General features: G+C 37.5%; 2 pseudogenes; one reads left to right on the forward strand and one right to left on the reverse strand.

Annotated features, from left to right (window-relative positions):
- Positions 1-16,228: 16,228 nt before the first annotated feature.
- Positions 16,229-84,819, forward strand: LOC118620707 (annotated as a pseudogene).
- Positions 84,820-85,898: 1,079 nt separating this feature from the next.
- LOC118621844 lies at positions 85,899-86,371 on the reverse strand (annotated as a pseudogene).
- Positions 86,372-144,179: the final 57,808 nt, after the last annotated feature.

Consider the following 144,179-nt stretch of genomic DNA (forward strand, 5'->3'; position numbering starts at 1 on the left):
CTTCTTCCCACAGGCTTAGCCACTCCTCTTTCTATAAGCACAGGCCCATCGCAGGCTCATGGTACATCTGGATTTGCCAGAAGAGTTCCCAGTCACGCCTGCTGTGCCGGCCTGATAGCTAACTTTCCCTTTACTCTCAAAAATGACCCAGGTTGTGTAGCTAATTATACAGTTACCTTAATTTTAGAACATGCCATTTTATTGTACTTTTTTTTCATCTGTGTATCTATTTATCCACTAACAGTCAATTACCTTGAGGAAAGACACCATATTTTTCATTTTTAAAAATCCTTTACTTCTGGACACGTAGTTAGCAATTAGTTTAAAATAGTGAAGGAAGTACTAATTCTCTCTTTGGGGAAGAGGCAAATTTATGTTTATTTAAGCTGCGGGATAATACAAAAAACATAGCATTACCGCGTATCAGTGAAGAGTGGATGATCTATACAGGCCTAGTTTTAAGACATAACGTTGACACTTACTGTGTGTGATCAAAGCAAGAGACGGAATCCATCTTATCTCCAGTTTCATAATCTGTAATACAGGGGAAACCACCGCATATTTTTCCTCTGAGTACTGACAGCAGAAGCTAGTACAGAGCAACGAATCGAGTGATAGAGCTGTTATCATCACTTAGCAATGAACACACTAAACTTGCCTTTGATGTGTACAGATCACGATTAGAGGACGAATCCCAGAGCATCTCTACAGCAGAAAGAAGAGTGGCTACATGTTTACTGTGTTTCAATATACACTCCCATTCCAAATGGAACTTCTCTCTAGACTTGCCTCACTGATGCTAACCATTGCAACTTTTAAATATCAAAACCGTGTGAATTCTTCAAATCCTAACTTTCGTAGCAACAGTAAGCCAGGCTCATAAGAGCTTTGTTTCAGAGATTTGGAAAATATATCGCATAACATCAATATCTGAGACTAAAAATTTCTGAAATTTCCCATAGAGTTTTTCAGAGAAAATAGGATGTTGATACATTTCTAAAAATAGGAGGAATGTGAAGAAAAAGAAGAATGTTAATTAATCAAAAAGAAAAAAAAAAAACAAAAAACTGAACAGAAAAAAAAAAAAGAACAAGAAGAGAAGGAGGAGGAAGAGGAGAAGAGAAAGAAGAGGAAGAGGCAGATAAAAGAAGAGAGTTGCCAAATAAGTAAATATGTTTGGGGAGAGGGAAAATATTTAGCACATTTCTTTACTAAAAAATCTTAATAGTATATATACTATATAATGTCCCATACGTATTTGATCATGAAAAATTTTATTTACTTCTAGTGGCGCATACTATATTGACTGCTCTGTGGAAATGAATTACTGATCAAGTTCAATTTCTTTCAGTGCAATTAAGGAACCTGAGCCCAGCTGGTGTGGCTCAGGGGTTGAGCATTGACCCATGCACCAAGAGGTCACTGGTTCAATTCCCAATCAGGGCACATGCCCAGGTTGTGGGCCAAATCCCCAGTGGGGGGCATGCAGGAGGTAGCCAGTTGATGTTCTCTCTCATCAATGTTTCTATTTCTCTCTCCCTCTCCCTTCCTCTCTTTCTAAAAATAAATAAAGAAAAAAAAATGTTTTAAAAAGGAAACTGAGGCACCAGAGCTTTACTGATTCACCCAGGTTCCTACTTTTGGTTTTTCACATAACCAGACTTGCAGTCCAATATTCTTTACACAGCCACAGTTAATACTGGAAAATCATATCAGATAATTTCTTAAAACCTATTTCCTGTTAATACCAAGAAGCATTTGTCAATCACATTAATATGACTCTATACAATAATAACATTACCTTTTTCTATTTTTATCTTAGCAATAACATGATATTTCCCTTAATTGCCTGTTTGCATCAACATATATGGACTGTGTCACGTGGCTCCAGGGTCTGTGCACCAGCGTACTTCTGGTTGGTGTACACCAGGCTGGTCCCATCTTTGTAAGCATCTTTCAGCATCCAGTGGTTGTATATTGTGGAAGAAGTCTCTGAAGAGACAAAGACAAAGGGAAGTGTATGATGGTGGCATGACTGGTTCAAAGGGTAATTTCAGAAGATTCAGAGGATAGTTAAGCAGCTATCTACTTAATATAATGCCTGTGTCTCTGAGCTAGTTGGAAGCAGCCTCATATTTTACTTAACTTTTTGTCAAGCCATTGTTCCTGCTTTGGTTAAGATATTGGTAAATGCTGTGTGGAATCCAAGACTGTACTTTGAAATCCATCTAGATGTACTTCAGTCGGCGGACTGTCTTCTGAATTTTGTGCATGATATTCATTATTCATTTCCTGCAGTTTCAAGTTCTCTTACGGTGTTGCTCTTTTCTTTCTGTTGTGTGTTTCTGTGGGTACTGGAGAGGAAATTTGGAAGAATGTGCTATCTGCCTGGTACCACACTAACCCAGACATTCCCCATCACCCACCACATGCCTGTCTGAGTGCATACACACCCACACAAACACAGGCTCCATCTGTTTAAAATTCATCATAATTCTTGCCAGGAATTTACATACACTTTAGAAACACAAAAACAGAGAATATCAGCCCTGGAAGAAACTCCAGAAACTATTAGAGCAATTACTTGATTTATAGTGAATGCCAAGAGAGGATAAGTGACTTACACAATGTCATTTTCTCAAATTCACTTTTTTATCGTTTTCAAATATCTGGTAAACATCAACCTGTTTCTCACCTTTATGTTCTCCATGATTTTTCTAAGCATAACTGATACTAGCACCAAGATTGTATCACAAAATTGTATCCAAGTCCCAAGATTTAAACATATTCTATATTCTCTAAAAATTTCTCCTTTCTTGGGTCTTCCACTCCCTTTTAATGTATGTTCTACTTGACTATTTTACAGATCACCCCTTACTCACAGAGGTAATAAAATATGAGTATTGTCATTTATTAACATTCCCTGCCTGCCCCAAGAAGTACAGCTATCCCTCCCTTGTCATTATTCCTGCTCTGTGTAATACTGTTAAAGCGAGTTATGCTCTTACATATGTATATGCTGTGACCATCCCAAAACCATTCTTACAAGCTCCCATTACTCTTGTATGGTCATGCTAGGGCACTGCTCCCTAGAGTAGAACACTGGTCTGTAAAAATGATCTGATAATAAAATGTCTAATGTCTAATAACCATGAGGATTACTGTGCACTATATAATTCTCTTTAAAATTATACTCCACATTAGCATATAAAAGAATCCATTAAGTCCTTTCCTAGTAGTCTCCAGGTATGAAAATACATACTCTTCCAAATTTCATGAACACCCCTATAGAAGATGCTATAGCAGATATTCTGTCCACATCTTGTTTGTATTTCTTTTATATCTGAACTTATTTTAAAAATTCCCTTACTTGTTTCCTCTAATACGTGAACTTTGTAGGTTTTGGAACATTGGTGTGCCATATTTTAATTATGAATCCTTATCTTTATTTAGATATATGTTTCCTTAACACTATCATTACATACATATATTTTTCTTTCAATTTAATGAAATATATTTCATGATATACTAATTATTATGTCTGACACTATACAGAATAGATTTCTTTCACTACTCACTATTACATTTTTAAAATGTTTAAATACTATGGAGTGCTCTTTGAATACTGAATTTGGACACAAAAATTTTGTTCAATTTTTTAAATAGAAATAAGATTTTGTTGTTATATTTTTAACAAGCACCCCAACTACTAAGTTCATATAAACTTTTATATGGCAGAAGAATAGATACGGTCCCAAACAAAATCAATACAATTATTTATTGACTGCTATTATGACAAAGCATTGTATGGTAAAGTATAAGAACTACAAAAACATTTAAAACTTTTGTTCCCTGTGCTTCACACCCTTTTTGTCTATTTGAAAGATGTTGACTACACACATATTATTAAATAGAAATAAAGGATTTAACAACTCCATAAAAATGAATGGAAGGGATGCTGCAGTCCACACTGTGATTGTTAAATGAATTAAACAATGCAATAATTTATATAGAAGTTATTATAAAATTGCTTTTAAATATCTAATAAAAATGACATAGCAGATGACAGATGTTCACTTTTTAATGTACATGACAAAGTCCCTGGAATGCCATCAGACTCTTGGCAATGCCCACACCCAGACAAGTGTTAACATTGCAGCGTTTGTCACGATGAGTCTATTTCACTTTAACTTGAATTCTCAATCTCAGGAATCTCTTTAAAAGATTTTCCCCTAGTGGTGTCTTTCTGAATGGTTTATTTAAAATATTGGCACTAACTGAAAAGAACCTCTATTTTTAAAAAATTTTTCCTGAAAATATTTTAAGAATATAAATGAATTAGAAACTAAGTCTGAAATTTAGATCAGGAAATAGAGAAACGCCATAGCACTCTGACAATGGTAACTTTAAATTGTGAGAGTGATAACTTTCAATTTTTATTTATCAGTTCATTTTTTTTTATACAATTGCTATTCCAACAACATTCTTTGGAGCTGAAGGAATCCAGCATCTGAACTAATATAGACATATCACCTAACCTCCTTTATTTACAGCTTTCTTATCTGTAAAACGAATACAATAACAGTACTTAATTTCTAATTAGGTGATGACAATGACATGAGATAATTTAAGTAAAGTGCTCAGCAAGCTCCTTATCAAAGGGTAACCATTATGATTGTTTTAATAAGGCAAAGAACTGCTGTTGATGTTTCAGCAACGCATTTGACCAGCTCTCTTACGATTCCCTTGTGGACACAATGAAATGGGAGCTGGATAACAGAACTGTGTGGATCATGCTGGTTGAGCAATTGCAGCCCCAAAGTGGTATCGATTAATGGACCTTTATCCCTGTGAAGAAGGTAAACTGCAGGATGCTGACCTTGGCCCTTTCCTGTTCCACAGTTACATCAATGAAACTGGAGAAAAGCACAGGCAAATTATCTATTTTATACATTGCCCAGAGTTGAATAAAACAATAACATATGAAATAACAGACTATGAGATCTCAATGACAAATGGTAAATATATGTGAAATGTAAGACTGACACTAATAAGGTGATTTATATTTAAAATGTGCAGTATACGCATAGAGCATGCGGAAGAAACTGACAGAAAAAAAAAAACTCTTATTAGAGACCTATAAATTTATTTCAGCTTGCAATTTCTATTATTTAGAGTAAGGTTAGCTACTGTAACCAACTGAACCAAAAACATGTAATGATTAAAACACCTTCTAAAATAGGTGCACTGAGCAGTAGGTGGCTCTACAGTAAATCTTAAATCAGGAGCTATTTTTAAGACAATTGATCTAAAATACAATTTTATAGATTGTCCTGTCCATTGGCATATATTAACAAGATACTCTGTCATACCTAAAGTCAAAATCATATTACTATGTCAAATCAATGCTTCCTAAACTTGGTAACACATTGCAATCCCATGGGGAATATCTAAGAACATGTGTTCTGGTAGCAGTGAGGATAATAGCATTGCCAAATAGCAGAGGCCTGTGGGCAGTGTGTACGCATCACAAGTGAGGTGGACTCATCGTGGCAAGAGCAGCAGGACTGCCACACCCCCTGCAGCCATGAGGACGTGCACGGAGGACAGTGTTCCCAGGTGAGACAGGTGAACAGCCAACTCTTAATCTAAACAATAGATTAATGAATTCTTACTCTATACAATGACTGAAAATGAAGAGTAAACTATTAGAAGTTGAGTAGCTGCTCCAGTGAGATGTTACAATCCTTGCCCAGTTTCTGGACTTAGGCCAGTTTCAGACCTAGAAGCCACTGACTGGAGGAAAGTCCAAGTCCTCAGGCGGAAGGACCCTGCAACACCACAGAAAGTTTACCTGAGGATTCTCCCTGTCCTGCCACAAAGGGCGAACATACAGTAGTCCTCCTCTGCACAGGTGTAAGTTCCAAGACCCTCAGTGGACGCCTGAAACCACAGAGAGCACAAAACCCTATATTTACTATTTACTATGTTTTTAAATATTATAATATGAAATAAATATGAAATAAAACTTAATTTACAATTTAGGCATAGCAAGAGATTAGTAACAATAATTAAAAAAATAGGACAATCATAACAACATACTGTAATAAAAGTTATGCGAATGGCTTTGGAGTCATTATTAAGTAAAATAAGGATTGCTTAAACAAAAGTACTGAGATACTGTGACTGTCAATCTGAAAACAGAGGCGGCTACTGAGTGACTAAAGGGTGGGTAGTGTACACAACATGGATACTCCTGACGTGGGGATTATCCCCACCCCGGGCGGGGCAGAAGGACACATGAGATCTCATCACACGACTCAGAATGGCCCGCAATTTAAAACTTAACGATTGATGATTTCTTGAATTTTCTATTTAATATTTTTGAACCATGATTGACCATGGGTAAGTAAAACCACTGCGAGTAAAACAGTGGATAAGGGGAGACTACAGTATACTGTAGAATGGGAAATATCCAGACATTTCAAAGACTATTGGAGACATGGTCCCAGTGGACCTAAGGGTCCGAAATGCCATCATGGTCCTCCTGTCATAGTGAGGGAGGGGAGGGAGGCCATAGTGGGGATCCTGTGAAGTCCTGGCACTGTCCAGCTCACAGTGGGTTCATTAGGTCCATAGACCTACTTAATGGTTATTTTCATGGTCTCCAAATACATGGTTGGAAGAAAATACTTAATAGTTGGCAAAAATCCCCTTATTGGTTCTTACTCTGAAAGGCAAGAATTATTACAGCAGGAAAGTCAAACAGAAAATTCTGAAACCTCACCCACTGGCCAAGATACTAAATCAGAAACATTATTATATCTCAGAAGAAATTACAGAAATTAATGCAGTCTTAAGCACCTAAGGGGAACAAGGATGATGCTCCCCATCAAAATCCCATTTAATTCACCAGCGTTTGCCTCTATGATACTCAGATGGATCCTGGAAGGTGACTGTCCACTACTGCAAATTTAAACAAATTGTAACTTTAACTATTGTGCAGATGTGGTATCTTTGTTAGAGCAGATTAACATAGCCTTAGGGACCTAATGTGAAGTGTTTTTGTTGTTGTTGTTTTGGTTTGTTTTGTTTTTTTTGCTTTATTTTCTCAAGTTATCAGGAAAGAAAACCAGTTTACATTCAATGGGAGAAACAACAGAATACATTTAAAGTGTTGTCCAAAAGCTATGTTAACACCCCTGTTTTCTCAAAAAATAGTCCAAAGTTACCTGAGTCCTCTATCTAGACCCTCTGCAGAACATCACACTGGTTCACTTCATAGAGATGACATTTTTTAATCAGAAAAAATAATAGTAATAAATGAGAAGTATCTTAGAGACCTTGATAAACTAAATTCATTCCACAGGGTAGGAGATAAATTCTACAAAGACCTAGATACCTATCATGTCGATGAGTATGCAATGGTCCCTTGATCAGGAGCATACCATATCCTCCCACCTCAAAGCAAAATTCTAACGATCACATCCGTCATCGTCCACCTCTAGGAGACCTGGCAGGCCCGTCACATCCTGGAGGCAAAATAATCCAAGATTGGGAATATGGCTCCAATGCATTTACCGAGTGACATGGAAAGCTCCCAGCTTTTTCAGGGCCCAAAAAGGGTGATAGTCTGCAATAGGTCCAGGCTGTAGTGCAAGCAATCCTTTAATATGATGTTAGATGAGCCATGTGAAGCAAAAGACCCAATGATTTAGAGATACTGATGGTGGAGAGTTTTGCTGTGTAGAATTTATGGCAAGTCCCAATAGGGAAATCACAATGGAGGCCCCTAGGGTTCTGGAGGAAGACCCCGCCTTCTTCATCAGAAATTACACACCACTGCATAAACCATCACTATTATACTATTGGGTCCTGGCAGGTGGAGATCAAATGAACATGCAGCCAGAAGTGTATAAGTTGAATTTTTTTTCAGCCCATCAATTCATATGGTTATTCCGGCCAGTAGTAATCCATAAATTGGAAATGGCATATTCAAAATTGGGCATCCCAGGGCCAGAGAGCACAAGTAAGCTGCATAGACCCCTATGTCACCCAGTATATTACCGGCTCCTCTCCCTCAGTTCACAGCTGATGGTGGTGGAAGAAGGGTAAGGTTGGCTCACAGATGAGTCACTTCTGATGTTGCCAAAAGCCAAAATTAAGCCCTGCATTGCAGTCCTACTCAGAGGTGTCCCTGAAAGACCGCAGTGGCAGTTCTCCCAAAGGACAGTGCTTTGGGCAATGCATCTGGTCATCAATTTCATGTATAGAAAAGTGGCCTGAGGTTAGGATACACATGGATTTGTGGACAGTGGAGAATAGCTTGTCTTGTTTATCAGGGCCCTGGGGGGAAAAATGGAAGGACTGGAGACAAGCCCTGACCAGTTTGTTCAGTGGTTAGAGCATTGGCCCATAGACCAAAGAGTCGCAGGTTCAATTCCTGGTCAAGTACATGTACCTGGTTTGCAGGTTTGATACCTGGCCCCGGCAGGAGTGGTGTGGGAGGCAACCAATCAATGTATCTCTCACAGAATATTTCTCTCTCTCTCTCTCTCTCTCTCTCTCTCTCCTTTCCACTCTATCTAAAAATCAATGAAAAAAATATCCTCAGGTGAGGATTAAAAAGAAAAAAAGAAAAGACTGGAGACAAGATGCATGTGGCTAATCTACAGGAGCAAGTAGACATAATCATTCAACCAAATAATATAAGGCAACTTCTGTCACCATCCACTCCAATGCTTGCACAATGGAAACAGACTTAAAGTAATCCTGAGGGCAGGGATAAAAAATTTACTCTTGATCCAAAAACATGACCTTCCACTATCAAATTATCTAGCTGCTGCCATTACTAGATGTCCAACCTGCCATCTGGACAGACCAACACAGAGCTCCCATCGTGTAGGCCATCGACCATCCCCCAAGCAGGCCAGTAGCCCCTCTGTGTCGAGTTCATCACATGGAACTCTTTCCACTTTGGAAGGCACAGTGGTGATTCATTAGGACACATTCTCTTCTGCCCACATGATTGGTCTGTCTCAGGTCTTAGAGAGTGTTTACTTTTCTGACATGGCATCACCCAAACGCTGCACTGGACCAAGTAACCCACTTTAAAGAACAGAAGGTGAATAGCCAGCATATAAACATGGGATCTACCAATCCTAAAACATACCACACCATCTGATAGAGCAATGGAAGGGCCTTTTAAAGGTGCAATCGAGGCACCAACTTGAAGATAGTACCATGCAAAGACAGGGCGATATGTTCCAAGGTACAGTATACGTCCTAAATCAACAACAGTTCCTTTTGTTTTGTTTTGTTTTGCTTTTAATCGGGGGTCCAGGATCCAAGGGGTGAAAGTTGGAGAGGTCCTGTTTAGCTTCACTCTCAGTGGCTTACTTGGAGAGTTTTGATTCCCATCCCTACTCTATGCTCTGCAAGTGTAAAAGTCCTGATTCACCAACAAGAACATTTCTACCATAGACACAGCACGAGTCGAGCAGCCAAGAGAGCAACACACAGGGAATGGTGACACTGTGGCAGAGAGAATTGACCCTCATTATGAGGACAAGGGAGGGCTGCTATTATACAACGGTAACTGGAAGGAATGTGTTTGGTACTGAGATGATTCATTGGAGGTTTCTTGGTACCTCTTTCTTAATTTTAATGACATATTGACAATTGTATCAAAAATTCATCACAAAATTATTTTTTTAGTTAACAATGCAGTCACATCAGTGTAGATTTTGCTCACTTCTTGAATATTTTTATAAACCAAACTCTGCCCCTTCCCTTGCTCCCAGCCTACAGCTGAACCCACCTGGGAACCTCTGATACTGCTGCCCCTGCGTCAGTGCTTGTGACAGAGTGGAAAACAGGGAGCTCTGAGCTTCACCAGAGGAAGTCGTCTTTTCACCACAAACTCTGGTCGGCAAGGGTCCCAGAGTGAAGGTGAAGCATAGGATTCTACTCCCCTTGGAAAAATAATCCCTCCTCTTTTAAATCCAGAGCAACAAGTTGCCTCCACATTCAGCAAAGTTAGGTAGTATACCACAAGAGGAGGGGTCATGCTGATGAGAGAATCCTAAAAGAAAAGAATACTTCTTAATTTTCATGAAATATTTTTTTTCCAATATGTAAAGCACTTTAAAGGAAATTACGTCTCCCTCAGGAGAAGAGAGTCCTTCCACAGAAACCCACCCCACTCCACCCAACATCAGTCCACTCACCCTTGGGACCGCTCTCATTGTGCCGTGATCCTGCTTACGTTGTTCCAAAAGTCTACACTCTTGTGTCCCCCCACCTCTCCCTCTTCACACAAAAGGCTGCACCATCTCTCCCCTTCTCCACGTTTGCCTCAAATTCTGAACCTCTTTCACTGTGCCCAGTGAAATTCAGAGTCTACTATCAGAAAAATTCTGTTTTCTTCCTTCCTCTTTCTCTCTTTCTCTTTCTCTCTTTCTCTCTCTCTCTCTCTCTCTCTCTCTCTCTCATCCTCACCTGAGGATATATTTAGGGAAAGGAAAGGAGGGAGAGGAAGAGAGACAGACAGACAGAGAGACAGACATCAATGGGTTGTCTCTCATACCTGCCCTGACCAGGATCAAACCTGAAACCCAGGTATGTGCCCTGACCAGGAAGCGAACCCACAACCATTTGAGTGTATGGGATGATACTCCAACCAACTGAGTCACCTGGCCAAGACAAAACAAAACAAAACAAAAAACTGTTTTCTTAATCTCTTTCATTTTAACTTGCCTTTTCCCCAGGGAACTTACTTCCCCTCACATGAAGGCAATTTTTTCTCCTGATTTTGTAACCCTGGGCCTAACTATCTATACTAATACATTAGCTATCATGGATAACGGTACCCTAACATTGCCACTATCTCTCTGAATTATAATTGTTTACTTGTATATCTCTCCCAGTAGAATGTAAACCCCTTGATGTAAGAGATAGTATCATATTCACGGATATATTCCTAGAATTGAGCACAGTCTTGTACATCAAAAGACTTCATACACATCTGTTGAAAGAAACAATAAATGAAAAAAATATACAGTAGTAAAGAACAAATCAGTAGCATTTAGAAATGTTTGTGCCTTAAATCCAGTCATCCCACTTCAAAAATGTATCTGAAGGAAACCCTAAGAAAATTTACTCAGACACATTTAAAACAATTTATGTAAAGAGACATTTATCACAGCAGAATGGCAGGTGGAAAAAAACTAAATTTACAACAAAAAGTAACTAGTTTGGTAAATTGGTGTACATTTACACAAAGGAACTTTATGAAACCACTGCAGCCATGCTTGAAAAGAACAATATGTTTATTATGAACTCAATTAAAAAGTAGATTACTGTTCAATAAAAGAGGCTGTTACCCATTTAAAAAGAAATCCAACATGCAAATGAAGGTAGCTCCATGTGCTAGAATTATGAATGATTTTCTTCATTAGAATACATTTTCCAACATTTCTACAATAGGTAAGTCTCTTTACCATTCCGAATCTCAAGTTCCTGACCATATAACTAAGCAAAATCCTTCCCACAGTATTTTTTCACCACACAGCGATACACAGTCCCCAGTTTCCATGTGGAGTAATTAACGCTCCCTGCTTCCAGTTCTGCACCTTGCTGGCCAGCAGTAAGGGGCTGTGGTTAGAGTGAAAGCGAAGAAACAGCACTAAGAAGAAATGTAGCCGGGGACACACGACACTGCTGTCCTCCATTACACCCATCTCGTGGAGCCTGAAACTGCATAACATTACATTTCCTAAGTGAAAAATGAATGAAAGCTTTGAGAACCAGCCAGCAGGTCTAGACCCACTTACAGATGTCTGGTGATCTCTGAAGCCAAGAAGATAGATGTCTCCCTCAGGAACCAGACACTTAATGTGGCAGAAGAGAACCGGAGTCCCTACCAAACAGGTCTCTGTAGACATTTCACCCAGTTAAGACTGGAGCCCTACACAGTGAAAAGTGAAGTGAAATGAATGATTGCCCTTACTCCATATGGGAAGGTTATATTCTCTTCCCTAGTGTTTGGATTCAGGGTATGACTTTATAGCACCTATTTCTCTTCATGCCCATCAAATCCCATTTCAAAAAATCCCATTAGGCCCTGGCTGGTTTGGCTCAGCAGTTAGAGCATCAGCCTTTGGACCAAAGGATCAAGGGTTCAACTTCGGTCAAGGGCACACACCTGGGTTGCAGGTTTAATCATCGGCCCTGGTTTAGGTCATGCGGGAGGCAACCAATCGATGTGTTTCTCTCTCATCAATGTTTCTATCTCTTCATTGCCCTTCATCTCTCTCTAAAATTAATAAAAACATATTTTTAAAAATTAAAAGAAACATATCCCTCTATGACATGTTCCATACAACAAAAATATTTTTCCAGCCTGAAATCCCTAAATTTTTCATCATTTCTATAAGAAATCCCAATTACTATGCCAGTAATGAGATCGTTCAAAGAAGGCTAGGGCAGACGCTGAACATTTCATACTATTACATATTCATTCACAGTATGCAGTTTGCGTGCTATCTTTAAAGAAATATTGGTTACACACTGTCCAGTTATCCACACTTATATGCATCCATTAACGGCAGCACCATCAGTGAGTGTGAAATGCAAGAATATGAATCATTCCTTCAACATACACTTAACGACCTATTTTTTATACTCTATTTTAATAATACTTGTTTCTGAAGAAATGAAACTGCTATCACTCCCATAGTGGGGGCTGAGAACACATGTGCAGGTGGATTCCACTCTGTCATGTGGACAACCATCCACAGGGTGATTTGGTTCTTGCCCTTGTTTGTGCCCAGCTCCACAGCCTCTTCATCTCAATCACTGTCACTTAAAGAACATTTTGGTTGGTCACCGAAAAGACAGTAATTCATCTTTCAAATCTTCTTACCTGTGTCTCAGATTTTGTCATCACACTGTGGCTATTTGGAAAGGCACATTTTCTTTTATAATAAATGAGCCCTTTTTGCCACTGCAGAAAGCACACATTAGAAGCCTGCACCTGGGCCCCGCTCTGGACTGCGTGGCGCTGTTTCCTCTATGGGAGATGTTAGCAGCACCAGGCAGCTCCAGTTTTTACCTCTGCATCCTCTTTGGGTCAATGCAGAGTCTGCTCGGCCTCATCCTCCCATTCACACTGCAGCTAGTTTTCACCTCCATCTTCCAATTTTTGCTTTTATTTCTCTCATTTACTCCTGGTAACTCTCAAACCTGTTTCGGCTGATTCAAAAGAGGAGCTAAACCCCACAGGTGTGAGCAATAGACAAAAAATATAGCTCTGTAGCCGGACATGGTTTTGAGCACGCCCCTTCTATTCCTTACCCACTGTTGATAACACTCCAACTTCTGCCACAGGAAAGTGTTGCGCAGTTTCACTCTGTTTCCATCTTGCTTGAAAACTCCTGGTAAGCACTGGCAATTGTAGAAAATTCAAAATCCACTGTGATAAAGGAGGTTAATGCTATTTTCAGCCATTAGTTTCTATTTCGGCAGGACACCCACTCTTTGAAGGGTTCTAAGGAATGTGCAGGGGTGAATACAAAGCAAAACAGAATAATAAATAGTTTCTATCCACATCATCGCCCACTGAAGGTGACATTCACAGTGGTCTGGAAGGACTCGTTTGGGGACCATGGAGAGTGATTTCAAGGTCCAGCTCAGAGAGGGTTATCATTTTAACTGAAATGGTATTTATTTGTTCAAAAATATGTCATTGTGCATCTGCTTTGGGTTAAGCATTGTACTAGGAAAAAAGCAGCCAACAAGATGGAAATTGTTGTCACCACAGGGTGTAGTTCTTGTCATTCTTACAGAATCAGGTGTTTCAGTTATGGTGAGTAGCGTATGTATCTCCCTCCAGCTATTATACTACGTCTCTGCTCCCCTTTGAAAGCAAAAGTTACTGAACAAGTTGTTCATGCTGCCCTTAGGATATCTGTGCCCATCTTCTGTTGAACCTACTCCAGTGAAGTTTTTACCTGCTATTTCTACTGTGTTAGGGCCACCAGGGGCCTCCACACAGCCAGATGCAATGGACAATCCCAGACAACACGTTACCTTGCCTATTAGCATTTCACACAGATAACCCTTACTGTCTTCTCAAAACACTCATTGACTCAGCTTCTGATCACCACTCTTTTTAGGTTTTCCTCCCTGGCTGGTGCTTCCACACCTTCTCAGTCTTTAAATGTCGGAATTACCCAGAGCAGAGTCACCCAAAATTTCATCCTCCAGATGGCTTTAAATAGCATCTATTTGTTAATTCCCCTATTATAGCTCCATCCTCGACTTTTCCTTGGGTTCTAGAATTTTATATACAGCTGCCTACTGAAATTCTTCCTTTGGGTTTCTAACAGATATCTCAACACGTCCAAGATCTATGTTCCTCCGAGACTAACCCCTTCCCCTTATGCTCCTCTGTGGTCTCCCCAATCGCAGTAAAGTGAAGGTCCACCTTTTCAGATACCGGTTCATCATCTGCTGCTCGATTTCTCTCTATAAGCATGCATCTTTCATAAAACCCTGCTGGCTAAGACTTCCAACTGTATCTCCGGAATTCGACCACTTGCCAATCTTTTTCCTGCTACTACTTGGATCCCAAACACCATCATCTCTGATCTGATTATTTTAATTACTTTCTAACTAATCTCCCTGTCTGTCTTGGACCCTCCACGACCAACACAGCCGAGAGAGCCTGTTCAGACTGAAATCCCTCCTGTGGCTGTAGCATCTTAGAGTAAAAGTCCTAGTCCTTCCAACAGCAGGCCTCAGCCTCGGCCAGTCGGTGAGCGCAGGGCCTACCTGGCATGCTGCGCTCGCCTCCACGAACACCTCCATCTTCAGCAGGCGGCCGCGATGACTCTCAGCAGCACAACTTGGGGCTGCCAGGTACCTAGAGTTTCTGTGTGGTGGTCTGACTCCAGGGCCCTCCAGCAGCACGAAAAGTTGCTAGGTGCTGAGTTGGCAGGGCTGGTCCCAGTCTCCAGTCTGTGACCTCAGAATTGCACCTGGAACAGAGGAGTACCACCGGTGCCAGACCCAGGACCCTGAGGCTGGGATCCCTGCACTGGAGCGAAACCCTTCTGAAGTTTCTGCAAGGGGATTGCTGTGCCCACCAGCCCTGGGGAGGGCTCCTCCGGGAGAACCCTGGCATCACTGAGACTCGCGGCTTCCAGCGTGAACCGCACTCCCTGCAGTGGCCTGAGCAGCCTGGCGCCACCCCGTGGCTGTTTCTGAAACTGCACCTCCAGGACCTGGCGTGCCTAGGACCATCGGCCTAGATTCCGCACCCTGCCCCTTTCCTCTTCGCCCTGCCCATCCCAGTGGTAACTGTAAAAACAAAAAAGGCATCACTTGTCAAAGAACAAGCCTCTCTTTGACTTCGCTTTTTACTACCCTTTTCTGTGTTTACTCGGCTCCAGCACTCTGGGCTCCTCGGTTTCTGCAACACCTGTAGGGCATTATTGTCTCAAGGCACTTAACACGGTTTCCTCTGACTGGGGCACTTTCCCGTTATCCTCGGGGCCAATCCCTCATTTACTTACAGATTGTCCTTCAAACCAGCTAGGGTGTGAGGCTTTCCCTGGGCCTCTTTGTGAAAGAATCACCCCTACTATTTCCTCCGCTCTCTCATCTCCCTGCCTCATGTTTTCTCGCACTACTTAGAATTATTTGAAGCACCATGTACTTGTTCACTGCCCTCTTGTCTGCTCTCCTCCGCCACCCCGCTGGAATATAAACTTCACAAGAGCGGAGGCTCCGTCTGTTGTGTTCACTACTCCATCTGCGGGGCCTAGAACGAGGGTCAGACTATTTGTTGAGTAAATTTACAGATCTGCATTACGAGGTTCAACAGCAGCATGCCATGGAGGGCGCTAACCGAGGCGATGGGGACAAGAAAACATTTCTTGAGGAATCTGAAACCCAAATGCGAAGAAGACAAGTTGGAGGAAAAGGAAAGAGCTTACCCAGCTTACCCACAAAGAGAACAACATTACCAAGACTCTGAGTTTATTTGTTTATTCAACAAATAGGTATCAAATGCCTACAATGTGCCAGGCTGTGTTCCAGGCATTTGGCATATAAAGAGTAAAGCAAAAAAGGCCACACATGAATAAATATTTGGCATATGTTTACTTAATAAAAATGATATAAAAACAAATTAAGCTGAGCTAGAGAATAAAGAATGATGGGAATGGAGAAAGAAGACTCTTTAGATACGGTGGATGACACTTCTGAGGAGGTACTGGGTAAAGACTGAAGGAATAAATTATCTGAAGAAAAAGCAAAACAAAAATTAAATATATGATATCCTAATTTATCATTACCTTATCACTCTATCAATGACTGATAAATGTGTTTTAAAATCTCTTACTCAGTGGATTTATCAGGTCCCCATAGTAGTTCTGTTGATTTTTGCTTTCTATATTTTGAGGCTATATTAAGTACATCTGGGCTCATAAGTGGTTTATAGTCCTGCTGAATTCAATCTTTTATTTAGTCTTAAAAATTTTTTCTAATTAAAGTATATTTTGTCTGATATTAATCTGCTACATTTACTTTTGTTAATGTTTCCTAAGCAGATTTTTTTTTACTGTTATACATTCTGCCTTTCTCTGCCATTAACATTTATGTTTTATATTTGTCTTCTTGAAACAGCATATAGCTGGATTTTAAAATATCCAATCTGAGATTCTTTTTATAGATAGAATATTTAATCCATTTGCATTTATTGTCATTAGTAATATATTTGATATTGCCTTTATCACAAGTTTTTTACTTATGCTCCTTTTTTCTATGCTTAGTTTTGGATTATTTAATTCTTTTACCACTCCCTTTTTTACTTTAATAATAAAAATGCTATATGCTACCTCTTTTTGTTTTTAGTAATTTCTTGACTTGATATATTTCACTAAAAGTCCAAAGTTAATGAAAATCCCAAGTTTCTTCTTGGCCACACAAAGGCTTTAATTCCAAATTTGCCTGTTCAACCAATTTAGTTCTATTTGAACAATTTAGTTCTCTCTCGTTTTTATTTCCCAAATTTTACAACATTCTTATTTTTGAACAAAAATATGTATTTAGAAATATGTAACCACATTTACAATTTTTGTTGTTCATCACTTTCTTCCTGCTTTTAGATTTATTTCTGTTTTTACTGAAGTACAGCTTTTAAAGTTTTTTTTTTTTTTTTTCAGGAATCTAGTAGAAACAAACTTTCTTCACACTTTAAGGAAAATGTGTTTATTTCATCCTCATTATTAAGTGAAGATAAATACTTATTCTCCCATATTAATCTATTATTGAGTATTAATATTAAATTTTGCATTAGTATTAAGTATAGAATTATTACCAGGTGAAGATAAGTAATAAGTGTGACATTGTGGAAATCTATTCTTTCCCAATGTGAAACTCAGAAAAGATCACGCTCCTGTGTTTGACAGTGTTCTCTGTTCTTCACTTTCATGTCTTGGCACAGAGGATAAAAAACAAATCAATGATATAATTAGATTATATTACAACAAACTTTTACCTAATTTATATATTGCATGTATATCAATCAACAGAACCAGGGCACAAATATTGTGAATTTTTAACATATTCAATTTTAAAAATAAGTAAAGGAAGCTAATGTAAATTAACAATTCTACTTCTATTTTAGATTTTTTAAAATCTAATCTCCTAAAGGAAATTAGCAGAATGACTCCACAGGAATTATCTTCTTAACTGCAAAATTCAAAATCATTAAAAGTTTTTTCTGTGTTATTTCACTTAAGATATTTCAATACTTTGCCAAGATAACAGATAACAAGTATCTTTCACTTGTTTATAGGGACAAAGAAGACAACTCTGTTCCTCAAGAGAAAAAGTGTTTCCATCAAACAAGCTTTGTTACCCTCAATAAAAGCGATAGAATGAACGCTCTTGACAGCTAGTGATTGACAAGATGGGTTTCAGAGAAATGACAAGGATTTGCTACTCCAAATGACTTTCGATGCACACCTTCATGTAAAATCATTTCTCTTCTTCTGCAGAGGTGGATTCTGACTTCATTGCCTATTAAAATTAAGCAGAAATTATCCAAAACATCTTAATGCTCTTCTGTTTGCATTAATAACAACAACAACAAATTAGAACAAATTTTGTTTAGGTAATAAAAAATACACACATTTGTAATGAAATAGATGGTTTTCTGTTTTTCTGATGTGAAGTAAAACCTGAACCATCTTTTTTGTTGTTGTTGTTAATTCTTGCCCAAGGATGTTTTTCCATTGATGTTAGATAGAATGGAAGGGAGAGAGGGAGAAAGAAACATCAACATGAGAGAGACACATTGATTGGTTGCATCCTCCAAGACCCAACTGGGGCTGGGGAGCTGGAGATCAAACATGCAACCCAGGTACGTGCCCTTGACTGGGAATCAAACCCGAGACCCTTTGGTCCTCAGGCCGATGCTCTCTAACCACTAAGCCAAACCAGCCAGGGCAAATCTGAACCATCTTAGCCAGTGTTGCAGAGGTCAACCTGAAACAGGTTAGTGAAACGAAGATGTCATAGACTTAGACATTTAGGTCCTAGCTCTGCTGTTCATTACTTGGGTGACCTGGAAAAGCACTGAGCCTGTTTCAATCTCAGGTTCTTCAATTATAAAACTATTTTTAAAAAATAATACCTAACTGACAGAATTGTGATGAGAGTTAACTAGATAAAACACCTGGAACATAGGTTCTTATCAATTACCTTTCCCTATAATGGGTGCTTCTGGCGCGGGGTGGGGGGTTAAACATACACTCATGTGTGTGTCTTTATGTGTATAAATTTATATGTATACACATATTTATGTATATTTGTTTGTGAATGTGAATGTATGTATAGATCCTGTTAAGAGGCACTTCACAAAGACATGTTCAGTGATTCATAATATAATTAGTGAATAAAAAATTGGAATAAGTTGTTAGCCCTGAGTAAGTTATTCTTTGAGGAGCAAATGCTCACCCTGTTGAGAGGATGGGGTGGTCATTAGATTTGGGAGAAATGGCTTCGGTTCTGATGATAAATAGAAAACTTGCTGGTGACAGTCAACTCAGGGCAGAAGCTGGACTCTGAAAAGAATGGGGGAACGCAGAGGAGAGAACAGTGGGCAACGTTACCTGAAGCAGAACGAAGGTGCACAGTGACAGTGGAAATGCCCTTTTGTGATTGAACATTATTTGAAGGTATTTCAACCGCCATGATCATTGAGATCTACCTAATCTGTGTGTGTGTGTGTGTGTGTGTGTGTGTGTGTGTGTGTGTATCCAATGTCTGAAGGAGGTTTCAATCGGACACTTTGTAAAACAGCAGAAGCAAGTATTTCAAATGCCTATGTAATAAGAATCATACACTGTTAACTATTCATATAATAATCTAAGTATAATTACAAAGAACAAACTACAAAGTGTATCAGTGGTGCTTTGATATAAGCATTCTATTTCTCCCCTCTAGGAACACATAAAAATACATTTTTTAGCTCAAATTAAAATGCACACAGGGACCATGCAGGCAACATAAATGTATACATGGGGTAAACACATGACTATAGAAAGTGACAATAAACCAGAAGTGTTAGTGCCACATAAAAGCATTCATATTCAAGTTGTTTTAAACCTGTGCTGGCCAAACCTCTGGCAGGATTTAGTAGAGGATCCAAACAGGGATAATTTCTCCCATTCAACTGCTATTCCTACATCCCTCCCTCCTCTTGCCAGAGCTGTCCTTGTTGGAAATGGTTACTCCTTTTAGCCAAGGCATTTGTAACCAACTGCAGAACAGTCTGCCTCTGCAACTGGCAGGAGTTTATTGCTAAAATTCTCATCTTCCCTCTAACCTTCGCAGTTATTTACTCATTGTGCACAATTTCTATGTCTTGATGCAGAATTTTCCCGGAGACACTGTGTTGGCTGTGTCCGTGTGTCCTTCCCGACTGCTCCAGTGAGGCAACAGCAAAGCTGTTCTATTCATAGACAAAGAGCTCCTGCGCCCCCACCGCCTGCACGGAACTGGTTTTCGGGCAATGCTTTGGTTTCACACTATTGTACATTCTTGCTGACCACAATGGGTCAGAGTTTCAACCACAGACAGAGGCCTGGGTCTGCCAGGTAAGCCTCTGGCTTTCAGGAGCAGCTGATTGTAAACCAGTCGAATAATTTCTAAGAGTAGGAACAAGATCTGGTGTTTTCATAAAAGTGCTGTGCCCCTGAGGGAAAAGGAAAGTCCCTCGCCAAGTCAAGCAGTGGGTTTCCCAGGCTCCCCTAATATCTAGAGTATTGCAGGAAAGCTAACTATTTCCCTAGACAGGTGAGAAAAAGATCATTTGGTTCAACAATGGAGGATTTGGATGTAAAAGCGTCTCAAGAACTTGTAAGGTGATTGAAAAATATTGTTGCAGAGTATTGTAGAACTTAAAACCTAACATTCTGGTTCACAGTCGCCACTACTTATGGATTTTGCTTTTATATTAATAAAACACCCTTGGGATGCTTTTCACTCCATGTCTTTTAAGAAATAAAATTTTCAGGCATCTGGGGTAATAAAAGATAAGATGTCTGTGTCTGGGTGGGGAGGAGTAGAGTGTTAAGCTGAGGAACAAGGACAATTACAACCCCCACAAAGTAATCAGGGCTCTCTGTCTGTACCGTAAGCATTTCTAATGACAGGTTGTCTTGGGAGTTATTTCACTCATCTTTAAAAGGTTCTATTTTTTTTAACATGATAAAGCAAAAACAGCTTAAGGATTTCTCTCACAAACTGATACCAATTTATATGCAGCTAGTAATACTGTGCAGCTGGAAGAAATACTCACCCTGGGGACCAAAAGAATTTAAGAATGTCCTAGATGTCTTGTCTAAATGCCAGCTAGAGGTTTTCCATGTTGAACAAACATAAAGAGACCAAGGCTACATTTCAAACCAATCTCAGTATATTCTAAAGATATTTTCTATTCGGAAACTTAAAGCGTAGATGACTGTTAAGCACAGATCCATAAAAAAATTGGAGCAAGGATGACCTAATGTTTTATCTCATCTACACACTTATTATTTTATGTGCTTCTCTACTTTTTCAGACTCCCTTGCACTAAGCTTGCAGCCTTGTGGCTAGTTCTAGTCAAAGGCCTGTGAGTGAAAGTGGTACATTTCTTCTCAGCTGAGCCCTCAAGATCAGTGTAGCTCCTCCATTTCTCTCCCCTCCTCCTGTAGCAACCTAGCTAACTGTGGCTCCAAAAACAACCTGACTTGTAGAGTGACTTCTCCTACCAGCTTGCCTTGGAAAAGAAGTAACTCATCATAGTTGTTAGAGGAGGTCCTCGAGAGGTTATATCTGCTGGTTGACGTGTGAGCTGAACCTGAGCAATTGTAGGCTCTTAACAGCCTCTCCTGTCCTTGGAATACATGTTCTGCCCACCATCCTCACAGTGGGGGCCATTTTCAAGAACACCGCCTTGAGAGAACAATGTGGTGTTGAGACCATCTCAACAGGATATGTGACTGAACATTTTAAGGTCCCTATATAAACTTTTAAGATTCTGGCAGGCAAGTGCAGAAATCTACTTGTATTGCAGTCACCCAAGACAAGCCTCATAAGTAAGTCCCCATGCTTATTAAACCTGTCACCCACAACTTGGAATGGTCTGCCTTACTCTTCAGTCTCTCCTTGCCCTTAGTGTATGGGGCCAGTGCACAAACCGACTGTAGTTCCAGGGAAAGAATGTATAGTATTTGCTGTTGGCTGTGTTTGACATTATATTACTGGAACGTTACTGGCACAGGAATAATTAGCCAGTTTTCATTCAGTTGGTTGGGCATCATCCCATGCACCAAAAGGTTGCTGGTTCAATTCCCGGTCAGGACACATGCCCAGGATGAGGGCTAATCCCTGATATGGGTCGTGCAGGAGGCAGCTAATTGATGTTCTGCTCTCACATCAATGTTTTTTCTTTTTCTCTCTCTCCCTCTCCATTCCTCTCTCCCTAAAAATCTATAAAAATTAAAAAATAATAATAACTTAAAAGAAAAAAAATTGCGGCCTTCCATGATTGGAAAAACTTATAGCTTTCAGATTCTGACAGTAAGAGAATGGATTAAAATAGGCTTTGAAAGACAAAGGCGGTATACCTTTTCTATTGTACAAAATGAAATAGGAAGAAGATCAAATTACAAGTGTGACTGATACGTATGTTCCAGAGATTCCCAAGATAGTTTCCAATATGCTGCCAGAGATACATGGAACAAGAACACAAAACGGTAAAGCAGACTCTAGAATCACCATTCATAAAACTGACTAGAAGCAAATAACAGAAGCTTATCACCTTTTCAAAGGAATGCGTATCATAAGCTTAGACTATAAAACACCTTGGATTGTTCTAGACTTAAACAAACAAACAAGAAAATACTGTGGGCTCTCAAATGTATGGAAAAATTAATTCAGAAAGCGTTTCACTAGACATGGTTTCAAATGTCTATTTCACATGAGCCAAGAACAGTAGAAAAAATGGGACATCCCAAAAGGCAAAGCCAAAGAATAGGTAGAACAATAGACACCAAGAAGTCTTCCAGAGAATAAAAAACTTAATCAAGGAACCTCTGCCAGCTCAGTGCAGGAGGAGGTAAAATGTTTGTCCAGTGGAATTCCAGGATTGCTTACCGACTGGTGACTACTGTGTGTGGCTGGCCTTCCTTTCTCCCGGTGGGATTGCTCATCACAGTCACCTTGCTCCAGTTCCGTGTTTGCGCTCTGAGGCAGACACTGAGGAGGTAACTTGTCTTTTTAGTTCATACATCTCCAGCTCAAGATGATTCATAATGCAATTGCATGTCTCAGAGATTACCGATTCGAATTTGATTCAGTAACTTGGAACATTGGGTTGTCTCGCTTGAAGAGGAGTTGTCTCCCATATGTGAGAAAAAGGAAAATGTATTGGACTGTGTCAGAAATAGCTAATGCATATCAAATATTCCATATATTTCCCTAAATTTTTTGTTTTGGGAAGTGATGGAATAACTGAGCAGCAGATTAGTGTTCCTAACCAGAACAACTTAAAAGGCAAAACAGAAAAAAAAAGATCATATTTATTGGCCTGATGGTAGCAAGAAACGTCTGAGGCAAGAAAAACAGAAGGGCTAAGACTCTAGCAACATAATAATATTGAAAAAGTGCGCTAGTTTCTACAGCTACTTTTTTTTTCTGCAAGCTACTTTTATTTGGGATCTTTTAATGATTCTTTGCACTGACAGAAAAATCCAGTGAAAGGTAGTGGGCAGCTGCTATACTGTAAGCAGAGATTTAGGGAGCCTCAGGTACATGGCTTGTATGGCCAAAACTGCAGCATCATGGATCAGCAGGCTAAAAACCTGAAAGAAAAACCATCAGAAAAGAAAACAATTCATGAGACTCAAGTTGAAGTTTGGTTCCTACCCCACACAAAATACAAGAGATGCCCGTTTGAAAAGTCTGTAAAGACAGGTGTGAACATGAATTAGACAAATTTCTTCAGAGTTGCCATGCAGCAGTGGCTGCACACACTAAGACCATCTCTACCCAGCAGAGGCAGAGTATTATCTTTTGTTTAACATCTAGTATTAAATTTAAAAATTACTTAGACCAGCCCCGTCAGTGTGGCTCACTGGTTGAGCACTGACCCATGTACCAAGAGGTCACTGGTTCGATTCTCGGTCAGGGCACATGCCCAGGTTGTGGGCCAAATCCCCACGGGAGGGGCATGTCAGTCGATGTTCTCTCTCATAGATATTTCTATCTCTCTCCTTCTTCCTTCTTCTCTCTCTCTAAAATCAATTTAAAAATTTTTTTAATTACTTAGACCAAAAAAGAAAATAAACAATGTGTGCACACCCACTGGTGATCCAGATATTAGCACTATGTCTTAAGACCTTTAAGATGAATATGATTGATATGCCCAAGAATATAAAAGACAAATGGATAAAATAAATTAAAATATAGAAATTTTAAGTAGCAAATCGAAATCTATAAAAAAGTCAAATGAAAATTGCAGAATATAACACAAATCAAAAGTTAAAACCTGACTAGACGAGTTTAACAAAAAGATTAGACACAGACAGCAGAAAACGAGAGTAGTAGATTCAGATATTCAGTAGGAAATATGCTTGTGTCTCTGTAGTTCCTGTGCATTTAACTAGGGCCATGATCTCTAACAAGGTCAAGCAGGTAAACACTAGTATAACTCTTGAATCCTGAGTCCTTCTTCCCTTCTATGATAGCTTCAGAACCATGGTCCAAAAAAAAATGGCACATCCACCAAAAGCTATTCTCCACCAACCTGAGTCACTAAGTGAGTCTGTCTATCACAGCTCCCCACAATCCCAGAGGCCTCTGTAGGACATGAAACATCGGAAAGAAATTAAACCTCTTTTGTGTATGTCATTAAAAATGTGTTTGTTTCTGCTTTGCCAGGTATTAAAGCTTAACTTAGTAAATATATCTATGTTTTCATAGAATGTTCATAGATGAAATCTGATGATTCTGCCTCAATAATTTTTCTCAAAAAAAAACCCACACTACCTCCCAAGTCCAGAGCTATAAGCTAAATTAATGAAGGTGCTCATAATATTAGACAACCAACCATCTAAAAATAAAGATTCATATTGATGTTTTATTAGTTAATTTGTATAGTAAGTCACATTTTTGTTGGCTGGGATTTGTAAAAACCTTTTGTTGGTAAAGGATTTTATAAATTCTATTCCTGTACCCCAAAATATTGTAGCAAAGGCTTGATTTGGCCTTGATTCTGATCACGACAACATTATTAAAATTACTATCCAAAAACACAGTGTATATATATATATAAAAGTTAAACTCTTCTGATATTTATTTTCTTATTTTTTATGGGTACAAAATGAGAAATTTACCCATGGCTAATTGGACAATGAGGATTACTTTTTGTCATTAACTATATGTAATAGAAATAAGTACAACTTTTTTTTTTTTTTGGTAAAATATTAGCAGGTGTTCTATTTAAAAGTCAAATTTTCTTCTTCAGGACATACCAAAGAGTGTAAAGCCAATTATATCTTCAGAACATAAGTAGGCATGTAAGCCTCAAAGATCTTTCCTGGTTTCATTGCACTGAAAGGCTGACCATCTAAAATCAGGGTATTAGGCTTGAAATCCAAGGACGGATAGCACAGTGAATTGATATTCACTGAACATAGTTTTTGGAGTCTAATTGCCTTAGTTGAGATTCTGTTTTCGACAATAGCCAGTACAATCTCTTAAACTTCTTTATGTCCCATTATCCTCATTTTCCTCCATTTCTCAGTATGGAGTGAATAGTACTCGATTACAGGATTTCAAGGACCAAATGTGATAATACATGGCACCTGATAAATGCTCAATAGTTAGCTACCAGGAGCAGCAGCTGTTCCACAATGCACTCACATATTAAAAAGTCTATATTTCAGTACCACATAGTCAAGTAAGGTAATTCAAGAAAGAAACCTCCAATGTTGCAGTAAGTGATAGGAGTTAGATAGACAGTTGTAACTAAACACAGAAAACACAATCATATATGAGAAAGTAAGCTGTGCTGGTGTTATGGAGACAAATTGTTACCTCCCCAAGACACCTCTTTCTTGGTCTCCTCACTTTATAGCTCTCTTACCACCATCAAAGTCAAAGGCAATGGCTGAAATTCATAGATAGCATACACAGAGTAAAAAATATATAAAATATTTCAAAATAATTCATAATGAACCAAATATATAAATCAATATTATTGATTCTCAATAAATATCTATTAAATGTCCATGTACCAGGAACTCTTCCAAGCATTCTTCCAAGATTAAAATTGGCAAACAAAACAAAATTACTTCCTTACATTACACAAGCCATTGATTACACAGACCAGCCATGATTCAGTGTGGGTGGGAATTCCACAAGGCATGCCTACCAGAACAGAGCAGTCATTTCATCCCAAGGCCCTCAAAAATCTCATTTCACGTCGCGTCAAAGTCCTAAATCTTACCATATAAATCAAGTCCAGGTGCAAATGAGGCTCCTCGGATCCAGTTCTGAGCTTTCAGTATGAAGACCATGAACTAAGACAAATTATCTGTGCACCACACTCCCAACATACAATGTTTAGGATAGGCAAAGGATACCTTTATAAATTGCCCCATTGAAGAAAATTTTAAAAAATGGAAAGCTTGTAGGAGTCACTGGTCCCCAATGACTAAATTCCCACAAGGCACATGTTACCAGGTCACAACTCCCCATGATTCTTTGCTCTCTGAACTCTGGCCCCTTAATTCTGCCCTTCCAGACATTTTTTTTTTTTCTTTTTTCATCAGAAAGTGTAGCCTGTGTTTGCAGCTGAATGATTTTATCAGTTTGTTTTCTGTAGGTAAAATGACCAAGGATCCAAATTCCTGTTTTTATTCTGCACTGTCTCTGTCCCTTTCAGATCAAGCTAGCAGTGTTTCTGTCTGTATAATTCTCTTAAAATGTCTTTGTTCCTTACGAATCATATTGGGATTTATTTTAGTGGTTGAGAATCGACTGGTGCACCAAGAGGTTGCCAGTGATTCCCAGTCAGGGCACCAGTAGGGGCATGCAAGAGATGGCCAATTAATGTTTTTTCTCATCAATGTTTCTCTCTCTCTCTCTCCCTTCCTCTCTCTAAAGTCAATAAAGAAAGAAAAGATAACATATTTTCTACTTTTGGGTTAAGCTGAGGCATTGAAAACAATGTTCTATTCTTTGGTTGAATTACCATTTTATATCTTTCTGAATTTTCTTTTTTTTTTAGAGAGAGAGAGAGTGAGGAAGGGAGAAGGAGAGATAGAAACATTGATATGAGTGAGAAACATCCATCAGCTGCTTCCTGCACGCCCCGCACTGGGGACTGAGCCCACAACCCAGGCATGTGCCCTGACCAGGAATTGAACCAGGAGCTCTCAGGCCATGGGACGACATTCAATCCACTGAGCCACACTGGCTGGGCTCTTTCCAAAGTTTTAACACAGGATTTTATATTTACATTTATGACTTTATTTTTATTTATTTATTACTGTATTTTATTTTTTTAATTTATATTTATTATTGAATGTATTACAGATGTCCCCCTCTTTTCTTCCCCATGACCCCCTCCTCCCCAAACCCCCCCTCCTGCCTTCCCCACACTATCTTCTGTATCCATTAGTTATGCACATATGCATAGAAGTTCTTTGATTTATCTCTTCCCACCCTCCCTCCCCCTTGCCTTTGAGGTTCATCAGTCTAACAACTAATTTGTACTTCTTAATTCCTTCATCTTTTTTACCCATCCCCACAGCCCCCTCTCATTTGGCAAACAACAAAAAGTTCTCTGCATCTTTGAGTTTGCTTCTGTTCTGCTTGCTTATTTTGTTTGTAGATTCCATTGTTGTATATATCTATTTATTGACATTTTATTGTTCATATTTTTGTTCTTCTTCAAAAAGACCCTTCAACATTTCATGTAATACTGGTTTGGTGGTTGTGAACTCCTTTAGCTTTTTCTTGTCTGGGAAACTCTTTCTATGTCCATCTATTCTAAATGATAGCTTTACAGGACAGAATAATCTTTGTTGTAGGTCATTGCTTTTTATCACTTTGAATATCTCGTGCCACTCCTTTCTGGCCTGTAAAGTTTCTTTTGAAATATCAGCTGACAGTCTTATGGGAGCACATCTGTAGGTAACTTACTGCTTTCCTCTTGCTGCTTTAAAGATTCTCTATTTGTCTTTAACCTTTGGCATTTTGATGATGATGTGTCTTGGTGGGGACCTATTTGGGCTCATCTTGTTTGGGACTCTCTGTGCTTCCTGGACTTGTATGCCTGTTTCCTTCACCAAGTTAGGGAAGTTTTCTGTCATTATTTTTTCAAATAGGTTTTCAATTTCTTTCTCTTTCTCTTCTCCTTCTGGCACCCCCATGATGCAAATGTTGGTACACTTGAAGTGGTCCCAGAGGCTCCTTACACTGTCCTCATTTTTTTTTTTTTTTTTTGGATTTTATCTTCTTTTTACTGTTCTGATTGGTTGTTTTTTGCTTTCTTTTATTCCAAATCAATGGTTTTCTTCTTGGCTTCACCTACTCTACTATTGGTTCCCTATAAATTACTCTTTATTTCAGTTAGTGCATCCTTTATTTTTTACTTTTTTAATGTTATTGTTGTTCTAAGTTCCTTGGAATTCTCCTTAAGTTTCTTGAAGTTCTCACTAAGCTCCTTGAGCATCCTGATAACAAGTGTTTTGAACTCTGCATCTGATTGATTGCTTATCTCCATTTTGTCTAGTTCTTTTTCTGGAATTTTGTTCTGTTCTTTCATTTGGCACATGTTTCTTTGTCTTCTCATTTTGGCTGCTTCCCTGTGTTTGTTTTATGTATTAGGTAGAGTTGCTATGTCTCCTAGGCTTCATAGAGTGGCCTATTCTTGTAGTTGTCCATGGAGTCCAGTGGCACAGCCTCCCTGATCAACCCAGCTGGGTCTTTTAGGTGCACACCTAATGTGGATTGTACATCCTTCTGTTATGACTTTATTTTTAAATCATAATTTCTTGGCTTAAAAAAATAAGCATTTCTTATCTCTCACAGTTTCTTTGACTCAAATACTCTGGGGTAACTTAACTGGGTGATTCTGGTTAAGTGTCTTGCATGAGGTTGTGCTAAAAATGGGGGCTATGGATGCATTTGAAGGCATGATGGGGTTGGAAAATCTACTTCTTAGGATCACTCACATGACTGGCAAGTTGTTTCTGGTTGTTGGCAGGAAGCCTCAATATATCCCCACGTGTCCCTTTCCACAAGGCTGTTTGAGTATTTCCATGACATGACAGATGGCTTTCCATAGAGTAAATGATTCAAGAGAGGACAAGCAGGCAAGGTAGAAACTGATATATTTATTATGACCTAGTCGCAGGAGCCATACAAAACCATTTCTACAGTGTGCTATTTGCCATATAGGTATCCATGATTCAAAGTGGGCGAGTACTACAAATACCAGGAGAAGTGGAACATAGGGGGCCATACAGAGGGGCTAACTCCCATATTGCCTTCTAATGAAAAGAAACCAATATTAAATAATAAATAATGTGAGTAAAGTACACGGTATGGTCAAATATGTTCAATGCCATAGATAAGAATAAAGAAAAAGAAGATCAGGGTTAGGGGATGGTGAGAGAAGTTTGTAGTAATAAATAGAATAGTCAGAGTAGACCTCATTTAAAAGATAATAGTTTTGTAAAAAAAACTTTGCAATAGTATTTGTAAAGAAAGTAATATTATAATACTGATATTCTAATAATATACTGCTATATTTTATTTCAAAGAGTATCGTATTTTCAATCACAGAATTGATTCAATTTATTAAAAAAAAAAACATTTCTTGTTATGTCTAAGGTTGCACACAAAGCTCATAAAAGCCTCTTTCCAAGGATTTGTTGCTCATAGGCCTCTCATAAGAGGATTACAAGTTTGTAGTAAAAGGATTTACAGTAATTCTTAGTGATCTGTTATTTATTTGTGAATTCTTAACCATTTTTAAAAGTTATTGAGCTATTCCTCTTACTTAAAGAAAGCATCTAATATTTTATGCATATAAAAATATTTGTAAGATATATATAACTAATGAAGTCAATTTTCTTATTTCTGAGTTTATAAAAATTATATATTACATGTATCCCTCTGAAATTTCTTTTCCAACAGCATTGTGTTTTTAAGATTCATTTGTATTGCTGTATATAAAATTTTCACTCAATTTAATCTATGTTCAATATTCCACTTGATAGACAGAGCACAACTTACTTATACTTTCTCTCATCAAAATACTTTCCTCCAATCATTTTTGCATTAAAAATAATGATGCTGAGAAAATTCTTGGGTAGGCTTTTCTAGGGTAGGCATGAAGTAGGTCAAGATACCATAAAGATTAATAACAATAACAACTATAAAAATAGATGCCAAGGAATAAATTTAATAAAGATTTTATAAGACCTTTCTGTAGACAGATCTAAAACCTTATTGAAACAGAGATATGTACTCTGTTCGTCAACTCTCTTTAATCTATAGATTGGTTACAATTTCAATAAAAATCTTACATAGTTTTAAAGACACTTTGACAGCTGATTATAAAATTAATATAACTGTTTGAAAACCTAAGAACAGCTAAGATACTCCTAACAAAGAAGACTAATACATTTGGGGAAGTCGCCTATGCAGATAGAGTAAGGTTGGAAAACATCTGATTTTCGTTATGTATAATGATTACATTTTTCCTCAAGCGGATGTATCTTCCTGTGGAAAAAAAAAAAAACGTTAATATCAAATGCATATGAACATCTTATCCTCATTGTGTATCAAAATTCCAACAAATAACTATTAAAATAATATTTTAGCATATAAATTAATGGCTCTTCAATGGGACTAAATAATCACAGAGTAGCCCAGCCCGTGTGGCTCACTGGTTGAGCATTGTCCCATGTACAAAGAGATCGCGGGTTTGATTCCTAGTCAGGGCTCATGTCCAGATTGTGGGCTAAATCCCCAGTGGGGGGGGGGGGCATGCAGGAGGTGGCCAATGGATATTCTCTCTCATCTATGTTTTTATCTCTTCCTCTCCCTTTCTCCTCTCTCTAAAAATCAATAAAGAAAAAAATTAAAAATAAAATAATTACAGAGTAAAATTATTGAATTAATTATCTGTATAAATTTTAGTGATTGTCATCAGAAATATTTGTTTAATTTACAACAATAATTAACTGGTATTCTGATAATGTCCCCACAGACTTTTCAGAATCTGTTCTCTGAGGTGACTGTCGGTTCCAAATTCCTTGGCCTTTGAGACCTAAATGCCTTTGATCACACTCCTAGGGAATCTGGGAGTAAGAACAAGGTCTAAACTTCCTATGAAATGATGCCAGGCCCAGTGGGAGCTCTACCATTTCACCTGACTCCATGCTTTTATCTCTTCCCACCATAACTGGATCAAAGTTTGTAATGAAATATTTCAATTTCTCCTCTGGCCAGTTACAAACTCAATAAGGTTGCTTAATAAAACCCTGTGGGACACACCACAGAATACAGCTTTTGAATATATACAACTGCCCATGAATATGACACATATTCAACTGGCTTTCAAGAGGAACACAAAAACCAATGCTTCACTTAATGGATTATCCATTTTATATTTTACAATTCCTAGCATAAATATTTGCCTTTTTTCCTCAAAAATATTACATTTTTATTTGATTTAATTACTTCCTCTAGGAAGCATTATTTAACTGCATGAAGTACTCATCAACTCTCTTTGTATGATGCTGGCATCCAGTATACTCATCTATCATAGCTTTTGTAGTCCCCTTTCCACCAAACTGTGCACATGAGTTTTTCCTTACAGATTATAATCTCTTTTTTTTTTTTTTTTTTTTTCAGATTATAATCTCTTGAAAACAGAGATGGCACACTATTCACCTGTGTGCGCCACCTAAGGGGAGGTGGAAGGCCTTCCTCACACGGAATGTCAAATCTTTGAACTGTATTCGCACTGCCACATTAACTATAAGATGTTTCATTTCATAATCAATTCTTTCAGAGCTTCCCCTTAGTTTTATTCAAATAGCCCTTGAGTGTTGCTTTTAGAAAATAATTACATGATCTGTTGCTCATGCCTATTTATGATGTTCATTGATCCATGCTACAATACTGAATGTTTCCCATGTGTCAAGCATGGTGCTAGTAGTAGGTATATAAACATGAAGAGACATTATTTTCCCTTAAAGAATTCAAAGACCAAACAGAATACAGCATTAATAACTGCAATGCAATGCAGTAAGTCCTATGATATAAACAGAAAAATAGTGATCTAGAAACATATATTTTTAGTGACTGGTTCTTGCTACTTGAGAAAAGATTCAAAGAAAAGGGAAAGTATGAGCTTAAAAAAATGGCAGATTTTTCACCCTGGCCAGTTTGACTCAGTGGTCAGAGCATTGGCCTGAGAACCAAAGGGTCTCGGGTTTGATTCCTGGTCAAGGGCACGTACCTGGGTTGCAAGTTCGATGCCCTGGTTAGGGTTGTACAGGAGGCAACCAATCAATGTATGTCTGTCACATCAATGTTCCTCTCTCACTCTCTCCTTCCCTCCCTTCTTCTCTACCTAAAAATAATGGGAAAATATCCTCTGGTGAGGATTAGAAAAAAAAAAAAAAAAGGCAGGTTTTCTAGGTAAATGAGACAGGAAGAAAAAGTTTTTAAAAAATGTGTAAAAAACATGTGGTCAAAAAATGATCAGGCAGACCTAGTGAATAAGGAGCTTCTCTCTGTCTGGAGCACAAGGTGTCTGATGTGGAGAGGAGGGAGGCTATCAGGTTAGTCAGAGGAACCGAACAGACCTTAGAAGCAATGGTAAGAAATGTAGACTTTATCTGTGGCAAAATGGATAGAGAAGAAATCTTTCAGCAAGGCAGAGACATAATCAGATTTAGCTTTAGGAACATCATGCTGCTTGCAGGATGAGAATGAACTTGGAGGTGAGAAAAGTTAGGAGGTTTCAAATCTTCTAGAGGGCCCGGCCGGTGTGGCTCAGTGGTTGAGCATCAACCCATGCACTAAGAGGCTGCTGATTTGATTTCCAGTCAGAGCACATGCCCAGGCTGTGAGCCACATTCCCAGTGGGGGGCATATAGGAGGCAGCCAATCGATGTTTCTATCTCTCTCTCCCTCTCCTTTCCTCTCTCTCTAAAATCAATAAAGAGAAATAAATTTTTAAATCTTCTAGAGGAAAGATGAGATGACCTTTCAAATGATGGAGGCATTGTGGCGTGCAAAGATTAATTTGATTGATATTAGTGAAATAGACTCAACCGAGCACAGTAAAAAGAGGAATCAGTAGAATGAAAGAGTGAAGGGTGATTTTCTATTTCTTCTGTGAGACACTGAAAATTAGAAGAATCTCTCTAGGTTTGAATAATATTTGAGGAGCCTAGATAATATATAGGCAAACACATCTAGTAGATAAATATATCTGGAATTTAAGAGTAAAGTTGAAATTGGCTGATTAGAAAGTAATAATGAAAGAGTAGACCTTGAGTCATGTACTAACATATAAGTAGTGGCAAGAAAAAAATAAGCCTGTGAAGTATCCCAGAAAGAATTATCAAAATAATAACTGAGAGCAGAGGCCATCATCAAAAGTTGCAAATGCCTTAGGCGAGAGAAGAAGCCAGTTAAATTTGTCAAATAAGAAGAAACTACTGTAGAGGTTGGAAATCCACTCAAAGAGGGCCAGAGTCAAAGACCAGATTTCCAAGATTTGAGGGGCAGGCATGGAAGGCATAAACTATTTTTTAGTAAGAATGATGGTGCAAGAAAGGAAAGATATAAGGGCAGTCGTTTCAGCGAAGATTAATGGAAGTCTTCTTTTTTTGCAACCTGAAAAGAAGGAGCTAAAAGAATAGGTAAAATTAAAGGTAAAGAAATAGATAAGACCATGGGATAAAATTTCTGTGTATTTGATGGGAACTGAGATATTGGTATATTGTCCTACTGATGCCACAGCTTAGTAGCTTTTAACAAAAAAAAATTATTATCTTACAGTTCTTGAGGTCAGAGGTCTGAAATGTGTTTTATGGGGATAAAAATCAAGATGTCAGTGGGGCTGTGCTCCTTTCTGAAGGTTATATAGGAGATTCTTGCCTTTTCAAGAATTTAGGCTACCAGCGGTTCTTGGTTTGTGGCTTCATTGTCCATCTTCAAAGCCAGCTCATCCCATCTTCAAATCAATCACTCTCTCTCTTTTTCATCTACTGTCTGTTTTTATTGTTATATCTTCATATTTGCTCTGATTCTGACCCCTTTCTTATAAGGACCCATGTGAGTAAATTGTGTCAACCCAGATAATCCAGGGTAATTTCCTTATCTCAACATCCTTAATTTAATTACATCTGCAAAGTCTCTTTTGTCATGTAAGGTAAAATGTTCACAAGTGCTGAAGATTAAAATGTTGACATTTCGTGGGAATCAATATTCTGTCCACCACTCTGGGTAAGGGTTAAATGATTGAACTGGGAAAGGACAATCAACTCCTCTTCTTTCAACAGGACAGGAGGAGGCAGAAATGGGTGATATTATATATAACTACAGAGGCAAAATCAGAAACAGATCCTGTCTGATAACCTCATTTTCTTCTGACAGAATTGGGAGGGTAAAGTATGCCATTGACCAGAGGAACAACATTTTGGAAAGAATAGTAGTCTGTTGCAAAGAACATGATTAGAAACAGGTAAAAAATAAAAAAAATTAAAAACTAAGAAAGCATGGCCGTGGAGATGGGGAGTCCAATGGAGCTAGAAAGCATAATGTCTTTGTGAAGCTTATTGGCTTAGCATGGAGATTTGTTCAGCCTAGGAACAGAACAGAAGAATATAAATAGTTAGATTCATCAAGTGATGGATGTATAATGGGTGGCTACAGTTCAGGGAAATAAGGAGAAATATGAGCAAGGATCCTGGTGAATATGCAAATCTTTGAAATCCTGCTCCCAGCACTAGGCTTGGTTCAATCTTCCCAATTTTGAAATTTTGTAAAAATTTATTTAATGTACAAGATGAGTGTGTATGTGTGGGGAGTAGCCTTGGAAATGTAAAATTTTAGGCTACAATGTTGACAGATCAATATCCTCATGCATTCAAATTACAAATCATGTCAGCAAACAAAGTAACTTGGTGGAGATTGAAACTTTGAAAGTAGAATTAGGATACTTAATAAATCTATCCTCATTCTTCTAGTACATCATATCATACTGACTTAAATGTTTTGAAATCTGTTTTTTTAACAGGCTGATTAATTTTACTGAAAGTTTATGTAACAAACTTTAAAGTTAATCAGCAAATAGAGTTTTCCCACCAGCAGAGATAAAAAATATAATTTACTACATAATTATTTGGTAATTACTTTGTCATTAGATATCTTTTATGAGAAATTGAACTCTACCTCCCATGTAATCTGTTCCGTTTAGTTTAACTCTAAATCTCATTATTCTCATTTAAATTCAGTAAAATGTTATGCCAATTTCATTAGCAGGTCAAAACCTGTCAGTCAACATTCTAGACTGCTACAATCATTTCATTATTGATCATTCTACTGCTGTTTCCCTAAAGAGAAGTGTGCTGACAAGTCTTTCAGTGAATATAAACATTCTTGTAATGATTTGGGCTTTTTTCTTAAAACATTACATTATGTTTTGTTCATTTAAATACCCCACTATTTGTCTGTCTTTTGTTTTGTTTTCTTTTTCTTGGCCTCATTTGCATAGACAACTGAGTAGATTTAGTAAATTTTGAATATGTAAAGCTACTTAGCAAATCAAATACATATCAAAGTCACATATAAAACCTCTACAAAAATATAGATAGCAATGAGATGAGTAAATGTTTTGAAGAAAAGAAATGCCATTCTCAGTGTGCTGATAGCAGTCGGCAGTGAGGAAGATCAGAGGTAGGGTATCCAGAGAGAAACACATTTCCATAGTCAGCGTGCTAAGTAATGCAGTACTGAGCCGAGATGATGGCTCTGCACATGGCAAGATTATTAGAGATGGATGAGAAGTTAAAATAGGTGTAAAAGAAGCTGTCCTAACCATCTCACAAAGTTGTTCAGGATACAATGTGAAATGTTGGAGAGAACAATTTTTTGGCGAAGTCAGAATTCTCTATATGTCCAGAGTCTTCGTAGGTTTCATTATGTAAGAGCTCATTTCTCTCTCAGAGCTCTGTGCTTCACTTGGAAGATGTTGTGAAAGGAGAGTCCAAATGGATTAGTAATAAAATAAAGTTTTAATAAAATTTTCAAATGTAGTATAATATTAAAAATATTCAATATTTAAAGGTAACATACATTACTTTTACGGTTAAAGAATAAAGAAATGGCCCGGCCAGTGTGGCTCAGTGGTTGAGCATTGACCCATGTGCCAAGAGGTCCCCAGTTTGACTCCTGGTCAGGGCATATTCCCAGGTTGTGGGCCTGATCCCCAGTGGGGGGCACGCAGGAGGCAGCCAACGGATGTTCTCTCTCATCGATGTGTCTCTCTCTCTCTCCTTCTCCTTTCTCTCTCTCTAAAAATAAAAAACAAAAATAAAAAAAGAATAAAGAAATTAAAATTATCCAAAATTCATTTATGTATAGCTCATTTTAGTTTTTTGTTGTTTTCATGCAGCAGAATTTTCTTTCTTGTCTCTTGCTATTAGCACTGGTATCTGAGAGCAATCTATTAGGTAACCATGGCTTTAGTAGTTTGAAACTGATGTAGAAACACTAAAAAAAATTAAAATTTTTGAACCATAAATAAACAATTAGTCATATTGACAAGCAACTGTATTCACCAAGTATAACTGCCAGAACAATGGCCAAAATAAGCATGTTTCAGAGAATGTCAGCTGTAGGACACTCAATGACATTGTAGTAAACAAGAAAAATAAAACCTTTTCCCAGAGAAAAAATACCTACTGTATATTTTAATGTAAATATTTGATAGTGCCATTGTAACATTAATGTGTAAAATCAGTGTTTTCTCACCTGTGCACACATTAATGATCAAAAAATTATCATAATAAAACAGCATGTTTCATTTTAAGTTAATTTATATTTTATTTTTTTTATTTTTTTATTTTTTATCCTCACCCGAGGACATTTTTCCACTTTTTGTTCAGGTAGAGTGGGGGGGAGAGAGAGGAACAGAGAGATAGAGAGAAACATCGATGTGAAGGGACACATCGAGTGGCTGCCACCCGCACAACCGACCAGGGCCGGGGACAAACTGCAACCAAGGTACGTGCCCTTAGCGGGAACCGAACCCCGGTCTCTCAGGACCGCAGGCCGATGCTCTAACCGCTGAGCCAAACTGGCCAGGGCTTAAGTTAATTTATATTTTAAAAGATAAACATAAATTTGATAAATTCAGAAAGTAATTTTTATATGTCAGATGAATTTCTTATTGTACTGAGGGGGTTACCATTGATTTCCTTCAACTAGGCTCTTCATTAGTGCACTTAATATATAATAAAGAAAATTTTGACTAATACTTCCAGAAACATCTATTTCTAAAATGAGTCTATTTGTATTCTATTTTTCTAGGTATAGCCATATTAACATGTGAAATGGAGAATATGTTTTACTGAAACATTCTTTCGCTGATTTTTCTCAATTTTTGTTAAGATTTTGCTTTACCCCCAATATGCCTCTTATTTCAGCATATTACAAAAGGGATACCACAAACAATATTAATAATCCTGCTGAATAACTACATTTGTCTATATTTATCACTATAAACCTGTGTAACATATACATCACATTTAAAAATTAGTGATTCCATGACATCTTCCATTTTGCTAATTTTACTACATAATTCAGTGATAGCATTAACATTAAATATTTAACAAAACTATTTCTATGAAATACTTCAGCCTGAAATATAGAACCTGATTTACAATTCCAATTTCATCTTTGACTGGATGTGTGTGAATTTGAGTTATTTTTTTTAATTTTCTTAAATCCTGATTGGTTTCATTGCAGATACCAAGGGAACTTAAAAAATAAATCCCTTATATGTCTTCTTTCCTCATTCTCCTAAGATAAAATCTCTCTTTCTCTACTGAGGTAGTCCTAGGAATGATATATAGATGAGGTAATAATAGAGTTTTCCTTCTATTCCCATAAGTAGTTACATTCTGACCCCAGAGAAATAGGAGAGTATTCACAGTAATTCTGAGCTTTTCCGAACTTCTTTAAAACTTCAAAGAGAATGACCAATAATAAACTCAGCAACTATGGTAACAAACTTAATTTACCTAATTTTCATAATCAACTTGATAAATGGTATTTTCAATATATTCGATGGTATAATTATGATACTTTTTTCTTTTTGCATTTACCAGTCAATGAATGCATGCAGTGAGCATTTGCATTTTTCTTTCCAAGATGCTCAGTTACTCTACACAAAAAATGGCCTCATTAGTGTATGAATTCCCTTTGAAATTTTTATTCCTGTTGCCATTCTTCTTAGTTATAGCTCCAAGTATGAAATTATCTCCTCATCAATATATTAGGCAAAATTCAGCCTAACTGGAATATTGAGCATAATTTACAACTCTATTGGATTAAGTAATTGAAACTTTTTGAGTGTAGGTAATAGTTAATTCTCTTGGCATAAAAGAGCATAAAACATACTTTCCATTATAAACATACAATGGAAAGAGTACAGCTTTTGAGCTAGATAGGTGGCTTCGGCAATTTACTTGATTTTTGTAAGCATTAGTTGTTCATCTTTAAATGGGGATAAAATGCCTCCTCATAACACTAGATAGGAAATATACCCCCAGGCTGACACATAACCATGTTCACCTCCTCCCTATACCTGATTTAGGCCCAGTATTGGGGGTATAATAATAGAAAATGACTGACTGACAATATGAGCCAAGTCCAGTTCCCTAGGAAAAGTCAGATGGATACCCTGCCGACCTAGATCTTGTAGAAAATACATTCCCTAAGTCAGATCCTTCAGGAAACAGTCTGAAATATAGATTTGTGTGCAGGGAGTTTATTGAGCAGGGCCGTTGGGACTGCCACCTGTAAGAAGAAGGCTGGAAGCCAGATTGGGCAGAGGGAGAGGTTAACACGTGGTGTACTTGCAGTCAGAGTCCTCAGCAGAGCTCCCAGGGAGATTTGGAGCTATGCTGGCTCTTTGGAGTTGTCCAGACGCGAGGTAGGGCTGGCCTTTGTAAGCCAGCCATATCACTCGTCATTGGATGTGGGTTGTTCCCTTGGGCCAGGCTGCTCCCTCTTGTTGGGGGCAATCGCTGAGAGGCACTCAGCTATGAGCTGTTGGTGGCCAAGACACCTGGCAGTTTGGAGAGTGAGTGTTTCATCCTGAAAAATTTACTACCTACGGCTAATCAACCATCATTTACTTTTAGAGAAAATATTTAATAGAAATTGAAAAAATAGCTATGTATTAAAATGACACAGTCTTTGTCATAGTGACATTTCAGACATTTACGAGGTAGAAATATAACAATCCCATGAAATAAATTTGTTACTTTATCTACATCACAAACTATCAGGGTTTTCAGGGATTAAACGGCAAATATAACACTTGATGGTCACAAGCCTGGCTGTTCTTCAGCATTAAGTATAGCAGACAGCCTCCTGATCACATAAAGGCAGTAAAAAGGCTGAGCAGGGTGGATCTCAGTAAGTGAAAGACGTGAGAAGTATCAGGCCGTACCTGAAAAATTACAGGCACTTTGCATTTCAGAAAACAGTAAACCTAAAGATCATTCTATAAACTGGGTCGTATCTTGGTTCTCAGGTTGGTATCTACATTTCTTGTTCACTGACAGCAGTTTCTACACTGAAGTTGCACAGCCAACCCCTCCTGCACTTTAGTCTATAGGATACTCAAATGCGTCGTTCCAAAATCCCTGCTGCCCTGAAGGGCACAGTGTTTGTTAGGATTAAAACGCTTAAGAAGTCAATATTTCTACCTTCTTTTTTTTTTTTTTACCACATCATTTCCCAGATTTACATATCATACATTCTTTTTTTCATACAACCTTTATTAACATTTTAAAGAAATCATGTCCTGGAGAATTCAAGCTGAGACATTCTTTTCCATGTAATGTTAAAATGTCTTACGGAAAAAAATAAATAGTTCAATTAACAAACAGGCTGCTTTGTCAACACAGAATTGCAATATACTCTTGTGGGTATCACATACCGAAATCCCTCTTGGCAAGATAGGCAAAAAGCAATTTCAGCTGAAACATCAACAAAATAATTTCTCTGTCAGTGAGCCACATGTATCCATATTCTAATTTACTTGTCTATTCGAAATAATCCATTGAACTAACGGTATTCACTTTTTCATACTTACCAACCTTTGAATTTCCAGAATGACTATGCACATATCACTGTAGTAAACCCCAGGACAGACAAAAAGGCCTTTCTGAGTTAGGATAGGATGCCAGCCACCACGAACTGACAAACTCTTTCTGTATAACATGGCACAGGCAGAGAAATTGTGCCATGTGGTAGAAGCAGGGCTTTGCAATGACATGAAAAAGGGGTCCAATGGACAACAAACTGGGGACAGGGCAGGGAGGGAGGAGGAGGGGGAATCAGTGGGGGGGAAAGGAGAAACATCTGTAACAAAAATTAATTAATAAAAATAAATAAATAAATAAATAAATAAATAAATAAATAAATGGGTCCAATTCCAGCTTCATTTCCTAACTGTAAATAACCTTACCTACCTGCTTCACTCTTCTAACCTCAAGTTGCACACATGTAAGTTGTCTTGGAGATTAAAAGAAGTAACATTTGTATAAGGAAATAAACTCAATGGAACCTTGCATAACAAATAGCACAGCTCCTTACCTACCTTCTTTTCTTATTCCTTGAAGGAGATTCGGGGGAAAGGCTGGGTAGACTGTCCAATAATTATGTTTTCAAAGTCTCCCTTTTCTTCAAACTTTCTAATCTCATGATTATCTATAGCATAGCAAGAATCAGAAAAGACATGATGGAAAAATAGCTTGAATCAGAAACATGATCATGGGAAACATAGAGACTAGAAAAAACAAAAACATGAAAATGTCTTTTATCCAAGGTTGTCCTTTAACTTCTGTCTCTTGAAGGTTTTTGTAAAAGGAAAATGTCTTCTAATCACTTTGTAATTTTTGACATTTTCCCTAACGTGATTTGGACATTTTATCTGTAATGGATAGTTAATCACAGCAAACTATTTCTACCTGGCGACTGACAACTGATTCATTGCACAGCTTGAACGTCTGCACTGATAGCACAGGCGTCCACAATATAAAATGCAAATTAAAAGTTAAAAAGTGACTCCTCTTCACTTACAACACTGGCAAAAATCAAAAAGTTTGATAACATGCTGTGTTTGCAAAGGTTGCTGTGAGCTCGAATTTGTACAACATAGGGAAAGCAATTGGGTAACAGCTGGCAAAACTTGAAATGCATCTTTTCAACCCAGCAATACCGTTTCTAGCAATTTATCCTGTAGAAATACCCTTTTGAGTGTAAAACAAAGCATGTTCCAAAGTGCAGCAGGGTTGGTCATAACAAAAGCCTAAAAGCCAACATTTCTATGAATTAAGAATTATGGCCCTGGCCAGTTTGGCTCAGCGGTTAGAGCGTCAGCCTGCGGTCCGCAGAGACCCGGGTTCGGTTCCCGCTAAGGGCACGTACTTCGGTTGCAGTTTGTCCCCGGCCCTGGTTGGTCGTGCGGGTGGCAGCCACTCGATGTGTCCCTTCACATCGATGTTTCTCTCTCTCTCTCCCTTCCTCTCTCTCCCTCCCGCTCTATCTGTACAAAAAATGGAAAAATGTCCTCGGGTGAGGATAAAAAAAAAAAAAAAAAAAAAAAAAAAAAAAAGAATTATGTAAATAGTCTGGTACATCTATAAATCAGATACTAGCTATAATTAACTATATACCATTTACTGTAATACTAACCTTCAGTATAAAGTAATGTGCAAAAAAAAAAAGTTACAGAATATTTGTAAATTCATAAATGAATACTGCATCTACACTCAGGAGACGTAGATCATCTCTGGGAAGAGACATCTGAGTCTGACAGCAGTTGATGGCCTTATCATCCCCTCCAGCTTGACTTTAGACAGGTCAATTCCTTACTCTAGACTCCTGGCATCCTTTTCCTTCCAGTGTGTTCAAGAAAACTTGCACTTGTAAATTTATTCTCTGTCCTTTCTGAGATGTAAATCTTTTTAAGAGGCCGTTGTCAGTTAAATAACTCAGAACTACCCTTCTAAAGGACCTGGGAGCCAACTCTCTGAAATGTAACCATCAAGGAAGACTGTCCCTCCCCCAGTCTCCGTGGGAAGGTAGGAGCCTGACACCTAGGGAGGTGACTTGCTCCAACTTATAAAACTAGCTCCTGTCATGAAGACATGAGAAAGTTTCACTTTCCCTTGGGTAATGCCAATTAGCAAACACTGGTGGCCTCAGACAGACAATTTCTCCAGCCCAGATTTTTAAAACTCTCCTACCTTTTTCTTTGATGGAGTTGATCCCAAACTGAGTTTTGGCATCTTTCCCTGTTGCAATAGCCTTACATAAACTTTTCTTTGCGCGTTCAACTTTGTCAATGCAGTTTTTGTTTTGACACCGGGATATACGGTTACCTGATCAAGAGGGAGACTTACTTTTAACTTAATATCATTTTGACATTTTTACCATGTGCATGATTTACCTATTCAAATGCTTCAATGAAACAATCTAACAATCCTCAGGGCAGTCTATGACCTATGGGAAATATGGACTAAGTTATCCTGAAGAGATTCATCCAACTAGTTTTAGCTTTGAAATACTTATGCAAAATAGTTTAAAGGGAAAAGAAAACTTCCAATTAAACAATGTGAACTCTATACAAACTGAAACTAACATGGGTGCATGTCCTTAATTCCTTCAAATAATGTTAATACAGAGAAAATGTTTTAGCTTACATAAAAATTACAATGAGTTTTAACTGAGATTTTACAATATTTTCCAGAGATGCTTCATGAACAACTATTCCATATTTCTAGCCTATTTGGGTCACCCTAGGCTCAATCTACACTTTAGCTATTGAAGCCTTCAAGTTACAAGCCTTCAAGCCAGTATTCAATCAATCCAATTGCTTTGCGATTTCCATTCAAAGCAAAATATGGGACAAGTACTCATATTTACAACATTGGTATAATTCATTTTCAGTCACATAGTCTTCTTTCAAAGGAAAGTTCTGAAATCTACAGTTATAAAGAATGCCATCAACTTTCATGATCAGATATGTTAGTCATGGTTTTAAAACTCAGGTTCTTTTCTTAAGGGGTAAACATGAAATTCAGAGTATTACAGAAAAGACTCAGACCGGGATCCAAAATGGCAGCAGAGTGAACGGAAGCTACACAGACCGTCTCCCAGAACCAAACTGGAATTACAACTATACACAGACAAATCGACGGGAAAAGGCAACAGAAAAGCACCTTGCAAGGACCATATAACCAGGGACACTGACTCGATCCTGGTAGGATCGCAAAGGTGCGAGACGGGGGTTGGGAGCCCAGTTGGCAGGTCGGCAGCGGCCTTAGCAGGAAGCAGCGCCCCCAGGTAAAAGTCCCAAGTGGCTCCACAGCCCAGAACCGGAACAGAGGCTAAAAAAGCCACAGACACTCACCTTGGGCTCCAGCACAGGGAAGGCAGACTGGACTGGAACTGTGTGGGGACACTCGGGATTTGGAGGGTACTCAGAGCTTTTGCTAAGTTGCTGCCACGCAGGATGGTGGCCATCTTGCTCCTTCCCAGGGCTCTGGGGAGAGGCAGCAGCCCCTCCCTCGGAGATCCAACCCCACCCTGTGGGCCACTGAAATGCTAATTGAGGCTCATTAACAACCAGCATCTCCGCTACCCTTGGGAAATCCCCTTATGCTGAGCACCAGACGGAATTTTTCAATCAACTGACAACCCAATCAACTGACTGCTAGCCTCCAGGCAAAAAGCTAGAGGATAACAGTACCTTTCCTGGGCTGGCAACTTTAACCAGGAAAGGAAGACTTGACAGTGGTGCTTAATGTGGGTCCTCCTCGCTCATCTAAACCCAGGAGAGGGAGCTACAAACAGCAGAACACCAACAGCCACAGGGAAAACTTGGCAGGCTCCAAAGTCCACTATGATAGCAAAAATGGTGAAATACAGAAACAGAAGCCAAATGAAAGAACAGGAGACCTCCACCGAAGATGAGATCAATGTGGAGCAGTTAGGCAAGTTAACAGAGCTAGAATTCAGAGCCATGATCTTGAGGAAGCTCAACAGCATGACTAAGGACATAGAGATGCTAAAAATAAACCAACTGGAAATTAAAAACCACCAAGAAGAGATAAAAAATGACATATCAGAAATGAAAAACACATTGGAAGGTTTAAAAAGCAGAGCAGAGGAAGCTGAGGACCAGATCAGTGAATTAGAAGACAGGGTAGAAAAAATCAACCAATCAGAAAAACAAAAGGAAAAAAACTATTAAAAACCAGGAAGACAGCTTAAGAAAACTGTGGGACAACTGGAAACGTAATAATATTCGCATCATAGGAGTCCCCAAAGAAGAAGAAAATGAGCAAGGATTAGAGAATATATTTGAAGAAATAGTGACAGAAAACTTCCCTAATTTGGTGAAGGAAGAAGGCATTCAAGTTCAAGAAGTACAGCGAGCCCCAAGTAAGAAGAACCCAAACAGGCCCACACCAAGACACATAGTAATTAAAATGCCACAAATTAAAGACAAAGAGAGAATCCTAAAAGCAGCAAGAGAGAAGCAACACGTTACCTACAAAGGAAACCCCAAAGGCTCTCAGCTGACTTCTCAACAGAAACACTACAGACCAGAGGGACTGGCATGAAGTAATCAAAGTCATGAAAAACAAGGATCTGAATCCAAGACTACTCTACCCAGCAAGGCTATCATTCAAAATAGAAGGTCAAATAAAGAGCTTCCCAGACAAAAAAAGGCTAAGGGAATACATTAGCACCAAACCAGCACTGCAAGAAATGTTAAAAGAACTACTGTAATTAGTAGAAGAAATAGAAAGAAAAATATAACCACACTAAAGAAAAATGGCAATAAATAAATACATATCAATAATCACATTAAATGTAAATGGACTGAATGCTCTGATAAAAAGACACAGAGTAGCTGATTAGATAAGAAAGCATGACTCATCTATATGTTCTTTACAAAAGACCCACCTCACAACAAAAGACTCACAGAGGTTGAAAGTGAAGGGATGAAAATAAATTTTCCAAGCAAATGGAAAGCAGAAAAAAAGCTGGGGTAGCAATAATCATATCTGATGAAAGAGATTTCAAAATGAAGGCCATAAATAGAGACAAACAATGCCACTACATAATATTGAAAGGATCTATCCAACAGGAAGATATAACTTTGGTAAACATATTTGCACCCAATATAGGGGCACCAAAATATATTAAAAATCTTCTGGAGAACTTCCAAGAAGAAATCGACAGCAATACAATCATAGCAGGGGAATTCAACACCCTGTTGACACCACTGGATAGATCCTCTAGACAAAAAATTAGCAAGGAAACAGAGACTCTAAATGAAGCACTAGACCAAATGGATTTAATAAATATCTACAGAGAATTACACCCCAAAACTACAGAATTCACATTCCTCTCAAGTGCACCTGGGACATTCTCAAAGAGAGACCACATAATAGGACAAAAATTAAATCTCTACAAGTTCAAGAAGACTGAAATCACATCAAGCATCTTCTCAGATCACAATGGCATGAAACTAGAAATCAATTGCAACAAGAACATGCAAAAACATTTGAACACATGGAGGCTAAATAGCATGTTATTAAACAATGAATGGGTTACCAAGGAAATCAAGGAAAAAATTAAAGACTTCCTGGAAACCAATGAAAATGAACACACAACAACACAAAATCTATGGGATGCAGCAAAAACATTTCTGAGAGGGAAGTTCATAGCACTATAGGCCTACCTCACAAAACAAGAAAAATTTCTAATTGACTGTCTAACCTCACAACTTAAAGAATTAGAAAGCACACAAAAAGAAAATGCCAGAGCAAGTAGAAGGAAGGAAATAGTAAAGATCAGAGCAGAAATAAATGACATAAAGACCAAAAAAAGAATCAATGAAACAAAGAGCTGGTTTTTTGAAAAGATAAACAAGATTGATAGACCCTTAGCTAGACTCACCAAGAAACAAAGAGAGAAAACCCAAACACACAAAATCAGAAATGAAAGAGGAGAAGTAACAACTGACACCACAGAAATACAAATTTGACAACCTAAGCGAAATGGACAAATTTCTAGAAACACACAGTCTCCCAAAACTGGACCGGGAAGAGATAGAAAACTTTAACAGACCAATAACAACTAAGGAAATTGAAGAGGTAATCAAGACTCTCCCCCAGCAAACAAAAGCCCAGGCCCGAATGGCTTCACGGGAGGGGGGGGGGGGGGGGGTTTACCGGACATTCAAAAAAGAACTAACACCCATTCTCCTCAAACTATTTCAAAAATTCAAGAAGAAGGAAGACTTCCAAACTTGTTTTCTGAGGCCAGCATAATTCTAATTCCAAAACCAGAAAAAGACACTACAAAGAAAGAAAACTACAGGCCAATATCCCTGATGAACATAGACGCCAAAATCCTCAACAAAATACTAACAAATCGGATCCAGCAATACATCAAAAAAATTATTCACCATGACCAAGTGGAATTGATTCCAGGGATGCAAGACTGGTACAATATTCACAAATAAATGTGATACACCACATAAACAAAATGAAGGATAAAAACTACATGATCATATCAATAGACGCTGAAAATGCATTTATCAAAATCCAGCATCCACTTCTGATGAAAACGCTCAGCAATGTGGGAATAGAGGGAGCATATCTCGACATAATAAAGGCCATACATGAAAGACCTACAGCGAACATCATACTCAATGGGCAGAAACTAAAAACATTTCCATTAAGAACAGGAACAAGACAGGGATGTCCACTTTCGCCACTCTTATTTAACATTGTACTGGAAGTCTTAGCCACAACAATCAGATAGGAAGAAAAAATAAAAGGGATCCAAATTGGAAAGGAGGAAATGAAACTGTCATTATTTGCGGATGACATGATATTATACATAGAAAACCCTAAAGACTCCATCAAAAATCTACTAGACTTAATAAATGAATTTGGCAAAGTAGCAGGATACAAAATTAACGTCAAGAAATTGACGGCATTTGTTGACACCAATGATGAACTCACAGAAAGAGAAACTGAAAAAACAATCCCATTTACCATCCCGGCAAATAAAATTAAGATACCTAAGAATAAACTTAACCGAAGAAGTAAAAGATCTATTTGCAGAAAACTACAGGACATTGAAAAAAGAAATAGAGGAAGATATAAAAAAGTGCAAGCACATACTTTGTTCATGGATTGGAAGAATTAACATCATTAATATATCCATACCACCCAAAGCAATCTATAGATTCAATGCAATCCCCATCAAAATACCAACAACATATTTCACAGAACTAGAACAAATACTTCAAAAGTTCATATGGAACCAAAAAAGTCCCCGAATAGCCACAGCAATCTTGAAAAAGGACAAAGTAGGTGGGATCACAATACCAGATATCAGGTTATACTACAAAGTGACTGTAATCAAAACAACCTGGAACTGGCACAAGAACAGGCATATAGACCAGTGGAACAGAACTGAGAACCCAGAAATGGACCCAACGCAATATGCTCAATTAATATTTGACAAAGGTGGCAAGAGCATACACTGGAGTAAAGATAGCCTCTTGAATAAATGGTGTTGGGAAAATTGGACAGCTACATGCAAAAAAATGAAACTATACCATCAACTTACACCATACACAAAAATAAACTCAAAGTGGATAAAAGACTTAAATGTGACCCGTGAATCCATAAAAATTCTAGAAGAAAATGTAGGCATCAAAATTTCAGACATCATACGCAACAGAATTTTCACTGATACATCACCTAAGGCAACAATAACAAAGGAAAAAAAAGAACACATGGGACTACATCAAACTAAAAAGCTTCTGCACAGCAAAAGAAACAATCATCAAAATGGAAAGGCAACCCACTGTATGGGAGAGCATCATTGCCAATGATACATCAGATAAGGGGTTAATTTTCAATATACTTAGAGTGCTCATACAACTCAACAAAAGGAAGACAAAAAACCCTATTTAAAAATGGGCAGAGGAGCTGAATAGACACCTCTCCAAACAAGACATATAAATGGCCAAGAGACATATGAAGAAATGCTCAACATCACTAGTCATCAGAGAGATGCAAATTAAAACAACAATGAGGTATCACCTCACACCTGTCAGAATGACTGCCATCAACAAAACATCAAGCAACAAATGTTGGCGAGGGTGTGGAGAAAAGGGGACTCTAGTACACTGCTGGTGGGAATGCAGACTGGTGCAGCCACTATGGAAAACAATATGGTGTTCCCTCAATAAATTAAAAATTGAACTTCCATTTGACCCAGTGATCCCGCTTCTAGGAATATACCCTAAGAAGTCTGAAACACCAATCAGAAAGAATATATGTACCTCCATGTTCATAGCAGCACTATTTACAATAGCTAAGATCTAGAAACAGCCCAAGTGTCCATCAGTAGATGAATGGATAAAAAAGCAGTGGTACATATACACAACGAAGTACTATGCAGCTGTAAGAAAGAAAGATCTCTTATTCTTTGTGACGGCATGGAAAGGATAATCCTATGTGACATGGAAAGTATTATCCTAAGTGAAATAAGCCAAGCAGAAAAAGACAAATACCACATGATCTCACTTATATACGGAATATAATGAACATAACAGTCTGAGGAATACAGTAGACCCAGAAACATGGAAGTAGGGCACAGATTGACATCCCTCAGAAGAGGGGGTGGGAAGAGATAAACCGCAGAACTTATATGCATGTATGCATAACCAATGGACATGGACAACAAAGCCAGGGACGGGGCAGGGGTGGGGGGGGGTGTCAATCGGGTAAAAAAGGAGAGACATCTGTAACAAAAATTAAAATTAAAATTAAAAAAAAAAAGACTGAGACCGAACACCGGAGGAAGTGAAGAGTTTCCTTTATTTACACATGTGGACCCAGAGGAGGCCGTCTCCAAATTCTGGGCCCCCGAGGTGTGGGACACACCTAGCCTTATAGTCGGCTGGGCGACATTCTTTAGATGTGAGAAGCAGGAAGCAAAAAGGTCTGGTTATCTCTAGGAGGCAAGAGGGTCTGGTCATCTCCTGGGAGGCAAGAGGGTCTACTTAGCTCCTGGGTGCTTGCTTTTACTAAAATGGCAGCTTACTTCTTATTTCAAGAGAGCTTAATAAGTAATTAGTTTGTCAATGTTAAGAATGTATTCCCATAATTAAATTTTCAGAAGGTAGAAAAAATTAAGTTTAATTTTTTTTAAAAACATTCTTTTTTTCTTTACTGATTTTTAGAGAGGAAGAGAGAGAGAGAGAAACATCAATGAGAGAGAACATCAATTGGCTGCCTCCTGCGTGCCCCCAGCTGGGGATCCTGACCAGGAATCAAACTGGCGACCTCTTGGTGAATGGGTCGATGTTCAACCACTGAGCCACACTGGCTGGGCAAGTTTGATTTTTATATAAGAGCATTTTCACACTATCACAGGAGGATGACTTTTTTTCTTGAATCTATATTATCATCTGTTTGTTGGGGGGTATTTCTTTCTCCTCATTACAGTGAAAAAATGCTGAGGGGGAATAGGACAATTGGAAAAGACAAATATAACCCAAGGAAAGAGACAGATGCTCTTTGAATATAATATAACCCTCAGTGTTCAATGAGCACAGCTTTAAAGCCCTTCAAGGTGATAGGCATTTGATTTTTTCACTACCTGTAACTGACCAAAACGGAAAGAAAAGCCAGTTGTCACCTGAAATCTGGACAACCTCTGGGCCTTCAAGCTCAGCAACTTCTGAATCCAGGCTACACAAAGCTCATTCTGTGGGTGAACAGCATTGGCATCACCACTGTGGAGTTTGTTATAAACAAAGAATCTCAGACCCCACCCCAAACCTCTAAATCAAAACCTGCCTTTTAACAAGCAACCCCAGGCCATGTGTATGCATATTAAAGAGTGAGCCACAGTACCCTAGATCTGAATGTCCTCTCCTCTCCTACTCAGCAGTCACAGTGACAGGCTTGAAGAGTTCTTAGACCTAAGAGGGCAACTCTCGCAGCTTCCCTGCCCCCAGCACCCCCTTCCATTCTAACTGGATGCCGTTACCAAAAACTGTCTTTCCAAGATACTGCTGAGTCACTCTCTTCATAGCAACTATAACAGCACACTCATTTCGAGTATGTTTTCAGTTTACAAAGAGATTTCATGTAAATTGTCTGAATCAATTCTCACAACAATACACAAAATAGATTGTATTCGTTCCATTAAAATACATTCTTAAAAAAAATAAAAATAAATGACCAACATGTCTAAAAATCAATCATGAAGTGAGAAATGGAGTCAGGCCTTACCATTTTAACCCCTAACATTAAATATCACACTCTCCCCCTCCTTTCATGCTGGCTCATTCCCCTGCCCTGATCTTCAATGATTCTCTATTGCATGTGGAAGAAAAAGCCAACCTACTGACACAAATGGGCCCCAGACAACGCATTTTGTTAATACCAACCCTTTGACCTTGCCCCACAGCTCAGGTATACCCACTGGGCCTTCATGTCCATGTGTCCCTTTCTGAGAAACCAACACCATTCCAGTTTCTCGAAGTGCAACTAAATACAATTATTATATATGAAAGAATGTGTTAACCAAAAAATAAAAAATAAAAGGCCTTTCAAAGTGAGAGGCAACAAACATTTATTTGATGTAAAAAAGAATAGCTACTCCAGAAAGTACTTTTCGGTCAAAGGCCAAATCTTGTTCCAATTGGAAGACAAAGGCAAGGGGGGCATTATATCAACCGAGGAAAGGCATTTCTGTTGGTGCAGAAAAACTAACGCAGTACCCTAATTTTAAGCAATGTTTTTAATTTCCATTTCATCCCTCAGTCATATCTGTTTTCTTGTTATCTTTGCAGACAGTTCTTTGGGACACAAGGTTGAGCTTTAGGCCCAGTCCAAAAGTCAATTTGTCCTGTTTTAACATTTCAAAAGGTTTGAGAAATAAGACTTGCAAGGCAGTTCCTCGGGCATGACAATTTTGACTCCACTTTAAAGTGAATCCTTGTATAATTTTTTTTCACAAATCTGAATCATAAAGTGTCCTGAGTTGCTTACCACAAGTATTTTTTGTCTACAAGAAATTTAAGAAATTTGAATACGCATTAAGAAAACCTAAAATGATAACATCTAGTCCCTTTGGAATGTTGTCTCAGTCTGTTTAGGCTGCTATAACAAAATGCCACAGACTGAATAGTTTATAAACAACGGAAACTTTTTTTCACAGTCCTGGAAGCTAGAAGTCCTAGATGGGGTTTAACATGATTGGGTGAGGACCCTCATCAGGTTCAGACTTCTCATTTTATTCTCAAATGGTGGAAAGAACTAAGCATCTCTCTGGAACCTCTTTATAAAGGCATTTATCTTATTCATGAGGGCTCTGCCTTTATGACCTTATTACCTCCCAAAAGACCCCACCTCTTAATGCCACCATCTTTGGGGGCTAGGATTTTAACATATAAATTCTAGGGATACACAAACATTCAGGCCATATAAAATGCCAAATAAATCAATTATAAATTATTTGTAAAGGTATTTACCATTCTCTGTGACCACGACCCTTGTCTGCCATTTATATGCCAAGTGTAAAAATGGTAAAAGTAAAACACCACAACAGAAATTGAAAAAGAAAATAGAAATGTAAACTCATTAAAATAATTTTAAAAAGATAAAAAGTATTTCTTTCTCTCGCTATGATAGATAATGGACTCTGGGCTAAATTACTTTCCCATCATCCAACTACTATCAGTGTAAGAAACATTCAAACTTGTGAAAAATGTTGTGAGTTTATTTGAGCCAAACTGTGGACAATTGGAGGGAAGCAAAACCTCAACAGATTGAGATAATGCTCCAGAGAATAGCAGTTTTGCACCTTATTTTATACATTACAAGCAAAAGAGGAAAGCTAAGTGGGTTACATGAAATCCACTGGAGACAGGTTAGGGAGGTGAGAGAAAGCCAAGGGGGGTGGGGCGTCTCTGGGATTGGATAAAAGTAAAATGATAGACACATGCTTCTTTTACATAGGTGGATGCAGGGTAAACAGTCAACAATTAACATGATAATAATAAGAATGAGGGGATTTGTGGTCTCTGCCCTTAGGGGTCTGGAAAAAGGAAAGCTACCCTGACATTCCAAAGGTACCTTATCATAGATGCAAATATATATATATATATATATATATATATATATATATATATACGCTCAATTAAGGTGAAAATTGACCTTTGTCGGGGAAGATACCAGCCTAGGACATGACTACCCACCATTAACTGCTTTTAGTTAAAAAGTTTTAATTTCAGGCCTTTGCGGTTATTTTAGGTCTTTGATTTTGCAAAGCTGCCTTGCAAGCAGGCCTTCCCTGAGCTTGTCAGGTTAGCATGTGGCCCCTTTTTGTTCACACTACAAAACTGGACAAATGATATGAAATAACTGCTTTTAGACAAAGGGCAGCACAGAGCTGTGATCCACGAATAAGAGGAAAAGTGGTGTCTCCTACATTCACCTCAACTTTCTTCCTTGGGGCACACTCTGGACTCCAGGGCAGGGAAGAGCACCTGTGGAGAGTATGGTAATCTCCCTGAGTTGAGGGGACTGAAAAGATATTAAAAGAAATAATGACTGTGGTTGAGCATGGGCCCATGTCAAATCCCCAGTGGGGGTCATGCAGGAAGCGGCCAATCCATGTTCTTTCTCATCTATGTTTCTATCTCTCCCTATCCCTTCCTCTCTCTCTAAAATCGATAAAGAAAAAAAAAAAAAATTTAAAGAAATAATGACTAAAAAGGTTAAAATTTTGATGAACAATATGGACTCATAGATTTAAGAAACTCAATGAATACCAAGGGAAGACATTTAAAAAAAAACATAGCAAAGCATATAATAAACAAATTAAATAAAACCAGTGATAAATAGAAAATCTTAATAGTAACCACAGAAAAGATCCATAATACAGGGAAAAATAAGTTTAAGAATAGTAGCAGACTTTTCATGAGAAAATGTATAAGATAAAACCCAACAGAACAATGCCTTTAAGTATTAAATAAAAAACTGTCAACCCAGACTCTCTAGTCTGTTAAAAATTCTTTCAAGAAGAAGAACAGCCCTGGCCGGTTTGGCTCAGCTGTTAGAGCGTCCGCCTGCGGTCCGGAGAGACCTGGGTTCGGTTCCCGCTAAGGGCATATACCTCGGTTGCAGTTTGTCCCCGGCCCTGGTTGGTCGTGCGGGTGGCAGCCACTCGATGTGTCCCTTTCACATCGATGTTTCCCTCTCTCTCTCTCTTCCGTTCTCTCCCTCCCACTCTATCTGTGCAAAAAATGGAAAAATGTCCTCGGGTGAGGATTAAAAAAAAAAAAAAAAAAAAGGAGAACAAAGATTTTTACTATTAAAGAAAGTTTAAGATAAAGAAGGATTAAGCCCTGGCCGGTTTGGTTCAGCGGTTAAGGCGTCGGCCTGCGGTCCGGAGAGACCCGGGTTCGGTTCCCGCTAAGGGCATGTACCTCCGTTGCAGTTTGTCCCCGGCCCTGGTTGGTCGTGTGGGTGGCAGCCACTCGATGTGTCCCTTTCACATCGATGTTTCTCTCTCTCTCTCTCCCTCCTGCTCTATCTGAACAAAGAATGAAAAAGTGTCCTCGGGTGAGGATAAAAAAAAAAAAAAAGAAGGATTAAAACTAGAATGAATGTTACAGTATTGGGTTAGTCAAACTGCCAAGGTCAAACTGTCAAGGTCATCAAAAACAAGGAAAGTCTGAGAAAATGTCATTGACCAGGGTAGTCTATGGATATAGCATAACTAAATGTAATGTTATATTCAAGACAGAATTCTGAAACAGAAAAAAGACATTAGGTAAAAATTAGTATAATAAAATCTAAGTACAATGCAAAGGTTAGTCAATAGATATGCACCTTTGGGGTGTGTGTGTGTGTGTGTGTGTGTGTATGTGTGACAAATGTGCATGGTAATTAAGACATTAACAATAGAGAACACTGGCTAAAGAATATACAGGAACACTCCACATTATCTTTGCAAGATTTGTGTAAACCTAAAACTATTCTAAAAGAAAATATTTATATAATTTTTTAAAATATGAAAACATAAATACCTTCTAGATAAATCAAAGCTGAAAGATTTTGTCACGAATAAACCTGCATAATAAAACTATCAAACACAGTTTTTCAGGAAAAATAAAAATAATAGCAGAAATTAAAAAAAAAAAAAATGCTATTACCAAAAACTGAAGAGTACTGAAAGTGGTAAATATGTTAATATAAAATTAAAAAAAAACATACTTTTAATCCATTTAAAATAACACAATCATTTCTTGCATAACACAATGTATTGTGGGTTTTAAAAACATTTAACAACAATAGCACAAAAAACAGAATAGAGGCAATGGAAGTATACTGTTGTGATCTTCTCATATATGAGGAAATATAATATTACTTTGCAAGAGTGGTAACAAGGAGACCGCTGGGAGTTACTGCAATAATTCTGGCAGATATAATGGTGGTATGGATGCGGACAGGTTCCAGATACAGTTAGAAGATGGAGCAGAATGTGTTTGTCGGGGTTCCAGAAAACAAATGAAGACGAAGATTTCTGGCAAAAGCTGTTGGTAGACATATTTTGCCACTGGTGACCCTGGACGACTGTTGGAAGAGCTGGGGTGGGTAGAGGAGGGAAGGGATGAAATCAGTAGTGGTGTTTTTTAAATTAAGTTTGAGGAGACACTTTAAGATGTTCACATAAATATGACAAATAGGCTTTGGATGAGTCTGACTGATATTCAGGGAAATGATCAAGATTAGAGATAAATACACTGGTGTTATTAGGATGTCATTGACATTTAAAGCACAGTAAAACTTAGAGGCCAAGTCTGGCTGGTGTGGCACAGTGGTTGAGCATTGACTCATGCAACCAAGAGGTTGGCGATTCGATTCCTGGTCAGGGCACATGCCCAGGTTGTGGGCCTGATCCCCAGTGGGGAACTTACGGGAGGTGGCCAATTGATGTTCTCTCTCATTGATGCTTCTATCTCTCTCTCCCTCTCCCTTCCTCTCTCACTAAAAATTAATTTAAAAAAAAATTTTTTTTAAACTTAGAGTTTAAAGAAGATGAGAAAATGTAGCCAGACAGGTAGGAGACAAATAAGGAGAATGTGTGTCCCAGAACTCGAGTGAAGAAGTTAAAAGGGGAAAAGGAAGAAAATTTTACCCTTTTGCAACAGCATGGATGGACCTGGAGAGCAATATGCTAAGAGAAATAAGCCACTCAGAGAAAGACAATTACCATATGGTTTAACTCATATGTGGAATTTAATGAACAAACGGAACTACCTGGAACAATAGCGACCGACTCTTAGATAGAGAGCAGGCAGACAGCTCTGATGGGGGGTGTGGAGAGAGAGAGAGAACTCGTGGACATGGACAATAGTGTGTTTATTGCCAGGAAGAGGAGGTGGGCGGCAGTGGAAGAGGGCATAGAGGGAATAACTGAAAAAAAATAAAATACAATTTAAAAATAAGTAAATAAGGGGAGAATGATGTGATAAACTGAGTCAAATACTATTGATAGGAAAATAAGCACTGAAAAGGGATTATTAGATTTGGTAATTTGGGGGTCATTGATAAACTTGACAAGAGCAGTTTATTCGTGGAATGGTTGAGGTGAAATCCTGAGTGAAGTAGGTTCAAAAGAGAATGGGAGGGGATCAATGGAGGCAACAGAACAGTCAACTCTTCAGAGTGGTTTCCATTTAAATGAAATCTGAGAAGTGAGACAAGTGCGTGGGGTAAGACATGAGATCAAAAAAGTAACTGCGAGTACAGTTCATAAATACATCACTGGGAATGATCTGTAGGGTAGGGGAAATTAAAGATGAAAGAGATAAAGGAGAGCTGTAGAAGCAACATGCTGGGAGCCAATGGGCACTAGTGCACAGAGAAAGGTGAGCTGTAGGTGGAACATGGCTCATTGGAATGGAAAAGACTGAAGGCAGAGTTTGGAAGTGCTAATTAAGTAGAGGCATGTAGTTTTAGTGATAGGAGATGAAACTTCTTTCCTGCTTATGTTTTCTTAGTAAAATAATAAAGTTATTAACTGAGAATGAGGAAGTTAAAGTGGAGATCTGAGGGAGATTCCAGGAGAAGGTGTGAAATAATTGTCTAGAAAAGTGAAAAAGTGGCTTGATTAGGGAAAAGTGGTAGGATTGCTGAGCAGCACTAAGGACCTGTCCGTATTTAATCATGAAGTTTGGAGTCCATCTGCAAGGAATGGGATTTTCCCAGCCACGTTGAGCTTTTTGTGTGAAGACACAGAGAATGGTTCATGGAAACAGGCAGATTGTAGTATTTGCCAGCCTCACAAAAGCAAAGAAAGTGGCATGTAACAAATTCCCCCGCAGGGTCCTCAGAAGGAACCAACTCTGCTGACACCTTAACCTTGGGACTCAAGCTTTCAGAACTGTGAGAAAACAAATTTCTGTTCATTTAAACCACCCAGCTTGTGACACTTTGTTTCTGTTATTGGTGTGGAGTCCTCTGTGTCCCCACTGGTTGCTAATAGAGTGGTGTTCTTTTGATGTCACAAGAAAAGAAAATTTCTGAGACTCACTTGGGAGAATGAGTGATATCTATTTGCATGGAATTCAACCCCTGAGTCTCCAAGGTCCCATCTCCCTCTGTCCCTCCAAGGAAAAATTCCATCTGTACCTTTAGCAGAGCTAGGGTTAAAGCCAGTGTTCATAGTTTCCCTTCCATATTTGCACAGTCCAGTCCAGCATCAGGCCAGCTTAGCTTTAGTTACTAGCTGCAGTCCATTGCATGTGGGGTCTGTATGGCTGTGGGCCATGTGGCTTCCAAGGCCACATGGCAGGCTAGCACATGGGTGAGTGCAAGGAAGCAAAAGCAAAACAAGAGGAATGAGAGAAAGAGAATTCCTTTGTCTGGGAATTATGTACTAACAAATTTTGCATGCTTGCAGTGGCTGTACCCCCTCTAGCCAAGTAACTTTGTTCCTAAGTTAGACTGACAGGCAAGTATTTTCCCTACATCACCCCAACTCTACTGCACATGTGTCCATCTTTCCCTTTGTTGGATCTCTTCCCCCAGTGATTTGGAGGGAATGGTGGTTCCCTGGGGAATATAGAATTGCAGCTTTCTGGTGAAACTGCCCAGATGGCCATGCTTATAATGTCTGGCCTTCCCTTTGCTGCTTTCTTATTATTAATATTAAAAACTATATAATGTAAATGATGACATTATAAAAGCTTAGGGAAACTATTACAGGTGGTAAACACAGACCTCCATGAAGTCCTCATGAATTTGGCTTGGATTATTCCCTGAACACGTGAATTTTCACTTGTTAGCATAAAATTGTGTCTATCAAGAATTTACCTTACATGCAGCCTGAAGTATGCCTCAATCATATTAAAAGTTATTTGTGAATTTTAAATTTTCATTGAAGTATCCCTAAAGTACCTTACTGCAAACATTTTTAAATTTTTCTTACCCTAACTGTTTGCTTCCTGTCTTTAAATCTGTTCTCTATACTTAATGGACCAATAATTTCCTTACATGACTTTTAAGAAACTGAAATGATTCAATTAATAAAAAATGATTAGCATGCATTTATACAAGAGCATTTAACATATGTATGGTATTATCAACACAATTTATATGTAATTAAAATAAAGTTACTGACTAATAAATCTAAGAGAGATGAAAAATTTGTTTTAATACTACATAATTTAATGTGGTACTCTAAAACCTGGAGTGCATATTCCACTCAGTATCCTCTGATTCTGCTACAAAGTCTTTAGTTTACAAAATTTAGATATCAATTTTATCTTACTAACAATTCATGCAATAAATTCTCAGAAACAGGATGTGTTAATTCAGGCTGATATATCCCTCATTTTTTGTAGCAAAACTATATAACACAAAATCAACATATGTGAAAGTTCGCTGACAGATAACAATTTTCATGTTGTAAATGCTCATTGAAAAGGTGTGAATATGGCCTTGCATCTAAAACTAAACTTTGATTGTTGTGTTCCATATTTAATAATCATCAAATTAAACTGAAAGCAAATTATCATGCAACATAAGGAAAAAATCTTAATCTGTGATAAATTCTAATGAGTATATTTTAGTAAGTACTATTTTCACTTTATAAATACTAAGAACTCTCTTTTTTATGCAGGACTTTAGACCTAATTATGTTTTTAGGGGCTAATACTATTTTGTAATAGTATTTTTTTTTTAATTATTGAGTTAGTCAATGAACTTTAACTTAATCATCTGGTTTTACTAAAGTTTGAGAAAATTATATTTAATTTTAGTTATAACTAAGCACATTATAATAATAGCAAAATCTGTCTAATCTCTCTACATAAAGTGAATATTTGACAACTTAATGTGGTAATTAGTATTCCTAATGACATACCTATCCAGATTCTATTAAAAAGGATTATTATATGCGAATTGAGGGTAGGGGATGAAAGGATTAATTTGAAGATTTGTTATTTCAATGAAGAGAAACCCTTGAGCAACCCAAACTAATGACCAGTTAGTATTACTCCTGTAGTTGTATTCAACAAATGAGTGTGACTGAAAATTAAATTTGCTACTTCTTTTTATCAAATTTTTCCTTAATGATTTGTCTGAAACACAGTTCTCTGTATATAATTGACAAAAGTGACACTATTCTCGAAAATCTGTCAACACATTCTATATTGTAATCCTGCGAAAGATTCCTCAATAGGTTGGATAGGATCACTGCATTAACAGCATGAATTACAGGAAGAGAGAATCTTCTCTCCAGGGGACAGATTAGAATGGTGTAATTCTACTTAAATCTCTAAAAGATTCTAGATGACCTTTGAAGGTTTTTTTCAACTTTATAATAATATTTCAGTAGGTTTTACCTATAGTCTCATATAAAAGATAGAGAACATTATTATTATTTAGTAGCTCTCTGAAACCCTAATTTGAGTACTTAAGCTTACATAGATAGGAAGTACACTTATCTTCCCCAAAAAATGCAATTAATCAGCAACTTATTTAAGTAAATGATTTTTTCTTTCAAAGCATTTGCAGCTTCCCTTGACATTTTTTCTTTTCCCATTTTTTGTTTGTTAGTTAGTTTGTTTGTTTTAGGTAAAATTGGTATGTAAAACACACACATACACAGAGTTAACATATACAATTTGGTGGGTTTGGGCATATGTATACATTTGTGTTACCACAGTCAAGGTTATAAACATGTCCTTCACCTCCAAGTTTCCTTGTGTCATTTTGTTTGTTTTGTTTTTATAAGAACACTTAACTATCTTTGGAAATTTTAAGTGTACAATACCTTATTTTTAACTATAGACACTGTTGTATGGGAAATCTCTGGAACCTACCCATCTTCTATGCTATAACTTATACCCATTGAATAACAATTCCTTTCTCCCTCTCTCTCCTCCCCTGTAACCATCATCGTATTGTCTACTTCTACTAGTCTGGCTAAGTTAGATGGCTCATGTAAGAGGAATCATGAAGTATTTGCCCTTCTGTGACTGACTGAATTTACTTAGCACAATGTTTTTCAGGTCTATTTATGCTATTGTAAGTGGTAGGATTTTCTTCTTTTTTAAGGCTGAATAAATTCCATTTTCTGTATATACCACATTTTCTTTATCCATGCATCTCTGTCAATGGACATTTGTGTTTTTCCCATATCTTGGCTATTGTAAATAGTGCTGTAATAAACTTGAAAGTGTGGATATCTTTTCAAGATCCTGATTTCAATTCTTCGGGGTATATACCCAGAAATGGGATTGCTAGATCATATGGTAGTTTTATTTTAAATTTTTTAAAGACTCTCCACATTGTTCTTTATAGTGGCTGCACCATTTTACATTTTTACCAACACTGCACAAGGGTTCCAATTTGTCTACAACCTCATCAATATTTGTTTTCCTTTTTTAAGAAAAGTATTGATTTATTGGGGTGATATTGGTTAATAAAATTATATAGGTTTCAAGTGTACAATTCGATAATACATCATCTGTGTATTGTATTGTGTGCTCACCACCTAAAGTCAAGTCTTCTTCCGTCATCGTTTATTCTCCCTTTAGCCTCTTCTACCTGCCCTGCCCCTTTCCCTCTAATAATCACCATACTGTTGTCTGATTCTATATGCTGTTTTTTAATCCCTTTACCTCTTCCACCCAGTCCCCAAACCCCTTTCCTCTGCCAGCTGTCAATCTGCTTTTTTTTTTTTTTTTTTGACAATAGCTATGCTAACAAGTGCAAGGTGAAACTTCATTGTGGTTTTGTCTGCAGTTCCCTGATGTTTAGTGATGTTGAGAATGTTTTCAAATACCTGCTGGCCATTTGTGTTTTTTATGTGAGAAATGACTGTTTGAGTCCTGTTCTTTATTTTTTAATCAAGCTATTTGTTTTTGTTTCTGCTATTGAGTTTTAGGAGTTTCTTACATATTTTGGAAATTAAATTCTTATCAGATATATGGTTTGCAAATATTTCTTCCCTTTCTGTAAATTGCCTTTCCATGTTGTTAATCGCTTCTTTTGCTGTGTAAAAGCTTTAAATTTGACATAGTCCCTTTCATCTGTTGTTGCTTTTGTTGCTTGTGCTTCTGGTGTCACATCCCAGATATCACTGTCAAAACCAATATCAAGAAGCTTTTCCCTATGTTTTCTTTTATGAGTTTTATCGTTTCAGGACTTATATTAAATTTTTAATCTATTTTGAGTTCATTTTCTCTTGACCCTTGACCTTTGGCTAGATCCTTTAGCTGGGACATCAAATAACATTTCTCCTTTGTCAGGGCAAACAAATTGGCATTTGCCAAAATACTGCACAGTCAGTAGACAGAAATCTAACTCCTTTCTTTATTCCCTATTTGCTATATAAACTAGTAAATATTTGTTTAATATTTCTTTATTAAATCTTATTATATATCTTCTAATATTACTTAAATATTAAGTAATAATATAATAACGTAATGTAGTAAATAATAAAATAAGGCATTTGTCTTAAGCATAGAGTTGGATCACTGCCATGAAACAGGCCCAATAGAATTTGAAGCTACAAGCCACAACACCCAGTTTCAAGGGCGACAAAAACCTAGTCTCAGAAATCTAGTTGTAGTTGTCATTATCTCACAACCCACATGGCAGTTTCTATTGTCTGGGAGAGAAGGACTTATTTGTTGATTGGATAGGGGTTTAGAGGGCTGCGTTTGAAAGCTCCAGCATTTATACTATTTATGGGAGAGGTTGGAAATGAAACTGACCATCAAAAAATCTCACTCACTGAATAGGTAGATGATGCTTCAAAGAGAAACTACAATGGGGAATGCCTGAGTGAGTGGCCCAAGAAAAGCATGCTAATAGGGAGAGCAAAGAAGCAAATTAGCTGTGAAGAATGCGTGATGGCTGGATACAAACTCTGACCACTGTTCGGTAGTCATCGCGGAAAATTTTTAATTCTAGCTGCTATAATCAGTACAAGGATGAATAAAGTAAAATATTCAATTTACAAATCCAAAGGTTTTTTGTTTCATTTTTTAAAGGAAGGAAGGGAAGGAGGAAGAAAGGCAACTGAAATTTGGCACATAGTTAATCAGAAAAGCTAAGGAACAGACCTGGGGCAGGGCTGGCATTCAGAAAGAGTTCCTCACAGCCTCCTCTGTGTACAAGTCCCAAGACGGGAAGAGGTGAGCTAAAGAAAAAGTGGGATTAGAAATATGACATGTGGGGCTGAAGGCAGGATTATGTCACTAGACTTAGTTAAATGACCCTCTCAACTGACCCACAATTAATATCAAAATGAGAAAAAGCTTTATATGATAGAATATTCTTACTCCTAGTTCAGAAAACTCTGTTTTCTTTGCCCAAGGATAACTAAGGAATAAAACAAAGGTGACAAACTAAATTGTAACTCAAACAAACATGTAGAAGACTTTGGAAAATAAGACCCACTAAGAAAACTTTACAAGAAGATAAGGTCTGTACACTTTTAAAGAACACTTGGACTTACCAGGGAGATGCTGCATATAAGACAAATACCACACAAGCACTCTCTGCCTTTTAAGTAAAACTGAAACCCTGAGTCTCATATTGTCAAGGTTATTTAAAAAGAGGCCTCAAACACAGCATTCGTTTTTGCTAAAAAACCATGGAAAACTTCATCTGTTTTGCATTTGTCTTTATCTCTGAGACCAAATTCTGGACTGTTGAATCTAATTTCAGTTAGAGGGGGTTTTTTGTTTGATTTTTTTGTTTGTTTGTCGTAAAGCCTGTCCTGTTGGCTTTTTTACACCTTAGCTTTTCTGTACAACTTTAGCTCTATTTTCTTCATTTCTCACCTCACTGGTTGCCTTGGCTGAGAACTATCAACTCTCAGCCCTAAGAAACCCCAACCTTAGTGATCTGGCCCTCAGCTCCTAACAAAGGGAATGAATAAATCAGACTTTTCACAACACTTTTGAGAGAAAGCAATGTGAGGGACATATGCATTTGGGAAGAAGTGAACTCAACAAGAGATTCCATGTTCACCTATGTGGCGAACAATAAGGTGACCATATATCTTATCATCCAACTAGGAGATTTTTGAGAATTAAAAGAAGCACTAACTGACAGGATGTCAGGATGTATAAACAGAAGCTTGTTGGACAAATTGGGAACGTATGGTCACCCTATGTCTAAATGAATCTAAGACCACACCAATGATTCCAGAAACAAAAACTAAGGTTGCAGAAAGTAATCCACTGTCACTTTCAAGGAAGCCAGACATGGCCTTAGATAGAGTTTAATATAATCTTAGGCATTAACACGTCTGGTCTTCAAATACTTGCAAGGAGTAAGCAGATACACTTGCTTAAAGTTTAGGGCTTGAGCTAAGAGAGATGTAATAAATTCCCAGAATGCAATCCAAGTCACCTGAGACACAGAGACCTTTGACACATGAATTCAACCATAGACTGTATGTTATAAAAGCACATTTTTATAGCAGGATAACCATATCCCAAATAAATCCTTTCTATCTCATACAATAAGACCTAAATGGAAATCTGTTTTAGAAGTTATGAGAAGCATTATTGACAATGGAAAACTCTTATGATATTTCAAAATTTCTCCTTCACTAGCTTTAAGCTATTGATGGGCTGTGTCTACTGGCAAGACAGACAAATTATAATGCTTCCTGTAAGCCAGATGTTGAAGTAATATAGAAAAATAGATATGTCAGTGATAATTCCTAAAGCTGCAATCATGAGAGGAACTGGCTTCTCATGATTGAAGCTTCCTGCCACTGTGGCCAACTTTATAATATCAGTAGGCTGTTTTCACTTTCCTTTTGACATTCAGCTCAATCTAAAACCTAGATTATGACACTCCTAAGAGAAAGACATTTCAAATTTATCAAAATGGTTCTGTTTTTCATTTTTTCCCCTAAAATAAAGGCTACATTTAGTGAAACTTAATTTTCATCAAGATAAACCACACGATGCCATTGCCTTATTAAAGATATATGAGAGGTGGTGCTTTCTCTTATTCTTTGTGCCCATGAATGTACTTTTGGTGTCATGTCTAAATTAGAAGATGCCCCTTCCACCTGACAAGCTCATTTTACTTCTTACACTAAGAATTCATTTGGGGAATGGCCATAGATGTCCCGGACTTTCTTTCTCCATATAACTAGAGCGAGAATTCAATGTCATTTAAGCAAACTTTATGCCATTTCTTCTCCTCTATCAATGATATTCTCCCTTGTTCTAAATCACATCAGAAAGGTCTTGTAAATGTAGAGACATCCTGTCCTCATTCTTGATAAGGAATCAAACATCAAACAGGCACTTGCCCAAATATAGACTCTATTTGGGTTGCTAACTTATGAACATGCTCTATTATTATAAACAATAGAAAGAGTATTTCTCTGACTCATATTTGATTTGAGGGAAAAGAAAAGAGGGCAAAGGAAAGTGGGAGGGAGGAGGGAGTTAAGGAAAGAATAACTAGCCTTATACGTGTCGATTTTGTCCTCATTTCTGGGGGTCATAGGAGGTGGACTTCAGTCCAGAGGACTCCTTGCTTATGTATGCTCTAAGACAGATAGCCAGGAGAACAGAGCAGCACTGGAAATAACTCACTGGGTCACTATAATGGGGTCTGAAATTCTTTGTTTTGATTTTTTCCTCTGTGCTTTTCAAGTGATTATATTTTGTCACTTGGACTACAGTGTTTATAAAGGGCATTTAATAACTATTCCAATGAGGCATTATTTAGGCAAGCTCTTTCATACATGTATGGCACTTCTCCTGAATACTATTAACTGTCTCATCTTACATTCATCAGTCAATAAATACTTGTTAATTACCTACTTGGGATGGTACAACTATGTTTGACACTGTGCAAGCAGTGATGAAAAGAGATAAGCATTTAAACATGTAAAATAACTATGTGAGTACACACTAAGCTGAATGCTAAGCATCAAGTCAGTAAGGGAGGATGGACAGAGCTACTTCGAGAATGCACCATTTACAGTTAGAATGAAGTGGTAAGTCATGTGAGGACGTGCCGGGAGAACGTTTCCAGCAAAGAGAATCGCTTTGTGCTGCTCCTGAGAGAAGGAAGGATGTGTGTGACGGACTGAAATAAGGCACTGAAGCTTGTGCACAGTAAGCAAGGTGGAGAAGGGAGATTGCGTCGACAAGGTTGTCAGGAGCTTTTATTCAGGGTCTTTACATCACTGGAGGTACCATGGTTATTGCTCTCAGTGCAGTGGAAAGCCATGGAAGACCTTTAAACAGGAGGTAAAATGATCTGATTTAGTTGTTTTGTTTTTTTTGTCGTTTTTTTTTAAGAGCACTTAGACTGCTATTTGAAATACATATTGGAGAGAGTTAGAGAAAAGTGGGAAACCAATCGGGAAGTTATATGAATGTTCCTCATGAGAGGAGGTGGTTCCCTAGGTCTTATTTGGTGGCAATGAAGGTAAGGAAAAATTACCAATACTGAGTAGAATCAAGGAAGAATTTCTGGTTTCTGGTTGGTGATTGATTGTGCGGATTCCTAGGATGGGTAATCCTGGAGTAGAAGTCAGGGGGATGGGTGGAGAGATCAGAGTTCAGTCTTAGTAACTAAGTATGAGGTGACTTTGACATTACGTGAAGCTGTCAAAAGTTAAGTTGACCTCATAAATAGAAGCTTGTGATAAAGATAAAAATTTAAGACACATTAGCATGTAAATATCACTTAAAAGAAATGGGACGGCCCTGGCCAGTGTTGCTCAGTTGGTTGGGCATTGTCCTATGCACCGAAAGGTTGCCGGTTTGATTCCCAGCCAGGACACATGCCCACTAGGTGATGTGTAGGAGGCAATCGATTGATGTTTTGCTCTCACTTCGATGCTTCTTTCTCTTCCTCCTCTCTTCCTCTCTCTCTAGAAATCAATTTTTTAAAATCTTTATAAAGAGAAAGAAATGGGGATGGACAAGATTGAGCAGGCAGAGTGTATATGGAATAAAAAGCAGCTCAAAAAACTGAGCACCAAGGAACTGAGCAACGTAAAAACTTGAATGGTTAGGTATCAGACCAGGGAAGATAAGCTAACAAAGGAATGGAAAAGGAATTGTCAGAGAGAGCAAAAGAAAGCCAAAAGGAAAAGTATATGCTTCAAGGAGAATGGAATGGTGAAATTCAAATGTGTGTGTGTCAAATGTTCCAAACAGTTAAGATAAGGACAGAAAGGTGTTCCTTGCACTTGGCAGCAGGGAGTTTGTGACCGTGACAGAAGCACATTCAGAGGAATGATGGCTGAGATCCTTTTTAAGATGGTAAGTATTGATCATATTTGTATAATAAAAATAATCTAGTAGATAAAATATGATAATGCAAAAGTGAGGGAAAATATATAAAAGAGTAAAGTTATCTTGAAGGCAAGAAAGTCTCAGATTGACTCGGGGCACAGGTGGTCTTGGGTAGGAGGAAGGACATCCCTGTAAGTAGTGTGGGCAAAGGAGAGTGAAGGCACCCTTACATTTCTGAGTTTGCTGACAGAACACCTTTTGGAGCTCCATTGGAAGGCTTCTACTTTCTTAAAAACAATGAAATAAAGTCATCTGTTGAGGTCGGGGAGAATGAGGGGAGGTACAAGGAGCAAATAAGGATGTAAAATCACCATGGAAACCAGTGAAGATTGGTGTGTCCACAACAAAACAACCCAAGAATTCAATAAATGATTTTCTTCCCAATTGCTGTTGTTTGAGAAGAAAATAGTTTTAAATAGTACCCATGGAAAATCCAGCACAAAGTGTTTGTTCAAAATCAATTAAGGCGTATAGGACTTTTTTCTATAACTCTACAGTATAAGAACCAGGATACCCATAGTCCCTTGAAGGACCATAATGAGAATCGTAATGAGAATGGGAAGTGTACTGCTGCCCTTTTTCAGTTGAAAAAAAATTTAATAGCACTCTTTTTCAACATGTCTTTAAATTGCTTCATATACTGTCATTCTTACTTGATTTTTAAGAAGAATTCTATATATTAAAATTATAAAATAATTCATAGTTACTGTAACATTTTAACAAATAAAAAATAGAAATTTTAAGCTCACCCCAGTGCTGTTTTCCTGGGGAGCCAACATAGTCAGTTTGGTATGAACCCACACTCACTATGTTTATCCAAGCATGCACAGATTTTGCTGGTTTGTTTTTACTTTTGTTCTCCTAGTACTGCAATCACACAAATCATTGGTTCCACAACATATTAGTCCATTAACATGTGATTTTCCAGGTCAATACTTATAAACTTAAAACTATTTTTAATAATTGCCTAGTGTCCTATAGCTTACGCCTCCCATGTTTTATTTAACTATTGCTCCTCTAATGAAAAATTAGCTTATTAATTAAAACAGTGCTGCAAAAAAATATTCTCAACTCTATATCATTGCATACAGGTCCACCTTTAATATTTGTTGGCCAGAGAAAAGAGTACAAATTGGGGTCACATATTATGTTTAAATACTTAAAGGTATTAATTAAGCTAATAAGTTGTTATATAAAATAAATTCTATCTTCCTACTTTGACAAATATACACTCATAATGACATGGAAGACCAACTTGAAATTTCCAGTTCTCAGATGTCTTGGTCCCTGGTCATTTGCCGGCCACTTGCCCCAGTTCTCAGTTCACTCTGGGGATGGTCCTGTAATAGATTTGCCCTGCTGTCACATGGGAACACCCCAGTTCTAACATTCACTCCACCTGCACTCTTCTTATAGGCTCTCTTCCTGCAAACAGCCTCCAGGTGGCCATTCCTTGAGCCTACACTTGCCTAGAGAACAAACAAAAAAAGGCCCTTTCGGAACCTGGAAACGGACTTGTGTCATTTAGCAGAGAATTCTGAGACCTGAGTATTTGGAATCTGATCGAGAGTGGGGGTAGGAGATCATAGGCTCTAGGCATGATTTCTTGACCCAATAACTATCCACTTCTTAGGAAAGAAAAGCAAGAGTGAGCCCTCTTAAGGACAAGACCAGGAGCAGGGCCCCTATGATTTGAATTTAAGGGAGGTACTAATTGCATAGTCATGCGTTCATTTCTGTAAGATGGATCCCTAGAAGTAAAATTGATGGATTAAAAGATATTTTTTAAAATTTGGAATAATCCTATCTAATGTACCAAGTATTACTAGCTATTTATATTCAACTGACAATGAATAAGATAGTTTTTTCCTTTAAAAATGATATATTTTTCCTAATATTTTGCTGAGCTAATGGGTAAAAAAATAATACTTCATTGTTCGCATTCATATTTTCCTGAGTAATAGTGAGCTTTATATATATGTTATTTTATGAATTGCCTGTTTCATATTCTGTCTTTCTTTAGAGAATTATTATTTTTATATTTTAGTCAATAATTTTTAATCTTTCACTTTGTACTCTATTAATTTCAAAATTTATCTTTTCTGAGTCTGTTCTCCAAAATTATTTTAGTTTTATTAATTTTAGTATGTTTCTGGTTACTTAAGATTTTCACTGTTTCAATCTTTGCTTTTTAATTAAAGCTTTTATTTATTTTTATTTTTTTTACTTTTCCTTATCAATTTTATTTTTTTCCTTTTTTAAAATTAATTAATTTACTTTTGTTACAGATGTTTCTCCTTTTTCCCCCACTGATTCCCCCTTTCCCCTCCCTCCCCGCCCTGTCCCCAGGTTTGTTGTCCATGTCCATTGTTCATGCATGTAAGTTCTGTGATTTATCTCTCCCCCACCACCCCCTCTTCTGGGGATTGTCAGTCTGTACCCCACTTCCACGTCTCTGGGACTACCCCATTCCTCATACTGTTGTATTCATTATATTCCACAAATAAGTGAGATCATGTGATATTTGTCTTTCTCTGCTTGGCTTGTTTTGCTGAGGATAATACTTTCCAGGTCCCTCCATGTTGTCTCGAAGGATAAGAGATCTTTCTTTCTTACAGCTGCATAGTACTTCATTGTGTATATGTACCACTGCTTTTTTATCCATTCGTCTACTGATGGACATTTGGGCTGTTTCCAGATCTTAGATATTATAAATAGTGCTGCTATGAACATGGGGGTACATATATTTTTTCTGATGGGTGTTTCAGGCTTCTTAGGGTATATTCCTAGAAGTGAGATTACTGGATCAAATGGAAGTTCAATTTTTAATTTTTCGAGGTAACACCATATTGTTTTCCATAGTGGCTGCACCAGTCTGCATTCCCACCAGCAGTGTACTAGAGTCCCCTTTTCTACACACCCTAACCAATACTTGTTGTTTGATGATTTGTTGATGGCGGCCATTCTGACAGGTGTGAGGTGATACCTCATTTTGTTTTAATTTGCATCTCTCTGATGATTAGTGATGCTGAGCATTTCTTCATATGTCTCTTAGCCATTTGTATGTCCTTTTTGGAGAGGTGTATATTTAGTTTTCTGTCCATTTTTTAATTGGGTTCTTTGTGTTCCTTTTGTTGAGCTGTATGAGCACTCTATATATATTGGAAATTAACCCCTTATCTGATGTATCATTGGTACATAGACTGGGTTGCCTTTCCATTTTGGTGGTTGTTTCTTTTGCTGTGCAGAAGCTTTTGAGTTTGATGTAAAAAAAATGAAACTAGACCATCAACATACACCATACACAAGAATAAACTAAAAATGGATAGAAGACTTAAATGTGACTCATGAATCCATAAAAATTCTAGAAGAAAATGTAGGCAACAAAATTTCAAACATCATACACAGCAGAATTTGCACTGATACAACACCTAAGCCAACAAAAACAAAGGAGAAAATGAACACACGGGACTACATCAAACTAATTAAAGCTTTTAAAGTCATACATTTTAGTCTAAGAACAAGATTTAGCTATATAACATTGATAGTCAAACAAATTATTCATATTTTAATTTCTTTAATTTTCTGTTTATTTTTCTAATCCTGGAATTTAACTTTAAAGGGGTTAATCTTGCCCTGGCTGATTTTGCTCATTGGTTAGTGTCAACCCACAGACTGAAAGGTTGCAAGTTCTATTCCAGATCTAGGGCATGTACCTGGTTTACAGGTTCAATCCCTAGCCCCTGCCAGGGTTCCTTTAGGAGACAACTAATCCATGTGTCTCTCTCACATCAATATTTCTCTTTCTCTCCTTCCCTCTCTTCCATTCTATTTAAAAGTCAATGGAGCCCTGGTCAGTTTGTCTCAGCGGTTAGAGTGTTGGTCTCCGGACCAGAGAGTTCCACGTTCGGTTCCCACTAGGGGCATGTACCTCGGTTGCAATTTGTCCCCAGCCCCTGTTGGGTCATTGGGTGGCAACCAGTCAATGTGTCTCTCTCACATTGATGTTCCTCTCTCTCTCTTCCTTTCTCCCTCCCTCCCTCCCTCTCACTCTATCTGAAGATAAATGCAAAAATATCCTCAGGTAAGGATTTAAAAAAAAAAGTCAATGGAAAAATATCCTCAGGTGGGAATTAACAAATATTAAATAAATAAATACATAAATAAATACATAAATAAATACATAAAGAGGTAAATCTTTTCTAACTTGTTCATTTTGTATTAATTGAACTATAATCAGGTACTATGCCTTATAAAAGTCCTACTTTTGGGAATTTATCATGATGCTTTTTGTGATAGAGCACCTAATCAAATTTATTAAATATGCCATTGGCAAAAGATCCCATATGGACTATGAACAGAAAATGAGTGTTTCTGTGCATGAAATACTAAATGTGTAGATAGCAGAAAAATAAGCATAGAAGACTATTATTCCAAGAAAAGATCACTGAGGATATAAAAATTGGGTTTATGACATAAAGATTAACTTAAAAGCATAATAAAATTAAGAACCAATAAGCAGCAATCAAAGTAGCATCTAAGACTTTAGCATGTAAATCCAGTCGGAAAAGGGGTCTATTCATCAGTAAACACAAACAAGCAGGGCTCTGGCATTAGGGAGATTGAGTTTAGGAATCAAGGATTCTCCCAGTAGAAAAATTAGATTCCTGAGACAGAAAACCCAGCTACCAACATATAAGTCAGCATAGCTCCACGCAGGAAGACAGACTTGATTCTGAGTTAGTAGCTGGAAGCTTCTTATGTCTTTCCCATTTATAGCACAGTTGTTCCCAAAAAAATAGCAGAAATAGCACAATCTTAGTCTCACTTCCTTGTTTGATACTATTTTAACATTTTTATCTTTTAAAGGTATTATGTTTACTCATACTGCAATACTTTTAGTATGTTCTTTCCCTCATATATGTAGCATAATTTTTGATAGTAACTGTGTTTACCAGAACAACTGTTAATCTTTCATTGTAATTTCAAACTATGAGAGAAGAAAATAAGGACTAGGAAAATCAGTCGGTCACATAGGCAGGGAACACCCCTGAATGAAAACAACTGAAGAACAGACTGTATATAGCAACCACAATTTCTAAAATACATAGCTTTAAGTTCAGATAGATCTAGATTTCAATATCATCTGTCACTTTGGGTATATTTCTTGACCCAGACATCTCCTGTCAATATTTGGCTAGTGGCAAGGGACCATCTGCTGCGGCACAGATGATTAAAAATATACTTCTTGCTTCTCCTCCATGTAGTATACTGAGCACTCATTAAATTGTACTTCTATTGGATGATTTCTTTTTAAAAAAAAATATTTTTTAAATTTATGTTTTAGGGAGAAAGAGAGAGAGAAACATTGACGTGAGAGAGAAACATCCATTGGCTGCCTCCTGCACGCCCCCTACAGGAGATTGAGCCCACAACCCAGGCATGTGCCCTGACTGGGAATCAAACCAGGACCTCTCAGTCCATGGGACAATGTTCAGTCCACTGAGCCACACCAGCTGGGCAAGGTGTTTTCTTGGTTCAATATACTAACCTCTACATAAAGCAATGGAGCTTATAAACAATCTTCAGTAGCTCAGGGGTCTTCAAATTGCTCAATATAATTCTGAAGAACCTAGAGCAGGATTTCTCATCCTTGGCACTAATGACATGTTTTCTGGGACTGTCCTGTGTTTTGTGGAATATTTAGCAGCATCCCTGGTCTCTACTCTGATGTCAAGGTAGCACTTTACCTCCACTTGTGACAACCAAAAATGTCTTCAGAAATTGTAAATTGTCCCCTTGAGTGGCACAGTTGGGAACCACTGACCTAGAGACACAACAGAAATGGCAATTCAGTTTTCCTCCATTGATAGAGTGAAGATATTGTGCTATTGTGAAGTGAAGGTTTTTGGAATATATTTATCCTTGATTAAATGAACAGTAAGTCTTATTCAGAGAAGACATATTTCCTATTTTTCCATATATTTTTACTACAGTAGATTGAACATGCCCTGAATTTAAGAAAGTATAATGACTAGCCAAAATAAATTAATTCCCTCCAGAATTATCTTAGAACAACCAGACAAAATACTTTAACAGATTATACCTAACCAAAACTTTAATTAATGTATGTTCATCTATTAAAGTTTATTGAAATTCATCCTAGTCTCAGAATTGGGGAGAAATATTTTGATGTTTCTTTAAAAAACTGAGATACCCTTGGATGCCATGTCACCATTTAGGAAATTGCTAATTCTATCTTCTTATAATTCTTGTAGATGAAAATGATGAAGGATCCATTATGGCTCTTCAGGAGAAAACAGTAGTATACAATGAATACATACCTTGAGGATATTTAGAAAGAAAATATAGCAAGTCAATCAATTAATGATTCCAGCTAACTTTTCCTTTGTGTTGGACATTGCAGTTAATTTAGGGGCAAATGTCAAGAACAGACCAGTTATAGTCACTGATGTTAAAAACACAGCTAAAGCTGATGGAATTTCAATCATAAAAAAAAAAAATTGTACTATAATTTGATATTTTAGTAAGTAGCAAATAATAAAATTAATTTACTGTCTTTAATAAGTAAAACAGGCCTTTAGATACTGAAATTGACCCAGAAACTCCAAGAGGAAATTTCTTTTTCTTTTTTAAAGACAAATAGATTAATTACATTGGGCAATAAAACCAAGAGGCTAAAAGAAGCATAACAAACAATTAATGGTAGTGGGGTAGTGCTATCCAATATTGTATGCTTGTGATTTTTTTCTCTCAGGTGATGATTCAATCAAGCAATATTTCAAGCCAGATAAACCCTTCTCTGAAGTATTGAAGGTATTCATAAGGTTTTTTATAACATCTTAATCTTTAGATGAAATGTGTTCTATCTATGTAGAGGGTGTTATTACTTTTAATCCCAAAGCTTCAGCAAATGATCACAGAGAGTCCATCAGTTTTCACAATGTCAGTGTCAAGTCAGATGAGAGAAAGAATTAATAACAAGCTGAAGAGAAGATATGTCAGAAGTTGTTTCTAACTTAAAAATTGCTTTATGGATTTATCATAGTCTGACAACCAATGTGCAGCTTTGACAGGTGTTTTTAATGCTAAGTGTGGACAGCTGAGTGATAATAGTAAGTTAACTGTATCTGCATCGTTTTAGTACCTGTTGAAGGAACACACCATATTCTTCCATATAAACTTTAATCAAAATGAAAGTTTCTAATGTATTTCTTGATAATACATTTCTTTTTCTAAAAACCTTCATTTTTTGAGATAATGCAAAAATCTCAGATGCATAATAAAATAACATTTGATGAATTGCTGATATTGGAAGTACCTGGAGTGATTTCTATTTTCAAGAAGGTAAACTGGCAATATTCACAGCTAAAACAAATATTAATTATAGGTGTATTAATTTTCCTAAATGTGAACATCCCACCAACAAAGCTTTTAGAATATAATATACAATAATGTTTTTATTACTTCAGGGAGGGAAGAATTTTTCAAACAAGACAGAAAGAGCATTAAGCATAAAGGAAAACTGATAAATTCTACTTCAATTAACACAAAACTTTTATTTATCAAAAGACGCCAAAAGGAGCTTACAGACAATAAGAAAAGGCATTTGCAAGTCATAATTACAAAAAAGCTCACATAAATAATATATAAAGAACATCTATGCTTCTATAAACCAATACAAAAAGACAGAAATCCAACATAAAAGGGCATTTTACATTCACTGAAATTTAAATGATAAATGAACATATGCAAAGATACTCATTGGCAGTTTCTAAGTTCAGCATCTCTCCTTCTCCTCAGTCTTCTCCTCTTCCTGTGTCATCCTCCTCCCTTCCTCTTTCCTCTCCCTCTTCTCCTTCCTTATTTTCTTTTCCCCTTCTCCTCCACAGCCGCCTTCTCTCCCTTCTCCAACCCCTTCTCTCATCTTCCTCTCCCTTTTCTTTCCCTCCTCCCACCTCCTGCTTCCTCCTCCTCTTCTCCTCTAGGTCACTCACTCTCCCTTCTGCTTTTCTGGACCATCGAATTCTTCTGTAACCAATCCTCTATTTGAAATACTACGAGAGATTTTGTTTTCTACATTTTTCTCATAAGTCGGAGAATTCTAATCATGTTGGGAACCAATATGAAATCACATACATTTTTGTTAAAATTATAAATAAAGATGACATTCTTTTGTTGCCTTGATTCCGGTTTTGATACAACAGACATTTACTGAATAATTGTGACAGGGTTGACTCCCTGATATGTTATATAATAAGCAAATAAAGACTTGAACTAAAGAAAAGTGAGAAAAAAAAAAAAAAAAACCTGAGCAAATGGTAAATGACAACTATTCTAAGCCTTAACTTCTTCACCAATAGTGTGAGAATAACTACAAGAACACACAGGAGCCTTATGAGGATTTAGTTTATTATAACAACATCATTCCAGAAGATTCTCACATTTCCTCCTTATGCTTTTCTACATATTATTCCATCTCTCTCAGATGCCATTCCTTTCTTCCACTCTATTCTCCTACATGCCAAGCTTCTGTTTATTTTTAAAGGCTCATCTCAGGAATCATTTATTCAAGTAAGATTTCGTCAGTTTCTCTGGGCAGGTTAAGGTGTTCTTTGGATTCTTCTAACACTCTTTTCTTACCTTTTTCTCTTATAGGTCTTAAAAGTCTCATTTTCAATATCTACCTATGTATCTATCTTTGGAACCATGTCTTGTTTACCTCTTTCTTACCATGCCTTTCACATTGCCTGGTATGTTAGCAATCACTGTTACCTGAATCAATGAATAGAGTGTTAGCACATAAAAACCTCCTACATTCTTGATAAAAGTATCAAGGAAAGCTAGAAAAATATCAGAGCTAATAAAAAACTCAATGAGTTTAAAGTCCTAGAGAAGTATAGTAGTAGTATCAGGACAGATAAGATAATAGTGAAAATGTCAAGATTCCAGAGATTACCATCAGAATGACTTTAACTTTTTCCCAAAGATTTCCCAAGAGCTACAAATGATATCTTTTTTTGAATAGAAAATTGTTTCACAGCAGAACACCAACACCCACAGGGAAAACTTGACAGGCTCCAAAGCCCACAGTGATAGCCAAAATGGTGAAACACAGAAACAGAAGCCAAATGAAAGAGCAAGGGACCTCCACCGAAGATGAGATCAATGTGGAGCAATTAGGCATGTTAACAGAGCTAGAATTCAAAGCCATGATCTTGAGGAAGCTGAACAGCATGAGTAAGGACATAGAGACACTGAAAATAAGCCAATTGGAAATTAAAAACCAACAAGAAGAGATAAGAAAAATGACATATCAGAAATGAAAAACACATTGGAAGGTTTAAAAAGCAGAGTAGAGGAAACTGAGGACCGGATCAGTGAATTAGAAGACAGGGTAGAAAAAATCAAGCAATCAGAAAAACAAAAGGAAAAAACTATTAAAAAACAGGAAGACAGCTTAAGAGAACTATGGGACAACTGGAAACATAATAATATTCGCATCATAGGAGTCCCCGAAGAAGAAGAAAAGGAGCAAGGGATAGAGAATATATTAAAAAAAAATAGTGAGAAAAAACTTCCCTAATTTGGTGAAGGAAGAAGGCATTCAAGTTCAAGAAGCACAGAGAGTCCCAAGTAAGAAGAACCCAAACAGGCCCACACCAAGACACATAGTAATTAAAATGCCACAAATTAAAGACAAAGAGAGAATCCTAAAAGCAGCAAGAGATAAGCAACAGGTTACCTACAAAGGGAACCCCATAAGGCTCTCAGCTGACTTCTCACAAGAAACACTACAGGCCAGAAGAGAATGGCATGAAGTAATCAAAGTCACGAAAAACAAGAATCTGAATCCAAGACTACTCTACCCAGCAAGGCTATCATTCAAAATAGAAGATCAAATAAAGAGCTTCCCAGACAAAAAAAGGCTAAGGGAATACATTAGCACCAAACCAGCACTGCAAGACATGTTAAAAGGACTGCTGTAATTAGCAGTAGAAATGGGAAGAAAAATGGAACCAAACTAAACAAAAATGGCAATAAATAAGTACATATCAATAATCACCTTAAACGTAAATGGATTGAATGCTCCCATAAAAAGACACAGAGTAGCTGATTGGATAAGAAAGCATGACTCATCTATATGTTGTTCACAAGAGACCCACCTCTCAACAAAAGACTCACATAGGTTGAAAGTGAAGGGATGGAAAAAAATTTTCCAAGCAAATGGAAAGCAAAAAAAGCTGGGGTAGCAATTCTCATATCTGATAAAATAGATTTCAAAATGAAGACCATAACTAGAGACAAAGACGGCCACTACATAATATTGAAAGGATCTATCCAACAGGAAGATATAACCTTGATAAACATATATGCACCCAATATAGGAGCACCAAAATATATTAAAAATCTTCTGGAGGACTTCCAAGGAGAAATCGACAACAATACAATCATAGCAGAGGACTTCAACACCCCGTTGACAGCACTGGATAGATCCTCTAGGCAAAAAATTAGCAAGGAAACAGAGACTCTAAATGAAGCACTAGACCAAATGGATTTAATAGATATCTACAGAGAATTACACCCCAAAACTACAGAATACACATTCTTCTCAAGTGCACATGGGACATTCTCAAAGATAGACCACATGATAGGACACAAACTAAATCTCACAAGTTCAAGAAGATTGAAATCATATCAAGCATCTTCTCAGATCACAATGGCATGAAACTAGAAATCAATTGCAACAAGAACATGCAAAGACATTTCAACACATGGAGGCTAAATAGCATGTTATTAAACAATGAATGGGTCACCGAGGAGATCAAGGAAGAAATTAAAAACTTCCTGGAAACCAATGAAAATGAACACACAACAACACAAAATCTATGGGATGCAGCGAAAGCAGTTCTGAGAGGAAGTTCATAGCACTACAGGCCTACCTCAAAAAACAAGAAAAATTTCTAATTGACTGTCTAACCTCACAACTTAAAGAATTAGAAAGCAAACAAAAAGAAAACCCCAGAGCAAGTCGAAGGAAGGAAATAGTAAAGATCAGAGCAGAAATAAATGACATAGAGACCAAAAAAACAATCCAAAGGATCAATGAAACAAAGAGCTGGTTTTTCGAAAAGATAAACAAGATTGATGGACCCTTAGCTAGACTCACCAAGAAACAAAGAGAGAGAACCCAAATACACAAAATCAGAAATGAAAGAGGAGAAGTAACAACCAACACCACGGAAATACAAAGGATCATTAACAACTGCTATGAACAATTATATGGCAACAAATTCGACAATCTCAGCGAAATGGACAAATTTCTAGAAACACATAGTCTCCCAAAACTATTCCCGGAAGAGATAGAAAACTTGAACAGACCAATAACAACTAAGGAAATTGAAGAGGTAATCAAGACTCTCCCAGCAAACAAAAGCCCAGGCCCAGATGGCTTCACGGGGAGTTTTACGGAAAATTAAAAAAAGAATTAACACCCATTCTCCTCAAACTACTTCAAAAATTTTAAGAAAAAGGAAGACTTCCAAACACGTTCTATGAGACCAGCATAATTCTAATTCCAAAACCAGAAAAAGACACTATGAAGAAAGAAAACTACAGGCCAATATCCCTGATGAATATAGACGCCAAAATCCTGAAAAAAAATATTAGCAAATCGGATCCAGAAATACATCAAAAAAATTATTTACCATGACCAAGTGGGATTCATTCCAGGGATGCAAGGCTGGTACAACATTCACAAATCAATACACTTGATACACCACATAAACAAAATGAAGAATAAAAACCACATGATCATATCAATAGATGCTGAAAAAGCATTTGACAAAATCCAGCATCCATTTCTGATAAAAACACTCAGCAATGCAGGAATAGAGGGATCATATCTCGACATAATAAAGGCTATATATGAAAGACCTACAGCCAACATCATACTCAATGGACAGAAACTAAAAACATTTTCATTAAGAACAGGAACAAGACAGGGATGTCCACTTTCACCACTCTTATTTAACATTGTACTGGAAGCCTTAGCAACAGCAATCAGACATGAAGAAAAAATAAAAGGGATCCAAATTGGAAAGGAGGAAGTGAAACTGTCATTATTTGCAGATGACATGATATTATACATAGAAAACCCTAAAGACTCCATTAAAAATCTACTAGACTTAATAAATGAATTTGGCAAAGTAGCAGGATACAAAATTAACGTCAAGAAATCAACGGCATTCTTGTACACCAATGATGAACTCACAGAAAGAGAAACTGAAAAAACAATCCCATTTACCATCGCTCCAAAAAAATTACGATACCTAGGAATAAACTTAACCAAAGAAGTAAAGGACCTATTTGCAGAAAACTACAGGACATTGAAAAAAGAAATAGAGGAAGATATAAAAAAGTGGAAGCACATACCCTGTTCATGGATTGGAAGAATTAACATCATTAAAATGTCCATACTACCCAAAGCAATCTATAGATTCAATGCAATCCCCACTAAAATACCAACGACATATTTCATAGAACTAGAACAAATACTTCAAAAGTTCATATGGAACCAAAAAAGACCCCAAATAGCCACAGCAATCTTGAAAAAGAAGAACAAAGTAGGTGGGATCACAATACCAGATATCAGGTTATACTACAAAGTGACTGTAACCAAAACATCCTGGTACTGGCACAAGAACAGGCATATAGACCAGTGGAACAGAACTGAAAACCCAGAAATGGACCCAAGGCAATACGCTCAATTAATATTTGACAACGGTGGCAAGAGCATACAGTGGAGTAAAGACAGCCTCTTTAATAAATGGTGTTGGGAAAATTGGACAGCTACATGCAAAAAAATGAAACTAGACCATCCACTTACACCATACACAAAAATAAACTCAAAATGGATAAAAGACTTAAATGTGACCCGTGAATCCATAAAAATTCTAGAAGAAAATGTAGGCAACAAAATTTCGGACATCATACGGAGCAGAATTTTCACTGATACATCACCTAAAACAACAGAAATAAAGGAGAAAATGAACACATGGGACTACATCAAACTAAAAAGCTTCTGCACAGCAAAAGAAACAATCATCAAAATGGAAAGGCAACCCACTGTATGGGAGAACATCATTGCCAATGATGTATCAGATAAGGGGTTAATTTCCGATATATACAGAGTGCTCATACAACTCCACAAAAGGAAGACAAAGAACCCAATTAAAAAATGGGCAGAGGAGCTGAATAGACACCTCTCCAAACAGGACATACAAATGGCCAAGAGACATATGAAGAAATGCTCAACATCACTAATCATCAGAGAGATGCAAATTAAAACAACAATGAGGTATCACCTCACACCTGTCAGAATGGCCGCCATCAACAAATCATCAAACAACAAGTGTTGGCGAGGGTGTGGAGAAAAGGGGACTCTAAAACACTGCTGGTGGGAATGCAGACTGGTGCAGCCGCTGTGGAAAACAATATGGTGCTACCTCAAAAAATTAAAAATTGAACTTCCATTTGACCCAGTGATCCCACTGCTGGGAATATACCCTAAGAAGCCTGAAACACCAATCAGGAAGAATATATGTACGCCCATGTTCATAGCAGCACTATTTACAATAGCTAAGATCTGGAAACAGCCCAAGTGTCCACCAGTAGACGAATGGATAAAAAAGCAGTGGTACATATACACAATGGAATACTATGCAGCGGTAAGAAAGAAAGATCTCTTATCCTTTGAGACGACATGGAGGGACCTGGAAAGTATTATCCTAAGTGAAAGAAGCCAAGCAGAAAAAGACAAATACCACATGATCTCACTTATATACGGAATATAATGAACATAACAGTCTGACGAATACAGTAGACCCAGACACATGGAAGTAGGGCACAGACTGACATCCCTCAGAAGAGGGGGTGGACGGGTGGGGGGGTGGGAAGAGATAAATCACAGAACTTATATGCATGTATGCATGACCAATGGACATGGACAACTAAGCCAGGGGCGGGGCGGAGGTGGGGTGGGGTGGGGGGTGCCAATGGGGTAAAAAGGTAAAATATCTGTAACAAAAAAATAAATAAAAAATTCATAGGAAAAAAAATAAAATCAATAAAGATAAATAAAAATAAATAAATAAATAAATAATGATGTTTGTATCTCGTAATAAAACATGATTTAATTATGAAAAAAAGAAAGAAAGAAAGAAAATTGTTTTAAGGGGACTTTTGCAGCATATTTACCTTAGGAGAGATTCTTCATTAATACTAGCTTGTAGTAACACATTTCTCATTTGTGAAAATCAGGACATGAGACTCAAAGGATTGGAAAGCATGATAAAAATGTCGAGAGAGTGCTAATAGCAGTTAACACAAACACTGATTTTTAGTTTACTATTATTTCTTATTAAAAAATAACTTAGTAGATTTTAAGAAAAATCTAGGTGGGCATATTTTGCTTAGGAAGACTATTTTAAACCTCTGTATTGTTTCCACTTTCTAAATAGCAGATCAAAATTGGGTATCTTTTAAAAATGTATCTTCAGGTCACCACTATATATCATTCTGTTTGGTTTGAAAGTTTTCTTTACCTATGCATCTGCCATCATTCCAGAAGTTTTCTTCATGCCAAATTCTCCAAATCAATGATGTTGCATAGAAATACATTGAAGCATAATGTCCAGTTCAAATTCTCATAGGTAATGGCAAAACTAGAAATTTTGAGTAAACATACACTTGCATGGAGAAGGCAGGAGGGGAGTGGGAGTGGGGAGGAGGGAGTCAAAGGGAGAAAAAGGGGAGACATCTGTAATACTTTCAACAATAAAGATTAAAAATCATACACTTGCATTGCTAGGAAAAGTTAGAAATTAAGAATTATGTGGAAAGAAGCTGAGCCTTAATTTTTTATTTCATTAAAGTTATAGACCACGTGAATTTCAAAAGGGAGCTCTCTAAAAGTTGGGCCAAAATAAGGCCTGTTTGAGTGCAGTCTGGGGTATAAAGCTTGAGCTTTAGAGTTCAATTCAAATCAATTAATATCCTAGATCAACCCCCCGATCATTTTGTGTCTTAACTTCCTAAAGCCTTCATTTCCACACATGCAAAGTACAATGATAATTCCCACCTAGCAAGGCTAGCACAGGGATCTAGTGTATGCAAAGCATTAGCACAGGGCTTGACACATAGTATCAGGGAACAAGACTATTGCTATCATTACTAATTACAGAAACTTCATTACAGGTGCCACACCAGGTTCTGACTGATAAAATGACTGGTTCTCAACTGGTTCTCAGTATCCTGTTTCCAAACTCTGGAATCCAGATTTTGTCTATTAGAAAAGTGTTCAGCTGCAAAAAAAAAAAAATTCTGCTTCACTCAGATTAAATAAGGTAAAATGTATTTTGCTGCATCTTAATTAAGTTCAGAGGTAGGAATGGTTAATTAAAATACACAACTTTGTCATCAAGGACTCAGGTTCTTTCCATCGCTTTATTCTAAAATAATGAGATCAATTCCATCCTATGGCGGGTTGTCTTTATGGTCTCAGAATGGATGCCAGAACCAATAGAGCAAATTGTCTTTACTCAAGTCAGGTAGGAAGAGAGTGACAGAGAGTGATCGATTGATTGATTCCAGGAACCCTAAGCAATTCTCTCCCTTTATGTCACTCTCTGTCCTCCTTTCTTCTCTTTCCTCATTTTCTTTCTTCCTCCCTCCCTCCCTCCCTCCCTCCCTCCCTCCCTCCCTCCCTCCCTTCCTTCCTTCCTTCCTTCCTTCCTTCCTTCCTTCCTTCCTTCCTTCCTTCCTTCTCCTTCTTCCCCTTTTCTCTTTTTTTTCTTTCTCTGTCTCTCATTCTTTCTTCAACAATTATTTATCAAGTATCTACCATAGGCCTGCCACAGTTCTAAGTCATAGGAATACACTAGTGCACAAAACAATAAAAATCCTCATGTAGCTTACATCCTCATGTAGCTTACATTCTAGCGAAGCCAAGTTGCACCCAAAACAAAACACACCAGAAGAATGAGATGACAATAGTTCAAGACTGACTGGCTGGGGTGAAATGGATGTTGAAGAGTCTACCACATTGGCCCAATATGTGTCAAAATATATTCTTGAGATCTTTTGTGGATATCAAACTTCAAGCATCTCAGAGTCTATGGTGGAAAAAATACCATGCCCTATTTCTAAATATCTACCTTATTTTCTGCTCTTTATTTGACCAAAAAAAAAAAAAGTTTTTTAGTGGGGTATAATACATAGTCAATATCTGTTTATTTTATGTTACAATATGTTGTTAGTAAAATTCAAGCTCATTTGCTTTCTTTGGTTGTCATTTTAAAATCCCAGACCTTGTATTTATCTTGGTTTATTATGTGAAAATAATTTAACTATATGATATACTATGATAGTAATCTTTAAATGCCCATTCCATTAAAATTTTATGTTGCACACAAGAGCTATAAGTCACCGCTGCTACAGCAAATCATTTCACAACTTTATCTAATGACAATGTCTGGTGGTGATTTTCAGTAAAATTGAGTCCCTCATAATACCTCAGAGTAAATGGATCCAAGCCAAGGACCGCTGATTCTACTTGTACTGTGGCTTTGCAATCGTGGACGAGCAGGGTTTAACCTCAAGTCCCACCCAACCCCAACTCCCGCCAGAGTAAAACAATACTCAGATAGCCCAGAACTAAACTATCATTTCTTAAAAGAATGGAGTATTTCATTTGTACACCTAGAGCACTTGAATGGTCTATGCTAAGTACACATGGAAAAACAAATTAAATTCCAGTAGAGATATTTTTTTCATGCTTTGTGGACCTTCTGGTCAAAGCTGAGGGAGCAGGAAGGAATCCAAAGGTTTCACATAATAATCTAATAAAACGTTATTGATTTTACTTTGAAACTTTAGTGAGTGATAAGCTTGTGCAATGTGTGACTCCTTCGCTGTCATTTGCTTTCTGTCACTGTCATATCACATTAAAAGTGATGGTGGGCCCTGGCCAGTTTGGCTTAGCAGTAGAGTGTCAGCCTGCAGACCAAAGAGTCACAGGTTCGATTCCGGCCAAGGGCACGTACCTCGGTTGAGGTTTGTCCTCAGCCCTGGTCGGGGTTGTGCGGGAGGCAAACAGTCGATGTGTCCCTCTCACATTGATGTTTCTCTCTCTCTGCCTTTTTCTTCCTCTCTCCCCTCCCCCACTCTATCTGAAGATAAATAGAAAAATATCCTCATGTGAGAATTAAAAAAGAAAAAAGTGATGGTGGAAGAAAACAGAACATAGCATGGTTAATACCATTTCTCTCTAAAATATCTACTATGTAATGGACCCCTCCTTTATATCATTAATCATTTGACCCTTATAGAAACCCTGATTGGTTAATACTATGAGCTCCAGCTTACAAATAAGAAGTCTCAGCTCACAGAAAGCAACAAATTTGCCCAAAGTGCTACACTATTTTCCAGTCTAGCATGCAGTGGCAAACATCAGAACCAAAGCCCGGATGTTAATTTAAAGAACAAACAGTATACCTTAAGAAAAAGAAAGTCCCCTTTGGGAAGGAAAATAATCACAATAATCATTCTACTTTTTTTGAAACTGAAAGCTAAAAATATAAACTCAGCAACAGATCCCTACAAGGCCAATGAGTATCAAAAAGAGGAAGAGGAGAATGATAAGGACAACAGTCTGGAGGAGGAGACATTCTCCCTCAAGTGGGATTAGGTGATGCCTCCCCCACCAGGGCATCCCCAGATCCACAGCCTTACCTGTCCCAAGGGGCTCCCATGGACACCCAAGCTCAGAGAGAGAGAGAGACACTGAGATGTTCTTCAAGTCTAGCTGCAACAAACTCATAGATTACACTCTAGGCAGAGACATGAATGCAGTGGTGGGCCTGTCCCGGCCAATCCACAAAAGTACCAAGACTCTAAAACAGCACAGGAACACACTGATTGACGGCCGAGGTCCAAGCACAGATGGAGGAGGGGTGGGGGCAAGGTGGTGGGAAGGAGAAGAGAACATTGAGCTCCCACCTCAAAAGCCAAAACAGACTCGAACAACATCCTAGCCGGCGCCTGCCTGAGGAGATGCCCACCACAGTGCTGCAGAGCGTGTGAGGCAGGGGGTGAACGTGAATTTTTACAAAGAGGCATTGTTAAGGCCTTTTCTGCTGTCCTGTTTCCGCTTAAGTACTTTACGTTGAACTGTGTCTGCCAGTTTGAATACCTGGCTCAGCACCTGGCAAGTGCCAACTGCATCCTTCTGATCCTGAAGTTCTTCAGTCAAACATCATGTCTTACATCACCGCCAAGAACAGCTCATCTGTCCTGGATGACCCTCCCTGCGCCACATGTGAGCTGCCAGGCTGACAGCTGAGAGTCTGGAAGCTGCTGACAATGACCTGCTATGCTGAAGGAACCTCTTTTCTTATATCAATCTGCTTTGGATCTTGAACAAACTGGCCAAATGGAAGCCTTCAGAGACGATGATGCTAGTGGTATCCGCCCACATCCTGAGGCAGGTCCTGAAGATAACACAGGCCATGATGCAGCACTACGTGTGGAAGATGCTCGAGGTGCAGACCTGGTATGTGGGGCAGCAGTGGCGAAAGATCAACACAAAGACAATGTCTGCCATCTACCAGAAAGGTGCATCATCAGCTGAGTGACGATTGAGTCTACCATGACAATCCTGATGGCCAGTCTTGGGGCTTCCAGGCAGAGGAGTGTGCCCTCTGTGCTAACATCTAGCACTTCAAAACCTGGTGCTGCAACCAGGCTCACAGAGACCCCGACTTCCTGCTTCTGGCCAACTCTCTGCAGAGTGTCCTGGGCCAGCAGGTGGACTTCCCTGAGGCTTCCAGATGAACACCAACCTCTGGTTAGAAAGGGAGGTCTTCTCCAAGCCCATTTCCTGCGAAGAGCTACGTTCTTGGGCAGGGGACTGAAGAGGAAAGGTAATGTCCAGGTGCAGTGATCCCAGCCCCCTCCAGGTGACAGCACAACCCCACTGTGCCCTCCAAGGCCAGCTCAGGACGTGCTGAGTCCAGATTTAGACTAGTTGATCCCAGCCTCCCACCTGAGCGCTGTCATCTGTAAACCTGGAATCCTCCCTTCCTTCACTCCTCCCTGCTCTTCTCTCTTGGACATAGATGCAGCTCATTTCTCATTCAGCCCAAGGCTGAATGGGAAAGTTGGGATGGGCTGGGAACCCAATACATCTGAATTTCAGGGGCCACACTGACCATTCTTGAGACATGCAAATCCTTGGAAGGTCAATTTGCCAAGGAAGAGGGTTAAGGATTAGGGCCAGGGTCAGGGCCAGAAAGTCAGAATCCTGGTTTTGCTTTTTGGGGGGTTCTTATGTCATCCCAGCCTCATGCTTAGTTTCATCCAGAAGCAATTGCTGAGGCTTCAGCAGCTGCCTCAGCACTTGGGTTTGGGGAAGGGGTGGGGTAGTAAGAAAAGCTAGAAGCATCATTCTCCTCTTGGTTTGGAAGGGTCTATAAATGTATCCGTATCGATCCGTGTGGATATCTTGTGTCATGTTGGAGTTTTTAAAGTATTTGTTTATTCTGTTTACATTAAAGGGAAGCAAAAACAATGAAAATAGAATAAGTGCACAGAGAGAGGTAGGATTTCCATAGGATGGTTTCCAAGGGCCCTTCCAGTTCTCACTTTCCCCTGAGTAGCAGGACTCTAACATACCCGGGAATACAGGTGATGAAACTGTATGACTAAATTTCCCCTAACAAAAAAATCATAATATTGTGTAAAAGTTCTTAAAATAAGCATTACTACAATTAACAAAATTCAGAAGTCAATTCTGGAAGAGCAATTAGTCTATTCCAGAGGCAAAGAAGCAATGCAAAAAAGAAAATCCTAAAAACGAAGAGATAACAGATGCAGCCCATAATGTGAGACTGGGAATTTAGCATTCAACTGAGTAAGAATAAAATTGATTTCTTTCTTTCTTTTTTTTCCAGTGTAAAATTTTTAAATTTAGAATTAGCCAGCTGGACTCAGTTTAGATGATCCCAATTTTATTGGCAACATCCAAAGCGTCATAGTCAGGAGCCCGTTGAACATATGCCTTCTTCTCGCCATCAGCCCGATCGGGGTGCTGACCTTGGCCACATCAACGTCATAGAGCTTCTTCACAGTCTGATCTGGTGTTTGTTGCCCTTGACATCCACAATGAACACAAGGGTATTGTTGTCTTCTATCTTCCTCATGGCTGACTCGGTAGTCAGGGGGAATTTGATGGCATAGTGGTCAAGCTTGTTTCTCCTGGGTACACTCTTCCGAGAATATTTAGGTTGCTTTTGGAGCCTCAGTGTCTTAGGCTGACAGCAAGTGGGTGACATGCGGATCTTCTTTTTTGTGTGTGTGACTGTGGACCCTTTCAGCACTGCTTTCTTTGCCTTCAAAGCCTTTGCTTTGGCATTGGCGTCGGCTTTAGGAGGGCAACATCTTCTTCGCCTTGGGCACCATCTTCATAAAAAAAAAAAATAAAGCTGAAATTGACACACCTAATCTCAAATTGACCTTTGTCTTAGCTCCATTTAACTATTGACTCCAACGCCATACATAACCTCATTTAACCTTTATTTCCCAATCACTTTGGGGATTGGGGTTTCAACATATGAATGAGGGGCTAAGGGACAGTAATTCAGACCATAGCAGGTCAGCAGAATCTATCCTATTATCCTAGCTACAAAATCAGAGCTGGAATCCAGAGTAGGAACTATTCTGTTAATTTAGGTAAATTCATACAGAAGACTCCATATGCAATTCACAGTCAAAATTTATCAAGCAGTTGATCTTGAGTGATGAACTTATTGATTGACATAGGGTCAAATGCCTGTCTAGGTGATGAATGATGGGGCTGGGGATCTATAAAATCCAGTATAATAACCATCCTAAAATTTCATAAAATAATTAGCCTTCTATGGTGAATTGATAGAGAAATAATATGCAGAAACCTAATGTGTTTTAAAGTATAAAAAACGTGTGGATAGAGTCATAATTTAGCAATACATCTTAAGGACTTAAAACAGACATTTAGCTATTTTAACAAACAGATAAAGATTGATATAGTAATTTATAGTAGAAACATCTCATAAAACAAATAAAATATGCATCACTTCTGGCAGAGTTGCCGAAGTATGGAAAATGATATATAAATATAAGAGTGCTCACCTTAGCAACTGAATAATTTCTCATAGATTCATTAGGCACTGAGCCACTACCATATTTTCTAAGCGAGTCATAAAACGTTCTTCTTACATTTTCTCATTTAGTAATGACATTTACCAAATGTCTTACTAAAAACACTTAGTAGACATTGAATTGCATTAACATAGTTATATTTTTTATTTTATCCTATCATATCACATTTTTCTCCTTTTGCTTTTAGATCTATAGGCTTGGTGACTTTAGAGGAGGAATAGAAATGAATTTGGGCCCTGGCTGGTTTGACTCAGCAGTTAGAGCGTCAGCCCACAGACCAGAGAGACCTGGTTCAGTTCCTGCTAACGGCACCTTAGTTGCAGTTTGTCCTCGGCCCCGGTTGGGGTTGTGTGGGTGGCAACCACTCTATGTGTAGAGACATATCAACATTTCCCTCTCTCTCTTCTTCCCTCTCTCCCTCCCACTCTATCTGAAGATAAATGTAAAAATGTCCTCGGGTGAAGAGAGAGAGAGAGAGAGAGAGAGAGAGAGAGAGAGAGAGAGAGAGGAAGAAAGAAATGAATTTGGAATCATTGTTTATTTTATTGTGTGATTTTATATTCTTGGAATCAAGTTACTAACGATCATGGATTACTAAACCTATGGATCCAAGCAGAGGTAACTTATGCAAAGCAGGGAAGGGATGGACATTTACATGTACACTCAGATGAAATGTTCAAAATCAAAACTTGATGTAAATGTATGGGCTTTCTGCTTTTGACAAGGATGGCTTGGAAAGTCTTGTAACACTTTCGGGGCACCTGGACTTAACATGAGTGTAGAACTGCATTACAGCAGAGCATACTCCTGCACCTAATTACTACTCTTATGAGCAAATAGTAAATCTTTACTATTAAAAAGAAAATAAAGTAGTCATTATTTCCATCCAAAAGGTTCAACTTATAATCGGGTTCTAGAGTCACCGCTGTTGTAGAAAAAAAACTACAGCTAACATTTTCCCACTGACTAGGAATCTCAGTTTCAGCAACACATTTTTATATGAATGAATCAATAAGGCATGTATTTAAAAAGATAGTTTATACCATATTTTTCATCATAAAATTCTAACAGGAAGGCTTACTCAAGGAGACAAATGATATTGCAAGTTAGACTAAGTTCTTAAGCTTAATTTCACAGGCATAAGTGAAGGGAAATTTTTCTAGAAGTTTTTTAGAAGCTATTTCCATTTCAATAGCACATCTGCCCTCCAGATATCAAAGAATGCCAGTGTGTGGCCAAGGACCTGTAAGAGTCTTACTTCTCAGGCACCTACATATAGACTTTATATTATCTCTCAGGAAATTGGCCCCTTTTGCACTCAATTGTTGTGGTCGTAGTCCACAAAAAATCATCTCCTATCACATAATCATCATTGTTTTTCACCCGAATGCTCCTCTCCTCCCTTTTTTCTCCTATGAGCACCAACATCTTACCACTTCTAACTCAGTCTGAGTTTTCTCACTCATTACATTCTAACCTAGTTTTCTCCACAATTTTTCTCCCTCTTATTCTTACCAACAGCCATCATCTCAGAATTCTGGATAGTATTCATTCACCTCTTTTGGTAAATGCTTCTTTTTTTCTTTTCTTTTAACAATTACTCTTTAACTTTATTACAGCTTTTACCTAACATTCTAGTAGGTACCAGAATGACGTTGACTGTTAAAGTAGGATTAATTTTGGAAGGTGAAATAGAAAGGATTAAAAAGCAATTTAAAAAATCCAAAACCTCAAGTTAGGAATCAGTTAATGAAAACAGCTTATTTGAAGAAAAAATACTAATATTATATTCAATATTTAATATAATAGAGCCAATATTTAGTCTTCTGCTAAAATACTGAATCATTTAGATAGAACAGTTTTAGTTCTTTTTTTTTAATTGTTGAAATTATTATAGATGTTCCCCCTTTTATCCCCATTGACCCCTTCCTCCCCTCTCCCACCCCCATCTTGCTTTCCCCCACCTAATGTCCATTGGTTGTGCATATATGCATATAAGTTCTTTGGTTTATCTCTTCCCATCCCTTCCATTTCCCACCCCCACCCCGCTGAGGTTTGTTGGTTTGTTTTCTACTTTCATGACTTTGGATCTATTTTGTTCATGATGCTCCCTAAATAAGTGAGATCATGTGGTACTTGTTTTTCTCCAACTGGCTTATTTCGCTCAGCATAATACTCTGTAGGTCCTTCCACGTTGTTTCAAATGGTAAGAGATCTTTCTTTCTTACAGCTGCATAGTATTCCATTGTGTATATGTACCACAGCTTTTTAATCTACTCATCTACTGATGGACACTTGGGTTGTTTCCAGATCTTAGCTATTGTAAATAGTGCTGCTATGAACATAGGGGTACATATATTCTTTCTGGTTGGTGTTTCAGGGTTCTTAGGGTATATTCCTAAAAGTGGGATCACTGGGTCAAATGGTAGTTCAATTTTTAACTTTTTGAGGTAACACCATAGTGTTTTCCACAGTGGCTGCACCAGTCTGCATTCCCACCAGCATTGTACTAGAGTCCCCCTTTCTCCACACCCTCGCCAACACTTGTTGTTTGATGGTTTGTTGTAAAATGTTTTTATTGATTTTTTTTTAGAGAGAGGAGAAGGCAGACAGAGATAGAAACACTGATGGGCTGGTTCCAGCACAGTCCCCATTGGGGATGGAGCCTGTAACCTAAGCATGTGTCATGACCGGGAATTGAATTGGGACCTCTCAGTCTATGGGATGACACTCAATCCACTGAGCCACACCTGCCAGATGGTGACACAGCTTTTTTAACCACTCATCTACTGATGAACACTTGGTTTGTTTCCAAATCTTAGCTATTGTAAATAGTATTACTATGACCATATGGGTGCATATAATCTGATTGGTGTTTCAGGTTTCTTAGGATATATTTCTAGAAGTGGGATCACTGGGTCAAATGGCAGTTACATTATTAATTTTTATTAATTTTTCCTTTTTTTCTCTCTCTTTTTTTTTTGTACGTGCCCCTAGCCACTAGGGCCTAGCGGGAACTGAACCCGGGACTCTATGGTCCGCAGGCCGACGCTCCAACTGCTGAGCCAAACTGGCCAGGGCACATTATTAATTTTTTGAGGAAACACCATATTGTTTTCCGTAGTAGCAGCACCATCTGCATTTCCACCAGCAGTGTACTAGAGTCCCCTTTTCTTCACATCCTCACCAGTATTTGTTTGAGGATTTGATGATGGCTACCATTCTGGTCGGTGTGAGGTAATTACCTCATAGTTGTTTTAATTTGTATCTCTGATGATTAGAGATGCTGAACATTTTTTTCATGTCTCCTGGCCTTTTGTATGTTCTGTTTGGAGAAGTGTCTATTCAGGTCCTCTGCCCATTTTTTAATTGGATTGTCTGTCTTCCTTTTATTGAGTTCTATGAGTACTCTACCCTGTATATTTTGGATATTAACCCCTTATTTGATGTATCATTAGCAAATATGCTCTCCCAGAGAGTGGATCCCCTTTTCATTTTGATGCTGGTTTCTTTGGCCATGCAAAATCTATTTAATTTGATGTAGTCCCATTTATTATTTTCCTTTGTTTCTCTTGCCCTAAGTGACATTATCAGTGAAAATTCCACCATGTGTGATGTCTGAGATTTTTCTGTCTACATTTTCTTCTAGAATTTTTATGGTTTCACAAGTTATATTTGAGTCTTTTATTTATGTTCAGTTTATTTTGTGTATAGTGTAAGTTGGTGGTGTAGCTTCATTTTTTTTGCATGTAGCTGTCCAATTTTCCCAACAACATTTATTGATGAGACTATCTTTTCTCCATTGTATGCTCTTGACTCCTTTGTCAAATATTAATTGTGCATACTGGCTTGCATCAATTTCTGGGTTCTCTGTTGTTACCCAGATCTATCTGCCTGTTCTTGTGCCAGTACCAGGTTGTTTTGATTACTATAGCTTTGTAGCATAATTTGATATCTGACATTGTGATCCCTCCCACTTTGTTCTTCTTTTTCAAGATTGCTGTGGCTATTTGGAGTCTTTTTTGGTTCCATGTAAACTTTTGGCATATTTGATCTAAACATGTAAAATATGCCATTGGTACTTTAATAGGGATTGCATTGAATCTGTACATTGCTTTGGGTAGTATGGAAATTTTAATGATATTTTTCTAATCCATGAACATGTCATATGTCTCCACCTTTTTATATCTTCTTCTATTTCCTTTTTCAACATCCTGAGGTTTTCTGAGAACAGGTCTTTTACCTCTTTGGTTAAGTTTATTCCTAGGTATTTTGTTGTTGTTGTTGCAATGGTAAATAGGATTGTTTTTTTAGTATCCCTTCCTGAGTGATCAGTATTGGTGAATAAGAATGCCATTGAGCCCTGACTGGTTTGACTCAGCAGTCAGAGAATTGGACCACAGAGCAGAGTCAGGGGTTCAATTCCTGTCAAGGGCATATAACTTGGTGTGGTTCGTCTCTGGCCCTGGTCAGGGTCGTGCAGGAGGCAACCAGTCAATGTGACTCTCCTACACTAATGTTTCTTTCTCTCTCTCTCTCCCATTCTGTCTGAAAATAAATGTAACAATATCCCCTGGTGAGGATTTAAAAAAAAAGAAAAAGAATACCATCGATTTCTGGATGTTAATTTTGTATCCTGCTACTTTGCCAAATTTATTTATTAAATCTAGTAGCTTTTCGATGGAGTCTTTAGGACTTTCTATATACAGTATCATGTAATCTGTGAATAATGAAAGTTTCATTTCCTCCTTTCTAATTTGAATCCCTTTTATTTTTAAATCTTGTCTAATTGCTATGGTTAAGACTTGCAGTACTATGTTAGATAAGAGTGGTGAAAGTGGGCATCCCTGTTTTGTTCCTGTTCTTAAGGGAAATGCTTGTAGTTTTTGCCCATTGAGTATGGTGTTGGCTGTAGGTCTTTCATATATGGCCTTTATTATGATCCCTCTATTCCCACACTGCTAAGCGTTTTTATCAGACATGAGTGCTGGATTTTGTGCAATGCTTTTTCAGCATTTATTGATATGATCATATAATTTTTATCTTTTATTTTGTTTATGTGGTGTATCACATTTTTGATTTGTGAATATTGTACCAGACTTGCATCCCTGGGATGAATCCAACTTGGTCATGGTGAATAATTTTTTAAATATATTGCTGGTTTCAATTTCTTCAATATATTGTTGGATCCAGTTTGCTAGTATTTTGTTAAAGATTTTGGCATCTGTGTTTATCAGGGATATTGGCCTGTATTTTTCTTTCTTTGTAGTGTCTTTATCTGGTTTGGAATTAGGATTATGCTAGCCTCATAATAAGAACTTGGAAGTCTTTCTTCCTTTTAAATTTTTTGGAATAGTTTGAAGGGAATGGGTGTTGGTTCTTCTTTGAATGTTTGGTAAGACTCCCCTGTGAAGCCATCCAGAACTGGGCTTTTGTTTGCTGGGAGTTTATTGATTAAATCTTCAATTTCCTTAGTTGTTACTGGTCTGTTCAACTTTTCTGATTCTTCCCAGGTTAGTTTTGGGAGATTGTGTGATTCTAGAAATTTGTCCATTTTGCTTGGGTTGTCTAATTTGTTGGCATAAAATTGTTTATAGTATTATCTAGCAATCCTTGTATTTCTGTAGTGTCAGTTGTTACTTCTCTTTCATTTCTGATTTGGTTTATTTGGGTCCTCTCACTTTGTTTCTTGGTGAGTCTGGCTAAAGGTTCATCAATCTTGTTTATCTTTTCAAAGAACCAGGCTTTGTTTCATTCATCTTTTGAATTGTTTTCTTTTAGTCTCTATGTCATTTATTTTTGCTGTAATCTTTACTATTTGTTTTCTTCTACTTGCTCTGGGTTTTTCTTTTTGTTTACTTTCTAGTTCTTTTAGTTGTAGGGTTATAATCAATTAGAAATTTTTCTTGTTCTTGAGGTAGGCCTGTAATGCTATGAACTTCCCTCTCAGGACTGCGTTTGCTATGTCCCATAGATTTTATGTGTGTTCATTTTCATTGATTTCCAGGAATTTTTTTATTTCTTCCTTGATCTCCTTGGTAACCCATTCATTGTATAAAAACATGCTATTTAGCCTCCATGTTTTTGAATATTTTTTAGTGTTTTTATTGTAATTAATTTCTGGTTTCATATCATTGTGATCTGAGAAGATGCTTGATATGATCTTCAATCTTCTTGAACAACTAGAGACTTACTTTGTGTCTAACATGTGATCTATCTTTGAGAATGTCCCATGTGTACTTGAGAATAATGTGTATTCTATAATTTTGGGATGTAATTCTCTGTAAATATCTATTAAATCCATTTGATATTATGTATCATTTAGAGTCTCTGTTTCCTTGTGAATTTAATTTTTTTGTCTAGAGGATCTATCCTGTGCTGTCAATGGGGAGTTGAAGTTCCCTGTTACGATTTATATCCATTTGCTGGAAATACTTTTTTTCATCCCTTCATTTTCAACCTGTGTGAGTGAGTCTTTTGTTTTGAGGTGGGTCTCTTGTAAAAACATATATATGAGTCATGCATTCTTTTTCTCTTTTATTTAATTTATTTATTTTTGTTACAGATGTTTCTCCTTGTTCCACAACTGATTCACCCCACCCCCACCCTCCCCACCCTATCCCCAGCCTTGTTGTCCATGCCCATTGTTCATGCACACATGCATATAAGTTCTGTGGTTTATCTCTCCCCCACCAACCCCCTTCCAGGGAATGTCAGTCTGTACCCCACTTTCACGTCTCTGGGGCTACCCCATTCCTCAGACTGTTATGTTCATTATATTCCACAAATAAGTGAGATCATATGATACTTGTCTTTCTATATTTGGCTTGTTTCGCCTAGGATGATACTTTCCAGGTCTCTTCATGTCATCTCGAAGGATAAGAGATCTTTTCTTCTTACAGCTACATAGTACTCCATTGTGTATATGTACCACTGCTTTTTTATTCATTTGTCTACTTATGGACATTTGGGCTGTTTCTAGATCTTAGCTATTGTAAGTAGTGCTGCTACAAACATGGGGGTACATATATTCTTTCTGATGGGTGTTTCAGGCTTCTTAGGGCATATTCCTAGAAGTAGGATCACTGGGTCAAATGGAAGTTCAATTTTTAATTTTTTGAGGTAACACCATATTGTTTTCCATAGTGGCTGCACCAGTCTGCATTCCCACCAGCAGTGTACTAGAGTCTTCTTTTCTCCACACCCTCGCCAACACTTGTTGTTTGATGATTTGTTGATGGCGGCCATTCTGACAGGTGTGAGGAGATACCTCATTGTTGTTTTAATTTGCATCTCTCTGATGACTAGTGATGTTGAGCATTTCTTCAAATGTCACTTAGCCATTTGTATGCCCTGTTTGGAGAGGTGTCTATTTAGTGCCTCTGCCCATATTTTAATTGGGTTCTTTGTCTTTTTTTTGTTCAGTTGTATGAGCACTCTATTTATATTGGAAATTAACCCCTTATCTGATATATCATTGGCAATTATGCTCTCCCATACTGTAGGTTGCCTTTCCATTTTGATGATTGTATCTTTTGCTGTGCAGAAGCTTTTCAGTTTGGTGTAGTCCCGTGTGTTCATTTTCATCTTTGTTTCTGTTGCCTTATGTGATGTATGAGTGAAAATTCTGTTGCGTATGATGTCTAAAATTTTGTTGCCTACAGTTTCTTCTAGGATTTTTATGGACTCACAGGTCACATTTAAGTCTTTTATCCATTTTGAGTTTATTCTTGTGTATAGTGTAAGTTGATGGTCTAGTTTCATTTTTTTGCATGTAGCTGTTCAATTTTCCCAACACCATTTATTAAAGAGGCTGCCTTTACTCCACTGTATGCTCTTGCCACCTTTGTCAAATATTAATTGAGCATATTGTCTTGGGTCCATTTCTGAGTTTTTAGTTCTGTTCCACAGGTCTATATGCCTGTTCTTGTGCCAGTACCAGGCTGTTTTGATTACAGTGGCTTTGTAGTATAACCTGAATTCTGGTAATGTGATCCCTCCAACTTTGGTGTTTTTCTTGTTTTGTTTTGTTTTTTCCCCAAGATTGCTGTGGCTATTCAAGGTCTTTTTTGGGTCCAAGTGAATTTTTGAAGTATTTGTTCTAGTTCTGTGAAGTATGTTGTTGGTATTTGATGGGGATTGCATTGGATCTATAGATTGCTTTGGGTAGTATGGACATTTTAATGATGTTAATTCTTCCAATCCATGAACAAGGTATGTGCGTCCATTTTTTTATATCTTCCTCTACTTCTTTTTTCAATGACCTGTATTTTTCTGTGAATAGGTCCTTTATTTCATTATTTATTTCTAGGTATCTTAATTATTTTGCCGCAATGGTAAATGGGATTGTTTTCTTAGTTTCTCTTTCTGTGAGTTCATCATTGGTGTACAAGAATGCTATTGATTTCTTGACATTAATTTTGTATCCTGCTACTTTGCCAAATTCATTTATTAAGTCTAGTAAATTTTTGATAGAGTCTTTGGGGTTTTCTACTTATAGTATCATGTCATCTGCGAATAGTGACAGTTTCACTTCCTCCTTTCCAATTTGGATCCCTTTTATTTTTTCTTCCTATCTGATTGCTGTGGCTCAGGCTCCCAGTACTATGTTAAATAAGAGTGGTGAAAGTGGGCATCCTTGCCGTGTTCCTGTTCTTAAGGAAAATGCTTTTAGTTTTTGCCCATTGAGTGTGTTGTTGGCTGTAGGTCTTTCATATATGGCCTTTATTGTGTCAAGATATGATCCATCTATTCCCACATTGCTGAGCATTTTTATCAGAAATGGATGTTGGATTTTGTCGAAGGCTTTTTCGGCTTCTACTGATATGATCATGTGGTTTTTATTCTTCATTTTATTTATGTGGTGTATCACATTTATTGATTTTCGAATATTGTACCAGCCTTGCATCCCTGGGATGAATCCCACTTGGTCATGGTGAATAATTTTTTTGATGTATTGCTGGATCTGATTTGCTAGTATTTTGTTCAGGATTTTGGTGTCAATGTTCATCAGGGATATTGGCCTGTAGTTTTCTTTTTTTGTAACGTCTTTTTCTGGTTTTGAAATTAGAATTATGCTGGCCTCATAAACCAAATTTGGAAGTCTCCCTTCTTCTTGAATTTTTTGAAATAGTTTGAGGAGAATGGGTGTTAGTTCTTCTTTGAATGTTTGCTAGAACTCCCCCATGAATCCATCCGGGCCTGGGCTTTTGTTTGCTGGGAGAGTCTTCATTACCTCTTCAATTTTCTTAGTTGTTATTGGTCTGTTCAAGTTTTCTATGTCTTCCCGGTTCAGTTTTGAGAGACTATGTGTTTCTACAAATTTGTCCATTTCGCATAGATTGTTGAATTTTTTGCCATATAATTGTTCATAGTAGTTGTTAAGGATTTTTTGTATTTCTGTGGTGTCAGTTGTTACTTCTCCTCTTTCATTTTGGATTTTGTGTATTTGTATTCTCTCTCTTTGTTTCTTGGTGAGTCTAGCTAAGAGTCCATCAATCTTGTTTATTTTTTCAAAGAACCAGCTCTTTGTTTCATTGATCCTTTGAATTGTTTTTTGGACTCTATGTCATTTATATCTGCTCTGATCTTTACTATTTTCTTCCTTCTACTTGCTCTGGGGTTTTTGTTTTGTTTGCTTTCTAATTCTTTAAGTTGTGAGGTTAGCTAGGCTATTAGAGATTTTTCTTGTTTCTTCAAGTAGGCCTCTAGTGCTATGAACTTCCCTCTCAGAACTGCTTTTACTGCATCCCATAGATTTTGTGTTGTTGTGTCTTCATTGTCATTGGTTTCCAGAAAGTTTTCAATTTCTTCCTTGATCTTCTCAGCAACCCATTCATTGTTTAATAACATGCTATTTAGCCTCCATGTGTTCAATTGTCTTTGCATGTTCTTCTTACAATTGATTTCTAGTTTCATCCCATTGTGATCTGAGAAGATGCTTGATATGATTTCAATCTTCTTGAACTTGTAGAGACTTAGTTTGTGTCCTAACATGTGGTCTCTCTTTGAGAATGTCCCAGGTGCACTTGAGAAGAATGTGAATTCTGTAGTTTTGGGGTGTAATTCTCTGTAGATAGCTATTAAATCCATTTTGTCTAGCGCTTCATTTAGATTCTCTTTCCTTGCTGATTTTTTGTCTAGAGGATCTATCCAGTGATGTCAGCAGGCTGTTGAAGTCCCCTGCTATGATTGTATTGCTATCGATTTCTCCCTTGAAGTCCTCCAGAATATTTTTAATATATGTTTGTGCTCTTATATTGGGTGCATGTATGTTTACCAAGGTTGTATCTTCCTGTTGGATAGATCCTTTCAATATTATGTAGTGGCATTCTTTGTCTGTAGTTATGGCCTTCATTTTGAAATCTATTTTATCAGATATGAGTATTGCTACCCCAGCTTTTTTTTTGCTTTCTGTTTGCTTGGAAGATTTTTTTCCATCCCTTCACTCTCCACTTATGTGAGTCTTTAGTTGTGAGGTAGGTCTCTTGTAAACACATACAGATGAGTCATGCTTTCTTATCCAATCAGCTACTCTGTGTCGTTTTATGGGAGCATTCAATCCATTTACATTTAAGTTGATTATTGATATGTACTTATTTATTGCCATTTTTGTTTAGTGTGATTCTATTTTTCTTCCTATTTCTTCTGCTAATTACAGCCGTCCTTTTAACATTTCTTGCAGTGCTGGTTTGGTGCTAATGTATTCCTTTAGCCGTTTTTTGTCTGAGTAGCTCTTTATTCGACCTTCTATTTTGAATGATAGCCTTGCTGGTTAGAGAGGTCTTGGATTCAGATCCTTATTTTTCATGACCTTGATTACCTCATGTCATTCCCTTCTGGCCTGTAGTGTTTCTTGTGAGAAGTCAGCTGAGAGCCTTATGGGGTTTCCTTCATAGGTAACCTGTTGCTTATCTCTTGCTGCCTTTAGGATTCTCTCTTTGTCTTGAATTTTTGCACTTTGATTACTATGTGTCTTGGTGTGGGCTTGTTTGGGTTCTTCTTACTTGGGGCTCTCTGTGCTTCTTGAACTTGAATACCTTCTTCCTTCACCAAATTAGGGAAGTTTTTTGGTACTATTTCTTCAAATATATTCTCTAACCCTTGGTCATTTTCTTCTTCTTTGGGGACTCCTGTGATGCCAATATTATTACATTTCCAGTTGTCCCACAGTTCTCTTAAGCTGCCTTCCTGTCTTTTAATTGCTTTTTCCTTTTGCTTTTCTGATTGGTTGATTTTTTCTACCTTATCTTCTAATTCACTGATTCTCAGCTTCCTCCACTCTGATATTTCGACCTTCCGATATGTTCTTTATTTCTGATATGTTATTCTTCATTTCTTCTTGGTGGTTTTTAATTTCCAACTGGTTTATTTTTAACATTTCTATTTCTTTACTCTTGGTGCTTATGTCCTTACACATGCTGTTGAATTTCCTCAAATCATGGCTCAGAATTCTAGTTCTGTTAACTTGCTTAACTGCACCTCATTTATCTCATCTTCGGTAGAGGTCTCTTGTTCTTTCATTTGGCTTGTGTTTCACCATTTTGGTTTTCGCCGTGGGCTTTGGAGCCAGCCAAATTTCCCCTGTCGGTGTTGTTGTTCTGCTGTTTGTGGCTCCCTCTCCTGGGTTTGGATGAGGCAGGGAGGGCCTACATTAAACACCACTGTCAAGTCTTACTTTCCTCGTTAGAGTTGCTAGTCCAGGAATGGTACAGTTATCCTCTAGCTTATTGCCTGATGGCCATCAGTAGCGGTTACTTGAAGAGCCTTGGCCACTCAGTTGAATGAAAAACTTCCTCAGTTTTTCAGCATAAGGGGATTTCCTGAGGGTGGTGGGGCAGATGCTGGTTGTTAATGGGCCTCAGTCTGCATTTCAATGGCCACCAGGTGGGGTTGAATCTCAGAGGGTGGGGCCACTGCCTCTCCCCAGAACCCTGGGAAGGAATAAGATGACCACCGTCCTGCATGGCCGCAACTCAGCCAAAGCCCTCCAAATCCCAAGTGTCCCCACACAGTTCCAGTCCAGTCCACCCTCCCTCTGCCAGAGCCCAAGGTGAGTGGCTGTGGCTATTTTAGCCTCTATCCCGGCTCTGTGCCATGGAGCTGCTTGCAGTTAAACTCGCGGGTGCTGCTCACGGCTAAGGCCACTGCTGTCTGTGGGCTCCCAGCCCCTGTCTCACACCTCCGTAATCCTACCAGGATAGATCGGTGTCCCTGGTTATATGGTCCTCCAAGCTGCTTTTATGTTGCTTTTTCCTTACGATTTGTCTTTATTTTTGTTGTAATTCCAGTTTGGTCCTGGGAGATAGTCTGTGTAGCTTCCATTCACTCACCATCATTTTTCCACATCGAGTCATGGTTTCTTATCCAATCAGCTAATCTGTGTCTTTTTTTTTTTTTTTTTATCCTCACCCGAGGACATTTTTCCATTTTTTGTACAGATAGAGTGGGAGGGAGAGAGGGAAACATCGACGTGAAGGGACACATCAAGTGGCTGCCACCGCACGACCAACCAGGGCCGGGGACAAACTGCAACCGAGGTACATGCCCTTAGCGGGAACCGAACCCTGGTCTTTCCAGACCGCAGGCGGACGCTCCAACCGCTGAGCCAAACTGGCTAAGGCTAATCTGTGTCTTTTGATCAGAGTATTTAATCCATTTACATTTAAAGTTATTATTGAGATGTACTTACTTATTGCCATTTTATTTAATATGGTTATGTTTCTCTATTTCTTCTGCTTATTTCAGCAGTCCTTTTAACATTTCTTGCATTGTTGGTTTTATGCTAATATATTCCCTTAGCCTTTTCTTATCTGGGAAGCTCTTTATTTCACCTTCTATTTTGAATGATAGCCTTGCTGGATAGAGTAGTCTTGAATTCAGATCCTTGTTTTCATTACCTTGATTACTTCATACCATTCCCTTCTGGCCAGTTGTGTTTCTGTTGAGAAGTTAGCTGAGAGCCTTATGGGGGCTCCTTTGTGGGTAACCTGTTGCTTTTCTCTTATCAACTTTAAGATTCTCTCTTTGTCTTTAATTTTTAGCGTTTTAATTACCATGTGTCTTGGTGTGGGCCTGTTTGGGTTCTTCTTACTTGGGACTCTCTGTGCTTTTTGAACTTGAATGCCTTCTTCCTTCACCAAATTAGGGAAGTTTTCTGCCACTATTTCTTCAAATATATTCTCTAACCCTTGCTCACCTTCTTCTGCTTCTGGTACTCCTATGATGCAGATGGTGTTACATTTCATATTGTCCCACAGCTCTCTTAAACTGTACTCATGTTTTTTAATCCTCACCTGAGGATGTTTTTCTATTTTTGTTTAGATAGAGTGGGAGGGAGAGAGAGGTAGAGAGGGAGAGAGAGAGAGAGAGACATAGATGTGAGATACATCAACTGGCTGCCTTCTGCATGACCCCAACCAGGACCGGGGACAAATCACAACTGAAGTATGTGCCCTTGACTGGAATTGAACCTGAGACTCATTGGTCCGTGGGGCGATGCTCTATCTGCTGAGCCAAACTGGCCAGGGCTGTCCTTGTGTTTTTTTTCATTGGTTTTTCTTTTAGGTTCTCTAATTGAGTAATTTTTTTCTGCCCTGTCTTCTAATTCAGTAATTCAGTCCTCGGCGTTCTCTAGTCTGCTGGTTATTCCCTTTCAATGTGTTCTTTATTTCTGCTATTTCATTCTTCATTTCTGCTTGGTATTTCATTTCTAATTGGTTGATTTTCATTGTTTCTATATCTTTAGTCATGCAGTTGTGTTCTTTACTCATGTTGTTGAGCTTCCTCACAATCATTGCTCTAAACTCTACATTCTATAACTTGCTTAACTCCATTCATTTAGCCCTTCTGTAGAATTCTCTTGTTCTTTTATTTGGGATTTGTTTCTTCGTTTCACCATTTGGGCTATCTCAGCAGGGTTTGGAGCATGCCAAATTTTCCCTGTGTCAGTGTTCCACTGATTGTGGCTCTCTCTGCTGGGTGTGACTGAGTATGAACAGGACAGTGCAAAGATTCAGTTATACCAGAGTTTTTGCCTGCAGTTTATTAGTCTCGGTTACTTAATGAGCCTCAGGTTGTAATCCTCAGCTGAATATAAAATCCCACAGGTGAGCAGGGTAAGAGGATCTCCAGCATGCGGGGCAATTTCTTTCCCCTGGGCTAAAGTTTCTTTGAGCAGAAAATGTTTTCTGCAGTGTGGGTTAGTGTCTCAGCATAGGGACCAAGGTCTCAGCCTTCACAGCTCAGCCCCCAGAGCCACAACACCCAACAATGAGAGCCGGGTCCAAGGCTCAAATCCTTCAGAATCTCATCTCTGCCTACTGGCTTGCTCGTAGTCTCTGGTGTTAATGAGCCTCAGGTTGCACTTCTCTGGCCCGGTGATGTTAAGTTCTCTAGGGAGGGTTAGTTGCTTCTCTCTGGGGCTTAAGCTGCTCTGATATTAAGGGGCTTCTTGAGGAAGATGGATACTGCCGTGTGTGGGAATGACTCAGCAAAGAGCTCCTGATGGCCTTCTTCCCAGCCCTCTCTCCAGTGCCACGAACCCCCAACTCTCCTCACACACCTCCAGCCTAGTCTGCCCTCCCTCTGCTGGAGCCCAAGGTGAGTGGCTATAGCTGCAATTTAGTGCATTGATCCTTCAGGGAAGTGCTTTTCCCTCCCAAACAGAACCTCTGCTCTGATGATTTTCTCAGCCAGGTGTTATGCGGGCACCTTTTCCTGTTCTGCCACTCTGTGCTGGGGAGCCAGCTTGGGGCTTAAACACTCGACTTCTCAGAAGGAGCTTCTCACATCTAAGATAGCCCTTAGCTGCTGCCTGTCGGAACCCGGCCAGCCCTCTCATGCCTCTGCATCTCCTATCAGTCTCGATTTAGGGTCCTCTTTCATCCCTGATAATAAGGGTTCTCTTCAGCTGCTCTTCAGTTAGTTTTCCAGATGACTTGTCTTTATTTTAGTTGTTATTCCAGTTTGGTCCTGGAAGACAGTCTGTGTAGCTTCCATTCACTCTGCCACCATTTTTCCTCTCATGTCTTTTTTTCCTAAAGAGTTTTTATTTTTATTTTTTTAAATTCACTGAACTTATGACCCCACTGCTCTCTCATTTGATGATTACTTTCTTCCATTGCCCTCCGTTTACTAGGCCAACATTGTCATCTAGCTATGGCCCTTCTCTACAAATAACTGCACAGCCTTAACTTTGCCATTTTGTCTTAAAGACACACCAATAACACTCTTTCCTAAACTTAATAAAACTACCTTGTGATCCTTTCTAAAAAGCAACTACCAAAGCTTACATGAGTTTTTCTACTTGTTGTTTCCCTCAAATTCAATTTTTGTCCAACTATTTAGATTTCTCATTATCTAATAGATTTTGAGTAAGAAAATTTAGAATTTTAGCTGTTACAAAAGGGTCTGTTGAATCGTTGAGTATAAAATGAGGTAATTTTGAAAATGAAATAAATTGATTATGAACTGATAGAGAACACATAGATAGCAATAAATAACTGTCCATAAATACAAAAATTGAGAATAGGATATAGATAAACCAGAGGGAAAGCATTTTGAGATAAAAGAGTCATTAAATAGAGTCACAAAATGTAGATACATAATTTGTATATTTCTTTTAGTCCTTTACTCCAGTGTGCATCTTACAAATTGAAGCCAAGAAAACTCCCAAACCTGAGAATGAATATAAAAAGAAAAATTTTTAAATTGCATCCACAATCTTAAAATATAAACAGAAGGTGGTGTTATACATAATACAGTGTATGTCAGAATAGAAATTATAACACAAATAGTTGAGAAAGAAGAATTTTAGTGCTGACCAGAAGAAAAGAACACATGTTAAATCAAAATCTAATTACTCTATATTTGAATTTATTAATAAGTGTAGTAATGTAGCTTACTAAAAATTTCCAGTTAATTTAAAAAGGCAGTTTTAAATGTTTTCACTTATATTAGCTAACAATTTATATATTTTTATGTCAACCTCCAAACATCTTATATCCAACTGTAACTCAGTTCTGGTATATTTGTTGAGATATGCTTCTGTAAAAAGGTAAAAAGGGACTTATAAAATATCACTAAGCCATCTTGCCTAACTGCTTATCTTGTAAGTTAGCAATGCCACTCATGAAAAGTGAAAATATATCAGAATATTTACAGATATAAAAGCAGACAGATCCTAAGAATTCAAACCTCCTCTAATATAAATTTTAAAAAGCAAACAAATGTAGCTTATTGACTTCCAGATAAAGGTTGCTGTGCTGACGTTTATCTTTATCATGTGCTGAATAAACACAGGCATTATCTTTAGTTCTTTCTAAATCTTGATTAAAACTTCAGTGAAAATTCTTTTAAGAGATAAATGCATTAAAACAAACAGAATGAGAAACAAAACAAACAAACAAGCAGTTCTTTTAGAAGCTGGAAGCCACATGGTAACTGTATCTAGATCAGCACAGTGAGAAAGCTGAAATCTTACGCCTGTATAAAAGTTCAGGATGCACTCTCACTTAAATGTAGATTCCTAAACAACCAAAGAATTGGCAGAATAAGATACTTTGAAGAAGGATTAAATTAGCACTAAAAGCCTAAGAATGGGCTAAAAACGTGCTTAGAAAGCATTAAGACTAGATCTTCTCTATTCTAAAGTCTTTAGGTTACTGTTTCTCTCCTACACCGGCAGAGAACTAGTATATTTTTGACAGCTTTACTGAGGTGTAATTCACATATTACACAATTTACCCATTTAAAGTGTATACAGTTAACCCCTGAACGTCTCAGGGGTTGGGGGTACCTACCTCCCGCACAGTCACAAGTCTGTGTATAACTACAGTAATTCAATGGTTTATAGTATATTTATAGAGTTGTTCAACTGTCGTCACAATCTATTTTAGAGCATTTTCCTTATCCCCTCAAAGAAACTGCATATCCATTAACTATCATGTTCCAATCCTCGTTCCTCTCAGCTCTAAGAAAGCATTTAATCAACTGAATTAAAATTCATTATATTTCAGATTAGTTAAAATTTCTGTCCTAATATAAATTGATTAACCTACTGTGTGCCCTTTTATGAAGCTTCTTTCACTTAGCATAACGCTTTCAAGGTTCATCCACGTTGTAGCTAGCATGTAGCAGTACTTCATTCCTTTATATTACCTAATAGCATTCCATTGTCCATATTTTGTTTACCCATTTGTCCATTGATGGACACTGGGTTGTTTTCACTTTTTACATATTATGAATAAAACTTCTATAAACAATTGTGTACAACTTTTGTGCAGACATATGTTTTTATTTCCTTTGGTATAGACATAGGAGTGGGATTTCTGTGACATATGGTAATTTTACATTTACTTGTTAAAGGAATTAACAGACTGTTTTAAAAAGTTGCTCCCTATCCCCATCAGCAATGCATGAGATTTCTAATTTCAGACTCTCACAAACTTGTTACCTTTTTCATTTAGACATCATAGTAGGTATGAAGTAGTCTCTCATTGTGTTTTCTCTTTTAATTTGCATTTTAGATGGTATAAATTTTTTGAGATCATATTACAGTCTCCTGCCCTGCCTGGCCGATGTGGCTCAGTGGATTGAGCAGTGTCCCATGGACTAAGAGGTCCTGGTTCAATTCCCCGTCAGGGCACATGCCCTGGTTGTGAGCTCGATCCCCAGTACGGGGTGTGCAGGAGGCAGCCAATCAATGCTTCTTTCTCACATCAATGTTTCTTTCTCTCTCTACAAAATCAATAAAAAAACATTTAAAAGAAAAGGCTTCTTGCCCTGGAAGATTCCACACCATACAAAGGAATTATGTAAAAATTTATATATTGAATATGGAAAACTTCATTGTATTCTCTCACTTTGCTCCCAAAGCTCTGAAAGCTACATATATATCATCCAGGCTAGTGAATAGAAAAAAAATTGGGCACTCACTCTGAACAGCTCAGGAGAAAGAATCTAAGATACAGACATCAAGCATTCCCCCAAAACACATTCACAATCAAGCTCAAAATTAATAAGCTCCACCCATACACTCAGAGAGTCCAATTAACTTTTTACTACTCTAATTATAAATATGAGCTGTCAACCAAAAATCACTAGACATTTTAAGAAAATCTTTGAAATCAAAGACAGAAAACAAAGCAGGAAAGAAGCAATTTGGATTAGAAGACAAAAATAACTATGCAAGGAGAAGTAAACTTTAAAAAATGATAAATCTTAACTATCATTAATATCCTCAGAGAAATAAGTTATTGCATCCATGAATCAGCATAGGCTGCTACATAAAGAAATAGTCAACAAACAAAAAGTAATATTTTCATGGTTTACTAAAAGAAGAACAGACATGAAAAACTCTGTGGTTAATTTGGAAGAAGGAATTGGAAAAACATCCTAGGAAATATGTAAAAAAAAAAAAAAAAAAAAGACAGGAAAATAGGACAGTAAGGTAGAAAAACCTTCTGTAGATTCAATGCCCAATTAAATTTTTAAAAGCTAACAGAAGTCATGAATAAATGAGAAGAAAATAAAAACAATCTGAAATGAAGACTAAATTTGAAGAAACACAAATATATAAATATAAAGCAAAGTAGAAGAACTAGAGGAAAGAAGAGAAAAGAGTGACTACAATAAAATCGAAATAAAGATAGAAAGGGTTTTCAAGAAAGTAAAAGATACAGAAGACATAAGAAAGCTCAGGTTGATATAACGAAAATGCCTAAAAAAAGGAAAACAAAACAATTGAACAGAAGAAATTTTTAAAGTACAATATAAATAATTTTTTTTCTGAAAAATAAAAAACACCACTCAACTATTTACATGTTGAATAAACACACACTGAGCACTTGGAAACTATTACCCAGAGTAGTCAACACCAACTCAGATCTAGTAAAGCTACTACTGGACTTTAACAACATGGGGAAAAAACACTAAGCCACGAATAAGGGAAAAAATATGTTAGATTGGCCTCAGATTTTTCGACAGTGTTTAATAACCACAGAAAGTAGAGCATAGCTCCAAATCTGACCCAACCTCACACCTTCCCTTCTCCCCCAAACACTACGCTTAAGAGCCCAGAAGTCAATAGATGATAGTCACAGAAATCTCTGTCCTTAGCCTGCTTTCTGAAAGTTCCCCCACCTTCTTGATCCAGTGGAAACTTGACTATTTCCTAATGCCACTGCTCCTCAGTCTCTCTGTAGTGGAGCCTGTTTTCTCTTCCTGCCCTCTATGGTGTAGAGGGCATCCTCCTTACTCCTCATTGCTGCCTCCGGGCCATTAAATATCTCTCCTACAAACTTCCAAGCTTCTTTGAAGCTCTTTCTATCAGTCTATGTTATCATGTAGTGGGTTGAATTCCGGTCCCCCAAAATATCCAGGTCCTGTTATCTTACATCGCAAAGACTTTGCAGATGTGATTAAGTTGAGGATCCTGATATGGGGAGAGTAACCTGGATTTTCCAGGTCGGACATACCCTAAATATAATAACAAATGAGCTTTTAAGAGAAAGACAGAGGGAGATTTGTGAAAAGAGGACAAGAGGGTGGCATGACAATAGCAGCAGAAACTTTAGTGATGTGCTTTGAAAATGAAAGGAACACAAGCCAAGGAACATAGGAAGCCACTAAAAGCTGCAAAGGATTGGAGAATACCGTGGATCCTTCATTCAGAGTCTTCAGAAGGAACCAGCCCTGTTGATACTCTGACATTAGCCCAGTAAAAATGATTTTGGAATTTTGACTTCCAGATCTGCAGGTTTGTTATAAGTATTTAGAGCAGCAACAGGAAACTGATACGGCCATGTGGTTGCATCTACAGATGTCCAGGTGTCTCAATTCTCTCACCTAACTCCTGGTCTAACATCTTACCCTCTGACTCTAGGCTTAGCATTATTATGATTTCCATATCCATGGACACTGAAATATCTCCCTGATGCTTCCCAAATTTTGGCCTTTTATTTTCTTGTCCGCCTCACCCCCATCAATTCTGCCCTATATGCTATCTTAGCAAATAACACGTTGTTCCCTATCATTCCAACAACTGGAACATTCTCACCAGCCATAATCTCAATTTCTAGGATCTCATTCACTGACCACCGCCTTTTATCTTTCCAGCTCATTCCTTGCTCCCACCTCGACAATCCTTTGATGCACTATAACTTCAATCCATGCATCTAAACCCTTCTTTTCCCCCACTGTTTTCACGTCGCTCAGATTCTCCACTTCTCCTCACCTGGTTCAGATTCCGAGGCCACTTATTATCATTAGTCTCTCGTAAGTACTCTTCGTCCCCTTGCCATATTCTCCCTGTACCGTAGTTTCTTGGTGAAAATTCGAACCCAGGGAAGTCAAATCTCTGACCATGGATGACGCCATGCAGTCTGCACTGGCATATGAGCAGCTGAATAACGCTGGAGGAATAGACACCAAACGTTGCTGGCTGCTCTCAATTTAAATTCATGTCTACTGTCCCCAAGTGGGCCTTGAGGGTTGGCTGAAATTCCATTTCCTTTTACCTGAGTCATCCATTTTCCCATTTTCAAGTCTAGTTTAATGCATTATTTTAATGTATGGAATCCAATAAGGGCAAGAGAGCTATCTGTTTTGTTTACCAATGTTTCCACAGAATTAAAATAGTATATGGTACATATTAATTTTTTAATTAATAAATTAATTTTTATATTTCCTTTTGTCTCAAATTCCAACAGTTTATCTACTCTTCTGATTTTCAGGTGATGATTTTGCTTATTTACCAAGAAAATAAAAGCAATCAGAAAAGAAGGAACATACAAATAGACTTAAATTATGTTTTACAAATTATTTTTCACAAAGATGCAGAGACAATCTAATGGGGAAAAGAGAGTGCTTTAAAAAAATGATGGTGCTGAAAAATATTGGACATGCATGTGCAAAGAAAAAAGGAAGGAAAAAAAACCAATATACCTCACATTATGAAAAATTAACAAAAATGGATCATAGACCTAATGAACATGTGAAACAAAAAGTCTAGAAGGAAATATAAAGGAAAGTATTTTTATTGATTGATTGATTGATTTTAGAGAGAGGGAAGGAGAGAGAAACAGCAATTGTTGTTTTACTTACTTATGCATTTTTTGGTTGATTCTTATATGTGCACTGACCAGGGATTGAACCCACAACATTGGCATATCAGGACCATGTTCCAACTAGCTGAGCTGCCTGGCCAGGGTGAAAATGTATTTTGATATGAAGTTAAGCAGATTTCTTAGGTATATAATTCATAAAGAAAAAAATCAATAAATTAGACTTCACCAAAATTTTTAAAAATTGCTTTGTGAAGATTCTGTTAAAAGTATGAAAAGACAAGTTACAGACTGGGAGAAAATATTTTCAAATCATATTTCTCATAAAGGACTTGTATCTAGAATATATAAAGAAGTTTTAAAACTCAATAATAGGAAAAGATATGACCCATTTTTTTTAATGAGCAAAAAAGCCTAATAGATACTTCACCTTAGAAGAAATGCAGATGGTAAACAGCATATTAAAAGATGTTTACCATCATTATACATTAGAGGACTACAAAGTAAAACACCATGAGAAATCACTGTATGCCTATTAGAATGACTAAAAAAAATTTGACAACACCAAGTGCTGTTGAGGATATGAAGCAACTGAAGTGCTCTCACTTGTGGTTTTACCTTGGAAAACAATTTGGCAGTTTCTTATTAAGTTAAATATATACCTACCATGGGGTCCAGCAATCCATGCCTAGGTATTTATCAAAAAGAAATGAAACTTGTGAACATACAGAAATCTGTATATAGCTGTTTATAGAAACCTTATTTGTAAACAAAAAGTGGAACAACCTAGATATCCTTCCGCCCATGAAAAGATAAGCAAACTGTGGTTCCTTCATAGGATGGAAAACAACACAGCAATAAAAATAAACAAATCAGCCCTGGCCAGTTTGGCTCAGCGGTTAGAGCGTTGGCCTGCGGTCCAGAGAGACCCTGGTTCGGTTCCTGCTAAGGGCACATACCTTAGTTGCAGTTTGGCCCCGGCCCTGGTTAGATTGTGCGGGTGGCAGCCACTCCATGTGTCCCTTTTGCATCGATGGTTCTCTCTCTCTTTCCTCCTCTCTCTCTCTCTCCCACTCTATCTGAACAAAAAATGGAAAAATGTCCTCAGGTGAGGATAAAAAAGTAATAAATAAATAAACAAACAAATTATTGATATATGCTACAACAGGATCAATATACCATGCATTTTCCTGAGTACAAGAAGTTGAACCCCACGCCCCCACCAAAAAATTACAAACTGTGCAATTTGATTTTTGTGACATCTTGGAAAAGGCAAAACCACAGGAGTGGAGAACAGATGAGTGATTGCCAGCATTGGAAGGGGGAGAGGGTGACTGCAAAGGGGCAGTACACATGAATTTTTGGAGTCTATCAGTATGGTAATGATAAACACAAGAATTTATGCTCTTATTAAAGCCTTATAATTATATATCACAAGGAGTGAATTCTAGTTATGTAAATTTAAAAATAAAAGTAAACGAGGAAAGTATTACTTCTTTCTCCCCATTCCTGTGGTGTCCCACTCTTTAGGAGAGGTTACCTCCGCATCACCCCCACAGCGCCCCTGCACACAGCCTGTAGGAAAGTGATGAGCCATTTACACAAGCAACAACGTATCCTGGGGTGCCCAGTGCCTTTCCCCGTCTGAGAAGTGAGATCTGATTAGTTGTGCTTGAAGACCCCCAAGGCATACATTTTCCTTTAACTACAGTGTGTTCTTCAAAGGAAAGTAAGAACAGTGAGAAGAGTGTGTCATGTTAAGAACACCTAATATGTCAAGCATCAATGCCTGTTCTTATTACCTACTATTTGTACCTTTGTGTTCATCTTCTTTCTCTCTTTCACAGTAGTATGTGTGTGTGGGGGGGGGGGCAGGGGGGTATATGCATATTCCTGTTCTTTCCTATATTTTCATTATGTTTTCCCCCTTCTCTTTACCCACAACTTAGTGAGATTGCAGTCATCTAATACCACGAATAAGGGGTGTATTTTTCATTTCTACAGACTATGATTCCTGCTACCTAGCACCACACCAATGCTCCTTGGGATGAGTTAAAAACCCCAATGCTCCTAAATTAAGTGAATCCTATACAGTCCAGTGTCTTTGTCAAAGGAATTATCCTCTCTGACTGAGGTGATTCCACAGATAAGTACATAATCCTTTAACAGCAAATCAGAGTCTTAGAAGTAAAATTATTCTCAAACATTCTCATCCCATTAAATTATCAAAAAAGAAATGAGTCATCTTGCAAAGTATATGTCAAGTAATATTTTTAGTCACTGAATAGAACTGAAGACTATTTATTAAAAGAATTATGAAAAAAATAATTATGGTTTATAAATGTCATATTGTACTATTTAAAAAGTCAGCTAATTACCTCAAAAAATGATGAAGTCTAGCCAGTACAATAACATGCTTTCTAAATAAAACAAAGACCACTAGTTTTGACACTCTCTTTCTGCTTAAGTACTAATTAATGCAATATTTGTGTAACAGTGAAGAAACATTTTACCAAAAAAACCTTTCTATGTTTATATATGTGCATTAAAATTGTCATGGTTGACAAAGAACTTATATGCAAGAATGTGTAACCAATGGACATAGATAACAATGTGGGGGGGGGATCAGGAGGAGGGTGTCTGGGAGAAAAATGAGAAACATCTATAACAAATGAATAAAAATTGCAAAAAAAATTGTCATGGTTGACTATTTCTTTGTCATTAATAAAAACAGTACTGAAAAGAGCCTGTTCTCAGCTTGACTTGTGTAAGAAAGTACGGCAGACAAGAACCCCCTAGCCTTCCTTTCATGTAAATGTAGATATTTATGTGTATTTTTTCTTTGAAACCTCTATGAGGCTTTTCTTCCCATGTGACAGGTACTCTTAGGTATACAAACCCTCATGAAATCCTCTGAAACAGGCTTATTATTTCCATTTTATTGATGAGAATGATGAAACTTGGAACATTTAGATAACTTGCTAAAAGTCTCACATCTAGTATATGGCAAAACTGGGAACAACACCCAGGTCTTCTGAATCTAAATCTTAAGTTTGTTCCAACAGGCATATTATTTGATCAAATAATATGTATGTATTCTATTTTGTGAAATGATGCAGGAAGAGAAAAATGGTCTCTGGTAAGCCCAAACATAGAGATGAGTTGAATGAATGTATTTTCCCTTTTTCTTTCTGTGTCCTGAACACCCCTACACCTCTTTCCTAGCTATATCATTTGGTACTGCAGAATGTTAATGTGCCCAGGAAAATTCAGGGAAGCTGAAGGTGAGCAATGAGAAGTCTTCCATACCATTGAATACTTTCACAGTTACTCCATTTGACTGACAGATATAAAGAGGCTTCTCTGTGACATCCATCACATTGCCCAGGACTGCTCCAAGCTTAATCTCAGTGACAAATGCTTGAAGTTAATCATCTGTTTGCCTCCATTTTTTTCTTTGAAGACATTGATCAAGCTGTGTTGACAGAGCCATGATGAAATATCAGGCTCTGGGAAATGCTGAGTTGGCTTTGAATCTACTATTATTTGAGCACAAGGCAATCGCTTGAGGGACATCTGTCATTTTCTTTGGCACTAACTGTCCTCTTCAATTTGAGGCCACATGTGTTCTGGTCAGAATTGTAGATTCTATTAATGTTCCAGATGCTTTTCATGAAGTTCATCACTGGCTTGATGACTTGTATGCTAACAATAATATTTAAATAGTATCAAGGTCAAAGAACCATAGAACTATAGGATTTGGGAGACAGAAACTCATTCATGTTCTGTCACTTAAACTATGAAGCAGAAGTTCTTTAAACTTCTTTATATGCTTTAACACCTTCCATTTCATAAAAAGCACCACAAAGATTATTCTCCATGTAATTTGATGGCTTGAGTTCAAATGTTTTTTGAAGGTGTATTTTTTCTATCTTCTTAAACTAACAACTATTTTCCCTCATCTATCCATATGAGGAAGTACATGCACTTTTTACAGACTGCATGGAGAACGGAGTCATACCATTAAGTCAGAATATTTAGAATGTAGAATGATTCACGTTGGACTCATAGGGAAAAGAGAGCCTGTGCAAATTAACATGAAAAAGAAAATGCCAGGAACAGCTGGGTGCGAGTGCAGTGTAGGCTCTCTTTCACTTCGAATGTATAACATTTCAATTTATTCAAGTAAATTATTTAGAATATGAAAATTGTATTATAACTATTCTTATGGCCTAGGAGTAGATTGAAAAAAGGCAGTTACCTATACAGTAGCAGGGTTATAATATTTATATACTCAGGAGAGTCCCAGATGCTAGAAGTTGAGGGCGTGCAGTGTTAGGAAGAAAAGAGAAAAGGGAAAACATCCCTGCCATTCGTATTCATGGTACAAAGCCATTTCTAACTTTTTTTGTTTGGTTTTTAAATCATAGCAGACACTTTGTTTCTCTCCCAATGCCTTTCTTCATATAGCTCCCTAACTGCTTTCCAGTGTCCAGTGTCACTGGATTGCTCCCATGTTACTTTCATTTAATGATGAAAATAATTAAGTCATGATCTGGCTCCCAGTATGCATTCAGTTTTATGCAAGAAGAATTTGTGGTTGCTTGTTAATATAGAAAAATCTACCCCATTCAAATCACTACATTGACTGATATTTAGGCCACATTTCTCCTAAGTGCGAGGGGCAGACTCACTTCTCAGGCCCCGGAAGAAATAGGAAATGTTACTATGTATTTAGGTATTATTTAAGTGAGGTTGAGAGCAACAGCTGAAATAAGATGTTGACATGGAGTTTACCACTTAAAACTAGTTCTATAAATGTTGTCTATTATTATTTTATCATTATTTTGAATGTAAAAGAACACTATTGCAGAGTCTTAAGCCAGAATGTGACAATATCCAATTATATTTTTAAAAATACTATATGAAGAATGGAACAATGGCCACTTAACAGTGTGCTTTTAAAAATTCATTTAGAAGAAAATAATGTGCTAGCATATTCAAGAAAATTAAGGAAGAGAAGAATAATGAGAATACATTTGTCTTGCATGGCATTAAAATTATGCTCAAATTTTAAAAAGATACACACATTCATACATTTTCTCTTTCTGTTTTTGTTTTGAAACAAATTATACTTGACTTCTGTTCAATAATTCTTAGAGATAATTTTATTTCAATATATAACACTACCTTACTCTTTTACCTAGTGTATAATTCATTTAATCATCTTTTACAATAAATTTATTAAAATATTTTTAAAAGTAGCAAGCATGCAAAATTATTATGCTATTATGTTAGATACAAAAACTAAAAACAGAATTTTGTCTCTGGTATGGTGATGTGACTGGCTCCTGTGAAGACCAACCCTCTGGTTCACACTGATAATAATTATAAACTCGAGGCAAAATGCAAAAGACAACTACCCAAGGATTCCAAAGAGTAATCAAAGCATGTATACCTTGGAAGGAAGTGAATGGGAGAAGCAATCAGAATTTCCTTCCTCCCTTTCTTATGGCTGTAGGAGCAGAAATTTTCTGTTCTTCCCTTCTAGACGTTTTAGCTGGTCTAATTAAGTTTACATAAGACAGATTAATGGGGGAAAAACAAATTTAATTTTGCATGTATGGGAGCCCCACAAAGACACGAGAAGCTCCCCAGCAGTCAGGTAGTTGAGATTTATATTCCACCCGAACTAAGGAAAAGAAGGTAGGGGCCTGGGGTCTCAAAGTGGAGGAAGACAAACCACAGGAAAATGAGAAGCACAGTTGTTTGGCAAACAAATTTTGCTAGGTCATGCAGATAGATCTTTCTGATGTAAAAGTTGTTTTTGGTATTAGCTCTCTTCCTGGTACAGGCCCTCCATCCACCTTCATTTAGGCAGTTGAGGAAGAGGCACAAAGCTTTTCATCAGTCTGTTGAGTCTTAATTGCTTTGAACTCAAAACAATCCAGTGCCAAAGTGGCACATATTGGGGTGGCATTTTGTGCTCCTCATGAATTTACCTTGAAGGTGGGAGGACAGTGAAGCCAATTAAATGGGGGGCTTCTATTTAGCATACACCTGAGTGCGGACTGCAGACCCTCCCAGCACCTAAAAGAGCCAGAGGGCACTTCTCTCATCATCAGCCTCCAGCCTGCTCCAATAATGAAACCAAGTAGTGAGCATCTCTGTGGGAGAAGCTTGTCCACACATCTAGCATTCCAACTTTCATGGTTGCCATCCAAGGACTGGGTTCCCAAGTCACCTAGTCCTGACACGCAATGGGGCTTGAATTCATGAATCTCATAGGACTATAGAAAGAAAAGCAGCAACTTTTAAATGGGCACCAGAACACCCCCACACACACAGCTATAAACCCAGACTCAGTACAGAGAGAGCAGGCAAAATGTCTCATTTCCAGGTTTTCCCTAAAAAGGGTTTGTTTGCATATTTCCCAGCTGCTGCTTGAGGGTTCAGCTTCCAATCAGTCTGCACCTAGGTGCTGACTGTGATCCACCCTCTTTGGATACTGACAGATCTTGGTAGATCTTCAAACACTGAGAGCCACTAAAAAGCAAAGCTGATGGCTCAGATAATCACAGTTTGAGAAGTAACTAGGAGCTCAGGTTGGGCTGGTAGATGAGGCTTATCTCCTTCAAAAGTTCATTTTCTCAAGACTGGGAGACCTGGCTGTTGTATATAATGCACAGAAATCAACACAGAGAGTCAAGGAAAATAAATATGGGAATAAGTTCCAAAAAAGAACAAAAACAAGGTATATTTCCCAGAATCTATCTTAATTAAATGTAGATAAGTGATTTACCCAATAGAAAGATTAAAATAAAGGCCACAAAGTTGCTTACCAAGCACCAAGAATAAATCACAAGACAAATTAGAAAATATTTGAAATTGAACAATAATGAAAATACAGCATGTCAATTTGTAGGATTATTCTAGAGAAATGTATAGAATGCTAACTTTAGGAAAAAATTGAGAAGTTTCTAAGATAAGAATCCACCATAAAAATCTATGAAAATAAGGGTAAAGTGTATCTAAATTAGTAGAGGAAAAGGAATGGTAAAGATAAAAGCAAAAATTACTAAAATATCAAACAGGCAGTAGAGAAAATTAAAAGCCACCATCTGGTTCTTTGCAAAGATAAACAAAATTGATCAACTTTTAAATGGCCAGCCAAACTCTAATACCAAACCTGATGAAGACTTCACACACACACACACACACACACACACACACACACACACACACACAGTATAGACCAATATCTCTACTAAACATAGATGCAAAACCTTAAGTAAATATTAGCAAATCCAATCCATCACTACATGTAAATATACACAACATAACCAAGTAGGGTTTTATACCAGGAATGCAAAGTTGGCTTAACATTAAAAAACTAATCAGTGTAATTCATAAGAGTAACAGAATAAAGATAAAGAGCACAACCATTTCAACAGATAAAAATTTATAAAATTCAATTCCCAATCATAATAAAATAAAACTTCAACAAACTAAAAATAGTAGGAAACTTTCTCATTCTAATGAAACATGTACAACTAACATAATACTTAATGGTGAAAGATAATTTTCCCCTGTGCCCCTTATATAGGAAAGAGGTAAAGATTCTCATATTTACCATTTCTTGTCAAATTGTACTTTATCTTCTACAAATTTTAATAAAGCAAAAAAATAAATAAAAAAGAAAAAACAAAAGGAAAAAATAATACTTTCCTTATGATTGTGTATGTACAGGAATCAAAACATCATGCAAAAATAGTTACTAAGATTGACATGTTAGTAATAGAAGAATGTAAGATACAATGTTAATATTACAAAATCAATTGTATTTTTTTTGCCCTGGCAGGTTTGGCTCAGCAGTTAGAGCACTAGCCTATGGTCCAGAGAAACCAGGGTTTAGTTCCCACTAAGGGCACGTACCTTAGTTGCAGTTTGTCCCTGGCCCTGGTTGGGTTGTGCGGCTGGCAGCCACTCGATGTGTCCCTTTCATGTCAATGTTTCTCTTTCTCTCTCTCTCTCTCTCTCTCTCTCTCTCTCTCTCCCCCCCCTTCTCCCTCCCTCCCTCCCACTTTATCTGAACAAAAGATGGAAAAATGTCCTTGGGTGAGGATAAAAAAAAATTAATTGTATTAATTTTTATACACTGGCAGTAAAAGAAATGGCAATTAGCTTCATTTGCAATAACATCTAAATAATAAAATACCTAGGAATAAATATAACAAAAGAGTCCTAAAAATTCTACAGTGAAAACTGCAAAACGTTATTGAGAAAATTTTGAAAAGATAAAAATAAATGGAGGTATTCATAATGTTCAAGGGTTGGAAGACTCCATATGTCAGTTCTTCCAAAATTGATCTGTAGATTGAATGTGTTCCCAATAAACTGTTCCAGCATGCATTTTGTAGAATTAGCAAGATGATTTTACAGTTTGTATGGAAATGTGTAAATCCCAGCAAAAGAATGTTTTAAAAGAAGAACAAAGTTAGAGAACACATACAACATAATTTTAAGTTACAGTTATCAAACAGTTTGATGGTGAAAGGGTAGACATAAAGATCAATGAAACATAATAGAGAGTTGAGAAATAAGGTCAGTTGATTTTCTACAAAGGTGCTGAGGTAATTGAAAGGAGAAGGCAAATGCTATCAGTTTTCCTCAAAAGTATGGTGATCCTTGGTTGGTGGTTCATATTTACAATGGACTATGTCAATTGGCATAGTTGTCTTCCACACTTGTAATGTTCTGGCTGTCCAACAGGCCTCCCTCTGATTGGAGCGATGCATACTGTCTCTGCATATCGAAATGAAGTAGGCCTATAGAAGGGCATAAGGGAAGCAGGTGGGTAACCTATAGATTAACACCTATAAGTCCTAAAATAAAGAGGTCTTTATTATGGGTGGGCATGGAGAGCCATTCCATCTGAAATGTTATACACAATACTGTGTCAACATTTTTCATATATTTAATTGTGTGCCCATATTCTTAATCTGAAGCAAATATATTAAAATGTAATTAATACCTGCTTATTGCATTCCAGTTGTTTCCCTGATGAAATACTTTCTTCTTTCTAATTCTCTCTCTCAGACCAAAACATTCACTCTGTGTGCTCATTCTAGACACATTAATTCATTTAGGGAGAACTCCAAGGGATGGGAGTACAAACATACAAGAACTTTTTTTTGTTGATAACTTCACACACGGTACTTGCCTTTGTGTGTGTTGACTCTAAGTTGCAATATTTCTGAAACTGCTTCTCCTTCTGTAAATATTTTCCCAATTGTTTGGGGGCTCTGTTGTTCTCTTGTTTCTCCGAGCTCACAATGCCATATGCTTTCTTATTTCCAGCAATTCCTACCAATGTCTTAGATGCCTGCTGCTATAGGCTAAATTTTTTAAAAAAAATTTTGTGTGCAAGTTTAAGAAGTTTAGGTGAAGAGGGGTGTTAATATCTCATCCCAGTCCACCATACTGATAGTTATTTAATGAGTAATTCTTAAGGTTTATAAGATGTAGTAAAAATGTGTACTTTCATTCAATATTTTTAGACATAAAAAGAAATGAAAGCTTTGTAGAAATTGTTGCCAAAAAAACAAATGAGGCATACAAATCTGCAATTTTATAATACATGTAAATACATTTTAAACAGCCATACTCTATAAATGTATTAAAATAAATTTCAAGCCCTGGCCGGTTTGGCTCAGCGGTTAGAGCGTCTGCCTGAGGTCTGGAGAGACCCGGGTTCAGTTCCCGCTAAGGGCGTGTACCTCGGTTGCAGTTTGTCCCCAGCCCTGGTTGGTCGTGTGGGTGGCAGCCACTCGATGTGTCCCTTTCACATCGATGTTTCCCTCTCTCTCTCTTCCTCTCTCTCCCTCCCACTCTATCTGTACAAAAAATGGAAAAATGTCCTCGGGTGAGGATGAAAAAAATAAAATAAAATAAAAAATAAAATAAATTTCAAATACTCCTTCATAGGAATTAATGAAAAAAAAAAAATCAGACCCTCAAGGAAGGTTATTTGCTCAAGTGTTATAGATGAATGTCAAAAAAAATAGAAAGGTATATCCAAGATATGTAGCATAATGAAGATTAAATAGTGAGGCACATTTACATGCTAAGATATTAATCAGAAATAATAATTTTAAAATCATATAGTATTATGATTTTTATAATATAACTCACAAAAATCTGAAATATTATACATAATACTGTGTCAACATTTTTCATATATTTAATTGTGTGCTCATATTCTTAACCTGAAGGAAATATATTAAAATGTAATTAATACCTGTTTATTGCATTACTTTAACTTAATCATTGAATACTATTTTTTATTCTACATAACAAAATATTTTTAAATCTTACCAACTTTCTAACATAAGCACATATTATAATTAGAAATAACACCAGTATAAAATTTCCTTTTAAAAGAGTTAGTTTATTTTTAAAATAATTGGTCAAAAAAGTAATTCCCCATGCTTCCTGTTAATCAAGGTCTGGGCTCTGTTTATTGGTTTACTTATAATGAAAGCTATTCATTCTCTCATGGTCAAAATTTTATTTTCAAAGTAATTTCTGCTTAGTTCTCTTTTGTCATGATGCTGCCTATTATTATCTCTGTATGGTGACTCCTTCAAAATTTTTCTCATGCTACCCAGAAGATTACTACAAAGCAATTCCACAAATGTAGCATAACAATAACTGAGACCTCTGAATAAAACAGTTTTGCAGCCTGCTCTTCAACCTCCTGTTTCACTAATGAGCTGTAGAAAAGCTTTAGAATTGGGGTTCTTTGTGGCTTCTCTTGTCTGTCGTGAATGATTAAGTGGCTTATTAAGACAATTAAGTTTGGACCCCTAATCGCTTTTACAGCAACACAATATTCTATTACATGTCCCTGAATCTTGTGGGGCATTTTTATTCAAAGTTTCAGCTAAACTATAATAATGAGAACCAAGATGCTGTGGTACTTAATTATCAAGGATCAGCTCGTTTTAAACAGCATCTCTCGTGTTCCTCCCACCCTCCTTCTCCCTGCTGTTGGAATCGGAATTAGGACAAGAAGTTGTGGTAAGAACTTAGTGTTCTCTTTTTTTATTTACAATGATTAAGTTAAACATGATATGATTTCTAAATAAAGAGACTTGGCTAACTTCCTCTCCAACAGGTCTCAACTTAAATGTCCCTTCCACCCCTGAGGGAATGTATCTCAAGCCCCAATCTGTCATCACAGTCACACTTACAAAGTCATTTGTTTGATTATGTGCATAATGACTGTCTTCCCACAAACTTCTGGTTTTAGGAGAGCAGGAACCCTAGCTGCCTTGTACTCTATCATACTTCCAGTTCTTAGTTCAGTTTTACACATGGTAGGTGCATGATAAACATTTCATGAATAGGTTAATTATAAATCATCTCTTCTCTCATCACAATTAGCCACAATTTCCTAATTTACAAATTGAAAATACTGATACGTCCCCTGCATGCTTCACACAGTTTATTGAACAGATCAGGAGGAAATGTGAAATTACTTTACAAACTCTAAAATATGAACCTAAAGTAAAAGGCTGTCATTCTAACAGCTTTTGTATGTGGAGGCTCTCAACTTTTACTGATTGCCTCTCAACACATATCCAAAAAGTACTTTCGGTGAAAATAAAAAACATTATATTACTCTGATATAGCTCACCTCATTATTACATCATTGAATAAACCACTGATCTATCACCTACATAAGAATTGATTACAGCAAAAGCATAACATGACATAGAGTTTAGAGCAAGTTTTGAGTAATGTTTCCCAAGCCAGAAAAGAAGTTCCACTGTGTTTTTATATGGAGGAGTTTAAAAGGAAACAGTGGAATTGAGCCTCACCAGGTGAGAAGCGCTCTCGCTTTCTCTCTCTCTCTCTCTCTCTCTCTCTCTCTCCCTCTCTCTCTCTCTCGTAAAATCATCAAGTAAAAGGCCCTGGCCATCAGACACTTAAGCTTAAAACCTAAATGTCAACCACAGCTAACATCATACTCAGAGATAAAAGGGTTCTTTCCCTCCAAAATCAGAAACAAGACCATTCTTACCACTCCTATTCAACATAGTACTGGAAGTCCTGTCTAGAACAATCAAGCAAGAAAAAATTAAATAAATAAAGGCTCCCAAATCAGAAAGAAAGAAGTAAAATCATCTTCATTTGCAGATCACATGATCTTATATATAGAAAACCCTAAAGACTTCATGAAAAAAAAAAAAAAAAAAAAGAACTAATAAATTCAGTAAAGTTGCAGGATACAAAATCAGCATATAAAAAACAGTTGCATTTATACACTATCAACAAACTACCTGAAAAAGAAATTTAAAAAATATTCCTGTTTACAGTAGCATCAAACATAATAAAATACTTAGGAATAAATTTAAAGAAAGAGGTGAAAAAACTATACAATGAAAACTATAAAACATTGATGAAAGAAATTGAAGAAGACACAAATAAATGGAATAATACCTTGTGTTCATAGATAGGAAGAATTAATAATGTTAAACTGACTATACTACTGAAAGTCATCTATAGATTCAACACAATTATCTAAATTTAGTGGCATTTTTTGGCAGAAATAGAAGAAAATCCTAGAATTTTTATGGAACCACAAAAGACCCCTAGTAGACAAAGTAATTTTGAGAAAAACACTGGAGTCATCATACTTCCTGCTTTCAAACTATACTGCAAAGCTACAGTAATTAAGACAACATTGTACTGACATAAAAACAGACATAGACCAATAGAACAGAATAGAAAGCCCAGAAACAAACCCATGCATATACAGTCAACTGATATTTGACAAGGGAACCAAGAACACTCAATGAGGGAAAAGATAGTGTCTTCAAATAAATAGGTGATAACAAGCGCTAGTGAGGATGTGGAGAAAAGGGAACCCTTGTGTTGTGGAAATGTAAATTGGTATAGCCACTATGGAAAACAACATGGAAGTTCCATACAAAAATTACAAATAGAACTACCATATGATCCAGCCATTCTACTTCTGGGTATATATCCAAATAAAATGAAATCAGTATCTTGAAGAGATATCTGCACCGTAAGTGTTCATTACAGCATTATTGACACTAATCAAGACATGGAAACAACCTAAGTGTCCATCTACAGATGAATTGTAAAAGATATGTGGGATATAAAACTGAAACTCGTGGACACAAACAGCAGTGTGGTGGTTGCCAGAGGGAAGGGTTTGAAGGGGCCTAATATATGGTGACAGAAGATGATTTGGCTTTGGGTGGTGGGCACACAGTGCAATACACAGATTTTATAAAATAGAAATCAACACCTGAAGCCCATATGATCCTATTAACGAATGTCACCCCAATAAATTTAATTATAAAAGAAAATGTGATACACACACACACTGTGGAATAGTTTTCAGCCATTAAAAAAATAAGGAAATCTTTCTAGTTGTGACAAAGTGGATGAATCTTGAGGGCATTATGCTAAGTGAAATAAATCAGACTGAGAAGAACAAAAACTGTATTATCTCACTTTCATGTAGAATCTAAAGAAACCATCCTCATAGAAACAAAGAGTAGATTGGTGGTTGCCAGAGGCAGGGAATGGGGGTGGAAGAAATGGGGGAAGGTGGTCAAATACTCTAAGCTTTCAGTTATAAGAAGAGTAAGTTCTGAGGATCTAATGTACAGTATGTTGACTATAACTAACAGTACTGTATTGTATAGTTGAAAGAGTAAATGTTAAAAGTTCTCATCACACACAAACAAAATGGTAATTATGTAAGGTAATAGATGTGTTAACTAACCTTATCATGCTAATTATCTTGCCAATATATGTGTATCAAATCATCATGTTGTATTCATTAAACTTGCACAATGTTATAATGTCAATGATATCTCAATAAAGCTGGGGGGAACTATAAATGCCAATCCATCTTTCAGGGGGTGAATTTCATTTGCCTAGTAGACAGAAAATCATGTATTAAATTATAATTCCAATTTATAAATGGAAATATATATATTCTCACTCCCAAAGGCAGACTTTTAAGGAAAGTTGAACTTTAATGAGAATGGTCCTTGGTGAGAACAGAATCACAGCAAAAATAAGTTATATAACTCAAGTAATGGTCTGAAGCATGGATCACCACAATAAAGTCATTGGCCAATATGTTCTTTCTATGTTAAGAATGGACACAGCCAATGTTTGCTCCTCTGGGTCCATTTTTCCTGACTTTATTGCTAACTATAATGTCCCCATTGATTATTATTTTTACTTTAGTTTTCTTTTAAGTAATTCAGTCAAGCCTTGCTCGGACACTGTCAGTAAATCTATTATTTTCCCCAGATGACTCCATATATCTTCTCTGATCCACTATGTATTAATGTTATAATTTAATTCTCAGAGGATAATTTTATTACCCCTATTTACAAGTTCTTAGGGGTATACTTCATAGCTACCTACCAAGTACCACTTTCAATAAAAACAAGAAAAAAAAAAAAAAAAAAACATTAGCCAGATATAAGCTGAGTTTTCTATTTCTCAAAAGACATTGAATGATTAAGCCAGAATTCAAATACAGAAAATAAAACAAAACATTTAAACTTATTTCTGGCCAAAATTATGTTAACAAAAGACTAGTGAATATTTCAAAGAATTTTTTATATGACCTGTTTTGACAAATGTTTCAACCAGATCTTAAGGAACATGAAATAGGTTTTCATTTAAAGCATTAATGTGTGTAATGAAGTAGCAAAAGAAACAAAAACTCAATTTCTTACAGCTTATTAATTTATGTTGAGATTGATTTCCATTTATAATTAACTATTAGTTTTTTTTCATTGATATCTGACTAGACATTCATATAGCATCATTGTTGATAAGCTATGTATCATTAATTTTAATAACAACAGAAAAAATATTGAAAACATACTTGGATTACCAACCACCTGATGACTAAGAATTTTGAGAGAGTCACAATGTACAAAAAAAGAACATGGGCAATGGTACAACTCAAATATCTACAAATCTAATGACCAAGAAAAGATGCCAAAAAAAAGGGTCTAGGAACACATAATTCAAGAAAATGTGTTCATTTTGTTATGAATTTTGTTACAACATTAATGTAAGTCAGGTTATTGCTATGGAAAATTGGTTTGATGCTCATCTCACAATCTCTATTTTTAAAAAATTTGCTCACATGTTTTATATTACTGATTTTAGAAATAAAGGAAAGGAGCTGGAGAGAGACAGAAACATCCATGGGAGAGGGTAACATCAATCAGCTGCCTCTATTCCCCCTACTGGAGATCAAGCTTGCAACCAGGACATATGCACTGACCAGGAATTAAACCCACAACCTCTCGGTGCACAGGACGATGCTCAATCAACTAAGCCACACTGGCCAGGCTGCATTTTATAGATAGCTCCCAAAGAGAATAGGGTCTTTTTTCAATAAAATATAAAACAGAAAAGCCACATGACACAGAAGAAAGGTAGGGGTGCTTTTTTACCTCTGTCCTAGGGAACACAGAATTCTAGTTACATATTTTTCAATTATTATCATGCTCATTGTTGTAATAGGAGCATATGTCCCAGATGATTGCCATCAACATGCTTGCCTTTGAGCTGTTTTAATATAAGCTCATTTCATATTTGTTTATGCCCAGACTCACCCCCAAACAGCAGGTTTATGTGTGACTTTTGTGCCATTTTGGATGTGTCACAAAAAAAGCATGCAAACATCCAAAATCTTACACCTTAAGGGAAAGTTACTTTTTAACATTTTTGTAGCATAATTTTTAACCGAAGTGAAGTCAAAATTTTCACACATTCAAATCTATGCATTTTTGGGGGGGGGGGTGAGGAAGTGGGGGGTGGAAGTATTTATCAAATATAAATTTCTAATACCTAGATGTTTTATCCTTAACACCAAGCATGTTTCTGAACATTAACCCCACAACCCCTCAGCTTCTGATACTGGAATATAACATTTGCCAGTCATTCAAATTCTCAGCATCATGTATTAAAAAGTCACATAGATAAATTTCAGATTAGCTGTTCTGAGATTCTTGCTTTTATTATTTCAATTAAACTTCTTAAAAATCTTTGTCTCATGTTTCTGCACTATGATTTAGGACACAAAATAAAGATATATTCTCTACCTTCAAGGAGCTCAAAGTCTTGGGGAAACTCAGATGTTCATCTACTCAAACAACTTTAATACTAAAAATGATGATGATGATGATGATAAATAGCACTGATTGGATACTTACTATGACCTAGACACTCCTTTAAGAATTTTGCATGTGAAATTTTGCCTGCTCAGTGAAACAAATGTTGATAATCTTATTTTTACAGATACAGAAAAGAACTAAGAGAGAGTGATTTGCCAGAGGCCACACAGCAAGTAAGTCTGACCCCTGAGTCTTTTCCTTTTCACCATTGAACTGAATACCTCTCTAATGTAAGCACCATACATTGTATAAACTAAATGTTGTGGCATCTGGACAAGGTAGTGGTATCATTGATAGGACTGGAGGTGGAGGGGACGCATGGAAGAAGTAATAATAGAACTGAGTCTGGAATAATGTGCAGTGATGTTTCACAGGGAAAGTCTAGGAACAATATAATGAAAGGAAACTCAACAGCAATTGCTCAGCTAAAGAAAAATGCAAGACATGTTACAGACTAAATATAGAATATAGGTTGGAGGGTTTGAAAGAAAAGTATAGGACAAAAGTATAGTGAAAAAAAAAAAAAAAAAAAGAACCTGGAAGGGAAACCATAGAAACTAGTTTAAAGTCCTGAATTTTAACTTTATTTAGTAGGCAATGAGAAGCATTTAAGGCTAATACTTGTAAAAAAAAAAAAAGATTATTTTGTGTGTATATGAAGGGGTTAGAAATAATGGATTACAGAGGGAAAACTTTAGAAACAAGATGAATTAGGAGGTAATGCAATAACACAAGATAGGTAGTCTTAAAACAGAAGAAAAGTGCATATCAAAAGATACTTCAAAGGGGACCCAAGTGATCCCAATGAGAGATTGGACAGAGAAGGAGAGAAAGGCAGGAGTGCCTCTGTTCCTGTGCTACATTACCAAGAGAATCATCAGCTCAGGGTATGTGGGATGACCTGACTGGGGAGATAAAAGCACAAAAGTCAAGAGAAAAATGGATTCGGCTTAAATACATTGTTTGATTATTAGCGGGCTTCCCATAAGGAGATGTTTAGTGGAACTTACTTATTAGAAGAATCATATCTGACACGGTTAAATCTTGAGAATAGCTAACTGGAAGAAAATGAGCACAGAATCAGAAGAAATCACCAACTCTTGCAGAATGTTTGCATCTTAAGGGGAGAAGATGAAAGAGGCTAGGTTGAAGAGAGTAGACAGTAATAGGAGCTAAGTCAATAAAACACAGCATCATACATATCAAGGGAAGATTTGCTAGAAGTGTACAGTCAAGAGGGTTAAATGATATAAAGAAACTCAATCGTTCAAAGGAAAAGAAGAAAATTATTAGGAAATTTTCTCATAACGTCACAATGAAAACAATGGAAAGCCTTGGTTCAGTAGGGTGGTAAGGACTCAAGTCAAGCTAGAAAGTCAATGAGTTGTGAGGAAATGAGTTCACTTCACTTGCTCACTCCGTCCCACTGACATAGTCTCAGTGAGCACCAACGTTTGTTGGTCCATTCTGAGGTTTGTTTGTCTTCCTACTTGGTCTGGACCCCAGGTCCAGTCACTGTAACTGCAGTCACACTTGAGATTTTGACTCTCTCACCTGGTTCCCACAGTCCTGCACCAAATCCTGCCTTTGCTCATCTAAAATCCTGTTTTCTCCACACCATCTTTCAGATTGTCTGACATAAATAAACTATTTTACCATGCATGTGGATCCTTTCTTTTTTTTTTTCTTTATTGATTTTAGAGAGAGAGGAAGAGAGATAAAAACATCGATGAGAGAGAACATCGATTGGCCACCCCCTGCACACCCCACAAAGGGGATTTGGCCCACAACCTGGGCATGTGCCCTGACCGGGAATCGAACTGGTGACCTTGTGGTGCATGGGTCGATGCTCAACCACTGAGCCACATCAGCCAGGCACAAGTGGGTCCTTTCAAAGTTTATGTTTTTAACAAAAACTGGGCCATAAATACTACTCAAAATCTGTTTACTTATTTCTAACTGAATAAACATCAATACATGGCCATCTTCCTAACCTAAGACAAATATGTCTAAGCTTCCATCTCCTCATCCTAAGCTGAGCATAGTAAGTTTTCTCATAGGTGGTTCTGAATATTACACTTAGTATTAGTATATATAAATTGCTTTCCTTAATTTATAACACAATAGGTACTCAATAGCTGTAATCAATACTCTAAGTATTAGGTAGATCAGTCATTACAATGGATGTTCTAAAACTGTTTATTCTCTTAATGTACTCCTCCTTTGTTCTCATGTGAAGGTATATTGACAATGCCCATTCATTCAAATACTTATTTATTGGGCATCTTATATGCAGGCCCATGCTAGGTATGTAGAAGGAACAAGACAGCTTCCTAATCTCATGGAGTTTATATTCTAGAGGTGCTGGCAGATATTAAACAATGCAAGAAGTGCCAAGAACCAAATAATTTCAGGTAGTAGTAGATGTTATGAAAAAAATGATCAGGTTAATAAGAACAATAGTTGGGTGAGGGGAGGGGATGGTTATGAATAGATAAGATAAACTTCTTCGGCTCAGTTCCTCTATATTTTAAATTTTCTTTCAAAGTCAAACTGTTCTCTCATATCTTCCTCCTCTGTATAAGATTTGTTTCTATTCTTTATTCAGAGCCAATCCCTTTTGAGTTCAATATTTATCTTTGTCACCAACTGTCTCTTATAATCTTGTATACATTTTCTTTCATTTTCCAATAATTTCTTTCACTGAGTCTATAATTATAATAAGTCACAGAAATTATTATGTATATCTTTTATTAAATATTTAAAATTAAAGTTTGGTACCTTTACCTCAAAATATAACAATTATATTTTAAATATTGTAATCTATACCAACTCTAAAGTTGACCCTTTGAAAGACATATGTTAGCAATGAAAACATAAAACTGTCTGCACTAGTAACAGATACAATTAACAAAATAGGGCCCTAGCCATTTTAGCTCAGCAGTTAGAGCATCAGCCTGCAGACCAGAGTCCCGGGTTCGGTTCCCGCTAAGGGCACGTACCTCAGTTGCAGTTTGTCCCCAGCCCCAGTTGGGGTTGTGTGGGTGGCAACCACTCAATGTATCTCTTTCACGTCAATGTTTCTCTCTCTCTCTTCCTCCCTCCCTCCCACTCTATCTGACAAAAAATGTCCTCAGGTGAGGATTAAAAAAAAAAAGAAACAAAATAGGGAAAATTTTGAGAAGGAGGTTTTGAGAAACACTAACCAAAGAGTATGAAGGCAGAGACCTACACCATCTGCAAAGATAAAAATTCTTGAGATAGTACATGGCCAATAGGACATTCAATATTCAGGTGATATCCAGCCTCATGCCACACCTTATATTATACATACATGAACCATATACTACCTGTGAAAGAAAAAACACATGAAACTCCCTCCAGTAATATAGTCTCACACACGCACACACATATACACACACCCCACAGCATTTTCAACACTCAAAGCTATTAGTTCAGTTTTACTTTGGTGAATATTCATAACTGCCCTTTAGATATTTCTCATCTTTTCTCCTACTAAATTGTGCCTTCTTGTGCATGGCGTACTTACACACAGAAAGGTAAATACAAAAATTACAACTCGGCCAGGTGGAAAGAGAAGAAAAATGAGTGTAATTGAATAAATCTTCTGAATAGAATAACAGTCACTACTGTTTATTAATCTGCTTAATAGCCTTTTCCCTGAACAAGAAAAAGAAGAAAGATTTTTCAAGGCACTCCAAATAACTGTTTAGCTGTTGGCTCAGAAAGATTTATATAAACCTCTCAAGTTTTGTTTCTTTAAGAAATAGTATTCACTGTGGAATTTGCCTCAAAATCCACAATCTTGCAAGTGTAATTTCCTTGCAGCCTTAAGTAAAGACAAACTTTAGCTGAGTATTAAACATGGTGTACAAATCACATAGAGGCCTGAACAGGATACCAGAACAGATGAGAAAGAAAAAGATAGAATGAGTTCAGATTTCTTCCAGGCCACTCAACTGATGACAAGGAATCAGTCACAGAAATAGCTCTGCCCCTTCCGTTGGGCCTTGGATCGTGCAGGCAAAGTCTGACACTGGTGTCATTGTCTCACATGTTAAGTTTTAACTGTACCAAGAAACATATCATTAACAGTTAATTCTCATATACTCGATTATATCAATAAAAACAGCTAATACATATCATAATGGTATCATAAGAGTAGCCCTCAGACTGTCTGCTTTCAGTTTCTTATGGTATCAACCAGTTAGTTTCTCCTGTTCTGTTCTTTTTATCAAAGTAGTGGTATTAAACCCACTTGATAAAAGCTTGATATAAATATAATATCAGGTACAGTGTGTTAAAGACCTGGTTTACTTTACTGTTTCATTCACTATAAACTATAGAACAATGCATACATGTAAAAACAGGCTAACCATAGATTCAAGTGGCAATATATGACAAAATAATTGTTTCCTTCTAAAATAATTTATCTGGTATGTTTTGATTACAACAAATTTTCCTCCATTGCTTCTCAGTATATTTGTAATCAATTTAACTTGTGGTTCTAAAGAGATGATGCAGAAATTCTAATGAAAGCATAAAATATCTTGAGAGCTTTGAGAATGTTTTGCACACTTTGCCACTAAGCTCTAATTTGGTTCCTATCTGTACAGGGGCAAACATATTATTCCAATTCTCATTCCACTTCCTGAAAGTCTCAATTTGTTTTCCCCATTTTCTTCATCAATTCATGTGTTCCCCTGCATTTCTCTCCCTATCCGTAGTATGCTTGGGATCATCTCTTCACCACTCAGTCAATAACCATCGGACTCATAAAAATAGGACACCAAAAGTTATTTGAGACAAAGGGAACTGCTATCACATTAGGAGTTGTAAACATCTACATAGTCCAGGTTACAGAACTTAAAATTAAAAAAAAAAAAAAAAAAAAGAGGAGGAAAAAGGAGAAGGAAAATAGGAAGGCAGGCAGGGAAGGAGGAAGAAAGGAGGACTTCCTTTAAAAATCGGGCCTTCTCTCCTTGAGTTAGGTATTGTCATGTATCTTTTCTATCCCTTTCATTTTCTGCTGAAGCTTAACTAAGGCATACATATATTAAATTGTCACATTGTACACCTTCAAAAAAATCACATAGTATAAATTAAATATATATAGTTTTCATTTGCCAAGCATACTTCAACAGAGCTGAGAGGGAAGAACACAATAATCAAGAATGATTTTTTGCATTCTTGAAATACATTTATTCTATATAAATACTTGAATAATGAGTTTGGCTGGGTATATAATTGTAAATTGAAAACTATATATTTTTTAAATTTTAAGCTCTTTCTATACTATTTTAACTTGAGTGTTGCTTTTGACAATTCTAATGACATTCTAATTCTAGAGTCTTTGTAGATAAATGTGTTTTATTTTATTTTAATTGTCTTTTTGGAAAGCTTTGGGACCCTCTGCTTTTTCCAAATGTTCTCCAAGTTCACAAAAGAGTGCTTTCAATGTGAGTCCTTTCTTGCTGGGTTCTTGCTGGTTTTCTTTAACCTGGAGGTACTTGTACTTCAGTTCTGGAAATTTTTTTATGTCTTATTTCTTGAGCAACTGTCTAACCTCTGCTTTCTTTGATCTCTCTTTATGCAACAACTGTGAGCTGAATGCTGAAATTGGATTGATCATTTATTTTATCTATTTCTCCTATTTTTCACTTCTTTATCCTTTGATCCTATTTTGCCAGGGATTTTCTTGACATCTATTGGATTTTTCTAAAGGATTTTACTGAATTTCCAGGAACTTTTTCTGATTCTGTTTCTTCACATAAGTATCATATTTTTTATTTTGTGTTTTGTTTGTAGTGAATGCATGATTTCTCATTATTCTGAGGATTTCAGTTACAAACATTGCTTTTGTTTGCTATCTATTCTTCCCTGCACTGTCTCTGTTTCTTTTCTCTCTTTTTTTAATTTGTCACACTGATATATGTGGCCGTGTTTCATGTACATAAGGGGAGCACTTGTCAGGTCCAGTCCCCCCTGAATTATTAATGGCTGGTCTCCTACTTGTGGGAATGTCACCTGTACCTAACATAAATTTCCCTCTATTCTAAGACAGGATTACTAGTTTGATGAGTCATGAAACATCTTTAGGGTGAGTTTTGCAGATTACACTGATCTTCAGTGAGTTCTGCTATAAATAGCAAATTCACACACAGAAAACAAAAATCATAGCAGCTGTGAAGAACTCTCTTGGTATCTGTCTTGATGGTGTCTTGGCATTTATGCATGTGTGTCTCTCTCTCCTTGTTCACCAGACTCCAGTCACACTTACCCTCTTCAGATCTAACACTTCAAGCTCCTTCTTATGCCTATTTTAGAATTAAGACAATAATTCTATAGATAGACTGTAAACAAGCAGATGCAGACTAAATGAAAGAGCACCCACCAAAAGTTAATGACCAAATAGACAGAACCCCATGGCTTAAGGAACTATAAAACTCCATAAAGGATCTATTCTAATAAAGTAAATCAATCCCCTGTTGACTGTTATGCCAATTTACCACAGGAAACATGTAAGTGTACTTATAAAAGTGTGCTCCATAAAGGTATGTTTATCGATTCGTTGTTTTTAAAGGAATTCACCCATAGCATTTCTTTAAATAACTAGGAAAGATTTAGTAAAACGATGTTTATAAATTTGGTCATTTCGTTTATGAGAACATAAACTAAATCCAGATTTTTGTAAACCTGAGTGTTTGCATGCTGATGTTTCTGTGATAGCAGTGAAGTATTCAATGATTACAATCTTTTTATGTTATTGTGATCTGGGGGTGATTATCCTGCCACAGCCTCCTTTTCTGAGAACCATCATCTCTTGTCTCTGGAGTCATGTTTGTACTTCAGGCCTGTTTTCTGTGGCTCTTGAGGAGTTCACATAAGGACTAGTAATCGAGACACTGGGCAGGGCCGGTGAGAGCCTCCCTCCCAGCAATTTGGGACTAGAACAAAGAGCAGGAAGGTCAGTCAGTGAGGGGTGCTTGCCTCTTTGCCACCTGCTGTGAAATCCTAGGTTGGAGGATGCCACTCTCAGGAAGCCATGATAGAGAGGTGTGAGTACAAGAAATTGTACTTTAGGAAAATAATAACAATGAGAGATGCCTAGAAATAGCCCCATGTATTTCCAGAGAGAGAGGGGCACATGCTAAGAAAACCTGCCCGTGTCCTGGTGAATCTAAGTTCTAGTTCCTGTTGCCATGTCCCACCACCCTTCTATTCTTGATTACATGGAAAAATACTGTATTTGTCTGAGCTCCCTTCATTTTAATAAAAACAAAATAAACCACTATATACAAAGACATGATTATTATTTTTTTTATTTTTTATTTCAAGACCCACTGACAACTGGCATATAAATATTATAGTTAATGTTAAAATGAAAGACCAGAGTCACATAGCAAATTAGGTGTGCTTTTACACTTAATAAGAGATAAACTCTGACCAGTAAATTAATTGGTAAATTTTATATTCTAGGTCTTCAGATTTGTGGTAAAAGTCTATGGGATAAACTAAGAAACTACATTTTAATTTGATAAATAGGAATGATAACTTGACCTTTTAAAAATGGTTAATAAATTCAGTGGAGTTTGGTAATTTGGAAGGACCAAAAATATTGCTTTTCTTGTATTTTTTTTCATCTCCTCCTTCACAGTCAGCACTTGTTTTTATATAAATGAAGAGCTGTGTATCTCAAAAGACTAAAAGGAAGTCAAAGAGTAAGGCTCTCCCTCAGAGAGTATCTGGTCCTGGTGAAAGTCCCCTGGTGCTTGGCGCCGGCAGTGAGGAAACTTTCTAAAGATGGGTTTCTGTGTGCTAGCGATTCTGTGATGCTGTGTGTGTGTCTGCGGGGGGTGTTTAAACTGACACATATATTATAGACCCTGCAGTTGAAGGCCTGCATAAAAATTAAAATACCAATTCAAAATATAACTTAGAGAAATAATTAGCAATCCAGTACGCACTTATGCATAGAAATCTTTAGTCTTTTGTAAATGAGCTGACAGGGTGTTAGAATACAGCATGCCCAAAATTAGAGAATGATTCATATAAACTCCTGTGCTTCAAGGAGTAAACATTACCATGAAACAGAATTAAAGGACTATCTGATAAATAACTGCATGTAACATACTTTTACAGAACCACATGATAACAATATATTATTATATCTACATATAATAATTACTATTTTATTATATATTACTCTGTTGTGCTTAAAACCTCTCTAATACACTTTGACATTACCTTATAGGAACTTCCTGACAAACCTGTAAAGTACATATTCACCATAACTTACTAAAGAAGAAGCTGAAATTCATAGATGTTAAGATAATTTGCTTCAGGTAACATCTTGGAAACGGAAGAGCCTGACTCTTGTATTAAAATCTATTGTTCTTTTACATAATACTGACACCTACAGTAAAATATTTTTAAGCTAGCAAGGATGCAAATCACTTGAACACTGCACTTTTTTTTTTAGTGAAGTCACAATCTATAACATGCCCAGTGGCTAAGCAACCAGTACGCCATAAGGTAGAAGCCGGTGCATTACTGCCGTGCTGCTGATGAGGCCTGTTCTCCGCGTCCAGGGGCTCCACTGCTTTCCAGGAGTTCTCCCAGAGTCAGCTGCATGGGGGCCTGACGTCAGCTCCAGGGCAGTTGGTCACTAACAACCAGGATTAGAAAACAGAAAAGCTACCCAAGCTGTATCTAAATCATGGTCAAACCGGAGAAGCCCCCCCGTCGATGTGCAGGGAGGCCCACAGTCTATTACAAGGCCACAGCAGGAGTAATATGAACGCTTACAGAACACTGTGAATATAAAAATGTAACACACAAACCTGTGAATTACTCTCATAATACTTGCTGTGCCTTGTCACTGTTTAAAACAAAAAGAACACAAACTCAGTCTTGTTCCATTACCGTAGGCAAGTTTAATTAACCACTCTCTTTCTTTCATACGCTTTTGCTGTAAAAATGGGGAGAAGAATTTCTACCTCATAAAACTGTTGAGAATATTTTAGGATAGGATACACGTAAAATGCTGAGAACCATCGCTAGAAAAAGTTTCAATAAATATTAGCTATTGTTATTTTTTGTGATTAATTTTTAAGAACTGAAACCATACTATCTAATGTCTACATTGACTTGATTTTACTTTTCCAAGAAATACTTGTCCAAAAAGATGAAAGTGCAAATAACTATTTTTTATTTCAGAAATTTCCAACAAATCTATATACCCAGACCTTTCATAAGCCCTAATCACCTCCCTTCTCAGGACAATAGACCCACTCCACTTGGCTTATCAAATAATACTTATACTTCCACATTCCCTTAAAATTTTTATGTCACTATGGCCACTGATTCTAAACTATTATGTCACACACTTTGTCCAATCCCAATCAGGTCACTGTATTAAAAATCTTGTCTTAGCTCTGGCCAGCTTTGCTCAGCAGTTAGAGCATTGACCCGTGGACAGAGGGGTCTTGGGTTCAATTCCTAATCAAGGGCATGTACCTGGGTTGCAGGTTTGATCCTCAGCCCTGGTCAGGGTAATGCAGGAGGCAACCAGTTGATGTGTCTCTCTCACATCAATGTTTCTCTCTTTCTCTCTCTCCCTCTCCCTCCCTTCCACTCTGTCTAAAAGTCAATGGGAAAATATCCTCGGGTGAGGATTAAAAAAACCAACAAACAAAGAAACAAAAACTTGTCTTAAACCAGAACTCCAAACACCATATAAATATCCTTCATCAACCACCTCAGACATGTTACTCAGACTTCAACAAGATTATTGGTCTCCCTTACAGGATTAAGAATAAATTTGGTTTAGTTTCATGTTGTTCTTTTTGGAGAGGCAGCAGTTGACATCATCATCATTATCATTATAATTATCATTATTATTATTATGCCTTTTTTCCATCTCTTTAATCCATGGTTTCTAAATATTGCCCAAGGGGCTCTGGGACACTGCAGTGAATTCACAGGGCACAGTGGGACATTTTAAATTCTTGAGGAAAACGTTAGCAATCCCTGACATCTGTCAGATACCACATGGACTGTTTTAACACTAGATCCTTGTTTCCTTCAAAACATCCTCTCTTTGTGAAACTCTGTTTTCAGTGGTTGCTGGGATAAAAATCAACTAGTGCATAAAAATTAGTGTGGAAAGGAAAATGAGAGTGACAGTAATAACAAAATATAAGAAGTTGCACAGTGCTCAACAGGCAACACTTCCCATTAGCAAATAATTGTGGCTATTTTAGAATGAAATAAAAATCTTGTTTTTTTCTTCTAATGTGTGTGTGTATTATTTATTCAAATATCTATTAAGTTGTTAGGACTTAAATATTAAGTTGTTGTTGAATTAATTTATTAATAAATGGAACTGTTTGCTTTTTCTTTTGGTCTAGAAGTATCATTAAAAAAAAAAACACAAAAAAAAAATCACCAAGACACTAAAGGCACCAGGAGCAAAGAAAGTTTAGGAACCTCTGCTCTAACCTGTTCTCTGTGCAAACTGTGACTTGTACAAAATTTAGGGAGAGTTCCTAACTTGAGAGTAAATTGTTTTAGTGACTATCTCCAACCTTCAACCTGGCCAATCCTTCTAGGGGTTGAATATATCCCCTTACGAATTTCTGGATGCCCAGAACAACCCCTACACACTAAGGAAAGCTCCCATTTCTATTATTAGAAAATTAAAATTATACACACTAAAGATAGAGTTGCCTGTCTGTGTCACTTTAATTCATTAATTCAACAAATATTTATTGACTAGCAGATGTGTTAGGCATTGTTCTAGGGCTGGAGATACACCGGTTGGCAAATGTATTACATTGCGAGTTCTGATGCCTGGCAGCATGTTTTTAATTAAGCAAACACTTCTAAGCATTAATGCACACTGGAATAGTCACTGCTTCTGAAGTATATATCTAATCCAAGTCAACAGCAGAATTTTGAGCAGAGAGCATAGAGACACACCACCTATTCTGCTCACACTAGATTTAGGCCAGGGATGCAGTAGTTATGAAACTTTCAAACGTGTTTTTTCAGCTTAGAGAGAAGCAAAAACATGAATGACCAGCCCTATTTCCTTTTGCTTTCTGGCTTTACTACATATACATTTCAAGAGTTTTCATCAAAAGGAATCATTTCTTTCATAGACTCTAAAATCAGCTCCAGATTATCCGGCTTTTCTACCAGGACCAAGTGCTGGTCTGTCCTGAGTCTGGCCAATACGTTCTTGCTCTAGCTCAAAATTAATTTTTCTGAGATACTCCTGGATACAAGCTTAAATTACCTTTAATATTATAATGTTCTCAATTATCTTTAGAATATACTCTGAACTCTGCCTTTTCTGCACACAAAAATTCAGAAAATACACTTTTTAAGTTTACAGAGAACTACATTTCACCAATTAACATTCCAGTAAAGATGCAAATACGTTGAATGCCTGCATGAAGGCTCCTACTTGCTCTATCTATATTCTGTTTTTCTTGTAACAGATTCAGGCAAGTGGAGAGGAGCCTCCAAACGGGTGCTACATTTCCAAAACAAACAAAAATCAATTCAGAGCCTTTGTAGGAGGAGCTCCTGCTTGGGCTTGACAATAGGTCAATAAATGAATTTTTTTAAACCCCATTAAGCAATACCTTGTCAGATCCACAGGACAAATTTAAATGCATTGAAGTATTATTATCATTATAACTTAAAAATAAAAAAGAATGAAGAACAATACCACTTTCTTTGAAAGTCTTAAACTCTGCTCCCTTCTCTCTTTGTTGACTACTACTTTCAGGGAAGGAAAAGGGCTACCCGTAAATCCCTTGGCTTTTAAAATCATGCCAAACCAAGAACAGGATCAGTAACTTCGAGGATCTACCTTTCCTCCTCACACCGAACTGGTGAGTACACAATAAGAAAATGACAGTGACGGGCGCGGGATCTCCAAACCAGCAACCATCTTCGACGATGAATTGTTCTCGTCTCCTCTGGGAAGCCACGGAATGCAGAGCTTCAGCAAATGGAGCAATTTTAAGTTCCAAGGACCAGTGATTCCCAATTTAGGGCAGGAAGGATGCAATATGAAATTCTGCCTAAATGAAGCCCCAGAACCTTAGGGAGAAATTTGCAAAACCAGACACTGAATGTGTTCTTCTGTCTCCCTGCCTAGCAACACACGCTGCAGACAGTGCACACAGACAACTGCAAGAAGAGACTTGGAAGATTTTTTTTAAAGCCTGCTTTTCTTAGAACCTTTCTAACATGTTTAACTCCTGAAAGCTTATTTTAAATTGTTAATTTTGAAGAAAGTTAATAATAAGGTACATCAAGAGTTAGCCCTGGACCTTATTTTAAAGCCAGCTGTTTTCCCTCGCAGCATCCTCAGTTTCTCCTTGCAAAGCATTCCCAACACAGCTCTCCCCAGTGGACTCAGTGACTCTAGTCTCGTCTTCTGTGGACTTCCCATGCCCTCCCTTACCCAATCCACTTGTTTACACCTTCATGTATATTCAAGCTACTGTGCCAAGGATTTTTGAGTTACACTTTATCTTCAAAAGTGATGTAAATGGCTGTACCCCTCCTCTACCACAGAGGAGAGAGTAGGCATAAATACAACAGGTAAGAGTTGTTAAAATGATCTTTCTGCTAACTACTTATAAAAACACAGGGTTAAAATATTCCTTCTGTTTTTATCCTCAGGGGATTCAATAATGAAGAAACTACTTTGATAAATTTCCTTGCCATTAATGTTTCTTTCTGTTTCAAAGTTTGATAATAATGTGTTAAATATTCAAAAAAATATATATTTTTTAAAAAAATCTGGACCTGCCAGAGGCTAGTTCTCTTCAACCTTACTCTGGGCTGCCTTTGGGCAGATTCTACATGCCAAAGGGGGATGCTAATTAAACTTCTGAGCTGGAGTGTGCAACTCAGGTCCTGATTATTGAATAGAGTCTGGCTAATTCCATCTGTCTGTTGACTTGCCACAAAGCTGGGTGCTGGCTAACACTATATTAACACAATACAATGATTTTGTTTGAGAAGTAGATGCTTAAACCCTACTCTGTGCCCAACACTTCACAAACTTAGAAGGCTCCTTGCAAATGGTCTGATCACAGTACCCATCACCATTACACACAAATGCATGCCTTGATTCGGAACATACTGATGTTTGAGATTTGGTTTTACTACCTCTCAGCCTCAGCACTACATTTTCATGGGAGGCAAATTCAGCATCAACTTTAGATGCTGTTAAGAAAGAGGAGTCTTTAAGAAACTGTGGATTTCAATGGTGTGATTTCCTTCTTTCCAGGATCTCACCCTGAGTGGTCAGTTGCACAGCCCAGAACCTTCCATGCCCATGTCTGTGTCCTGGAGAAGGGTCCAGTGTTTGTGTGAAGACCCGAGGACACATACGTCCTACTGAGTGAGGGAAGATGGCAAGCAGTTGTTCTTCTGAACTTTGAGAAACCAAAGTGTCATTTTTTGAAATTCAAGGTATTGTCACTTCCCAGAATGAATAATGACCTGACTGGACCCTGTTCTGAGCAATAGGAAGAGTACTTAGAATTCAGAGCTCTCGATGGCACGGTGCACACATCCGGCATTTCATCCCTACACCTTATCACAAAGAAGGGAGGCTTTGAAACTTCTATATGTAGTATATTCAAAATAATTATAAATAGGAATTCCAATAGATATCGTGTGCCATATTTTCTAGCAGCATTATTATTCACAACAGATAAAAGGTAGAAACAACCCAAATGTCCACCAATGGATGAATGGATAAACGAAAGGTGGTATATGCTTACAATGGAATATTATTCATGAATAAAAAGGAATGAAGTTCTAAAACATGCTACAACATGGATGAACCTTGAAAGCATTATGCTAAATGAAGTAAGTCAGCCACAAAAGGACGAACACTGTATGATTCCACTTATATGAGTTATTTAGAACAGGTAAATTTATAAAGACAGAAAGTAAAATAAAGGTTTCCAGGGAATGTGGGGAGGAGGGGAGAGGGAATTACTGTTTCATAGGTACAGAGTTTCAGTTTGGAATGATGAAAAAGTTCTGGAGATGAATATTAGTGATGGTATTATGAACGTATTTAATATTGCTGTATTTTACAGTTAAAATGGTTAAAATGGTAAACTTCATGTTATAAATATTCACCACAATAAAAAATAATTTAGAACAAGGTGGCCCTTAGCAGCCTGGGGTGTCTCCCAGACCATCCCTGTGGCCAGTATTTTCCCCACACAGCCCAGACCTGAGATGACACCGGGCAGCCTGGATGCCTAGTCCTTGCCCCAAGCACATGTGCAGTTGACTCCAGCAGCACCTGCTTTCAGAGGTCCAGGGTTTCTAGACCTGTGACACGGGGCTGCCATAGCCCAGCAAGTCATTTCCTGGGAACAGTTGTTCCCCACACTGCACTCCTGATGCCGAGTGGAAAGGTCATATCAGCCAGATCCTTACGGCCCTGTGCCTGGAAGATACCCAGGGCCTCTGTGGGTCTCCCGGGTATTTCTCATGAGCAGACACGTTGGCACTGCCTGGGATGGTAAGACTGAGAAACACCCACGAGGCTGCAGGGGAACAGGCGTCTCTCTTTTGGAACTGGCTAGACCTCAGCAGTGCGGGGTGCCCCCAGGAAGGCTCTGCCTGTGGTATTTTAAATATGTTTTACAAGTAATAATCATTTTAAAAATAGTGTTTGAGGTTTTAGAGACAACGTCATTCACAGGTGTTCTATTGATCTAAAGCGAGGTTCAGACAGCTGAGTGGTGTTAAAGATTGATTGCTAGCTGTTGATGTTCAAAGTTTTTCATGTTTTTTTTTTTTTTTTAGTCTGGTGTTCATTTTGCAACAGATCATGCTCCAGGCTCTCTCTTGTCCATCGCTTAGTTTAGGCCTTAATCCTTTCTCACCTGTTCTATATTAGGTTTCCCTAATTATCCATTATTCTCTCCCTTAATTATCTTCAGTGGCCCAATAACCTACATCATAACAATCAGACAGCACAGGACAATGAATAATTCTCCCCACACACGTAGTCTATCACCTGACCCTTAGCACCGTCCTCCAACTTGTTCTTGCTGCGCCGCCGCCGGGCACGACTTGTTGCCCTGCCTTCCCCATTCATGCCATTTCCCCTGTGGGACATAGACCCCTGTGTGACGCCCCTTGGAATGGCATCAGACAAAGGCAGCCTGAGACAGTCACCCCCACAAGGGGGTGTTCCTGCCACTTGGCCCTGACAGGCTGCTGCCGCCCAGACCCCTGGGTTGTGAACAGCGTGGAAGAGCACGATCCAGATGGGACATGACTTACTGTTTTTACATTTCCGTTTCAGCCCAACTCCTCAGTTGCTTTGTATCGCCTTCCTTCAGACATTACATCTTTTGTAGGTTTCAGTCATGTGTTTCTCTCCCTTGGGAGTAAATCTGCTGTCCTCTTAGTTAACTTGTATATTTTTGTTCCAGTTTCACTTTCTAAGGGAAACTCAACCCAGGCTTGCGGGTCAGCTCACTGTCACTTACACACTGCAGCATCCCAGCCCATACAATCCTGAGTACATTTTCTATACAAGTTCTAGGTTATTAGTTCCACGGAGCACTGCCAGGTAATTTCCCTGTTCCCAGCACCTCTGGGAATAGCTGAAATATAGAAACTCTTTCCTCAATGGGACAGTAAAACATTTACTATCAGAAAAAATATATATACAGAGAGAGAATTAATTGATTACTATGTAGATATTAAAAAGTAGATTCTTTAGCCCTGGCTGGTTTGGCTCAGCGGTTAGAGAATCGGCCTGCGGTCCAGAGACACCCAGGTTCGGTTCCCGCTAAGGGCACGTACCTCGGTTGCAGTTTGTCCCCGGCCCTGGTTGGGTCGTGCGGGTGACAGCCACTCGATGTGTCCCTTTCACGTCGATGTTTCTCTCTCTCTCTGTCTTCCTCTCTCTCCCTCCCACTCTATCTGAACAAAAAATGAAAAAATGTCCTCAGGTGAGGATTAAAAAAAAAAAAAAAAGTAGATTCTTTAAAACCTAAACTTCATTGCAACCAATAACAATTTGTTTAGTCATTCAACAAATCATTCTAAATTTGGGGACAATAAAAATAAATATGTTTTCTGTCCCTGAATAACCCATGCTGGTAGATGAAGTAGAGATATAAAGGAAGGCAATTCAATGTTTTCTGTGTAATGATAGTGTTGTTTACAAAATGCTGGGTGCGGTGAGGATTAGTGAACGAAGCCTCTCTGCAAATCCATGGCAGTTTTCCCGAGGACCTTAATTCATAAACTGAATCTTCCAGAATGAATATTGGTTTAATATAAAAAACGTCGATGCCTAGGATTACTCATACAGAACCCGAGTAATCTGGGTAGAATCATTTTACCTGTCACCCATATCCTGGTCACTGCCCAGGGACCTTACAGCACGTAGACAGGAATGGAGGACTCCATGTTTCTGGGTTGCAGGCATTCACTTCATCTCAGCTCTCTGTGGTCAACAGCAAGGGTAGAAAAGCAAGAGTCTATGTTTCCAGTACATGAAATAGAAATAATTTAGGACTCAAATGTCTGACATGGGGCACCACAAAATTTGGCTGTAGTCTATTTGGAATAGAAAGGGACAATGATGTGGAAAAAATAGTAACAAAAGCCTCCCCTTCTGCCCATTTTCACTAAATGAATTTTCATGATAATGGGAAGGGGCAGCATTTGGGTAAAGCTGATGAAGCATTCGGATTAAGCTTTTGTGAATATTTGTTTGTCTACATCAGACTTGAATGCAGATTTTGCGGACATGTAAGCTATGTCATGTGGACTATCGTATGGCTACCATAATCTCATAGAATCTGCCTTAAAAATCCTTTTTCTTCTTGTATATTCTTTTAAGTTACCACAGAGCCCCAAAGGGTCACAACCATAAAAAAAAAATCTTAAGTCATAACAAACAGGAATCAGTCGAGGAGGTAAAGAGCAAAGACAGAGGTGTGCAATCAAGCCACTGGCTGCACGGCAGGTGCTGGTTCGAGAGATGATGTGACTGGGAGTAGGCAGGGGTCCATGGAGGGCCTCTTATTCCAAAGTAAGAAAACTGATGCTGCAGACAAGAAATCATATTGAAGGCTATAAGAAGGCTAATGAACATCAGATCTGTGTTTAAAGGGTTTAGTCTGTTAGGTGCTTAGAAAATGGAATTGGAGGGAAATAAACATTGAATGCCCAGAGACCACTTAGAATGATTGCAAGAATTCAAGCAAAACAGAACAGGGGTAATAAAGACAGAAAGGTGGGGACATATTCAGAAAATACTTAGGAATTGATTGGATGTGGTTGGTAAGGAAGAAAGAAGTTGCAAGAATTGCTCCTAAATTTTTGGTTAAAAGAACGAGTGGAAATAAAGGCTGGAAAAAGAAGTATTTTATAGGGAAAAAATGTGCTAAGTCAGAGGGCATGTATGACCTTCAGCTGAAGGTGTTGGGTGAAGAATCTAAACATAAGAAAGATTTGTCATGAACAAATTATGTGTAGTACTTAAAACCATAAGGCCCGATCAGAACAGCCTAGGTAAATACAGTATCTGTCCCCCTTTATCCACAAAGCATGTGCCCCCCCGCCCCGTGGCTGCCCAAACCCCTTGAATACTACAACACTTTTTCCTATACATAGATACATACTGTGCTAAGGTTTCATGCCTTTTCCATCTTTACTGAGCACTTACCACACACTGTGGCATTGACTTGTGCAGTATGAGGTACAACAGCAAAACTAGCATGAATTTCTTTGTCCTTCTTCATAATTTCTTGGGTAGAAGATTTGTTCTTACCGTGGATCTTAGCAACCTGAGGATATGATTTTTTTCTTTGCGTATTAAGTTGAGAACTTTTATGTCTTCACTTAAAGGGAGCACTTCACAGCTTCTCTTTGGCGTATGTGACTAACCAGGATCACTACTCTTGTGCTTTGGAGCCGTTAGTGAGTAAAATGAGAGTCCCTTGAACACAAGCACTGCAATCCCGCTATTAAGTTACTAATGAGCAGGTAGTATATTCATCATGAATAAGCTGGACAAAGTGATGATTCATATCTCGGTGGGGACAGAGCGGGATGGCATGAGACTTCATCATGTTACTCAAAGTGGTGTGCAATTTAAAACGTATGAATTGCTTATTTCTGTTTAATATTCTGGACCATAGTTGACCACACGTAACTGAGACCAGAGAAAGAAAAACCCCAGAGGAGGGGGACTGCTCTACAGAGATGGGGGAAATACTGGCTGAGAATAAAAAATGCACACTTGGAGGACAGATACAAAAAGAATTAAGGGTCCAGAGAGAAAGAAAGCACACTACAGTATCACAGAATTTGAGTTTTGAAACTTGGAGTTTGAAGAAAACAGTTCAGCAGAATCAAATTCAACAGGAAAACCCAATAGCATGAGTACTGAAAATGTCCATTGGCAATTGCTAACTTTTTAAAGAATAATTTCAATTTAAGTGGGAGCAGAGTAGAGGGAAAGTGAGGGAATGAAGATGATTTCTTTTGCTGATGTGTGATAATGTTGGGCCTTGTTGTTCTGAGTTCAGCACCCCAATATTCTAAGGTCCCTAATGCAGAAGCTGAGTCTTAAAGATATTTTGTTGAGGTGGTGGTGGTAGCTATGGTTGTAGTCTCTGTTTCTTCTTTTACTCTCCACACTCTATTTACCTGGACTACTGTAAGTTCTGTTCATTCACCTATGAGAGGCAGAAGATAATATAAGATCATTTATCTGCCTACAGGTAAAAGACATTTCCACAGCAAGAAACTCTCAGATTTTGCTAGAGAAAATAGAACGCAATCTCTTTCATAGTTACTCATCATCTTATATTCCTTCTATCTTGCTTTTCTGTCTCCTTGGGTCCTCTGCAGTCCTCTGACACCCCCAGCTCTATTGGCAATGAGCCCATGACTGTGAGAGCTATGAATATGTTGCTCACCAATTGAAAAATGCTCAGTAATGAATAAGTGAATAAATAATGAATCTCTAACGTCAATCTTGTTACACATATTTTATGTTTCCTTTCTTGTTTAGACTGTAAAATCCTGGAGAGCAGGAGCTGCCTTGTATTTTTTGGTGTGTGTGTGAGTGTGTGTCAGTGTGTGTGTGTGTGTGTGTGTGTGAGTGTGTGTGTGTGAGTGTGTGTGTGTGCGCGTGCTTTATGTAGCATTCAGATGAGAACTTGGTAGTTAAGGACATTTTTCCTGTGATGAATGAATTCACACAGTAGGATGGAAAACAGAAGAAGGAGTAACTCAGCACTATGAGACATACACCCAAAGAATAAAAATCGTTTCTGCTCTTAAATAATTGGAAGAATGAAATTTAAACTAACATACATGAAAAAGTTTGGAGGAAATGTTAACACTGCCTGATTCTGGCCATAAAATTCCTCATCGGTGGAGTTTAAAAACCTATGTGCTCTGGTACTGGCAGGAAATGTTTAGTAGAAGAGGTAAAATTTCATTTAGCCCTTTGATAATGGGTTAGCTTTAAACAAATGAAGAGCATATAAATTCAATACCCGGGTTGGCAGTGACAAATTGCAAGAGAACCCAGCATTAGCACAACACAATATGATGGAGAGGCCAGGGGAGCCCGAGGGCGACAGAAGGGGAGAGGCTGACAGTGTGAACACAAATGAGGGCTCTTTATTTTATGGGAGAGGT

This window comes from Molossus molossus, unplaced genomic scaffold (genome assembly GCF_014108415.1).
Source record: "Molossus molossus isolate mMolMol1 unplaced genomic scaffold, mMolMol1.p scaffold_m16_p_8, whole genome shotgun sequence".
Taxonomy (NCBI): domain Eukaryota; kingdom Metazoa; phylum Chordata; class Mammalia; order Chiroptera; family Molossidae; genus Molossus; species Molossus molossus.